This window comes from Sorghum bicolor, chromosome 10, assembly GCF_000003195.3.
Source record: "Sorghum bicolor cultivar BTx623 chromosome 10, Sorghum_bicolor_NCBIv3, whole genome shotgun sequence".
In the NCBI taxonomy this organism is placed as follows: Eukaryota; Viridiplantae; Streptophyta; class Magnoliopsida; order Poales; family Poaceae; genus Sorghum; species Sorghum bicolor.
In genome coordinates, this window is record NC_012879.2 from 1,075,988 (window position 1) to 1,210,845 (window position 134,858).

The window sequence follows — 134,858 nt, forward strand, 5'->3', positions numbered from 1 at the left end:
CCTGCATGGCACAGCGCCACAAAGGATCTGTCAGAGCAGCGCGCACGGAGGAGGGCAACAGGGACAGCGTTGCCACATGGAGGTTGAGGCGATCAACCGGCTGCCGGAACCCGTCCTTGCCACGTGTGCGCATGCCATGCGCGTTGACGACGGCGGGCTGCTGAAGAGGCGCAGCGGCAGTGCGGCCGAGGGGGCGTCCGGCGCCGCTGGCAGCAACCTGGGACGAGGTGTCCGCAGGGGCAGCAACACCGGGCGCGGTCGTCTCTGGGCCGTGGCCGCCTGTGGCCGGTCCGGAGCCGGGGCTGCCCGTAGCGCCTGTGGCCGAGTCGAGGCCATCCGTGGGCGAGCTGGGGCCGCCCGTGGCCGGGACGGAGTCGTGGCCGCCCGGGGGCGAGCTGGGGCCGCCCGATGCCAGGTGGTCGGCGTGGCCTACCGGGGCAGTGTCCATGCCGCCAAGAGGTCGAGTACTTGCAAGCACAGCTCTCGCACCACTTGGTAAAGAGGAATCATCAGTGGTGTCCAGAAAATCAAATGTGGTGTGGTCCTGGGGGGAGGCGGACATATCGGCAAAGGAAAAGACCGTCTCATCAAAAATGACATGGCGAGAGATGATGATGTGGTTTGTGTGAAGATCAAGACACCAATAGCCTTTATGGTCAGTGGAATATCCTAGGAACACACACAGAGATGATCTAGGTGATAGTTTATGTGGAGCTGTGGATGACAGGTTAGGGTAGCAGGCGCAGCCGAAAACCCGTAGGTGATCATATGAGGGCTGCGTGCCATATAGGGCAAAGAAAGGGGTGAGGCTGTCTAGGGTTTTTGTGGGGTGGCGATTGAGAAGATAGGTGGCAGTATGCAGGGAATCAGCCCAATAAACCGGGGGAAGACTGGCCTGGAAAAGGATAGAGCGCACAATGTTGTTGATGGTGCGGAGAATGCGCTCAGCCCGCCCATTTTGCTGTGAGTGTATGGGCAAGACATACGAAGAACGACTCCATGAGTGAGGAAGAACGTGCGGGCCGAGGAATGGTCGAATTCGCGGCCATTGTCGCACTGAACTGCCTTGATGGAGGAGCCGAACTACGTGCGCACATAGGAGAAAAAGTGAGTAATGGCATCAAACATGTCGGATTTAAGGCGTAAAGGAAAAGTCCAAGTATAGTGTGTGCGATCATATAAAATGACAAGATAATATTTGTAGCCAGACACACTAACCACTGGAGATGTCTAAAGATCACAATGTATTAAATCAAAAGGGTGCGATGCACGGGAATTTGACATGCTAAAAGGGAGGCGCACGTGGCGGCCAAGCTGACAGACATGGCAAACATGAGTATCATGGCGCTGCTTATTACATGAAATAACATTGGAACTAATAAGCGTGGACAAAGCTCGTGACCGACATGACCGAGACGACGATGCCATAGGGTGGTGGATGATGCAGCAGCAGTGAGGGCAGTGGTGCTGGATGGAGCTGGCGGGAAGAACGGGTAGAGGTCCCCCGTGCTATTGCACCTGGCGATCACGCTCCGTGTCTGAAGATCCTTGACAGAAAGGCCGAAAGGATCAAACTTGATAGAACAATTATTATCAATAGTAAAACGGCGAACTGAAATTAGATTCTTAATAATGTTCGGAGATACTAAAACTTTAGAAAGAACTAAAGGACGCCGAGTGGTCGAGAAAGAGTGTGATCCAACGGAAGTAATGGGAAGTAAATTCCCATTACCAACAATGATAGATGAAGGATGCGATGACTGGGGAGGGTGAGAGGTGGAGAGTATACCAGCGTGGTTGACCATGTGAGAGCCAGCGCCCGAATCAGCATACCATTCGCCCGTGCCGGGAGGTGAGAGCGTCATGGTGCTGAAGTTGCTCGCGAGCGAGGACGTGTCGAAGCTGCCTCCATGCATCGGCGTCCATGCCTGCTGCTGCTGCGGCGGCTGCGGGGCGACGTGGTAGCTAGGAGCACCGTAGCCATAGCCGAGTGGAGCGCTGAAGCCGAGAGGCGCCTGGAAGCCGGAGGGCGCCTGCTGCGTGGCCATATAGGCTGCTGCAGGCGGCCGGTAGAACGGGCCCGGGGCGGGTGGCGGCGGTGCCCAGTAGGGTGCCATCCCTGCCCAGGGTGTGTACATCGGCGGACGTTGGACGTGGTGGTGCTGCTGTGGTTGGCCATGCTGCTGCTTCTTGCCGTTCTTCCCGCGACGACGTCCGGAGCGCCCGCCGCCCTGGTTGCCCGCCGAACCGTTGCCCTGACCGACGTTGGCAGGGGGGCCGCCGGGGGCGCGGCCAGACTGGGTAGCAGCACCACCGGGAGGACGCCACGCCGAGCCGAGGCCCGAGCCCGAGCCCGCGAGGAGTGCAGGGGGCGGTGGTGTCGGCGTGGTGCTGGATGACGCGTCGGTGTCGCCGGCGAAGTCGTTGATGTCGATTTCTTCGAGGAGCAGTAGGGTCCTTGCCTCCGAGAAGCTAGGGAACGACTGCAGCAGCTTGATGTTCGTCACCATGGGGCGGAACTTCTCGCTGAGGCCGCGCAGAAGGGTGAGAACAAGGGTTTTTTCGCTGACGGGGTCGCCGAACTCACGAAGGGAGGCAGCCATCGTCTCGAGGCAGCGACAGAAGTCCGTGATGGAGGAGGCGCCTTGCTTCACGGTACGAAACTCGGCGGACAGCAGCAGGGCGCGTGACTCGCGCTGTCCGAGAAATTCGTCCTCGAGGTGCACCCAAGCGACGCGGGCGTTCGGCTCCTTCAACATCGTCGACTGCTGCAGGTCGGGGTGGATTGTGCCGTAGATCCATGTGAGGACGGTGCAGTTCATCTGCACCCACGCCGGTCGATCATCATTGACCACGTCGGTGAGGACATGATCGGTGAGGGCATACTTGCCCAAGACGACGAGGAAGAGGGTGCGCCACCGGTTGTAGTTGTTGGCGACGCGATCCAGGACGACGGGGACGAGCACCTTGATGTTGAGGACGGCGATGGCGGCGGCGTGGATGTCGGCATGGTCGGCCTCATACTTGTCGAGGGCGGCAGTGCGTGCGGCCTCGGCTTGACGGCGGCGGGCCTCGGCGGCCTCGTGATCGCGCTGCTCCTGCGCCTCGCGAGCCAGGCGTTCGGCGTCGGTCTCTGCCATCGGGTCGATCCGAGATCACGACTGAGACCTGCCTGGCGATGTGTAGACGTACGTCGATCCGGGAAGGACCGAGCCGGTCGGTTAACGTAGACGTACACGCGGACGTACACAACTTGACGTGGCCTGGCTTGGCGTAGACGTGGCCTGGTGGCGTAGATGCACAGCTTGATGTAGACGTACACGCGATCATAGACGAGCGACGGTAGACGATCGGCTTGACGTGTGGCAGGAGGACGGCGGCCGCTGGCTTCGCGAATTGCGATCGGGCAGCAGGCGCGCGGTACCGCGAGGCTTCGCGAGATCGGTCTGCGGGTCGCGGGGATGGGCCGGCGAGTGGAGTTCACTCTGCGACGGCGGGACGGGCCGGCAAGTGGAGTTCACTCTGCAACGGTGGTAGGAGGAACCGCGCGATCGTGAGGATCGGCGGGGTCGCGGCGATCCGAAAGACCGGCAGCGCGGGTCAGGATTGCGGAAGCGAGAGGCTACGGGATCGTACCATCTCTGGATACCATGAAAGAGTGGAATGGGTGATTTTATTGATCTCATCGGTTACATATTTATACGTGACACACACATGCAGCCACACACGCGACACACACATGCAACGGCACGGTGCCTAGTCTAATATATGCAACCACACACTGCTTAGTCTAACAAAAATATTTTAAAACAAAAGATTTAGGTATGTAAACACTTATTTGATAGAAATTACCGTTGTATCAGCCGTTGTTGACCGCCTCGTCCCAGGAGCTTCTTTATGGGAATTTAATTGAGCATCCAACTGTTTCGCAAGTTCGACTTCTTCAGCGATTGCTTTCTTGCAGTCCATCCATCTCGTAAAAATCAGAGTATCATCATCCAAAGTAGTAAGATGCCTCTATAACATGGAACACAAGGAAAAGACATTATCTAGCCATCGATCGATCGAATCCACGACGTGTAATAGGGCAGCTGGGGTCAATACCTGTTGATGTGGTCGATGGCTCTGTTGAAGAAGAGGATGGAGGTGTCACCGAGGCCCTCGCGGGCGTATTGCCGCGCCAACTTGATGTGCTCCAGCAGCCTCGCGTGGGGATGATTCGCCATTTCTGCTGTGCTGTGTGCGCGGAGATTCGCCATTTTCGCTAGTATTTGCAATGCAAGCAGCTCGATGGATGAAGATCGAGGGAGTGAGACGTCGTGGACTCATTCTCTCTCGCAGGACTAGCTATATATAGACATACTACCTGAGTGGCGACGTGGACTCATTCTAGCTCGCGGGAGGCCGAAAGCTTCGTTAGGTTTCGAAAATCGAAATTTTCATGCGTACGTCATAGGACTGTTAATTTGCATGTATCTAGATCGAGGAGTTTGTGGTTGCATGTAACAACTAGAGTTTTGTGGTGATCCTGGACCAGCGCAGAACTTTGCTATCCAAAACAAAATACCGGGCAAGTGGCCGATTTGAACTGTCAAACAAAACATGGCCTGAGTGTAGAAATAGTTCACTCAACCTTTCATCCCATGGATCGCTTTCCAAACTGGTAAAAAAAAGTCCATGGAGTTTTTCTCTCTTTTTTTTTTCTCTGCACGTAGAGTAGATATGATGCAGCAGCAACTTCCAGGTAAGTTGTATTGATAACAACTTGCACGCCATGAGCATACTGTGCTGTGGCATGTAGTCTAGGTAAATAGGTTAAGCATATAACTGATTTAGACAACCCAATTCTGCTGCAAATGGCTCGGAAACCTGAACCACAAGATTGGTAAGTACAGTAATTCAGTGCCGTACAACACCTGTCGAGCTAATCCAGAGTATGAACTTGTCACCAAGCAACTACAGTACTTGGTAGATAAGAAGCACACAACACATGAGCACAAGCATCTGAAATAGAACACCTATACCACAAGCTGCACAAGTCATTGCCAGGATTCAGGGAACATGTGCCCAACTTTCAGGAGATGGTAATTTGAATTTGTTTTCACAAGAGTTTACAGGCCTTTATAAGCGACGTTGAGTATCCTTGGAGACAGAACAGTTACATGTATGGAAACAGAAGCCATCCAAAACATAACAGGGACCCAAGGTTTATTGACGACACATATAGCATAACTATATAGGCAACTATGGATCATGGTGTTTTCATAGCCTAGGAAGTGGATGCTGCGGCCTCCTCCAGCAGCTGTTTCACTTTGGTGATGTAGTCGGTCATTGCTTCATCCTTGGATTTCCCTGCTCGGACACAAAATTGCAAAGCATGCAGAATGGTCAGTTGGAGTATGGTCAGCAGAGAGAGATTGCACATTTGGAACGGGTCTGAACAAACCTTCAACGGCCTTCCAAGCATCCCATTTGGCTCTCTCTTTCAGACTGAAAATGCCAGGACGCCCTAACAGACAAATCATGAATGTTTGGTATGATGAACTGTTATACTAGCCAAAAAAACAAAAATTCAGCTAGCTTTGGAATACAGATGTGTTCTTTGACGTTCATAACACTCATAGAAGTAGTACCCTTTTCCCTTGGAAAAAAAAGACTAACCCGAATCTGACCACCTGATGTTTTTGAAAAAGGTAATCCGAAGATTCCGGTATTTGAGAAAGCTTGTAGGGAAAGAGAGATGCACAACAGCTTGCAAAGTAAGTCGCCATGCATTTGGGAATTGTAAATATATAAAATCTCGCTTTGTATATAATATAAGGAATCCAAGCATTGCGCGTTCGAAAGGTTACTTGGAATACTATGTATCCAAGAAAATCAAAATGTTTTCATGCACTGATTGTCTGCACCATAACTCCGCAAGTGGAAATCTGAAATTTTGTTTGGCCGCCGCGCCTACCTATACTGATGATAAGGTGTTCCAGAAAAACAAGAGCACCCCCCCACCCCCACCCCCCCGGCGCGCCCCCAAGCACGAAATCCACGGCAAAATCATCAAGCACATCACAAGGCAAACAAGCCTGCTGTGGTGTCATTAGAATCAGTATTCTTCTGTCTTGATTCAACACGGAAAACCATGAACACCAGCATCGGAGCGGTACGAGATTCGGTCAACAAGATAAAAACACATACTACATACATACCGGTGTTGACATCGCTGACGGTGGCCTGCTTGTAGAGCCCGTAGAGGATGAGCTTGTTCTCGTTCGTCGTCGTGTCAGGCAAGGTCTTGGCCTTCTCGGCGTGCTCCTCAAACTCCTCCTGCATGCCAAAATCAAAGACAAGGTTAACCAAACCAAGCAATCTATTTCAGCACCAGGGACGATGGCTTTGCCAGCAGTGCCGGCACTGTGCTAGCTTGCCATAAGCTGGGGACAAACCGATTCACCGGGCATCCACCAATCGCCACAGATAGCTTTTTGCAAGTGGTAACAGTACTGTGCTATGTGCCGAGTGTTGCTAACTTGCACGCCATAATCGCAGAGACAATAGCCACAATTCAGAACACACTTTATTTCTATATATAGGTAAAAATAAAATAGGTTAAGTCTGCTGTCTCACTGACTCTGAAACCTGAACCACAGAATCCCCCACCTAATCCAGACTCTGAACTTGTTGCCACCAAGCAACAACTGAACTGAACCGGCCGGCAAGATCACAACCACACAGCAGCTGAAATCACAAGCATACATACAACTACTTCACCAGCGAAGCGAATCCGGCGGTCCCAAATCGACCTCTGGACGCTGCAGGTTTTGCTCCACAGCCCAAACACATCTCTTCTTGGAATTGGAAGATACAAATAAAGTCTAGACAGAGGATCCATACCTGCAGACCCATGGCGACGAGACGAGACGGCGGCGCTGCTCTCGGGATGTTCTTGGCGGTCGATTGCGTCGAGGGGACAGGACGGGGCGGGGAGGTCCAAGCTCGACGCTCCTCTTGTCTTGTTTATATCTATCTACTGGCGATGATGCCGATGGCGATGGCAGCGAGAGGAAGTGAGGAAGGAAGGAAAGGAAGGAAGCGGGGGTTTTGCTGAACAGGGCCTCCCACTTGGACTTATTTACAAACTGGTACCAGGACCGTTGTCCGTACGTGGCACGATCGATCTGCGCCGTCGGTGCTCGCGATCCGGGCCGTCCGTGCGGCTGGACTCGTGGACGGCGCGCCTCGTGTTGGTTCGCGTGTGGCGGGCGACGACTCCTTTCCTTTGCGTGGTTGCGTTGGTGAATCCGATTTAAAAAAAATAAATAATATATTTTTTGTATTAAAAATAAATAGAGTATTACGTTTAATAGATTAAATAATAGATCTTTTTTGATCCGATTAGGTTCGTCCGATTTCTTTTTTATCTTATGTTTTTTAAAATCTGATTATCATAATAAAAATAAATAAACAAGATTACAAACTAAAACAAAGAAGATATGACGAAAAGATTCCTCACCGTGTGTGATTTGAAAATTTCTCTTCTATTCTTTCTGTCTATCCGTCACACCTTCTCACATTATGTGTGTGTCCCTCCACTCTTCACAGCATAGTCATGCCATATATTAAAATATATGACACGGAAAATAAATTTCGCTATAACATATGAGCATGTTTTACACTGTACAACATTTATATTAGTCTGAGAACTTGAATTTACGGGAAGAAGAAATTCCACCGTTAAAAACCAGGTGCGCTGAGTGGTCCAAGGCTTGGATTCGAGAGGTCCCGAATGAGGCCGCAAAAGAGCATTAGGTCATCCGCAATGGTTATCAAATAGCTAACGAGATAACGTATAAAAATAATAAAAAAGTAGCATTCTCATTGGCTATCGACAAGAGAGATCAAATAGCTAGCGACTCATAAATAACTAATCTAGTATGATCTTCTAGAAATAACTCTCTCACAATACTCTCCACAATAGCTAGCGACTTTCTAAACTAGCTATTTACAAATTGCCATTGAAAGTCAATAACATTCTTTCTAAAGATCAAATAGATAGCGATTAGAATACCATTGCGACTATTGCGACCGGCCTTAGTCAAGGGTTCTTTCCGTGGAATGTACGTTCCTTAGCTTGGTCCGGAACTCCGGATATTCCGAGCATGTCTGGGGGGTTCTTTTTTTCTAAGAAAACTCTTCCATTTATTCATTGTTCATGGAGCCGAGTACAAACCAGACAATAATTTGCGGGCCCTTTGATTCATGGGCCGAATCGTCTGAGCCTTAAGGGCCCACTAGGTAAAGAGGCGGGCTTCTTTCTATTATTAGACTACAGATATGTCTGATTATTATCCAAATGCCCACTTGTGGCTGCAAAACTGATCATGGCATCATGCAAAACTGATCAGGACCGCTGATAAGCCAAGCTGAAACTGATAAGTTCAAGAGAAGAAGGGGAGGCCTGTGACATCTTGTTCATGTCGTCGTGGCTTAACGAGAAGCTTGTTTGACTTGCGCTCAGTAAATGAGTAGATTGATTCTATTTGTGTATTATCACTGGGCAACAGCACCAAGCGCAGCGAGAGACTTCCACATTACAACATAGTCCATATATAAATGAAGTGAGACCAAAACAAAGCCGGTGCAAGTTCCTTAACAAATGGGTACATCCTCACAGAGTCACAGGTCACTGATCATCACTGGAAAGGGATGAACAAGACTGACGAGCGACAACACATCTTGCAGCCTTGGTTTGCCAACCAATGGTTCAGAACACACAAGCATATCTTCCATTGTCACTCACATCCCAAAGGAACAGCGAGCAAATCGAGTTCTGGACCTCTGGCGAATTTCTGTCTATTCTACATTTCTACCTCTACCCTAATCCTACTTACCAAAACTTATCCCAACCCCTTCACAGTACTGAGGGTGTATGCAATGCAGCCTGAATAGACAAATATGCCCATGCAAGCTCTGAAGACTGTCATCAAGAAAAGGTTGATCGCCTTTTTCTGGTGTTCGTGTTGCAGGTTCATCCCCATCTTTGCGGCACCATTCAGCTACACAAGGGACCTGATTGCACCTCATTCACCAGCTGCGTTGTCATGCCTCCACAGGGCTGCTCCTGGCGACTTCTTGGTCTCCTTGCCACCCTGTCGGTCTGCCTTGCCGAGTGCGAGGCCTAGCTCTACTCTGCCCATTCGCCTGAGATAAATGCTGCTTCCTTTGAATTCTTCTGCGGAGATCCTCATCTCTTTCTACTGCCCGTACAACGGCTTTCGTGAGCCTTGACTCGACTATTTCCCACGACACAAGATTCTCTAGAATTGCAGAAACATAATCAGCCCTTCGATCCTGTAAGAATGAAATGGAAGGTAAACATGTCAGAGAAAATGCGCTATTTAACTGCTTGCAAACTTCAAGCATCATTCTTCATCTAACCTCATAATCCAGGTAGTATGCATGCTGTTCCCAGAAGTGAAGAGAATTGTTAGTAAAGATGTATTTTTAGGAAAAAGGGAAGGAAATGGAAAATGCATTTGCGAATCTGTTGCTTTCTTAAAACAAGAGGTTATCTCTTTTAAAAAAATACATTTGCGAAAACTGTACCTCCCAAACATCAATCCCAAGGAGTGGCTGCCAAAGAAATAGATTCATGAGACTCCTGTGGATACATGAACTCATGGTAACATAAGGGGGGAAAGTTGTGGAGTTGATACTCACAGAGTGGCCCCAGACAAGAGGGTTGATGGCATTTGGAGTCTTTGAGATGACCAGCCTACCATAATTGTCCGATGCGATTGGGCTTCTTGATTTCACATAAGGCAAACCGCTTCCTTTGTCTACAAGCAGTTAAAGAAAAAAATTATGTTCATCTGACCATCATGTGCAAGTTACATATTAGAACAGTGAAGGTAAGAGGAATGTTCGTCAGCATCACTTACAGGAAAGCCAAACCCATCCAGAACCAAACTGAGTTAATGCAGCATCCATGAATTGGCGGATCATACCCTCATAGGAGCCAAAGTCTCTATTAATAAACTTCAGAAGCCGTTCCGGTGGCTTGCCCCCACCGCCAGGTTTCATGGATCGCCAATAGAAATCATGGTTCCATACCTAAATACATGGCCAAGAATTAGCCACTTGAAGCATACACAAGCAACCACAAATGCACCACACGCAATGGCCAATGGTACCTGTGCAGCATGGAAGAAGGGAGGATGGGGCTGCTCTCTGCCCTCATTGAACGAGGCGAGCATCATCTGCCCCAGCGACATGCCTTCCCACTCGCTACCACCGATCATGCCATTGAGCCGGTCCACGTGAATCTGCTGATGAACTCCCCAGTGCTGCCCCACCGTCTCCTTGCTTATGTATGGCTCCAGGGCATCCTACATTACCATCCCGGCTATCTGTCATTCCATTCACTGTTAATGTTAGCAGATCAACACTGAGTACGTACCAAAGGATAAGGAAGTGGCTGCTGCTTTATCCACTCAACATCCTCAGGCAGCGAAGAATCCAGTTCATCTTCAGTATCAACGTCAGCATCAATAGCGTCATCAGCTGCAGCCTCAAGGTCTTCTTCATCGTCGGTAGCATCACCATCCACATTGTCATCCTCGGTCACGACATCCACCTCATTGGCACAACGAAATATTGGGCAATTCCGTATCCTCTTCCTCTCTCCCTGACCAAAAGCATTCGCTCTATCGAATTAAATCAACCATCTAACCAAGTCAGGGAGGCGTCCCTGACCCAAAAAAATGATACAATTGACATGAAAAAAGTGCTTCAGCGTTCAGGCACTTATTCCTACAGTGAAAGATGGCAGTAGTCTTCTGAGATAAGGGGGAAAAAATGGTGCAGATAACCCTACTGCTTTGTATTGGAGACGAACTCAAAAACAGATCAAACCATGAACTGCCGTAGCACTAGAAAGTAAGTAGAAAATACTAACAACAAAAATAAAGTAAATGTTGTTGCAGAGAATAATACAGGAGCTACTTCCCAGTTCCCGGTACCAAGTTACCAACCGGTCCAGTCACCAACCACAAGATAGAGCTACCAGCTAATGAATGGCAAGGGGGAAGAGGGACGGGGGGGAAACACTCACCTCGGCGCCTCCTCCTCTCTGCAGGAGGACGAGGCGGCGGCCAAGCCGTGGGGAGTCACCGCCGCCGGCGCGCAGGGAGCAGGATGCGACGCTGCAGGAGGCGACGAGACCGGGACAGAGGCCGCCCCCCACTGCCACTGCCACCAGCGCGGTGGACGCCATGGACGCGCTGCGCTTGGGGGACGGTTCGGATGCGAGCGAGGCAAGACGACTAGACTAGTAGACGAGATGTGGCGGACGGAGGGGATAAGCGCGGCCGCGGAGGGGATTGCCTTGTGGGCTCAAACGGATCCGGGCTTTGGGCCTCACTTTAGTTTCTCAGCCCATCCGTGACCCATACTTCCTCCAGCCCATTTGAATGCTGTAAGGCGTAGTATGTTTTTACGTGGGCCGGTTGCAAGGCCCAGAAGTGCAGCCGTCGCGTGAAGGCGTAGTTGACAAATTACGCCTTCTTCCATAATAACAATAAACTTTTTTTTTTGACAACATAATAATAATAATAAACTGAACAACGTCTGAACCTGAACGACTCTTGAAGCATGCGTGAATGAAGGCAACAAAAACCTGCACTGCACTACGAATACATTGTAAATTTGTAAGAAGCATCTCCGGATCCTTCCTTCGAATATTCATATGATATGATATGATATCAAGACCCAATCATGAACCGCGTTTGTTAGAAAAACGTACTAGAAGATCTTTTTTATTTGTCCGGAATAATGCAGGCACGCGCAGTGGTGACGAGACGACCACCCCTGAACTGGCCGGGCCCTTCTTCTTCCTCGCATCGACACCTCAGTGTCAGCAGCCGGTCAGGGACACTGTCAAAGATCTGAAAGCAAGTTGCAGTTTTGGCACTCCGGCGACGCCATGAGTGGGAATAAAGAAATGCGGGCCTCTGATCTGAGGTCAGACGACGGGGTGCGGTCGCCATCGATCGACGTCGCCATCGCCGGGGGGGTGGCGATGGCGCGTCGTCCGCGAGCGTGCCGGCGGCAGAATCCGTCCTCGCGCCTGTGCCGCCGGGTGCGGCTTGCCGAAATGGACAACAGCTATGCTGCTCCGTCCCTGCAAGATCAGTACAGTTTGGTGTAGAATACTTGCCTGTGTGATCGTAGCTGATGCTGACAGACCACCTAATCCGTGGTGTTTATTGTTGTACACAAGCAGTCATGGATGTATCTGGACGGACAGTCGAGGGAGGCAGATCTTTGGTTGGTTGATTGTCCTGGTCAAACCCTCATGGAGTCTTTTGTTTCTGTAAATGGAAGTTGGATAGGAAAGACAAAGGTCAGTGTCAGTGAAAACCATACAAATTCATGTGAATTCATTCATCAATACTAGATCCCCTTCAGCTGATTCAGGAAAGCTAGAAAAGTACAGTTTTTGCTTTCTTACCTAAACCAGTAAGTCTGTATTTTCACTGCTGCAGATAGAGGAGCATGTCAAGTTTACTTTTGATAAAAAAAATACATATTTCTGTTTTTAAATTTGAATTTGCATTTGGAGATTCGCAGCTCTGTGTTTCCAAACAGGAGCCATTGTCAGAATCAGCAGAAGCTTCCAAACCAAAGCTTTTCTTTTTCTGCTGCAAAAACTATATCAACAATTAAACATGATGAGAGGAGCCACTTACCTTATTACCAGTAAGGCCTTGTTTAGTTGGCAAAATTTTTGAGTTTTGGGCACTGTAGCACTTTCGTTTGTTTGTGGCAAATATTGTCTAATCATAGACTAATTAGAGTCAAAAGATTCATCTCGTAATTTACAGATAAACTATGTAATTAGTTTTTATTTTCGTCTAAATTTAATACTCCATGCATGTGCCGTAAGATCCGATGTGACGGGGAATCTTGAAACTTTTCTGAGAACTAAACAAGGCCTAATAGAAGAAATGATCTGGTGACAACTTCATATCAGGGAGGCTCCAAACTGGCGCTTTTGAGCCTGCTTGCGTCAGTATGTATTATATATGATTCAAAGATGTCGCTGTAATGCGGAGTAAGCCTATAGGCACTTAGACTGGCCATCCACTTCCTCCTATTGCTGCATTATATTATCTTAATACCCATATCATAGATGCTGTCAGTTTCAACACCTAGGAGGCTAGGACCAAGTTGCTACAGATTAATCCTTGAACTAGGAATTCTGAAGCATATAGAACAAAACAGATGCAAATAGTTCAAACATTTGGTGTTTCTGAGTAAACATAGAAGTAACATAGCAAGAGAAGATGTCAGCATAAGGAAATGTGTAATTCAAGCAATGTACAGAAGATGTCAGCAATCTTTGTGTTGCCTTTGTCCAATCACAGAAGGCAGCTGCCAGAACATTTGTCCAATCTTTGTGTTGCATTTTTTTCAGACCATCTACAGAAGATGTCAGCATAAGGAAATGTGTAACTCAAGCAATGTACTGCTTTTCTCTTCATACATATACGTAATATGGACTGTGTGTGCGTGTTCATTCATTGGCGCGAAAGTGGCCAAATTCTTCATAGGCTGATTTTTCCACTGATGAGACAAAATGAGAAGAACGGAATCTTTGCCTCCAATGGAGGGGAAGATACCTGCCATCACTTTGTTTAGTATCGGCTAGTGCCACACTCAACTAGTACATGTCTTCTGTGCTTGAACTCTTCTGCCAAGCACCATTTTTATAAGATTAATTGGTGCTTTAGGTGGGATTCTATTTTATATTATCTTATTTGTTTCGTTGCTTCAGCCCTTAGTGAACCTACTACCGCAATACTACTAAAGACAGCTTTTCGCGACTCCTCTTATCAATCTGGTCAATTGTTGCACCAGGAGAGGGGAGGTTGAGCTGAGAGGGGTTCATGGAGATGGAGGGGAGGGGCCTGTCTGATTTGTTCAGGAACACCAGCGAGGAGATCTTCCTCAAGGCAGTGATGGAGAACTCAATGGGAGTGGCAGCAGCGCCAAGCATGGAGATGCTGGGGTTCAAGAACATGTCGCAAGGTCTCAGAGAAGATAGCGAGGAGTTGTTCAACAGCTGGCTTATGAATGGAGAGGCAAGAATTCTGAACTTTTCCTGTCGTTTCTTCTCTCTCTGAGCATGAAGATGAAATAGTTCATGGTTCAGAAGATATGGTCCCTTTTGCTGGGGATCACTCACTTCTTCTATCATTTCAGAAAGTACATATGGATGTTTTATAAGCTATATGAACATGAATACTAAAGTGCCACTTGATATGTTGGCTAATCTCTTACTCAGGAATCTATCACCTAAATGTATGGCTGCTTATTTGCAGATCCCAGTATTTGGTGCAGTGAACAATCGCCCTCGACAGCCATCTAGGTAAGATACTAGTAAACGATGCAGAGTTAACTAAATTTGCTAGGTCTGTAAATATACACCAATGAAAGAAATTATGTACTTAGGTGGAGAGAGCACCTCAAACCAAAGATCAGTAATTTAATTGGAACTAATCTAAAAAAGGCTATCTGAACTCATATGCCTCAGATACTAAATAGATCGTGTTACCGATTTTCTTCTAAAACCTGACTTTAAGAAAGCATATAAAGGTACGTATATTACCCAATTAAAGGTTGGAAAAGCATCAAATGTCTACTCCTATTATGATCAACTCCTGTGATTTGGTTAGCTGTAACTCCTAACTCACAAGGTGTTGTCCGAAACTATGCAGGTTGTCATCAGAAGCTGCAGGCCATCCGAATCAACAGCATGACATTGCTCAACAAAGTTTTATCACCGACAACTTGGTTCAACAGAATTTAGCAATCCCTTCAGTCGAATATCCAAATAACCACAACCAGCAATCACTCAAGTACTGTATTTATACGCCAACATCACCTTCCACAGTTTCTTAAAAATAACATTCTACTTTTTTTTTCTCGAACACGAACATTCTACTTTATGGTCTATGTATTGTGAGTTTTATTGATCTTGCTTTTTTTTTTGCCATAACAGAAATGCAGCAGAGAAGGGAATGCAAGCCAGTGACCTGCTTCTAGCAAAAGTTAGTCATCTTCACAGTCCAGTTGCTACCATATTCACAATTTTGTATGGGTAAAAAAACAGTAATTTTTCTTATTTTATCCATTTCTAGGCCTGGTTCCACAGCACTCAACCAATGACTAGAAGTCGTTCGTCAGAGTTAAGGCAGGGCCTTTTTTATTCCATGTGCACTATTACCTTCCCGCATGAAAAATTTTTGGTTCTTGCCTCAATTTTCTTGGTCATATTTACAGGAGGAGGTATGCTGCAATGCAAACTAATTTGGCACCAATAACTATAGGAAGCATTGAAGCAACTAACCAATTAAAACAAGATTTTACAAACACAACAAACAGCACACCAGTGAGCAACACACCTGTTCATACACCAAAGTTTGTATCTCCTTCAAGTTCATCAACATCCCCTCTGGATAATCCACATATGGCAGCACAAGATACTGTTACCTCAGTGGTGAGCATGCTCAAGGACACGCTTGAGCGCAAGAAGCTTGGTAGCCATGCTAACAAAGACACCTCAGTAGGCAATTCTTTTGGATTCTATGACACTCAGCAGTTTCAACAGAACATTCTTGGAGGAACAGATTTCTTTCCCATAGTGACAACTGCCCAAGTTCAGGATTCCATGATGCTTCCCAAGGTCGATAGACCCATGGAACCAAACAATGGTAACTTTGTTGCTCCTGCAAACCAGGTTTGGTTCGGTGCAGCGTCTCGAGAGCCTTCACACAGTGGATCCTCTACTGCTATGACCACTCATTCAGCTGGGTTTGAAATGTGTGATGAGCTACCTCCTACAGGGCAAGCGATGTCTGTTTGTGAGAGCAGTAGAAAAAATGCTGCAAATGGAACAACCGGCTGCAAATCAAAAGGCAAAGGTATACTTCTATCAATACAAACATCCTTGAGTTTAGCAAAACTTTACTTGGCCTGACACAAATACTTGAGTCAGAACATGGATCTGAGAATGTTTGATCTTTTCTCCTATAAAGATGCCATTATTATCATGCCATGGGAGAATAAATTGTGTTAATATTTGTTCAAAAATATACAGAATACAGAGAGAGGATACAAAAGGATACTTTGAAAGATGAGAGAAAGGTAAGTTCAACTCATACTTCTGGAGCATCAAAAGTTTATTCTGTTGAATTATTTCAATATGGATCATTTTTCTCATTTGCAGAAAGCAGCCCTAACTCGAATGGGGTCCATTTCATCAGAACAAGCAGGTATACCCAGAAGATGACTTATTTTTAGGCACCAAATATTTGGCATACAGTGATTTCTCAAAACAATCACTTACCCCAAACACATGTTCATTAGATATTGGGGGGAACATGAAATATATAAAATTGTCATGTACTCCTACATATGTACTTGTCCCAAATGAGCAATCACTTAAAATATCATATATTACTGTGCAGTTTCTTCTTAATCACCAAACAATCTAATTAGTTAACACTGCAGCTGATAATGGAGATCCTACGAAGAAGCGCAGGGTTGAGCGCTCACGCAAGTATGTGATGGTTCTCCCTTCTTTCAAAAAGAATGGTCCTTGATCAATGAGTTATAATTATCATACAGTATGTGATGTTCCATTACATTCTTATGGTTCAGAATGGCAGAAGCAAAGGAAAGAAGTTCCACACCAGTAATACCATCTGACATGCAAGCAGTACTTAAACGCTGTGAAACCCTAGAGAAGGAGGTCCGGTCACTAAAACTTAACCTGTCTTTCATGAACAGGTGGGTACACTGCTGCAAGGACACAAGTTTCTAAGGAAAATTCTTGTCAAGTCATCATAAGCCACCTTTGTAAACCTATTTAATTAATTGTTTATAAACACGATTACAGGAAAGATTCAGAGCAGACCAAGCAGATCGAGGAGCTTCAGAAGCAAAACGAGGACTTAACCGAAGAGAAGGAGCGGCTGCTGGAAGAGATCGAAAGAATTGTCTCTGACCCCAACACATGAGCACCCTATCATTTTTGACCCTTTTCTATATATATACTAATAGAATTAGACTTGAAATGGTCCTAGATACAAATACATACACAATCTCAGGGCAGCAAGAATTAAGTGCTAGCCTAAATGTACCATTCTTTCCTTGTTATCACAAGTTTAACGTATACCAATACCAACAAGCAAAGGGATCAGGGATTACAGTTTACTTTCTATGACTTGTGTCTTAAACTAATTACAGTATGAAATGGAACCAAAAAAGGTGGCAGCATCTTGGCCTCTTGGTTCGGTATCGGAACAGGAACTACGTTATTTCAAGGTTGCTTTAGATTTGAGTATACAAAGACAGCAGCACATGTCCACATATAACAGAGAGCAGGAACAACTTTCATTTCGGGGTTATTTCAGAGATAAAACCACCACATTTCATCATCCCCAGTATTTTATATGGTTTTTATGTACCTAAATGCCATAGTCGTGTCTCTGCAGCAAACTAGCACTTCAGACATGCGACCATCTGAACATATGCTCGTAAATGTAATTTCGTTTCAAGCTTCGACAAATTACAAAATAAAAGATGCTGAATGATTTCCAATTTCCCAAGCATCAGAGTTTCAGTTAATAATAGTTAATGATAGAAATAAGACAGGCCCAACAAATGCAACATGTTGATAAAATTCAAAGGATTAATAGAGACAACCATCAAATCGATTCCATTTCATCATCATTCAAATTTCAAAGGATTAATACAGAGACAACCATCATTTCGATTCCATTTCAACATTCCAATCCAGCAGTTGCGACACAACCACACCATACATTTTTAAGGCTAACACCCAATGATCAGTTGATCACCAAGAAACAGATCGAGAACTAGAGCAGCACATACAGCGACTGCACTCAGTGCTTGTTCCTCGGCGAGGTCCTCCTTGCCCCAGTCGCCGATGAGGGCGCCGCAGCGGGTGCGGCAGCCTTCCTCTTTGGCGACGCCCTAGCCGTCGCCCCAGCAGCGGATGCAGAAGCCTTCCTCTTCGGCGACACCCTCGCCGGCGCCGCGGCCGGTGCGGCAGCCTTCCTCTTTGGTGACGTCCTCGCCGGCGTCGCGGCACCCGCCTTCTCCTTCTCCACCAGCTGTTGCTCCACGGCGATGCGATCGAACTCGTCGCTGAGCTTCCTCGCGCGCCTCTTCTTGGCAGCGGTGACGATGGCCGCGAGTGGCTCATCCTCCTCTTCTTCCTCCTCCTCCGACTCGTCGGAGTCCTCGTCATCGTCAACGAGCTCCCGCTTCATGGCCCGCTCCCGCGCCGCCACCTCCTCCTCGTCCTCGGAGTCCCCATCGGAGGCGTCGTCGTCGGATCCAAGCGCGGCGAGCGAGGCGGGCATGTGGCCGGCGGAGCGGGCCTTGGCCTTGGCCTTTGCCCTGGCGTCGCGGCGCGCGGTGCGGCGGAGCTTGTCGATGGAGCCCTCGATGCGGCCCTGCAGACGGAGGCGCTTCACGCCGAAGCCGCCCATGGACCAGTGCGCCTCGCGCGCCCACTCGAGGAGCGGGTCGGTGACGGACGCCGGCGGGTCGACGCGGTCGCCGGGAAAGAAGCGCGGCCTCGGCAGCCCGCTGCCGTAGAACCGGCCAGGTCCCAGCGCCACCACCATGCTGATCTGTCGCTCTCGCTTGTGGAATCTGTCGCTCTCGGGTAGATCTGTTGTCCCTCTCTGGATCTCGGCAACTGCAAGCGGCGGAGTGTTGGGGAGAAGAGACGGGATGGTGGGGAAGTTTATAGGAGGAAGAGGGGTGCGTGGCGGGAAATGTAGGCGAGATTGGCGCCAAAAAAAAGATGGCGGTAAAAGGCTCGGGTGGATCGAAACGGGGGATCGGGCGCGGCGCGGGAGGGAAAAGCCGCCGCCGCGTCGTGTGAATTGGAGGGAAATGGCGGGAGCCCACTGTTTCCCGCGCGGCGCTGACACCAGGGGCCCCACCGGCCCGTTACACTTCGGTTCACACGGCCCAGTTGGAGACGCGACGTTAAACGTGGCTGTTTTACTGGACCGGCCCAGTGGACCGACGTCGGGCCAGTCGTTTGGCAGGAGTTTTGGTGTGAATTGTAGATTTTTTCTATTTTAAAACTCAGCGCACCAAACAGAGATATGAAATCCCTCTTAAATTCCCCTCCATGATTTTCGCTACTTCCTCCATAATTTTTTATAAGATGTGTCAACTTTTCATATTTCTCAAATATATAGAGCATCGGTACCAAGGCTAACTGTTACAAGCTGTACTACTCATACATGGTTAGAGATTTGCATCGGAATTGTTTAATGGTCTGATCCTTATGGTCACAAGCTCTCTAAATATTGATGCTTCCTTTGATGAAGATAATGGCTGTGGCAGTACGGGTGCTATTTTTCGAGATGGTTTTGGGGGTATGATTGCAGCTTCAAATACTTTTATCCCCTATCTTGTTGATGCACCAATGGCCGAAGCTTTTGCTCTTAAGGAGGGATTGATGCTAGCTCAACATATTGGAGGTAATTGGTTGATTGTTCAATCGGATTGCTTGGAGGTTGTCCAAACTTTGGAGAATGGAGGATTTACTGCGAACTCAGCAGATGAGTGTAGCATCGTCTGGAATGGATTTCAAGAGATCTCTATTGAGCACAGTAGGGAGGCAAACAATGTGGCGCATGCGCTAGCTAGGCAAACTATGATTTCCAGAACAATTGTATTTGGGACGATGATCCCTCTAGTTTTATTGTCCAACTATTATCAGACGATGTAACTATTTTCGATCAATAAAGTTTGCCCAAGGGCTTTATAAAAAAAAGCCAGTTTTTCCCCCTTCATCTAAAAGATATATTCGTTGATGTCACGGTATCCCGGCCAGTTGGACCGTCCATCCGTAAATTGTGGGCCATCGGTCCGTAGGCCCAGTCATAAAGATACAGCCCATCCATGGGGTCTTCAAGGGCAGAAAATGGGCCGGCCTTAATAATTTGAAGGAATCCGAAGTGCACATCATTTTCTTTTGGGAAAGTGCAATTTTATGCCGTCAAACATTCACTATAATATAATAATAGTACATAGTTAGAGATTGATTGTAAACCGTTTTCTGTCAGATTCGAAACTCCCGATCAAGAAGACTCGTGCAGGCATAGCATTGTCCCAAAAGGCATGCGAACTCGTTAAAAAACGTCTGTCAATTCAAACATGTCCGTTGCATTGATTCAAAGGCGGGACTTGCTAAGGAAAATCATTATGATAAAATATTGCAAAAAAAAAAGATGACACATTGCTGACTGTAAAGTATATACTTATCAAGGTAATCATGGCACCTAAACAAATCATTCGTATCCACACCACACCAACATTAATAATGTTGCAATCCACAGCCCATCACCTCGCATTCATCGACTACAGCGTTGTAATGAAATTATTAAAAAGCTAACAGAGGCCGACCACCACCAAAGGCGGTGTAATTAGCAGTTTCTCATCTGAATTATAAACAACTGATGTATCAATTATTTGCATATTCAGCCCTTTAGAGTTAGATTATTGACCCATGAACTCGTATAAACCACCATGTGAATGTGATTAAACTGAGTTTCATTTTAAAGGCTGCTCATGTAAGAGTAGTTTTTTTCGCTTGCCATCTCGTAGAAAAGTTTAAATTCGTTTGCCACAAAGAAAATACGATCTATTAAGGTCTCCGCAGTGGTTGCATTTTACCCGGTTCGATATATTTATTGTTGCTATAGAATCAAGTCCTATACATTGTGTAGTTGGATCAATGAAGGAGCAGATGCAATACATGGAACGGGCTTTTATCAAATAAAAAAATTGGATTCACAATTATGGCTAAAGAACGAGCTGCTATGTTCTCTACTCTGCTCCTCTCTCTAGTGATGGATTTTTATTCTCATGGTCTCATTTATAAATCCAGGGTTGGTTCTATACACTATGATTATTTTTTACAAGTGATGTCAAATCATTGTATAGAATCAGGGTTGAATCTATACATTGCCGATGCTCTTGTGGATACTTTTCGCCTGTCATAGAAGGTTAAATTCCTTTGCCACAAAGAAAATACAATTTATTATGGGTGCATTCATTGTGGCTATAATTTTAGATGTAGTTAGCGAAATCATATATAATTCTCTAAATTGATGTAACGTTGGCATACGAGAAAACAAAAAGAATAAGCAAACCCGTGTCTTTCCTTTTAAAATGAAACATGCCATTGATTTAGAAAAATAATAATAAACTGTTCTCCTACACAATAGAATATAATATCTATTTTTATCCAATAATAGTACAATTACCCTACTTATATAGTCAATGAAGTCACAAAAGAATAAGCAAAATCAATTATCCTTTTCCTTAAAAGTAGGGCAAAAAATAAAGATACCACCCATAAAAAAGTATATTCATTCCCAATTCCCATGTTTTGAGGAGCAACACGATTTTAATTAACGAAAATACAAAATAATATAGAACAAGAATAATGGGATTGTTCAAAAATATATATTTTCATAGTAATAAATATACTAGTAGAGACATAAATATATTAATACAATCCCGTGAAAATTAGCCAACTTGAGGAAAATTTGACTCGATACAAAGGCCTTATTTAGTTCGCAAAAATTTTCAAGATTCTCCGTCACATCGAATCTTTGTTCGCATGTATGGAGCATTAAATATAAATGAAAAAAACTAATTGTACAGTTTACCTGTAATTTGTGAGATTAATGTTTTAAATCTAATTACTCCGTAATTGAACAATATTTGTTAAATAAAAATAAAAGTGCTACAGTAGAAAAAACAAAATTTTGCAAACGCAAAAAATCTCGAGTATATAGTATATTAAAAAAAATCGCAAGAACGTGTACAAATGGAGCGTTGAACACGAGGTGTGGTCCGTGGTCGGCGTGTGAAACCGCGGGGAGAGGGAGCCCGGTTCTGCGATACCGGAGTCGTACAGGGACCTAGGCGCAAAACACGCGCCACATTGGACCGCGGGCAGACAGGGGGCAGATAAATTAAAGGCGAGGACGCGAGGGCGGCAGAAAAAAAATCCTCGAAGCAACCCACCTCTCCAATCCGTGTTCCCCCACCTCCTCCTCCTCCTCCACACCGCGCGCGCGGCGGTGTTGACCCACCCACCCGTTCCTCCCCCCACCCCATCAGCGCTGGAGGCGGCGGTGCGAAAGTCCCCCGGACCCTTCGGCGGCGGCGGCGGCGGCGCGCGGTTATGCCGAGAGGCTCCCAGGTTCGTGCGTCGTTCGTCCAGGCCCGAGCTCTTCCGATTTTGTGGATGGAGAATTGGTGGCGGGGACGTCGAGGGATCGGCTTGGGGCTGTTGCTGGGTGGGGAATTCGGCGTGGTCGGTCGGGGGTACGGGGATCGTGCGGCGGGTGGCCGATCGGCGGGTGAGATCCGGGTAGGGTACGAGCGGGCGTGTTTCGCGTGGTCGGATCTCGTCTGTTTTCGTTCAAATTGGGGGTGGTGGTTGGTCCGAGGTGGGTAATTCATGTGCCTGGGGGGTCACGTGGGTGCTTGATTTGCGAAATTAGGCTGGGGGTAGCTAGCTGTGTCTGCGCCACAGGGTTTCGCCATGGTTCCGGTCTTCGGGTGCGTTATCGTGCTGGTTTATGCTCAGTTAGGCAGCGGTGAATTATCATACATGGTCTTTGCTCAAATTGTGTATGCTTTCCGCTGTGAACTCTAGATGCCTAATTGGTTTGTTTTTCAGGGTTGCATGGTTTGTAAATTGTAATAGATGTGGTTGTGCTGTACTCGTGGATAGCGGTGTGGATGTAACTTTGTAAATCCAGCTCTTGTGCTTTTGTTGTATCCAAACTCTTCTAATTTGGGAGAGAGGAAAACGCGATCGGAGGGGGAGAGGTCCCCACCATATTTCATTAAGAAAGTGATTCTTCCCGATCGTGAAAAACCCCGAACCCTTGTTACGCCAGCGAGGGGATTTTTATTTACCCCCAGCTTGAAATTTGCTTCCACGGGGATTCAAACTCAGGACCTGTAACCGATTGAGCTAGAGTCCTTTGGCGGAGATGGAGGAAAACACCAACTAATTTGGAGAGGGAGGAAAACACCAACTAATTTGAATTGTTGGGACCTTTGAGCTTAGATCCAATTGATATATACAATATTCTTCACTGTAGAAGAATCAATTAGGATACACTGCCTTTCAACGCATCGATGCATGCTTTGCTCGTTTATTTGATTCTGATTCTGATGCACCTATGCGTTGTGCCTTGTGCGTGATCTACTTAGCTAGGCCCCCAACTAATTAGGAACATAGTTAGGTAGATAGATCATGCATTCAGATTCTGCATGACCTACCGTATGACTTCACTTTCGCACATTCATAGACTGCCAATTTGTTGCCTAATTACCACTTTCTGCACTTATGCAGGTTTCATCACCGTGCTCTGCTGGAGTTATAGCATTTTCAGCAAGGATATGGAGTACACCCCCTACACAGCAAGTTCCTCTGTATCCCACATCTCGCTGCTCGAGGAAGTTCTTGGCTGGAGGTTTTGTCTTTACGGAGACTTCTTGGTCATCTCTTTTGTCAACTGCACCTGAGGATCACCCTGCACTTAGCAACTGCCTTGCTTGGTCCCATGCCGTCAGACATTAGAGTTGCCTAGTGATTACAGTGCAGCTGTAGCACACTTATTTGAGCATGGTGGATCTGTTTTTCTGGCAGCATTTCGGTAATCTTTGTCTTGGTGCTAATCAGCCAACAAAAGTTACCATCAAGACATCTCTGGACACTTGAATCTAACGCTTAGAGCTTTGCCGTCACAGATAAGCTCTAGGTATCCTTTCACCAAAGCTAAGCTACTAGCATTACATATTCTGTATCCTGCCTATTCCAGTTCTCACGCATATTCCCCCCCGACAGGTTCTGGTTTTTGTTCTCTGCTAGCTTTCTTCTACCCTACCGCTGTAAGTTTTCAGTCTGGTCAGTCCAAAGTTCGGTGTGATAAGTTACGCTATCTTTCACCAGCCTTCACTTTGGATGGCGTGACATTAGGTATGTGTGCACTCTCTAATGGAGACTTGGTCCATTCATGATTCATCATTATGTAGCATTAGAAAATGTAGTTTTACGTAACTAATACCAGATCCATCATGTGCTAATTTCAGAGCAGAGGTGTTCAAGATTTTGTTGTGCAAAGCATGGGAATAGCATTCATAGCTTTGAGAGCAGTCTTCAGTGACTTTGGTGTTGTAACATCCAAAGGCGCTCCTGTGATACATATATGAGTCTTGTTTGTTACTATACAACTGTTCTGGAATAAGGGCAGTTCTGTGCACCACCAGCAAATAAAATGGAGAGGTGAAGATCCTCTATAACCAGATGATTATAAGAACTTAGAATCCTGTCTAAGCTGTTTTGGATGTCTGCTTACCTCGTTTTGACATTCTGTTCCAGGTATACCATCATCAAGGAAGTTGGTGATGGAACATTTGGGAGTGTTTGGCGTGCAACCAATAAGGAAAGTGGTGAAGTGGTATGTTATTAGGTTTGCCCATTTGTTGCTTCTGTTACACCTCAACTTTTGCAGCTACACAGTTTAGTTGCCCATTGTTAGCCTTTTCACCTCATTAAGATCCTGGGCTGATAGGTTGCGATCAAGAAGATGAAGAAAAAATATTATTCTTGGGAAGAGTGCATAAACCTCCGCGAAGTGAAGGTGATTGTTGCTTTGCAACCTGTCTAATCTTTATAATGTTCTGTGGCGTTCTTTTGAGTAACTTTTTTCTTTAAATCAGTCCCTGCGAAGGATGAACCATCCAAACATTGTGAAGCTCAAAGAAGTCATAAGAGAGAATGATATGCTGTTCTTTGTTTTTGAGTACATGGTATGGACATATCATAGCCCTTATTCATGTGTCATTTCTGCGCTTGTACTCTGTAAGGTTACTAAAGTTTATGTTCTTTGTTGTTATTTTAGGAATGTAGTCTTTATCAGCTGATGAAGAGCAGAGGGAAGCCCTTCTCAGAGACCGAAATCAGAAATTGGTGCTTTCAAATATTTCAAGCTCTGAGTCACATGCATCAGCGTGGATATTTTCACCGTGACCTTAAGCCTGGTATGCGAGTTTGCATTTGGTTTTTACATATAATGTTGCAATGGTTGGTCCATTGTTGCTGTTTGTTGTGAAACAAGTTATTAGCTCCAGTTATTTTCACATGACATTTCGGACAACAAAATTGTTCTATAGGCATTTCAATCTTGATGTCTAAAACACCGTGTATGTTTTGACTGGAGGGACTATCACTTATAAGCTCAGGAACAGCTGCCTTGCAATTTTTCTATATGAAATGCATCTTCTGAGGCTACATAACGTTCAAGAAACCTTTTGTTAGCTATAAATTGCTGTAGATGAATAAGTGTTCATGATGTGGTTGCCCTCTGTGGTTATTTTCAAATTTGTTGAGTAGCTTATCTATCATTATACACTGATGAAACTTGCAACATTAGTAAATGTTGTTTGTTCATTCTGTGCATGATGTAGTTGCAGAGTGATTCAATTTCAGAACCAGGAAATGTATACCATTGTAGTGGGTAATGGATTCTAGTTCTTTTCATAGTAGCTGTTGACATAAGACCATATAAGAGGAAAAAAGAGAGTAGAAGTAATGAAATCTTTCAGTACCATTCTTTATTTAACTTATTACATGTACTGTGTTCCATGTGGGAATGTGTTCAGTGTTGTTAGCAAATGGTGACAATCATAATTGATCTTGGTAACTTATGCAATTTCAGAAAATTTGCTTGTTACAAAGGAGCTCATCAAGATAGCGGATTTTGGACTTGCTCGTGAAATTTCTTCTGAGCCACCATATACGGAATATGTGTCGACTCGTTGGTAGGTTATGTTCGAAGTCTTATATTTGCTTAAAGTGTACAAAATAATAGAATATTCAAATGCTTACTATTGGCTAGGTATCGTGCCCCTGAAGTTCTCCTACAGGCTACTGTTTACAATGCAGCAGTTGGTAAGTGAAATATTTGTGGCTTTACCTGAAAGCCGGAGAGTAAATTAGTGCCATTTTATTAATATATATGCTTATTTCCTATCATGTTTTCAGACATGTGGGCTATGGGTGCCATTATCGCTGAGCTTTTTTCACTGCGGCCACTTTTTCCTGGCTCAAGGTATGCATGGGTGGCATGTGTCAATCATTGAGCATATATAGTTTCACTCCCTATTTGAACTGAGGTTGCTTATACTAAGAAAAGTATGCCACATAGGTGAAAGAATTTAGTGTTGACCATTTTAATAAAATAATATGATAGGATGTAGTATTTATTTCCTTTTTAAGATTTAACTTTTATACATTTTTTTTTTTTTTTTTTTTTTACAATAGTCAGCTTAGCTTCTACCAGAAATAGCAATCAAGTTACTTTACAGAAAGGCGATTTTGAATAAGTGATCCTATAGGAAGCTACTGCCTTTCTTAGAAGTTATTTTGTAATTCCATGTTTTATCTTCCTCAGTGAACCAGATGAACTCTACAAAATCTGTAGCATTCTTGGCACTCCGAATCAGCGCACTTGGCCTGAAGGACTGCAGCTAGCAGCATCTATAGGTTTTCAGTTCCCTCAGGTATATAGATTTATCTCTTGTAATATAAGATAATTTCATATTAGTGACTGTTAGTGGTATAACTGTGTTATGTCATATTTCAGTGTGAGAGCGTACATCTTTCGGAAGTGGTTCCCTTAGCAAGCGAAGATGCAATCAGCCTTATTTCGGTAAGTGTCAACGTTCGACACTCTTTTTTTTCTGCTTAATTAAAGCCCCCCCCCCCCTCCCCTCTGTTTGTAAACACTGATGGATAACAAATTACTATCTGCCACAGTGGCTTTGCTCATGGGACCCACGAAGAAGGCCAACAGCAGTGGAGGTTTTGCAGCATCCCTTCTTTCAGGTCATTCTTCTGACAAGGTTTACATACTGGTTGATGAAATAACCTGCTTCATGACCTTACCATCATTGTGTTTTGCAGCAATGCTTCTATGTTCCTCCTTCACTTCGCTTCAAATCCACCGGATATGCATCAACGCCACCATCAGGTACCTCAACATCCTTGAGATATGCATACTCATGTTCTTTTTCATTAGCGCATCACTACATCCTTGTTGAACAAGTTCACATTCACATAATGGATCTCTACTTCTGTAGCTGGGGCTAAAGGAGCTGTGGATCAGAAGAACATTAGGAGATACTCCATGGGGACTGTACCCAATGCGAGGCCAACAGTTAATTACTCATACTTGAGCAATAACGCTCCAGCAAGAGCAGGTATCTGTTTGGGCTGGCATGCCCTACTCTCGGTCCTTAATAAAGGATTTGTGGCTTTTGCCTCTGGAGGTTCTTACTTTTCTGCCTTGCCAACTTTGCAGCTGGTGTGCAAAGGAAATTGGAGTTGGATCATCAGGTGAATATAATCTCTTAGCTGTTCATATAGTTGGTTGCTTTACATGTTCAGCAACTCAATATTTGTCATTATCTTTTGCAGCTCCCAGAGACTAATAACCATAAGGTGACAAAGGCGAACATGATGAATCAGTCTTGGTCCAGACCAGCAGCAGTAAGGAGCAATGGTGAGTACTGTTCCTGAACATTCTGTGGATCAGAAAAGTAAGAACTTTGGTCTAGTTACTTTGAACTAACATTGCAAACTTTGGTCTCTGGGCAGGGAATTACCTTGCCAAGGATCAGAACCCCCGTGCTCCTGACCTTGCCGAGAAGCTGTCTCAGCTGTCAATGGGCCCCAACAGGGTGTCGGGTTTGGGTTCCGAGAGGTTTGCTACAGACCTGAAGTATCGAACCCATGGGAACACTGTCAAGCGCCCCTTGCCCGTGGGGTCTAGGGCGTGGCATGGTCCAGCCGACCCCTTCCGTCGCCCATACGAGATGCCAGGTGATAGGGCTCTCCTTCCAAGGAAGCTCGTAAGCTGAAGCTGAAGCTCCAAGAAACAGATCCAATGCTCGCCCTCTTTGAGTGTCACCGCTACTTTTCCTCGGCTACTTACCTCAGAATAAACCACCAATCTCCTTTGCAGCAGCGGATGTTGCCCAGCATTGTCTATTACCGTGTGCCTGTGAGAATAAGAGGCGTCCTGGTTCATGCACCCGATCGCCCTGGTCCCTGGGTCCAAGGGCTCCAGGGTTAGTTGTGCGCATGGCCGAATGTGTCTCCATGTGACATTGTGTTTTATGCTTTGCGATGCGTGACTGGTTTCAGTATGGTTTCTTTTGTTTGATCAGTGGGTTTGTATGGAATGTGACATGCTCTGTTAAACACAATTCTAAATATAAATATTGCTTGTTCATCAATTGACGTGATCTGTTGCTTTTCTTGTTTTGCTAGCCTATATAGCAAACTTATTTCTCATTGAGCATCGATTCAGGATCCGCCGAACTTAAATTTTGGACGGAACAATTCAGTATTGAAACGGCTCCCTGGTTTGTTCGGAATTCTCGGGAGAAACCAAACGGCGAACATGCCCCTAGTTCTAATTTCGGACACCCAGAGTAAACGTAATTTGCATCTCATGATCACAAATAATTTATGGAGCTTGGACAGGAAATCCAAAAGCACGAACAGATATACTTTTTGTGTACATAATACCACAAACTATAATGAAAGACAAACTAATACAAACGCAAAACACGTTTCCACCAGGCTACCCTGTAATTGTACGTTTATTTGATGCCTATATCCCTAACTCCTGTGGACTTTTGGCAGCTTCTGTGTACAATTCTGTGGGGCCTATATAATTTGCTATCTTTGGATGGAAAACTAATAGGCACAGCTAAAATACTGGAGAAACGAAAGCTGTGGACACATCTATGTATGGGAAACAAACAAATGTTGCTGACTAAATATTGACACGAAGGGCCGTCAAGAACGCTAGCGTGTAGGGAGAAGTGGACTTGCCGAAGGGCGTGCACCACCGTGGCAGCTTCTCGAGAACCCTTGCCACCTGTGGTGTGACTCTATTCACATCTGTTCTTAGTTTTATCAGGAAAGGAACTTCCGCCGCCGCTTTAGCTTCTCTCTGAGATGCTTTGGTAGACCAGTATAGGGTTAGCTGGAATTTTGTCGGTGAGTTTTTGCCCCCTGCAAACTGGATTGTATGCCACCCATCTATCTCGCTCTTATCGCCAAGTGGGACTATTTTCTCCGAATCCACTGGACACAGTAAATGAAAAATGTCAAATGATGTGGATAGGGAAATCAGCAACAGTGTGTACTTTCAAGCATGCTCAAAGCCTACTGGTACTGTTTTGTACTTGATATTTATCAGTGCTAGCTGACAAGCTCAAGCAATGAACTCTATATTTATCTAATGGTTTAACTCACCTTGAACCGTGAAGTCATCGATTTCGTCTTTGTTGATTCCAAGTGCCCAACGTGTCGATGACTTGGTATCAACTGATACTACTGTCTGTCGAGCACCACCTGTAACTGAATCACTTTCTACAAGGAGCACAGGAACTTCAGACTTGCTCCATCCAGTATTGCTCTCTTTGTAACTCGAACAACCATACTTCATTGTAAATGTAACAAAGTCAGTAGTCATATTTCTTCCGCAATAAAATTCTTCATCCCCAAGGTCTGCTAATTCATTTGTCAGCTTTCCAGGTGTATTGGAAAACAAAGAAATATAGGATACTGGTTCTCTATTTCCGTCATCTATTCCTGTGGTATCAACGACATGTACAACCTGAGAAGAGACAGATCATCAAGTTACTATGTTCTGTTGATTCACAAAAAGGAGCTACTACCATCAATTATGTCAATACTAAAATGTTCTTGATTAATGCCAAATAGTGGGATATTGTGATAAATCCAGGCAATCAGGATTCCATAGGAGATATGGACAAGCATTTAGGAACTCAAATATGCAACAGAGCATCATGTTGTAGTGACTACCCCAACAACATGAATCATGGGGCCACATATGGTTACTTTCAACTCGTCCTTCAAAAGGATTCATCATGTTCCTTGCACAAATAAAAAGAACGAGATGGCATCCAAACCATTGATAACTAGTTTTGACTTTTGAGATGCAGTGAGGATGGTGCAAGTAGCATTGTTCTTGTTCCCAAATGCCAAAACATAACTGATGAGTACTTGTTTTGGTTTGGGTAACAAGGGAGAATTTTGTTATCGAAATTTCACAGGTATGCATAAACAAATATTGTGATAAACCCAGCTGGAGGCACTGTAGTACAGTAGCATAAGAAGCGCTTACATTTACAGATCGAGCAACATCCGCCGTAAATGCTGGCACAATACCACTTGACGCCAAAGCAAGTGAAAGACCAAAGGATATGAATAGTAGTAAACCCAGAATTATTTTATCACCTAAGAAAAGCACAACATTATACAAAAGTTTATTTTGGGAAGGTAACTGAAAAGGCAAATGCATAAAAATAAAGCTACAAAATGTGAATTAGTTTAAGAATTTCAAGCATGGTCAGATAGCAGTACAGTGAACATTAAATAGAAAAGGTAGGAACCGTTTTCTGATAGGTGAACATTAAATATGCTTATTTAACAGACAATATGGTTATTTACCAGGAAATGCAACACTATGGCTATTTAACAGACATTAGTTACATAAATGCACTATAAATCAACAGGTTGGTGTTCTGAGAACACAGAAGTGTCTGTTGGCAACTTGACAGTGCAAATTACTGATTATGCAAGACTAGCAGTGCAAATTACTGATTATACATCATACATTACTAAATTACTGATTATGCAGTGAAAAACAAAACAGAAAATACTGTACAGTGCAAGACTAGCAGATAAACCACACCCTTTTGTTCTAAATGGAAGAGGAAAGTCAAAAAATGAAATGCAAACTTTAGCATTAAAGGAAATGTAACTATATCTAGCATGTCATGAATTACCTGAGATATGAACGTATGAAAGAAGATAGACAAACGTGGAACAGACGACAACAGCAATGGCCACCGAAACTATTACATTTCCAAGCCAGTCTGGTAGTCCGCCAGGATTCCTGCATATCAATGCACAATGAGGTTAAGAAAAAAGCTTAGTTGCTTTACATAGAACATAGAAGACTTTATGTTTCAAACAACATCAAACATTAACCAAAGAGATGATAAACTGCAAGGTGACTACATATTACCTGTCAATGCGTACAATACTTCCAACAATTACATCAGCCATGCGAACAGCCAAACCAGCAGAGGACACAACTGGTGCAGCCAAACCCAGAACCAACGTGACAACCTTAAGCTGTTTAGGTAGCCGAACAGGGGAGAGAGTAGCTTCCAAAAAACCATCTAGAAATAAACAACAGCCATAAACACTCAAGGTGATATTAAGCTATTAACATAGACAGTATCAGTAACTTACATGCAAAAGCAGGCGAAACAAGCCAGATGAGTGCTATATATGATGATCCAACCTTGAAATAAGTTCCTAGTATCAGAGCTATTAGCCATTGGACAAAACCAGATTTAAAAATCCACCTCTCAGCTTCCAGGTCAATAACATTTTCAATCGTGCTAGGAGCTAAGCCTGTTTTTGTTCTGGAATACACACGTCGAAGATGCCTCTTCAGGAGAATAAATCCAATATGCTGACCAATAAATGCTCCAAGCAGTGCAGGTGAACCAAATAAGCCAATAATTAACCATGGGTTTGCAACATATGGAACAGGAAACGGACATATGTAGGGCAGAGCAAATGCTACCACAACTGGTAAGCAGATAGAAAATATCAACATTAGAATGATGCTCAAACATGATATTGCAAAGGACACCAGCGCAGGGTGTCCACCCATAAGCAATGATGTTCCCCATATTAGAATTGACTGCAATATGACTGAGTTGTGAAACATGGTTGCAAGTCGCTGTGGATAGACCACCATGTACTTTCCCTGCAAGGTTGAACAAATAGGCAGAAGAGGGGGGGAAAATAAGTTGACTGCAATATGAACTTCACAAAATCTAAGATTAAATAGTTTTAACAATGTCCTGTTTCATCTAATATTGGTGGAATTTTCCAGTAACCAACAAGGACAGATTTCATTACACACAATCAAGATCATTGGCAGCAATGGGGAAAGAATTTACTGCAATACCAGGATATCGAAGTAAACAGCTTTATCCTGCTCTGTGTTTCCTTGCTTCCGTTGTTGTGCATCTTTCAAAAATTTTGGAGATGCTGCAGAATGGAGTAGGAAAGCAAGCATGTTATCTCCAATATGCTGAAGAGACCCCGGTTTCAGAAGTGTCATCTTGTCATTCTACAAAGTAGATAATAGAAACAATCACAAACCAGAAGTCAACATGTTTAGGATTCAACAAAGTGAATTATCAAATATTCTTTTGACCCTGTAATACTTTTAACATATTAATTGAGGCCATGTTCCATTACAGATCTATCGGTACATGACTTTTGTGCTACAGCATCACATAAAACTCTAATCTCACAGCATTCAAATAATTAGATATCACCAAGAACCAAATGGTTGCATATGATTCTTGGCTACCTTGTGAGGCTGCAGCAACAAGAGAAGTAGGCATTTTCATCTGCTGGCAGCATATTGACTACTCAATCATATTGCAGAGGCTCCATCTATCACTATTAACACATCACATAATAGATGCAAACACAAGTATACACAAGATTGGAGAGGCTCTCTTTCTTTATTGTTCACATAATGATCTGTACAATGAAATCTCTCTCCTCTCCTCCCATATATAGAGTCCTGGTGCGAAGGTGTGCTACTAGGAGTCCATGTTTTTGGTAAAATTCGATCCAAAAACCCATTGGTAAAACAGTTCTTGGAGAAAGAGTACAAAGAATATGCAAGTTGCCTAGCCCAGCATTCCTTTGAACGTGTAGTTTTTAAGTAAATTATGTATTAGATATAAGATGTCCTTACCTAATCTGGTTTGATCCAGTTAGCTGCTCCTTTAAAAGAGAACAAACCTACTAGCATTGTTAGCTGTAAGCCCCCCATTCCCTCCCTCCCTCCCTCTAACAATGCCTCAGAGCCATTTGGCAACTGCTAGTGTAATCCTTTTGTTAATCTTTTGCTTAACTAGTAGTTTTTTTTTTCTCAAACACACAAGATACCTGTGCATCATTGCATTAAGATAGAAAAACAATCCGATTACAAGCCAATTCCACAGCAAGGGTTAGTTTTTTAACACATTCATGCCCTTGAAAGACAGAGCAGCCATATCCATCTTCCTAACCCAAAATCTCCCCTGCTCGCTAATCTCCTGTCACACTGCTCAGATGTCAGGGACAGCCATTACAGTGGGGCCTACCCTGCTGTATTCCCAGTTCCAAAAAAAGGACACAGCCATCAAAAACACAGTGGTTCTGATGCTTCCAATATGTATGCCTAGATGCAATGCAAGAGTAGCTTAGCAGCTCAGAAGCTGATAAGGCTGGCTGATCAAGAGCAAGTGTCTTACCCTCGAACCTCAACACTGCCACATCATATATCTTCTAGAATTAAACAGCTCAGACTTGTGAAGCAACTTGATCTGCAGTCTATTTCTCCTTTTTGTTAAAACTGTTACTTAAGATTTGGAACCAAAATTTCAGTTTAAACTCTTAATGTTCATCAAGCAACATTACTATTGAGTGAGGCTTCGTAAAAAAAATTACTTTCCCATTTTTTTTTAAAAAAAAAAGAAATACACAAAGACTTATCAATGAACAATATGTCAGAATTTTTATCCACAACCTTATATATATGTATAAAGTCATAAACATGCGGGGAAGAGAAAAAATAGATAAGTTTGGCATTAATAATGATAAGCCAAGAGAACCAACCTTTGTATGATACACAGATGTTGTATCGGTATATGCAAAATCAAGTCCAGGAAGACGGCCAACTTCCTCATATATTTGAAAATCGGTAGCAGATTTTATTGCTCCAGAACGAAAAACATCCTGCAATTATAAAACATCAATCCCCTGGGAAAACGACCAATATTAATCTATCGTGCAGCACCAAACTGACAGATCTGGAACTATCTTCTTTCACCCAAGCAACAAAAAACTCCTTTTTTCTTCAAGCTTTTTTCTTCAAGCTCTTTTTTACGTTGGTTTGAGGCTGGCAAACAATTGTACTCCCTCTGTCCCTTAATGTGAGTTGTTTTAAATTTTGGCACAGGGATTAAGAAAGCTAGCAACAGAAATGAACAGCCCTATAAAACATTCGCAGGCTATGAAAGGACAGGTCATTAATGCTCATGTTAGATTGAAAGAGGCTTGCGGCATGGTACGCAAACATTTTTTTACAGTAAACAAAACAGTTGTCACATCAACTTTTTCTACAGTTACACACGCACTGCATTTTTTGGACTTAAACAAACCAAACTTTACACCAAATCATGTGGGGCAGACTTCGTGTTGTGAGAGCTTTGCACCTATACGTAGCCCAACGACAAACATTAAGGGACATCCCTCCCATCCCAGAACGACGGACATTAAGGGACCCAGGGAGTATATACCTAATTTATTAATAGATTGTTTATATAATCAAACAGGGCAAATGAAAATTAACAAATGCTCTGGGCTGTTAGATTTCAGTTCACTCAGGCATGACCATGCGCATTGAACACACACACACGCACACCAAAAAAACGAAATTGAGCAAAATCTGTCCAGAGGGAAAAAAGAAGTCAGCATATGAAAGCTGGAGGGAGGGAGGGAGGGAGGTGCTACCTGTGAAGCTATCTGAGCAGATGGGTATTTGGCTACAGCTGCAAAGCTTTCCAACGCCCAATGGTCGGTACCCTGTCATCCATTAAAAACTTTAGGCTAAGTATGTTCTCCTTTTGATTGTAAGTTGATCCAAAGTGAATTGTAATACACGGCACTCAAAAAAAAGAATGAATAGTTATAAACCAAAGTAGCCACATACACCTTCATGCTTATATTTTTCTTATTTTCTTCCATATGCAAATCTAACTAAGCTTCATATTTGCTCAAAAAAAGAACGAGTAGTTATAAGGTGTCAGCAACAAAGAAAATTTTAAACACCAGGAGTCTAAACCTTTGGTACAGATGCAAGTACAAATATAATCTAAACATCCACATGGGGAACATTACAGAACTAAAACAGACCTGGAAGAGTGTGGATTTCCCACTGATACCCATAGCTTCCAGATCAACCGCAAAACTTACTGAATTTCTCCAGTGGTGCTGCATAAAAGTTAACATCAGAATTCAGGAAATTACACATAGAACGCATGGTGACAGCGTGAATGTGAAACATGGCTTCCAGTGACTTGTTTAAAATAACAGAATTACAATTGGCCAATTTTATTACACTTTAAGAAGTGTCATGAGGGGACTGTTTAGGACACTAATAGAAGGTAAAGGGACTCCTTTAGTGAACAAGTTGGGGAGAGGAAAGGTAACATCTTGAGTAGTATATACTTCTTTGATCCCATATGCTCCTACTCCTGCAAGTGCTGAATTATGGGAAACACTAGCATTGTAACCCTTAACAAGGCAGCTACCAATGTAGACCCCTGCCAAAATTCCCTCACCCCCCAAAACAAGGCATTCAAGGATACCAATTCGGACTGAAAATGTATTCATTGACACAGTGGAACAATTTAGGAGTGAGGAGTTTGCCAGACAAGGAACAGTTCAGTAGTTAACAGAACTCAACAGTTTTCGCCCATGCATAGTGCAACTTAATGAGGTCCTCTATTGAAGCTAACAATTGTTAAAAGAGAATGACAGATGCTATTATAGTCTAGTAGCAGTACTTAACTATTGATACATATACAGTAATACTATATACATGCAGGGTAGCAGCACAAGCCACAAGCAGGCTGGACAACTATACTACTCGACTAGCCAACTAGCCACTGACTAATCGGACCTAATTGATGACTATTTACTAATCAGGATTATTCGGCAGATTGGTGCCCATACAACTAGGTGATTTGAAAACATTGACCTGGATTGAACAGGTGGTAACTAAGGCAATCTTACAGCACATATGTGTAATATTTGTATGAAGTTTAAAGATACTAACCTGAGTTATAAAACTATGGGCGCCATCAAGACCCTCTTCTTCTCCGGTATTGAATAAAAACAAGATACCACTCTTAAACCCATGTGCCCGCTGAGCCACTCCCCGTGCAAGCTCTAACATGACTCCCACACATGAACTGCAATCTCCAGCACCTTCCCTGAAAATTCAAAAACACATTTAATATCTGAAAAAATGGACAAAACATGTGGAGGTCACTACAATTAGACCTATTAATGTACAAAGAAAAAAAAGTGATGATGTTTTACTGTTTACCACAATGCCTATATGGATAGCTGTCTAAATTATTAGTGAAATCTGCTCATGAAACAACTAGCCCCCCCATCTGCAACTTCGCTGTTGCGTCTATTGTACTTGCTACCTATGTTACGAGCCGTTTTGGGCTAAAATAAATTGATTTTCAGGTGGGGAACGACTCCCCCCCGTTGAACCTCAAAAAAATATGGCACTGTGAATCATACACCATTATTCATACGGTTCCTTCAAAACATATTGTAAATGTCTTCTCATTAGATACTCTTGAACTCACACCCAATATTCAATGTCATGTTATTTGCTGTTAATTTCTTTTCTAAATATTAATGAAGAGGGTGTTGAGCCTTACGTTGTCGAAACAGTGTCAATATGCGAAGAAACCAGAATCAAATTTTCCTCAGCTTCTGGTAAATATTTGGGAGTAACTCTCAATAGCACATGCTTTAAGTCTGAATATAAGAGAGTTTTTCCCTTGAAAAGACCACCAGATAGACGATTTGCGCCTATATCTGTGTGAAACAACTCCAATTGAACATCAACCTCCCAATGAGCTGTCTTCTTTATTTTTTCTGCTACTGCATATACATACTATTGCATGGGCATGTCAAAAATGGATACAAAGTTATTATAAGGTGCATAGACAACACTACTTCAGGTAAGAAAGAAAATGACAAATTATGAACATGTAAGAAAGAGACCGGCAGAATTAAATGGGTGAATCCTAACTTCAATTTGCATTTTCTTGTTACCAGTTCATAGCAGCTTAGCAGCCATTAGTTACCAACTAGGTGTAAATGAAACTGGCAATCAGAATTGTATGGCAGATGTATTCAAAGCATGGGTCAAATTTAGTAAATCTTTAACAATTATGCTGGAGCATTTATGTTATGGCTGTGCCTAACAAATAGGTTAGTAGCTATTCCCCCCCCCCCCCCCCCCCTTAAAAAATGTAGGTTGTTTTACTATTGTCCTAAGTCACTCTAATTTTGACCAACTTTATAGAAAAAATATATATATTAACATAATAACATCTACAAAACCAAACATATAGTTCATTGTGGATTTAATGAAACTAATTCTTTGTTGTAGAAACTAGAAGACCCAAGTGTTGATTGAAACTGTGAAAGTAGGCTGCATGAATGACCAACCTGAATAGCACGATCGAGGGAATCTGAACCAACTGGGTGAGGACCCAAGCCTGTCAAATACTTAACATGCTTAAGTGCAGAAGCTTCAGAGAACCCCCTCTTGCCAGCCTTCTCAGCATCAAGGGGCAAAGGAAGGCTTCCAAACTGGATCTGATAAACAGACCATGATCCATGAAGGAATATTATCAACAATCCCAGTAACAAGTAAGCACCCCTCCTATGCTTGCGCCTGTTATCATTTGAATCAATTGCCTGATCAACTTTGGGCTTCTCACTGGTTGACACAGAAGAGCCTTGCCCTCGAGGCATCCTGATAATCTGAATTCAAATAATGCAAACAAAAAAAAAATAAGAGTTGTCTTCACAAGTACCACTGCCAATAGACAATTGATCAACAACTAGCTCAAGTTTTTTTTTTCAGAAGTATATTTTTAAAAGAAAAAATGTTTATCTTTATTTGTTGACAACAGGATAAGTCCATCGTACCCAAATAAGTTTATCCATGGATCCAGGAAAAATACAACATGAATAAGACAAAAAAAAATAAAAATTGGTGCGATTTTGCTCACTTCATTCCATAGAGTGACTACAGTTTTACTCTAACACAGTTCTACTGACATCCATGGCCATGGGTTCACAACACAACCAAACTGACCAGGACAAGAAAAACAATCAATCAATAAAGGTCCCAATGCTGCTGCAGGCTTTAAAGAAGCTGATCTGGACCAGGACAAGAGGTCCCTCCATATCATACAAGAAAAAACGGACGGCAGAAAAGCATGTGGCAGGCCAGCGCAGGGATTTTACAACCCCATCATCATTTTTCACCTTCACTTCCACGCGGAAATCTGGAGGAGGAAAAAAGACAGGCCGTGGCCCCTACCTCGCCTCGGCCCAGTTAGTAACTCCCAAATTGGTCAGTCGTCATCATGGGTTAATAATTCACATGATAACTGACGAAACTAACGCTGGTTTATCTAGTACGCAATCTCCTCCAACCCCGTGCCTCGGCATTGAGGAGAGAGGGAACAGCGTGTAATTCCTGGGAATTAGATCTAGAAAGCCCAGCCCAGACCCAGCGCCAGCAGCAGCGATGAAGAGAATTGGTGTTCAATTGAAATCCGAAAAAATCCCACCGCACCCAAAGGCCAAAGGGAACAAATCCGCAACAAAATGAATAGCAGTCCATCCATCCCAGCAAGCAGGATTTGGATTTGGGTGTGGTAGCTGAGACCTCGGAGCAAGCAAAGTATACTAAATAAGCATACTACAAAAACGGAAGCACACTCGGTCGTAGAAAAACAACCCATCCGGGAATTGAGTTCCTTACCAGCAGACGCAGACGAAGACGAAGACGAAGGAATCAATTGAAGGCAGGTCCACCCGACGCGCCGGCGACGCCGGTGCACTGAGGCGGACGAAGACGACGGAGCCAATTGAAGGCAGGTCGGTGCAGTGAGGAGAGCGCGACGGCGACGCTCGTGCACTGAGGAGAAGAGAGGAGGACGACTTGACTTGGTGGATGAGATGAGAATTTCCCGTGGTGGGAGACTGGCGGCGCTGGGGTGTGCGAGGCGAGGGTTCCGTGATGCAGCTGCTGCGCTGGACGCGCGTGCTAGTCGTCGACCCCCCGAGTCCCGCCGTCCGCCGAGGCGAGGATTTGCATATGGGAAGGGGAAGGGGAAGGGGAGGCGAAGAAGACGGAGATGAGAGAATTTATCAGTTGGGAGCTTGGGATGCTGCCAGCACGACGATCAGCTAGCTTCGGCTCGGCTCGTGATATCGTGCTGGCTTTGACTCGGCTCGATAAACAAACGAGCCAAAATAGCTCGGTTCGGCTTAGGCTCGTCAAAAGCCTAGCTACTTCAGCGAATTTTAAGATTTTTAATCATATCGAGTCTTATGGTACATGGAGCATTAAATATAAATAAAAAATAAAAAATTATACAGTTTATCTGTAATTTGTGAGATAAATTTTTAAAACCTAGTTAATCTATAGTTGGACAATAATTATCAAATACAAACGAAATTGCTATAATAGCCACATTCAAAAAATTTCGCCAACTAAACAAGACCTAAGGTAGACCTTACTTGGCCTTCCACATTGCAATCCAAAGAGGTCCTAGCAATGTTTAGTTTGTGAAAAAAAGTTTTTAGGTGCTGTAGCATATTTATAATTGTAGTAATTAGTATCAAATTATGGATTAACTAGGCTCAAAAGATTCGTCTTGTAAAATACATGCAAATTGTACAAACAAATATTATATATATATATATATATATATTTAATAGTCTATGTATGTGTCCAAATATTCGATGGGATGAGGCGAAAAGTTTTTAGGTGCAAATTAAACAAGGCCTTAGTCAACTGTTGTTTGCTGTTGAGTAACTCAGTTGGAGAATTAAGGAAAAATTGAGCATCTCCAACAGTTTGCCAAGTAAGGTTGTTATCCTTAAAAATTTGGTAAAATAAGAAAATTTTATTTCCAACAGTTTGCCAAATGAGATTCCTATTTTTAGTAACTTGCTATTTCTCCCCTCCGCGCGCGCATCTTTACACGCGCGCATCACACTTGGCATCGCTGTTGGTGGCCAGCGCGATCCTGCTCTTCTTCAATTGCTGCTGTTGGATGCGACCGGAGAGTGCTCGGCCGCCGCGGTCCACTGTGCTGCTTCAGATTACGCTGCCGTGTTGTTGCTTCTGTCACGTCTTGTCTGCTAGGGTCATGTCATGTTACTTGCTCGGGTTCGTCTGCTAGGGTCATGTCGATGGAATATGGATGCCAGGTCTTGAATGCATATGCTCTTTGTTTTTCTGTTTGTGAATGCAATAAAAATTTTCACAAGAAATAAACATAGTGGATATTCATTCTACTACAAACTGATGAATGAAATATAAATCCAGATAATATAGGTTGCGGGCTTACTTTTTTATTTTACCAAGTTAAAATGACAAACTATTGGAGAGAGTCTATTTTTTCACTTGCCATATATTTTAGAGAGTTGCCAAATCATGATATTTGCGAAGTGAATTTTCACAGACGGTTGGAGATGCTCAAAAAGTCTGGCTCGGTTTAATTAACAACGGCAACGAGCCGAGCTGAATCTGACATGCCACGATTTTTTTTTTTTTGGTTCGGCTCAGGGCGGTGGCTTGAAAACTTATATGCGCTTCTTTATAGGAGTATACGATTTCCTTTTATTAAAGTGACTTTTAATAGAAAAATGTGAGTCAGAGTTTGGTGTAACGGCAATGGTGTGTTCAAGTTCAGCTCTGAAACGATGCGCCGGGCTAGTATAGTAATTCGGCGGCATCCAGCTCAGGCAAGAACCATATGATTCGCGTGCACCGGGGGACATTCCCCCAGAGACAGAGGCACACATGGACTTGGATCTGTGGAGTGCTTCTCTGTTCCGCAAGAACCATATGATTCGCGTGGGTTTCTCTGTTTCAGCCATTTCTTTCCCCCCTTTCATTCACGATGCTTGTTACATTCACGATGTGACCTTTTACGTGGCCACGTGAAAAGTTCACGCTGGATTCACAGTATACCTGGCGGTTCGACCAAATACGACCCGCTCCTCATTTGACGTTTGACCCCCAAGATAAAGAGGGTTGATAAGGTTCTGAACACCTCCAACCCCAATCAATCCATCCTTAGGGTCGCTCAATCAAGATTGCAGCTCTCGTCAGTGGCGCAGGAGGTCGTGAATGTACGCGTACCGCCCCAGCATTCGTCGTCGTCGTCGCGATATCGCTGGTCGCCCCGTGCCACTGCGAGCGCATTGCTGTGGCAGACCTTGCTGAGCCACTCCTCTAGAGCATGGAGAGTTTCAAGTCCCAGTTTACGCATAAAAGTCACTTTATTCTTTGTTAACTGAAAAGGCGCTGATGCGTTTAACCGGAGCACATAATCTCTGGGTATATATGAATATACGACATATCTGAATTTGTATTTATGCTCAACTGCAATGAACAACAGCTATTACATTTGTGCTACACCGCTATCAGTTCACAGATAAGCGAAAAAAAAAAGAACAAATAATAAACACTGCTCCGTCCAGAAACGGCAATCGTGTTTGACCAGATGAGAAAAAAAATCAAATTATGGCATCGTTTAGTTCGCAAAAAAAATTCAAGATTCTCCGTCACATCGAATCTTTGATCGCATGCATGGAAGACGACAATAAAAACTAATTGCACAGTCTAGATGAATCTTTTGAGTCTAGTTACTCCGTGATTGGACAGTAGCCAAAAACCAAAATTTTTCCAAACTAAACAAGGCCTATATGCAAGTTCAGAGCATGACTTGAGGTGTTAAAAGTTTAATAGGTACTATAACATTTCGTTTTATTTGACAATTAATGTCCAATCATAGACTAATTAGACTCAAAAAATTGTCTCATAAATTATTCTATTTTAAGTTTCGTAAATAATTTATATTGTACTTTATGCATGTGTTCAAACATTCGAAGTGATAGGAGTTAACGTTTACCGCGACGAACCAAACTGTACTATAGATTTGTGTCCAAAGTTCCTATGAGATAATATTCATTTTTTTAGCAAATATATTATAAAGACAAAATTGTGGCTAAATTTAACTTCCTATGACTTTTACTCTAGTCATCAGATACGCATTTTATGACAGGGAGTAGTACCATCCACATTATATGCAAATTAATCTCCCAGCAGGCAACACAAAAACCTCCCTTGCACAATTCATCCTACTGGTACATTATTTACATTCCACAGGACCAAAAAGAGCAGTGAGCTAGCAACAGATAGATCAAATAACTGCCTGGAACTACATTGCCGACACCATTAAAATCCATTATCAAATGCATGTTCAGCCCAGAGTGGAGCGAAGCACTCGCTACATCTCTGTACTCAGTTAGGTGCACATATGTAGTCATGTATGTATTTTGCCTCCAAGGTATCGTCAACAGAGCAGGCAGCGATAATCAGCAAGTCTCTGCTGTCTACTGTCTGGAAACTGAAGATCTTATCATGAATCCGTCGCAACCAAGACTCAACTCCACACTGTATTTCTCAAGATGATGAGGCTGCTGCTTCTTTCGTTTAACGAACCAGATATATGGAGGTACCGTCCGCAATGGACCCCTCTCCAGCTGCATCAATAATAAACTCCCCTCAAAACGTATCAGTGATAGCCAAATGTTGTCTCAGGTAGCAATGGCAAATTTTTGGTAAGACAAGAGTTTAACTAAACCAGACACAAGCAAATCATAGGCCTACTTAAGATATCATCAACATATGGAAAAACTAAAGGAATGGAGGTTTAAGGCTCATTTATATATGAAACATCCACGGATCTACCATGAGTCTGCATTGCATTATTGCACCGATTGATCTACATGGACAAACTTTTGCACTCACATTAAAGGCGGCCTCTAGCTATCTTTTACAGATGGCACAAAGCTAAATTGGAGGCATTGAAAAGAAACAGCTTGATAACAGTACAAAGGTACAGTAAGCATAGCAAATGCCATATAAACTGGTTTTGACTGCACATTGAAGATAAATTATAGAGTAGTTGACGAAGCATGTACCTTTCCATACTTTTCACTCCTTGCTTGTAGGTGCAGAGATCCGTCATGCTGGAAACCACCAACTTCAGCCTGGTAACTGACTACACGCAGAGTAGCAGCATATTATTTGAAACACTTCCCATGATAACACTGAACGAGAGAGAGAGAGAGAGAGAGAGAGAGAGAGATCGTGCAACAGTTCAAACTATAAGGATAGAGGTCACAGAAGTTTTCCTTGGGGGAGAATTAAGAAATGAGTTAGTGGGAAAAAACATTGCAACTTGTTAACATGAGGGAAGAGAGGTGTGCAAAGCACAAAAGAAGTTCTTTCATATGAATTCACAAAAAGCATTGCTTCTATGCAAATAAGGAAAATGTTCAAGATTTAAAAATTAAACACACAATACTGGGACTGATGTTCACTCAAAATGTCTCCATGGATTGTTCAACCTACTCAAAATCAATGCTCCCCTTTCTGAACAGATCAGACAGTCCTTTTTTCAGTGGATTGATGTAGTGTAGGTGTGCAAACGTGGCTGACAAAGGTGAAAGATCAATGGTGTACTGCCCTATTTCATTCTTTATAGGTCTATTCTAGTCCAATTCGCATGGTAGCTGTTTGCAGTACATAATTTCTAGCAAACAAGGAAAATAAAATAATTTCGTGAATTCGTGGTGTCTAATGTGTTACACGATCGATGGTAGAGATTGTTCTGTGCTCAAAACTTTCCTATGCATTGACATGCTGCTTACTGCTGACTGCTGAGCAGCTATCATTATTTATCCTCCAGAATGGCATATCAAACAAACCCCTGTTTGTTGCCTGTCCAATTTTAAAGTGTGTAGGGCAAATATGCAGAAAAGCATACCTGAATACAATCGAGCAACTTCATAGAAGAAAGCATCAGAACAGCATCTTGGATAAAGTTTATCTCCAACCTCCAGCGGTTAGGAGAAACATTGAGAAACAAAAACCAATTAGTTGTGGTCTGAAATGCAGTTTGCTGTTTGCACCATAATGTAAAAACTGTTCTATTCTAACTTGGTGACAAACATGAGTACTAAAAGATTCAGACTTAGTACAAAATAACTGTTATATCAGAAAATGGATATGTATCAAAAATCCATCGATCTTTAAACGCCTAGAATTAGTCCGAGCTACAAAATCAATAAAAAAATACAGGTAAAACAAGTTCAGATCTATGCAGAATCCGGGGAAATGCATTCTCATTTCTGCACGTTATAAAACAATACTAGCGTTCTAGGATTCATATTCATAGTATCTAAGCCCATGAAGTGTAGAGCATCCTAGGATTGCAACAAAATTAATTATCATGACAAGCCTATTTTAGATAAATCAGAAGGGAGTCCAAACATTGACAGAAAGCCTGAACTTGCGCACCTCAAAATGTCACGGCCAAGTGCCAACCAAACTACACGCTACAAACAGCAGTCCAACCTGGACACACTGCATTTTTCACACCGACGGCTCGAGTCGAGAAATGAAATGAATTCACAAAACCTAGATTGTACAGGCTGAATATCAACCTACCACTCGATTCAGTGACGAACTGACGGTGCAACGACGGGGATGCTGTCCGCCACGGTGACGGCGGCGGCGGCGGCGGCGGCGGCGGCGGAGGGCGCGAGGGATTGGGGCTCATGGTCATGGAGCTCGGCATCGAGGAGGGACCGCAGGGTCCGATTCAGCGAGAGGTGGTGATCTGGCGGAGGTCCCTCAGTGCCATCTCTTCTTCTCGGGAAGCACTGCTGACGCCATGAGTGCCGGAAGGTGCCGAGGAAGGCAACTCTGCACTCATTCGGTTGGGCTCTAACTGGGCCAGGCCTAAACTTCGCCCCCCACACGGCCACACGACCATACCCCTGTTGTGCAGATTTTTTTTATTTGTTATCAAATTCATTTTTTTCAGAGATAATTACCGAAAAATACTAAGATATATTGAAATGGTCATATGTAAATTTTGCCAATTTAATTGGCGGAGTTTCATTTACAGCTGTTTGAACCAGTGGTATTTCTCGAATGGAAATTTGAACATTGCATCGATAATTTTGGAACAAAGATTGGCTTCAAATAAAAACTTCGTGAGACACACAAAGATGTAGATTTCATCAAGCGCTACAATTTTCATCTCCTACAACTAAAAAGACTAAAACAAGGACTTTTTTTTGGTGCGGCTTTTGTTTTCGTCCTCCTGCCGTGACCCGACGTGCGTCCGCTGCAGCTCCCCAGCCACTAAACTTGGAAACCGGCATCTCCGTCCGTGATCCCCTCCCCTTTCCTATCTTCACCGTGAGCACTGACCAGAGACCCCGATCCCCTTCCCCTTTCCACCGTGAGCAGAGACCGAAGACCTCCGATCCCCTTCCCACATCACCGCCTCGCCTGGCTGGGGCTCGGAGAAGCTACGGCACCCTCCGTGATCCGCATCGACTCGGAGAAGCTGGGCAGCGGCAGGTCCCCCATCCCCTCCGTGATCTGCAAGTCGCTCGTCACCGGTGGCGTCGCGGGAGGAGTGTGAGTCCCCTTCCCTTCACTCGCCTTCTCCCCTGCTCCGATCCTGCGTCGTCATCGTTCTCCTTCTCCTCCGGTTCTCCTGGGCTTGGATTTGTCCTCACGTGTGTGTGCCATTCGGTTGTTCTAGGTGTGGGTTTCCTGATTGGGTTTGTCTCTGGGAGCGGGCGCATGCGGAGGCGTTAGGCGAGGAGGAGGTGCGAGCGGGCGCGTGCGTTGGGCGCGGCCACCTGCGGGCGCGGGCAGCAGTCGCGTGCGGCGGCGTTGGGCGGGAGTGAAGGGTCGAGATGGCGGACTAGAGGGGGGGTGAATAGTCCTTTCTAAAAAATATTACGCCGGCTAACCGAAAACAAATGCGGAATGAAATCTATCGGCCTAGCCAAGACTACACCCCTCTATCTAAGTTCTCTAGCACCTTGAAAAGATCATAAACAAGCAAGCAAGGTGCTACCTTAGCAAGAGCTCACCTAATCAATTCTAGGAGCAAGGTCACACAAACCTATGCAACTAGTACTTTGCAAACCGGGGGAGCTCCTACACAAACTAGTGAGGCAAAGCGCACAAAGCCTAAGCTCACTAGCAAGCTCAATAACAAGGCAACTAATGCCAAATTAGAGAGCGCAACTTACTTAGCTACATAAACTAAGCAAAGTGACTAACAGGTTACACAAACCAAATTAGTCACGCAAGGGAACTACTTCTAGCTACACAAGCAAGAAGGTAACTAGCAAGCTACACAAGCTAACTAATTACAAGAGCAACTACACAACCACAAGTATATAAATGTAAGAACAAGCTTGTGTTAGGGACTTTGCAAACCAACGGGAAGAACAATGTTGACACGATGATTTTCTCCCGAGGTTCACTTGGTTGCCACCAAGCTACGTCCCCGTTGAGACAAGCTCCAAGGTTGCCGCCGGTCCTCTTGCTAGTGGTGACCCGCAAGTCACATTCTCCCACGTGGAGTGCTTACCACAAGCTCTAGCACTTGACCCGGCCGGACCACTTGTCGCTCTTCACGTCTCGCTCAACTAGAGTTGCTCTTCGCGATCCCCAAGGGGTGAGCACCGTACCCCTCACAATCTCTTCTCCGGAGCACCGCACAATCTCCTTGCGTGCTTCGACGGAGTCACAAGCCACCAAGCCGTCTAGGAGGTGGCAACCTCCAAGAGTAACAAGCACCACCGGCTTCCAACACGAATACCTAGTGCCACTCGATGCAATCTCTCAATGCAACGCACTAAAATCACTCACTCGCTATTGATTCGCACTCTTGCAAGCACAAGTGAGTTAGAGGCTTTCCTAGCACTCCTCAAGCATGGACACTAAGTCCCAAGGGTGCTCATCACCGGCCAAGGCCGGCCACCACTTCTATTTATAGCCCCAAGGGCTAAACTAGCCGTTGCCCCTTCACTGGGCAAAACACGTGGGCACCGGACGCTCACACGGAGCCACCGGACGCTCAAGCTCTAGCGTCCGGTGCTCAGCTGACCGCCACGTGTCACTAGCCGTTTGAACTCGACCGTTGCCGCCAACGGCTACTGCGCACGCGCGCCTGCACAGCACCACCGGACGCTCTGCAAGTCCACACCGGACGGTCCGGTGCTCACCGGACTCGTGTGCAGAGAGGGTGTCAAACTCGCGACCTCACCGGACGCTGGGCACCGGACGGTCCGGTGCTCACCGGACTCGTGCGCAGAGAGGGTTGCAAAACGCCTTCACACCGGACGCTGAGCACCGGACCCACTCCGGTGCGTCCGGTGCACACCTGCGCCACAGACACCACACCGGACGCTCTGGACCAGCATCCGGTGCTGCCAGCACCAGCGTCCGGTGAGTGTTTCTCAGCGAGAAACACTCCCGCGACTTCTCCAAACTTCCCACCGGCGCAATAGAAAATATGCACTTAATTTTCTCAAAAGCGCCGAATCCCGCCTCGCAAGCTCGGCGGGAGGGATAGAGGAACCCACACCTCTCTCAACCCTAGGAACACCACCTCCTTTGTAAATGTGCCAACACCACCAAGTGTACACCACCATGTGCATGTGTGTTAGCATTTTCACAAATATTTTCCCAAAGAAGTTAGCCTCTCAAACTTGCCACGCCACTCGATCCTAACACGTATGCAAAGTTAGATCGCTCAAGTGGCACTAGATGACCGATATGCAAACAAGTTTGCCCCTCTTGATAGTACGGCCATCTATCCTAAATCCGGTCATAAACTTCTCTACACACCTATGACCGGTGAAATGCAAATGCCCTAGGTTATACCTTTGCCTTGCGCATTCCATTCCATCTCCTCCGATGTTGATGCAACACATGCACCAACCAATCACCAAATGATATGATCCACTTCATATCATCACGTGACCGTATTGGTTCATCGATCTTGACCTCACTTGCTCTTCACCGTTGCCTCGGTCCATCGGCGCCAAGTCTTGCTCAAGCTTCACCGTCGCACGCGGTCCCTCGCTTCAAAGCCTCCGACTTGCCCTTCACTCTTGCAACCGGTCCATCAAGCCAAGCCTCATCTTGTCTTCTCCACCTTGGTGACATGACTCCATGTCATGTCTCATATGCAATGAGCTCCTCCATCATCACATCATCACCTGTGGACTAATCTCCTGTGTATCTCACATAAACACTATTAGTCCACCTAAGTTGTCACTCAATTACCAAAATCAAACAAGGGCCTTTCAGAGAGGAGGAGGCGCACGCGACCACCTAGGAGCGGGCGCGTGGGGCGGCGCGAGCAGGTAGGGGATGGCGAGTGCGTGTGGCGGCGCGAGCAGGGAGGGGATCACGGGTCCTGGTCGCACGGTGCGAGCATGGCGAGGTTCGCCGCGGCGGCGTTCACGAGGGCGCCCACCAGGAACAGGCTGCCGCCGATCAGCATCACGGCCTGGCGCCCCAGGCGCCGGGTGACGCGGCTCGCCAGCAGCGTCCCCACCATGCCGAACGCGTACAGCGACGACGTGAAGGCCGTCAGCGCTTGGTTGTTGTAGATGCAGTACACATCCTTGTTGCCGCCGCGCGCCATGCTCTTGAGCAAGCCTGGGAAGAACTTCTTCAAGAAAGCCTCCATCTCCGACACACCTCCTGAACATTGTTGCAAGTTGCGACAGATGGAGCAACAGAGTTCATTTGCTGGATGAGCGTTCTTGTTTTTAGTGTTTTCTATTTGCTGGACGGAGATGCATGATTAATGAAGCGCATAACTGCATGAGCGATCCTTGATTTTTAGTGTTTTCTGTTTGCTGAACAGGGATGAGCGAATAGAATATCTGATAAATATTCTAATGGTTTGCTTTACTAGCTTGGTTTTGATTGACTATTAAGCCTGATGATGAAGTCCTGATCATGAAAAAGAAGATAACTGGTAGAAAGAAACAGAGATGTAATTTTGTTTCCCCATGAATCCTTTTGACCTGCTGATCCTATTTGGTTTGAGTAGAGGTTTCTTTTAATCCTTCTAATGTTTTTTTGGTTTCAGTAGATGACTCCATAAAGTTGGAGTTTGTAATGCAGGTCCACAACCAACATTCAGGAGGGTCCACAAATCAACATTGGTAAACCTGCTCAGCCATCTCCATTTTCTATGCAGACAAAAAATATCAAGCCTTAAGTAGTCCCTAAAGATTCCGTGACCTTAAGTAATGCCCCTCCATATAGGTAGCTCGATCAATTTATGTTCTGTAACACCTGTTTGTACATGCAATCTGCTTTCGTCCTGATGAAACTCACATATTTGGTGGATCAAGTGATGGAAACCAGGAAATATATCATTGTTGTTTGTGGCCATGTTTGAGGCATTTGGATTTATCACTTGACATAGGTAAATTTTTTCGAGCTCTTTTGTTTATGCATGATTAGGAAACATAATTACAAATAATTGTCTGTTGACAAGAGCTAGCAAGTGCTATCGTATATGTTGTTTGTGACATTCTTTCTTGTGCTTCCGTATCTTGATTTTGGAACGGATAGTTTGCAGCATAAAAATAACTTCGGTCAAGGTAAGCACCATTGGATAAGACTTATGGTCTTAAATATAATTTCTGTTCACCATGCAATCTTGTTTTCATAGCTTCATGATGGCCTTTTCTAATTACTACCTGATATAAAAAGCAATCATTTTATCGAGGAATTTTAGACAGGGCGTGAAAAATAAAATTTAGGCTGTAAGAGTTCTATGGCTATGCCACACACCATTAAGTGAATAAAGGGGCATTTGGAATTGTAGTATATACTCACAAAGGGTTTCGTATATTGACATCATCAAATTGAGGTATGAAGAAAATGCGTTGTGATTTCGTTTGTAGAGTTAATTTTAATTTGGCTTGTGCGGATAGTATTTGTTCTGGTGATTATGAATATTTCACAGTTGTTACATGGTTTTTGTTGCTATGCTGCATTTTCACAGGATAAAGTTTCTAAGAATAATTTTCCCCAATAGTGCTTATGGATGCTCTTGGTTGGATGAATGTGCCATCGGAATATAGCCTCAGCATACAAGTTTTCACTCACCATGTTATGTGCTTGTTATGTGCTTTCGTTTCTTTGCTTGTGTAATTTATTTTTGAATCCATGTGTCAGCGTCGTTGTGCGCCTCCTCACCCTCGCCACCGCCGTGTAACCGTGCAGAGATGGAGAAGGCTTGATGACGGACCTCTGTTGTCCTTGCCTTCCGCAACTGCCGGTGGAATCCATGGCGACAGCGCCGCCGCCAGGCCCTTGCAAGTGTCTAACGCTGCCGGGCACGAGTCCTTGAGGCGCCACACATGCCGCGCCCACGAAGGCTGCTCCGTCGGAATCCGCGACGGCCACGACCGGCCAGTGCGAGCCACCGCCGGCACAGTGATTCTAGAGTCAGTGCCCGTGTTGTACTATCTCTACGTCTCCCATAGGCCACAATAGTACTAAATGTGCTTTGAGTCTCATGCTTCTCTGAATCATCATGCGCATATGTCCATAACTGAATGCAAGTTACAATTTTGGCAATTTGTTTGGTTGTTGTCTATTGCGAGAGAAGGACTCCTAATATCCTAAGAAAACACTAAGCATCTCTGTAGCCCACCTATTTAAAGTGCCTACTACAACTTAAACTATCGTGCTATTATCACAGTTTAAAGATGCTTAGTTTTTTTACAAAGGAAATAATAGCTTTACATTATTGGAAGTTTGTTTCATCCATATTTCAGGTCGAGAAGAATAACTAGACCATGATCTTTACTTCACATGTTTATGAAAGCAAAGCTTCACATAGTAAGAACTATCTTTCTCTGGTATTCAGGTCCTGATAAAGGGCAGTGTTGACTCAGTTTATTTTTTTGTTGCCTGATAGATATGTAAAATAGAAGGAATGAAGTATTACTTGTTGCCTGATAGCTTACAGTGCTCATACATTACTTAAATGCTAAATTTAGTTGAATATTTTGTGAGATTTTGAAATCTGAATTTATGGTGTCTAGATACATACAACTATGGGCCAAGACAGTTGCATCCAAGTACTGCTGGTCTCTAGATACATACAACTATGGGGGGCCGCCATCATGTCGCAAACCAACCAAATGTAAAGGTGTATCCTTTTCTCATCACTGATTTTGTTTATTACATCTGGCTGATGGTAGTTTAATCACTATATATAGAGTCTGTAGCTATGTGTTGATGGTTATTCTCCAGCTTATATAGTTTGTGAAAGATTGTAGCACCTTACCTCTGCATGATTTATGCAAATAATATAGTTGTGTCATTCTGCTTTTGCCCAAATGGCCAAACTAGATTATTGTTGCCATGTTCATGTTGCGTCAGCTAATAAACTACTAGGTTAATTGGCATATATATATATATATATATATTGCCCAGTAATATGACGTTGTTTCTTAGTTTCTGTATTGCCAATAAAGAAATAGAACTGATAAATTAATTTTTGTCCTGACAGATTTATATTGGATCCATGCTGAAAATTTTCATACTAATTTTTTTTGTCACACTGAAAATTTGCCCTACCATGAACAATCCACACTATACATTTTTTATCCTAGGTTACAGTTGACAGTTCAGTTTCATTTGCCACCGAGTGATCCTTCATATTGGCTCTGCTATGATGATTATGTTCTCCCTTTTTTTAGCCAGTCTGCATTCCTGTGAGCAATTAATGTACAATTGAGTAGAGCGATTATAACATGTTCTTTACACATAGACAAAAAAGACCCTACAGGTGAATATAAAGTGATGTGTTTCCTGTTAAAAGAAAATGATGTCTCTCTTGTTAACTTATATGTAGTTGCAAGATCCTTATGTTGGGAGAAGCAAAGTTGGACCGGTTTAAAAATGTTCTATAATCTTGGCTGTGCTGCACCTTTTCTTAATCTAAACATAGGAATGATCGCAAATAGGTAGTCACCTCATTCATGTCTTCATCTATGTTTTGTGTTTACATTCTATAGTACTGGAATGGGTATAATCATTTTTACAGATACTTGATAAGTGCTATGCACCTTTGATGCAAGGATGTTGTGTCAAAATTCTGTTTCCGACAATATTTTTATAACAGTAAGTGACTCATATTGTTCCTTTATTTCTTCTAGATCCTATTCAATTGGAAGAGGTAGTCACAGAGCAGATTGTAGGGGTTGAGGATCCTGAATGCTCTTCAACTTTTATGAAATTTTGTACTCACTTATCACTACTCTTTTTGCCATGGCAGTTTGGTGGATGCAGAAGGATTCAGTGAGGAGTCCCTTTTTTCAGTCCATTGAATTCACTGTCATATGACGAAATACCACCATAGTTTGGTAGTTTGATTATTTTCATGTGTATCCCTTAATATTTATAGATGGCATCTTAATTGAGATATCCGTTCATCTCCATGGTTTCTAAATAACATGTCAATATCCTGTTTGGTTATTAATTCAAGAAAATGATGTGGTTCTAAATCTCTGAATTATACCTTGCGATTTATGCCTTGTTTTTTTTCCTTGTAGAAGATATGGCCCTGATAAGCTTCTCTTGATTGTTGCAGACACCTGAGGGTTTGCTACAACTGAAGCTGGGAGTTAGCAGCGGCCCTGCCCAGGACCTGGCAAATCCAGCAGCGGCGGCTCCTAGCCACGGTTCTCGATGATAATCCCATCCCAAATTCCCCTTACAGATGACCCTAGGAAGTAATTCAGCATGTGAATTGTATGAACTGTAGTCCAATAGTCATGTATCTGCAAATGGATCAGTTTTATTAACTGTTCTCAACTGATCAAGTCTCCTTTGTTTTTTTCTTGCATTATTTTTGAAGACTCCTAAAAATGTATGGTTAATATTCCATCACTCAATTATACATCTATAACATTTGTAAATTTTAACTTTTTCATAACACATTCATGAGTTTTCTTTCTATCTTTGTCTAGCATCTTTGTTCATAGAGCAACAAATATTTTTTTACTATGTGACTATGTTAATTTCATAAAGTTTGTTTTTCGATTAAATATCACTTTAACATTTTTTATAATATTGTTATCTTATCGTGCGATCTATGTATTTTTAAGATAAATTGTTAGCTATCCCGTAGCAACGCACGGGCACGCTACCTAGTATAAACTTATTTGCGTATTATTAGATCATGTTTACAAGTTGTGTTCTTTTCTTCAATATTACATTGGGGGTAAACAAAATTCCCTTGATTTTTATCCATTCACCAGCATGGTATATCTAAGCATCATATTAGTTCGAGTTAAGGTGGATGTATGGAAGTTGTAGAGCTCGACGGGGGTATACATGACTTTGCAGTTCACAAAATTTTCATGTGAAACGACATTGTTGCAGAAATAAATCAGTACAACTTCGTACGTATCTATACAAAGGTGTACATATGGCCGAGCTCTATAATTTTCTTATTAAATTGATGCCCATCTAATGGACTAGTATAGCGCGATAATGCTCGGCCGTTAACAAACCTTTTGCTGGTGTCAGTTGTAATCTCGCATCACCTGGATGTGATATTTGATATGATGCCGTCGTGATTGCCATTGCCAGCCACAGCAGCAACCAACGCTGCGAAGGAAAAGATGATCCATGCCCTGCCGGGGTCACACTCACCCTGGATACTACAGTGACACTCCTGCAGGTAGGTAGGCGACGGAAAAAGGAGCATCATCAGGCAGTGCTGCTCTGAGCTGCGCGACGTGACGTCGTTTTTTACAGTATATTTGAGTACCAATGCTGCGGCGGGCTCTGGCGGTCCGGGCATTTCATGGTCGGCCGCTGGGGCTCAGGGCGTCGTCGTCGTCGCCTTTGACCATGCCATGCCATGCCATGGCATGAGCGCGACACCTGCCGGCCATGCCGATGATGAGTCGCCAGAGCACCAACGCCCGCAGCCGCAGGCAGCCTTTTCGGGCATTGGCATTGGCATCTCCCCCTCCCGACCCAGCTGCGTGCAACGCCGATACGATGCCGTCCCCGTCCCGTCCTGCGTTCAAAAGCTGCTGCCAACTTCGGAGCCATTCCGTCCTTTTCAGTTCAGGTCAGCTCCGCACGAGACACGAGCCAGGCTCACGTGCAGTGCAGCCACCTCTCGCCTGTTTTTTTTCCTTCTTTTCCATTACCTTTTGTCCTTTTAGAGTATATAATATTTTATATTATATTCAGGAAAAAGGAGGAGATAGTGAGCGCATCAGAACCGTCACATCCGTGTTGAATTCGTGCGAGCAAAAAGGAGCATCCTTTTCTGTTCTTTCATTTTACATTAATATTTCAGAGAAAAATATCTAGGAAAGAAAAAGGGGCACATCACGAATAGCAGCCAAGCAGCATCAGATTTCGCATCAGTTTAGCACAACAAAAGGTACCACAGATGCTAGTCACCTACTACACTCGACTACTATCAGATTCGCCATCAGATTTTACACAAATCTGGAAAGCACACAAAACACTTGCATCATCTAATGCAACGACGACGACTGGGCGGTTTTCATTCTTGGTCTGGGTACAACAAATAGTACAAAGCATGGTAGTACAACCTTAGGAACAGGATGGAGGAGTTCAGTGCCTCCCCCATTTGATACATGAGGTAGGATCCGGCTCTTACAGAGAGTTCTGTTCTTAATGCGATAAACAAATAGCTACGGCATGGGTTGTGGGCGAGGGCGGGGTGGGTACGGGGGGCAGGCGCTGCCGACTCATCAATCTCCGGGGTGAAGGCTCGCTAGCAGCGAGCGCGATGCTGGTGAGCGTCATGCGACAACACTCACCTAGTGGCCGCCCGAGCTTCGTTCTCAATCACCTGCGGAAACAGTTTTGATCGCTGTCATCAGAACACGCCAAGCGTGATTGGGGAAGCAAACAAAAGGATTCCAGTTTCTGAGACTTTTAAGGTGGAACTGGATCAGTAGGAAACTCACATCTGGGCATCGGGATGGAGATGGAGAGCTGGGTGGTCGAGAAGGAGGTCCTGTTGGACCTCGCGTCGTCCATCTCCGACCATGAGTCCCTTGTCCCGGGCCACTCGTCGAAGAAGGGCCTCAGCGGCTGGTTCTCCTGCTTCACGTTCCCGAGCAGCCCACCAGCCCCGGCCCCAGCACCACCGCTGCTGAACGGCTGGCGCTCCTGCTCTTGGGACAGCGAGGCGATGGTGACCTGGCCAAGCTCCTGCGGCGGCTCAATGTGGGAGTAGGAGTAGGCACCAGGCAGGAGGCCAGAATCTCTGCCCTTAGATAATGTAAACGGGGGCACATTGGATGGCAGGGAGTGCCATGAGTTATCTGATGGAGAATCAATGGTGAAGCCCCTCGAGTTTCCTGATGCTCCTGAGAAGAAGCTCAGCTCGCTAGCATCGGATTTAGCTCCAATAGGGTACCTGCAAAATGAATTGGTTATGGATATGCAACGATCACAAGCTGCTACAAATAATTATGAACTGACAGAAAACTTGTCAGTCCGGCACTATTGCTTGGAGTGTACTACTCTAGTATCATATTTCTGCCTACAGCAACCGGCTAGACATGTATGAAGTGAAATAGATGCAGAGGTGATAAATAAATAGCTAATAAGTCAACCCCGACAGACAATCAAGCTCAGGAAGCACCTAAAATCAAGAGATGAACTACTCTATCTTGTCTTGGAAAACAAAAACAGTCAAAAGCAGCATAATGAGTTAATATCTAAAACTATAGCAATTGCTGATGTGCAAATCCTTATACAAACTCATAACTAAAAAAACAATGTGTCTGAGAGAGTGTACAAAATAGGGGGCTAATAAGAAAATCTGTCTGAAATACTAGTACAGACCTATGTTGTATAGGGCATGGACATGGCAGCTGCGAGCCTAAATTTATAGAAATATATAAATTTATAGACATCTAAGATACCAGAAGCAGCCAGGGCCCAGAGAATAGCAGGCAAAACTGCAAAAGATTTCTATATTGTACAACATATATAATAAGCGAGTGGCAGAAGTGCTTTTGCCGTTGAAGAGTCAATACACCAAAGTGTGATTTGGGATGTGATTCTCCTTTTGCAATAATAGTGTAAAAGAGAACCAATGAAAACCATAGCATCATCAATAATGGCCCCAGCTCAAATAGCATGGCAGTAATTCAGCCCCCACCCAATCATGCAAGAAAACCTATTGTAGCGCAGCTGCATCCCAGTATAGTTAGCAAGCAGGCCAGGCAAATCCAATCCAATGGCCATTTGATAGCAACAACAAGAACGGAAAAAAAGGGATGTCGGATGTAACCATACTTGCTGCCATAGCGATAATGAGCATTCGAAGCGTCGACATTGAGATGCGATGAGCCAGCCCCGCCACCGAGGGACAGGCCATGAGCCTTACCCCCAGCCGCAGCAAGGGACTCAAGAGGCGCGGCGGCAGCAGCCTCCCGGGTGGTGGTGGTGACGGTGGACAGCTGGGGCTGCGACGGGTGCGCAGGCGAGGCGGTCTTGGATTCCACAGGCTTTCTTGAACGGTTGCGGCCACGGTGCATGTGGCGCTCGCAGTACTTGGAGTCAGGGTGCGCCTCCTTGGAGCACCGCCACTTCTTGCCGTCAGTGCGGCGGCACCGCCACGGCTCCGGGTCCAGCTTCTTCCCGTAGTAGGCGTAGTAACTCACTGCAGGAGGGAAACCAAAATACAGGGTGAGACTGAGAGCACATCGAAAAATCGAATCAGCCATCGCCTGCTCACACAGCCGGACAGCCCTAGTTAGTGTATATATTCATATTCTAATGAAACGATGTACTCCTACTTGCTACTGGGGTAGATCAAAAGCACATAAACATTTGACCAACCCAATGCAAAGATGCTTTCTCCTACTTTGTTTAAAAGTTTGAATAATAAAGAATCCCTATCCCATTGCGTGAGCAAGCAGGAAAGGAGGTGACAAAGATCCACCCCATCACATAGGCACAGATGCCAGATGCTAGGCGACGCATGCTTAATGAATCATTCGATGAGATAAATCGCGGCAATACCCAACCAACCAATCCAATCCAATCCCAGTAATATAAGCAGCAGGGCAGGCAAAAGATCTATGCTATGCGTTCTTCTCTCCTGAAAAAGGCATCCATTAGTTTCCTTCCCCTATGGTATGATAATACCAGCAAGCAAGCAAGCACGAATCCATTTGAACAGAGATTGATGAGATGTATATATACACGCGAATGAAGGAGACAACAACGAGAGGGGATGGTAGGGGAGCTCACGGGACGGGTGGTGGTGGTGGTGGTAGAAGGGCGAGGCGGCGGGGCCGGCGAAGGAGAAAGCGGCGGCGGCGGAGTGGGGGCCGGGGCGGACGGGGAGGAGGAGATCGGGCGGGACGGGGACGCCGGCCATGAGGTACTTGTAGATGAGCGCCTGCTGCTCCAGCTCGGCCCACTGCGCGGCGGTGAAGACCGCGGCCGCCGAACCTCGCTGCGGCAGCGGCAGCGGCGGGGGCTGGTGCGGGTACCCGCCGCCCATCCCCATAGCCGCCCCCGCCGAGGACGCCGAGCTCAGCATCGGTGGGCCCCCACCCCCACTGCCGCGCTCCTCCTCCTCCTCCTCCTCTTCCTCCTCCTGCCTTTGGACCGGCTCTGAGAACGTACAGGCGGAGGCGCAGGGAACGGAGGGGCGGGCGGAAGGGAAGGTCAGGTGGGGGTTGGAGGGTTCTTGGTGGCGGCCATTAATGGAAGGGAAGGGAGGGGAGGAGGGAGTCGGTGGGGGATCTGCAGATAGCGAAGCGAATCGCTTTGCTCTCCGCTGCCGCCCGCCCTTGCTTGCTTTGGATTTGGATTTGGATGCTCGCCTCGGCAGCTCGGCTGTCTTCGTCTCAGCGTCACACGCTGCTGCTCTGCTGTCTGTCATTTTGTACTGGACCGGGGGCCGGTGGCTGGGCTGCCCCCCTGCTGCCCTTCCAAGGGCAGCCTAGGGATTTCCTTGTCCTCCTTTTTTTTTTCCTTTTTTTTTTCCAACCCGCTTCACATTTTCTTTTTAAATCCATGAATGAACAAACAATGTTGATAAAGTGTGCTCGTTTACATTGGTACTATATGCTCCCTTCGTTTTAAAACAATTATCGTTTCCGTTTCTTAATAAACAACTTTGATAAAATATATATTAAAAATTATTAATATTAATGGAACACAATTGGTTTCAAAATAACTGTTGTTTTCATTTTCTAATAATAAACAAACTATGATAAAATATATATTAAAAATTAGTAATTTTTATGGAACATATTTGGTATTGTTGGAAAGATCTTTTGAATCTAGGTTTTTTTAATAAATTTATTTAAAAATATAAATATTGCACTTATTTTCTAAAAATCAAGTCAAATTTGTGACATGGACACCAAAAAGACATATAATTTGAAAAACAATGGATGAAGATTATCGCACAACCAATCGCGTCGTCACTACCTCCTACCATTGCCTTGTTCCACCGCCTATCGAGCAATAGGCTAGGATCATTGTCTTTCGTTATTCTATCATATTTGCTAACCCATCACTAACAAGACCCTCTCCTCTTCACCTAAGCCTGGCTCCGCCCCACCACGATCAACAATGCTTCGTTGCCTTTGTCGTCCTGTCCGCTAACCGTCAGGGCAATCCATCGCTATAGTTCTACGGTCAGGGCACGAAGTAAACCCTAACTTCGGTGGAGGTGCGACGATGGGCCGGCCACTGGCTGCGACAACATGGAGTCGCGTGAGCGCGTGACCAGACACGGATTCAGTTGGTTGCAGCAATGTGGAGTCGCAAGGAGCTACGCCAAACAAGCATCTAAAAACACACCTTCTTGCAAGAAGCTCGGAGGAGCGAGAGTCCTTTTTTTATAGAGGAGTTGGAAAAAAAAAGTGACTTCTCCTCATAAACCTAATACAAATTATTATAAAGTTATCCATCAGAAAAGTTACTCCGAAACGGGTCGTGTGAACATCGAATACCGACCATCACCGCCAGGCTGTTGCTCACTTCCCAGTCTCCGCGACTAGCCTTGTTTACTTCCACGCAGGACCTAAATTTTTTTCAAGATTCTCCATCACATTAAATCTTTAGACGCATACATGGAGTATTAAATATAGACAAAAATAAAAACTAATTACACAATTTGATCAAATATATACGAGATAAATTTTTTTAAGTCTAGTTAAGTTGGACAATAATTATCACAAACAAACAAAAGTACTACAGTAACGTGAATTTTTTCTCTTCCGAAACTAAACACGACCTACAACTACTGCCATCGATCGAAACAGTGCTGCATGCCACGAAATACTCCAGCCTAGGCATGTGGTAGTTAAAATATATATATAAGTAATTTCCGGCTTGTTCGGTCCATGTACCCGTGCTGCCGTGCAGGTCAGACACGAGCGCGCGTGCACACCGCACCAGAAAACGGCTTTGCTGTTGCATGCATTGGTGGTTTGGGGGTGTCGCCCCAACCAAACGTCAACCGGCCATAGGCCGTCGTCGTCACCACCACACCAAGCAAGAAAACAACGCTGCCGTCGAGCGTCACACTAGATCTCCCTCTGTCAACTGTCAACACAACCCGTTATATATTGTTATTCAGCGACGCGACGCAATCATGCAGCCGACCAGCTTTGTGCAGCCCCGGGCAGCACAGCAGTGATGAGTGTACCGTCGACCGTGTACACGTACGTACGTACGTACGCACACTTGAAACTGCACGGTGTCAGTGGTATAGTGTACACCAACAGAGCAACAGTTTTGTACACGCACAGTGAAACGCCAATGCACGTACAGTTTCAATGCCTCCGAGGCTTTTACTTGCAGGCCGTACACGTACGCGTGTTTTGGATTATTACGCAGGATTTTCACTGGCCCCAGTAAATCTTTGGGCGCCGTGACCCGTGAGAAAAAGGCCGCCCTGTTTGGCGATCAGTTTCAACAGGAGCGAGAGCCGAGCCTGCGTGCGCGTGAGGGCTGGAGAAGGAGAGCGACGGACGTGCAGTGCAGTCACGCAGAGGCAGAGCATTCAAGGTCCCGGAAAATGCTGCTGTACGTATACGTACCGCCCGGCCGCTGTCACTCGTGCCACACACCTCTTCACTACACTGTTGCTACAGGCCTGGGGCCGTTTCTGACTTGTTGATCCATGGAGCTAACAATTTATTTAGCCACTAAAACCCCGAACTAGCCAGTAACACAGCTAGTAGTCAAAGTGGGAGGATCCGAACTCGACCCAAGGTCCAACCGATGCAAAAACAATTGCGTGTGCTGTGTCTGCTTATTTCCAGAAGTCAATCGATTTTAAGTTGGAGACTTAAACAAATAATATTAATTTTTCAATCTCTAAATATATATATTATGAAGAATATCTTTTATGATTAATCTATTTTGCACGACGTAAGCTATGAAGCCAAAATATTTTTTATTATATTGACGGACTCATTTAAAAACCTTGTTCTCTATGATGGAACATATATAGGGTGTGTTTGGTTTGATGACTTTACTCTAACTAGCTTCCATAATATACATTGGGCCTGTTTAGTTGACCGTGTGGACTCTTACCCTAGCCAGCTTCCATAATACACATTGAGCGTTGTAGCCACCACGTGAAGCATCGCTGACCACATCTCCTTCCACAGCCGCCGCGTGCTCCCTCACTCTCCCAAATCCGCCTGCTTCCTCAATCTCTCCTAGATCCGCCACCATATCTTCTCCCACGGCAGTGGCAAGCACGAGCCCCTCCTAGTCCTAAAGACCTCCACGCTACCTTCACGTGAGCACCCCGGCCTTCACTAGCAGGGTGGCCTTCACATGACCTCCGCCGGCAAGCATGAACGACAGACGAGCAATGGCAGCGGCAAGCTCCAGTGCCAACACACAAGTAGGACGAGCATGCCAACGCAAGCTCCACCTTACAAGTACGATGAGCAGGCCAACGCAAGTTCCACCTTCTTCTCTAGTTTGCTGACCATGCCCACACCATGCTCAACTAAAGTCCTCAAAAGGGGGTCAACTTACTAGGTGAGTAAGAGGTGAGTCTATGCAAACTAAATCAGGCAACCAAACACAACGATTCCTAGCTAGGCTTATCTAGTATAGGCAACCAAACACGTGTTGCTTGCGTTAGCTAAAGCTACCTAGAGCTACTCTGTCTTAGTTTTGTTAGCCAAATTTATCTAGAAAACGAACCAAACACACTGGGCATGGGCATTAGGGTTGCCCCTCCTCCATATACCTATCTGAGCATCTCTCTCCCTCCCTCCCTCCCTCCTAACCAGGCAGGGTAGGGCAATGGAAAACCTAGATAGGTGGTGTGCCTAGGTAGGAGAGGAGAGGGTGAGACACTGGGATAAAAGCAGCCATGCTGAGATAGAAAACTGGAAACGTCGATAGGTGCTGTCCAAGTTGCAGCAGGAGCAGGGGCACTATAAATGGGGGCAAAAGGACAAGACAAGGCTGGATTGAAATTACCACTTACAATGTGGGTGTGGGGACAGCACAGGGATCTTACATCACCACCGGCACGTACCACGTACACCATCCCTGCATGAATCCATGTCCATCCATCCATGGGCTCGGCTTGGGACCAGCTGGTCAAACCCAGCCATGGCCGGCCAGTTGGCCACGGAACGACCCAACTGATTGACCTCCAGCTCCAAACAAACCCTTGTGGCTCACCCAGCAGCACGGGCTGAGATTGCAGCAATAATCAGCAGCATCAGCAGATAAACTTGTGTGATGATGGACTGGCAGCAGCACCAGGACGCTGCTGGTTGCCCCCCACACACCAACACAAGATCCCATTGCATCTCCAACTACACAAGAGCGAAAAGTTGTCGAAATAATAGTTAGGAATGTCTGGTACGATGAAATGCCACCTCAAAACTAGCTCAAAATAGGACGGACAACACAGAGAAGAAAGGAGATGACACAGGAACTGGATCTATTTTCCGGTTTCTGGTAACCGGAAGCTCACTCTATACACAGCCGGCCTAACCTGGTTGCTCCATGGAAAACAGGAAGGTGGAATGTGTAAAAAGAGAGAGAGAGAGAGAGAGAGAGAGAGAAAATGAAAGGGCATCTCTAAATCTGAAGCACTGCAAACCAAAAAAGGTTGTGGCCTAGACTGAAGACAGTTGCTGGTCCAGCCATTATTATAAATATGGGCAGAAGAACCATCCTCTGATCAGTGGGTTGTATCGCCCGACATGCAGGCACGGTGTAATCCTCACTCAAATATGAGTAGATGAGCGTGGTGTGTGCTTGGCCCCCATTCATCAACCATTAAAACGAGATAGGTATGTATGTCAGAAAATGATCCTCAAAATCAGAAGGACTATCATGATGAAGATCAGAATGACAAGGACGGTGGCACACATCACCACGCCCCCTTTCTTCTGCGTCCTCTCAGCCTGCAGAACAGACGGACCAAGATATTAGACTGCGAGGTTCAGGTACTGATGCAGCCAACAAATTTTCTTTATTTCAAGAAACACTATTGGGTACTACATAATGCATACAGCTAGCAGTAATATATGAATGGGGAGAGGAAGAGAGAGAGGGAGAGAGAGAGGGAGAGAAAGATCATAAAGGCACAAGACAGTGCCTGCGGTAAGCAGTAAACTGAAGGGTTGGTTAAAAATTTACTGCCGAAAGTCATCTTTTACAGACAGGGAAATAAACACAGGGCGGTATGTTTTAATGACAATCAGGATATTTTATTTAGAGATAATATACCAGCTAAAAAGGTGAAATATTTGAATCGCTTGATTTCCACCAATGACAAAAAATTATGGGTACCCTGAAGGCATAAAACAAAATACCGAATGTCTACACACCTAATCATGCAATTAAAAAAGCAGTCAAGCACCAGACAGCATTACAGCTTAAAGCCATACCAGCAGTACAAAGGTTTCGTTCATCATTACTAAGGTCCATTCTACAGAAATGTATATGGCACAAACATTACTAGTAGTGAGGGTAAATATGGTTCAAGGATGAAACCTTCTGCAGTTGTTTGTAACCCTCCTCAACTGAAGCTGCAACGTTCTGTATGTTGCAGTCTATCCGATCGATGATGGTTCCCTGTTTGAAGTAATAAATCAAGAGTCTAGTCCCAGCTAGTTATGTAACACCAATCATTGACAACTAATCAGGGTTTCATATACCTGATCAATCACGAGAACTGAAGGATCCTTCATGATCTGTGCAAGTTCGTTGACTGATTCAACAACCTTCAAACCACAAGCAGACAGCAATAATAAACAGACTTCAGGAATCAGGAACATGTGCTGTCGAAAAGAGAATACATATAGCGATTGACAGAACCATCAAATAAATAAATAAAAAGTTCACCTGCTCAATTTCTCTCTCCCTTTCTCTAGTGAATGCTTGGCTTTTCTTAAGTTTTGACATCTGAACCCTAGTGAAACCCTGGTATAACAAAATACAATTACGAATTACATCAACAACTTATAGAAACTTTAAAGAAATAGCTGCACATCTCATCATCTGTTGGTCTGGATCCCCAACAAGTATATATTCTTATAACACAATAAATTCAAACCCAGCCAAATGTACCCTGCATGGATAAACAAAAATTCCAAAAAAGAAAGAAATGGAACACTGATGCAATAAAAGATAGATTGTGCCAAAGAATTTCCTAAAGCATCTTTGCGTCAGTTTTGGTTACATGAGCCAGGCATCTAACACAGTTAGTCACTTAGTCCTTCATTGTAAGACTACATTCTGGATGGTGGATGCTGGGTTGTGCTGTTATGTTTAATTGGAGAAATGTAGTTTGCGACAAGAAGACCAGGAAGTAACAGAATTTTCTTGGATTTTAATCATATATATTATATACAGTATATATTACTAGTCAAGTGCCCATCTCTTGCAATGGACCTCAAGTAAGTAACGATACCACAGCCTATAATGAAATGGAGTGGACCTGGACCATGCCCTTTTCAATGGGTTCAAAGTTCCTAGGTAAAAGGACAGGGGATATTCTAGGATATGCATGGGTAAGGACCAGGTACTACCCTGGTGCTTTGCCATATCCAATCTTATTCCCCATTCATGATCTATTTTACGCTATCCAAAGCATGTGCGTTTACAGTCCCAAAGAAAAAAAATAAAAGAAAAGGGGTGTGTCTCTGTGTGTGTGTGTGTGTGTGTGTTGTAGGGTGGGAAGTGTTCTCCATACACAGATGTGGATATAAACAGTGCTAATATAAGGTTTGAGGGAGGCATAATACAGAATTATCCATTCCCACCAACAAATTTAATATCAGCATCCAGCCACAGCCACAGCATGAAGGAGGGGGAGAACTGAGTTACCCATATTGACAACCTGATTTCAACAGACTCACTTATGATTTGTATAACTAACCCAAATAAATACAAACACAAGCAGAACGTTGTCACTATTATTTCGTCTTTTACCTGTCATTTTTTTATTTCTGTTTATGCATATAGAGGGAAGCATATCCTGCCAAGCAAATATTTATTTCACTAGTATGGAAGTCTCAAGGAGTCCTGGAGAGTGAACAAGTGTCAAATATACCCCCCCTCCCCCACAACAACAATGCAGCTAACACTCCTCTGGTTAATATCTAATAGGCAGCTAACATCTCATATCTAACAAAGAATGACTCATAGTGTACTAGATTTGAATAAGTTAGTATATAGCTCCTCATGCTAATATCAAACACACAGAGATAAAAAAAGATCGCCACAATCATCAGGTATGCAGCATGTAAAGACCAAAATACAACATACCACATCCTCAAACTCATCGTCTTCAAATGTAGACTTCGTCCCATTTATATTCATTTCCAAATCAACACCATCCTGACCCTGCAAAGGTATTCGTCAACAAAGCATATCAGTCAGGGTTGGACAAGCATTCTATCAGCAGTTAATCAAAACAGAAGGGAACCTCTTTTTGTTGGCGAAGGTGGTTTAAATATGATGACTGCTTTTTCCGGAACTCCATTGACAGGTTTTGCAGGTCTGCACCAAGAGAACGCTGCACATAACAGCCATGGATATTTTATCCGTCAAACGGGATGAAAAAAAAGAGAACAAACTTGTAACTTGTAACTGCCAATGATAAATAATCTTCTATCATACCTGGACATTCTTTCAGACATTTGAATCCTCTGATGAATCTTCCATGGACAGCTTCTGCAGCCTCTTGTTGGACCTCTTCATCAAGTCTGTTATCTCATGTGTGAGAACCTCAATTGCCCACTAGTCGCCTTTGCCATCGCCAAGGATGGCATCAAGGCATTGGCGTGTGCCTTAGCCAACTCCGTCTTTTTCATCCTTGCCCGATGCATGTTTGCAGATATCTGTTCAGAAACATCCACCCAGACTGGTGGTACCCCGACTGTCACAGCACCTCAGAGAAACCGAATGTCAATGCTGCATAATTCATCTTATCACCAATGAGGTGTCCAACCAGTGACACATCAATGCGAGTAGTTAACCTTCACAACCCACCATTACAGCTTACTGCCTAAGCTACTTATATCACTGATCAACATGCTATAATAAATCTTGCATTTGCTCAATCTAGTGGTGGAAATTCCCATTCTCCAGCAAGGGAAATCGCCTGTATGCTACACGGGTCGTTGCCTCGTAGCTATTAGCTAATGGGCGAGTCTAGTGATCTGCAATTCCAACCAATTCATTTGAATCACCGGTCAATTGGCCCACTCTACTTGTTAGCGTGGTCAAATGCCACTCGATCTAGTTGAAAAACTCCCATCGGGCATAGACCAGACGAGATGAGACAGGGGTGTTGGAGTCGGATGTGGTGGTGGCACCTGCAGTCGGAGGGGTCGTCGGTGCTGAGGGGCGCGTAGGGGCGGTCGGAGCGCAGCAGCGAGGCCATCTCGACCACCGGCACTCCCCTTCCCCCGCCGGACGGCGACGGTTCCCCGGCCGGCGCGCGGACGTGCCGCAGCGCGTCGCGGTACTTGCGGTAGAGCGGCGTCCGGTTCCGCGTGGCCATTCCGCATTGGGGATGAGAGTCCGAGCGCGTGACATCTCGACGGCGGCGAGCCGGCGAAGGCATTGGGGATGGCTCGGATTGCGCGACGCCGTGGGGGGGACGACACGGTGGGAGACGAGTTGAGTGGCATTTCCCTCCCTCCTCCATCACCACCAAGGAAGCAAGGACGATACGAACCGGGCCGGGCCTTTGGGCTATGTTGAATGGGCCTACATGGGCTGTCAAGGTGTAAGTGTGTGAGATGGGCTGGATTAGTTGTCCAATGGGCTATCAAGGTGCAATGCTTCTTTGTTTTTTTTTCAATTCATTCATGAAGACAGAAGCTTCTTCCTAGTTAGATAAGAGAGAGCTTCTGTTGCATCCGACAAGAATTCTGCAGAATCTTGGTTCTACTTTTGGGTTTGTTTCTGTTCATATTGGCAAGTTGTCGACTTTCCTGATCTCTCATTCTCTGGTCAATCGCCATTTTTGTATGAGTCAGCATATTGCACAACGAAGAAAGCAGATGGATTTGAATTGCTTTCAAGCTTTGACCAATCCCTTTCTGTATGTGTCAACATTGCACAACCAGAAGAAAGCAGATCGGTCTGGATTGCTTTCAAGCTTGCACCAATCCCTGAAAAGTGAAACACAATACATTTTGGAACACAGCAACAGCACTTGTCACCTGTCTGAAACGATCATCTTATATATGCATCTCACTGATCTGAAGACCACCTAAGGGCCTGTTTGGATGTTATTATATCGGATTTAGCACAATCCACATCCACATGTGTTGGGTGGATTAGGGTGTAATTTAGTTCAAGTTCCATTTCAGTCCACCCAACATATGTAGATTGATGTGAATCCGACTATATCCAAACAAAAATCATCTTATACAGTTCATTCATCTGACGATTAATCCTAAAACATGACAGGAAAAATTCTCACTCCAAGTTCGTTCCTACTACTTAACAGCAACAGAAAAACAGAGCAATGGGAGCAAGAAGACGGCGGCTCGTGTTGTTTCAAAGTAGCGAGTGGATGTCAGTACAAGGTGATTCCGAAGGATTGGCTGACGAGGATGGCAAGCCCCATGGATATGGCGAGCAGCGACGCAGCCCACGTGAGCTTCTCGGTGATCCGGGGAACCCTGTCCTTGAGCGCCTCCGTACACGAGCCGATGAAGACGGTATAGCTCCCCATGGAGACGACGGTCCCGACGAGGAACATGCCGAGGAACGCGGCGCCGGCGAGGCGCGACGGGAGGGCGAGCGCCGGCAGGATCATCATGAGCGCGTCCGGCTGCAGGCCGTGGACGATCCCGGTGGCGAACGTGGCGAAGTTGATCTTCGTCTTGCCGCCCGCCGCCGGCAGCGTCGTCTCCGTGGCGGCTGCCGGGTGGTGGTGGCCGTGGCCGTGGCCATGGCCGGCGTTGTCCAGCGCGACGCACGGCGTGGGCACCTCGCTGGCCTCGCGGATGCCGAGCGCGCCGATGACGAGCAGCGTGAGCGCGACGACGCGGGTGCTCCAGGTGCGGATGACCTCGATGTGGAGGCGGTCCCTGAGGCCGAGGAAGAGCAGGCCGAAGAGCACCTGGCCGGCGTCGTGGCCGCAGCCCCAGAGCGCGCCCACCGCCGCGCTCTCCACCCTGGACCGCCCGATGGACAGCGGCGCCAGCGCCGCCAGGTGGTCCGGCCCCGACAGCGTGTGCAGGCAACCAGCCAGGAACCCCGTCCACGCGCTGCCCAGCAGCTCCGACTTGAACAGCGTCGTCGTGCCCGCCGCCTTGGCCGTCGGGTGGAAGTGCGCCAGCGCCGGCGGCGCCCACGATGGCTGGACGACCAGCGTCAGGACGATCGCCGAGAGCAGAGTGGCAGCTGCAGCACAAGTCACCTGTTAGAATGCACAACAAGGAAAATGTGTGAGCATCACATGTACATATGTATACATTGTGCATAGGAAAAAAATGACTTATATGGCATAAAATTTCGAAGGAAAAAACAAACTTGGATTATTTGCCGTCGATCGGTCATCGACGTTTCGGCATCAGGATTTTTTTTGCTACTCCGTTCGTCGACGTTCCAGATGCTAGAACGTCGACATCGACGTTTCAGCATCAGGATTTTTTACTTTGTATTCAGCACTTTTATTATCTACTGTATTTTACTTTAACGCATGGACGGCAGAGATTCTGCTACTCTTTAATAATCTTATTTTGAGGTGTTTGTTCTTCGCTAATTCTTTCTTGGCATTCTTTCTGTATCAGAATCGCTTCAGATGGCAATACAGCTGCTCTTCTCTCACTCAATGTTCCTGCTTTATTGATTCGCACGGATAAGACGAACACGAGGGATTATTTTTTACGATTGGAATTGACAGCGCGCAATGGATGCAGCAGAGCGTGCATGCAAGAACAACAATTACAGGGCACCAGAACAAAGCGTCCATCCACGCGACGAAACAAAGCGCTAGCACTGACCTTCTGGAAGAAGCTGCGGCTGGTGGTGGACGCGCCACCATCTTCCTCGCCATCCGCCTTCGCCGCCGATGGAGCAGCGCCGGCTGGGACCGCCGCCGTGGGGCGGTGCCTGGCGACAAGGAACGACGCGAGGGGCGGCCTGATGAGCCGTCCTCCGCCGCCGCGGAATATGGAGACGGAGTGCGCGAGGATGGATAGAGGCCTGTGCGCGCGGGGCCTTGCCGCGGCCGCGGCGGCGACGGGCGCGCGGCGGAGGAGCGGCGGGGAAGAGATAAGCCTCTCCATGGTTGGCGCAGTGGCGCGGCTTTGGCTCGACGAGGATTTGATTTGTTTGGGCTAGGGACTTGGTAGGGGCCCGTGCTATGGCCGCGTGGAGGCGATCGTGGCCGTTCACGTGTTGCCTGGAGATTCGTGCTTCACTTGAGTGCGGGGCCGTGTGGGCCGCGCTTGGTTTCATTTGAAGACCAATATAAGGCCGGCCGCTAAAAGCCCAACTGCAGTGTGGGAATTGGCGTCTTTTTTTTTCCCTCATTCGATTCGAATTGGAAAAGAAGAGTTTACACATACATATCACGACGTACACTCACATTCAATGAATGTACATGATTACATGTTATCTTTGTGAATATTTTCGAAGAACTAAATTAGACTATAAATCTCAAGATGGACGAAGTCATCGTAAACATCTCGCTGCTTATAAACATGTAGCCGACCATTGAAATAATAGTGTCGTCAAATCTTGAAATAAATCTAGATAAAATATAAGCAACCATATAAAAGTTAAGACTTAAACTTTGATGGACGGGTTTTATAGTAAGAAAACCAACCATCTGAGGCCTTGTTTAGTTCCAAAATTTTTGGCAAAATGAGCACGGTAGCAATTTCGTTTGTATTTGACAAATATTGTCCAATCAAAGACTAACTAGGCTCAAAAGATTCGTCTCGTCAATTCCGACCAAACTGTGTAATTAGTTTTTATTTTTATCTATATTTAATACTCCATGCATACGTCTAAAGATTCGATGTGACGGGGAATCTGAAAAATTTTACAAAATTTTTGAGGAACTAAACAAGGCCTGAAGCCATGATAGACTACAGCGTGTGGTGTAGTATGCACGCAGCACGTAGGCATCAGCTCTACATTCCCATCTACTACGACGACTACGATCTCCTATGACGTATTCCTAAATTCAAACAGTCACGAAAGAGGGCACCAATTAAACTACTCATCCACCAATAATTAATGGCTATAGTTGGTGATGTGTCACCAACATTTGCTTAAGCTGATGACGACTAGAGAGCCTCATCACTCTCGCCATTCGCTTCTCTTGTCCATCGAAGGCCTATGCATGACCACTTCGTTGCACGCCTAGTTCCTCCTTCCGTGCCTACCTCCAACCAGCACGTACTACTCTGTGTCGACCACGGACGAAACCATCCATTCAATAGTAATTAAATAGCTGATTGATGGCAATGAGTAGTACTTAGACCATTCTCAGTACTAGTTTTTTTGAAGAGGGATGATAGATTCCATTGTATTGTTTCTAAAAATAACTCGCAAATAACTTCCACTTTGTTCGCAACACGTGGGGATAGAACAAAACATTTATAGTAGTGATTTTCTATCCCGTTTCTAACGTCTTGGTAACCGTTAGTGCTAGGTTTCATTCGGTCGAAAACTCATCTCATCTTCCTCCTTTATCTAGAGTCCGCCCGTTTCTGAGCAACTCCAACAGTTTGCTAAAATTCACTTGGTAAATCTGTAGTTTTTTAAAGTGTCAAAACTAAATGCCAAATGAAAAAAGAAACTTTCTCCGACAGCTTGCTATTTAGGATTGGCAAAAGAACTTGGCATCCTAGGATTTTTGCCAAAATCACAAAATTGAGTATCCAACAAGTTTGCAAAACTAGTTGATAAATTGGGATACACGTGATGCCAAGCGATGGAGAACTTGGCATATTTGCCAAGTGAAGGGGGAATTTTGCCAAGCTCACGAAATTGCCAAGTAGTTTTGCCAACTTGTTGGAGGCTATTTTTTGTGGTTTTGGCAAAAAAATCCTAGGATGCCAAGTACTTTTCGCAAACTGTTGGAGTTGCTCTAAGCCATATTTTTTCTACCAATCAATAGTTAGTACTCTAAGCTATGACTTTTCAAACCAACGAACAGATTCCTAGTTCATTAATTTGTCACATCACCAATGGTGATTCACCATTTTCTATGATGTGCTGCTTTGTTAAATGGGAATAAAACTCCTTTCGGTACTGTTCTTATACAGTGAAGGAAACATGTTAATGCCTATTTGATCACGTACTTAGCCCATTCTAATAATTATTTTATTAGTATATAATTAATTAATTAATTAATTAATTAATTAGTCTCTCCGTCCGTTCTAGTTCTAGAGATCAGAGCCCCCGTCCGTGCCGCACGAGGCCGGTCCCCACGGGTTCCATCGCGGCCGTCCACGTGTCTGCGCGGAGTGGCGCGGACGGTGCACATTCGCAGGCCGCGCTGGCGTCCACTTGGCCGTAGTAGCTTTCAAACGGCTTCCGTGCTGCGGGGCGAAGGGACGCCCGCGCATTCCCGCCACTCCCTCCTCGAATTCTTGCGACACGGCCCCTTTACAAACTTCAATTCACCGCGCCCCTTTTAAGCCCTTTATAAATAGAAGAAGAAGAAGAAGAAGAAGAAGAAGATTTGCACAATAATGCCTCTTTGCTTTTGCTTTTGCTGATGGATTGATTATTACGTAAGACAATGGATTAGGCTCTCGCCTCGTCTGTCCGCACATATGGGTTAAAGCAAAAAGATGAAAAAGGGAGGCACTTAAACGACTTGCCAATTGCCATTTGGCTCCGAGTTGTAGGCCCTGGGAAAGGTGATGGTAGTACGTACATTATTGTTTCTTTTGGTTACATAAAGGTTGGTGAGGGTGATCTTTGTCTCTTGTTAATTTCGTACCCCCGTGCTCAATGGAATCAATGAAGTAGATCACATAGGTCCTCCACTCTTCCTTCCTTCCTTAGAGCAACTCCACTTTATACATTGATTTTGCATGACATAATCTAATGCATGTCGGAATGCTGTGAGACTAGTACAATGTAAGGTTCGATTTACAAGGAGAAAGCCAATTAAAATAAAACTCTCTCTACGTGTCACTTACTCGTCGTGAGGCTCTAGAGTGTCGGTTGGCTGCATAGGTTTAATTCTTACCCACTTCAGTTCAAACTACTACACAGAATGGATCCTAGCTCTAACACACCAAAGTTCGATTCTACAATGTGCAAAGTTTGATTTTCTATGGGCGTGATTGGATGATTGTATCCTGCTCAACTAGGGCGGGGCGATGATGCAACCGACAAATGTTTGGATTAATGGTTTAGTCACCTGGCCGTGCCCATGTGATGCAAGACTTGTCCTCTAGGCTCGCCACATGCGAAAAAATCCTTGTTCATCTAGCGCTTGGCTTGCATGATATCAAGTGAAAATACATAAAAGTGGAAAGTAGCCTATTGTTGTAGCAAAGTCTGACAACCAAATAACTGTCCAATGCTTGCTAGCATTCATGCATATGGAATGGTCCTTGAATTGCTCTTCGGTTTCTCTAAACACCGGAACTGCTCTTCGGTTTCTTTATACACTTTTCTCTTCAATTTTGGCTTCTCTATCTTTCTAATGGAATACTGACAAACACTAACTCCTAAAATGACTATGAGAAAAAAATGTTTTTTAACATGAGAAGAATAAAAAGGCACCTAAAAAAATATGACTTCTCTCACTTATTAGGTGAAGTTTTTTGAAAAAAAGAACTATCAAATAGGTTTCCAATGTTTTTCTCTATTATTAGAAAACAAGCTTAATGTTTCTTCATCATTATTAGAAAACAATGTTTTTTTTACACGAGAAGAATAAAGGCACCTAAATAAATATGACTTCTCTCACTTATTAGGTGAAGTTATTTGAAAAAAAACTATCAAATAGGTTTTTAGTGTTTTTCTCTATTATTAGAAAACAAGCTTAATGTTTTTTCATCATCATCATCATTATTAGAAAACAAGCCCTAAGAAAACTCCTAGACTTTTATAGTGCTGTCGTACAAACAACAATTTTCCAACCCAAACAAAATCGACATAAATCAGACATCAGAATCTGGAGAATTGGACATGGATACGCATGCACTCCTCATACGTGGAAGAATTGGTCATATTTGACCAAGTGCAAATACACCCCCACAATTCTGTAAAAGTCTCCGTTCGTGACTAAGTGATGACTGATGAGTACCGCAAAGGAGTAAAACTAAAATCGAGTAAAAAACAAGGTCTAAACACGAAGAGGGGAAGAGAACAATCGAATTAATTATTAATGTCTCAGAGACTTCATAAATCACAACAATAATTACTACTCATCCAGGCGGCCTCCGCTCCTCTCTGTCGTCCTCTCCCCGCTGCCCGCTCCCCCCGCCTCCGCCTCTCGCCGGACTCCGGCCGCTGCCCGCAATCCGCGGGCCGCACGTGCCTAGGGTTTCCGCTCCCACCACCTGCGCACTCGACCTCCTTGTCGAGAGGCCTGTGGGAGGAATTGCAGCTGGGACGCCCGGACGACTTGCGTCTGGGCAGCAGTTGGGACGGAGTGGCGCGGAAGATGCTCAGCTCGTCGGCGTCCAAGAGGGACGCCGCGAGGAGCGGCGGGGAGCTCCCTAGGCCGCACACGTCGGGGATGGCGCGGAGCGAGGAGCTGCCCAAGGGCGGCTGCGCGGGCCCGACCCCCGCCGCGGTGCGGCACGAGGGGTGGATGGTGCGCCACGGCCGGAGGAAGATCGGGAGGTCCTTCTTCCACACGCGGTACTTCGTCCTCGACAACAGGGTGCTCGCCTACTACAAGAAGCAGCCCAGGGACAGCATGGTATGTGATGCATCGCTCGTTGTATGCTCTCAAGCCTGAATCACTTGTTCTGTAGGGATCGTCCATCTGTTTGGGGCAATTGCGTGCCTCTGCTTCTGTTTCAAAATTTGGATCCAGTTCTAGTTACTTCTGTAGTTTGGTTAGCTGTGATGTTAAGATTGATGTGGGAGTTTGTTTGGACGATCCCTTGCTGCTGTTAATTCGTAGACTCGGGATTTCCCTCTCGCGGTTTTTGAATTTTGAGGAGGAGGGTTTGACCAGTTTGAGATGCATGGAACCGGGTCTCGATTCTGGTCCACTGGGCATAATTGTTTTTGGGTGTAGGAATCATTCCAGCTTGCCAATTGTGAACTGTGAAGTTGAGGGACCCATCGATGTCGGAACCTGGACCGGTTGACCATTTCGATAATTAGATGCTTTATTATTCATTAGAGTCTGGCAAGTGCCGAATAATGGCACACTTGTTAGCTGAGTTTTGGTCCTCAGTTTAACCATGTCAGCAACTTGTTTCGTCTGCTTAGACTTCTTTAGTCTTCCAATCATTCAATCTAATGATTACCTGTAAAGCTGTTGCTTCCATCAACAAAAGCAAATAGCATATCTCTGGGATTAAAGAATATGCTTTTTGTTAATCAGTTTAGAAGTTCTCTTTTAACTTGTTTGTTAGCTGTACTCATATTGATTTTTGTTACCTTATTGGGAGTACTTTCAAGGAATCAAATCCATTCCAGTTATGGTTAGAATTGAGTACACCCAGTGACACAGCATGATGTAGTTTTCAACTTTGTACTGAAAATGTGTGGCTTTGCAGATTCCACTCAAGTCAATTGTTATTGATGGAAACTGCAGAGTGGAGGATAGAGGGCTTAAAACACATCATGGTCAAGTAAGTTATATATCCCCTTTGCAAAATATCTCTCGAAAAGCTAAAGTTTGTTTGTTTAGGAGGGCAGTTTACCGATTTACATGAAACTATGAGGTAGTTTTCTTGTTCGCCTTCTCATTATTACTGCTGTTAACTTTTGCAGATGATTTATTTGCTATGCATTTACAACAAGAAAGAAAAGGAGAACCAAATCACGGTTTGTTATAATGCTGAACTCTTCAACACTTTTAGAACTATCTGAATATTTGTTACATTGAATACATTTTAAATTTGGATTCGTTGATGTCCTTTTACCTGCACTTGTTGAAAGTTGTTCTTCGCTCATTATTTTGTAAGACACGTGTGTAGCACAGCGGTAGCTTTGCCTCTGTGCAAGCTACATGTTGGGAGTCGACTCCCCTCTCTCACCAAGAAAAGGCCACTTGATTTGCTATTTCCAGTGAATTATGTGGCCCACTGATGGTTGCAGCGTGATATGCGGCCACAGGCAGTGGCGGATATAAGCCTAGGGCCAACATGGCCATGGCCCTAGGCGTGGGAAAAAACACTAGAGTATTCCCTTTGTTTTTTCCAGCTAAATCTACATATTAGTATTACTTTTGTCCATTAGCATGTGATCCGATGTTGGTGGTTCATAGTATTGGCCCTAGTCGTGAAAGTTCCCCACCTCCGCCACTGGCCACAGGTGTGTCCTCAGTGTTAGTGGCATGTCCTGGATACCTGGGGTTTTGTGTCCTTTTCTCGACTTCTTAATGCAATGCCTCAGGGGAGGCTTTTCTCTAGGGGTCGAGTTTTTTGTTATTTAGTTTGTACTATTACAAATAAGCTGCAAAGGTAAATGCCACGGCGTATACTCCGAATTTGCCCTTAACCACAAAACTGTCTAGGAACCACTTTTCTTCAGTTTTGAAAGTTGAGCGTACTACTGGATATAATTTTTTAGTCGCCTCTATACTTCAGGATGAAAACAAATGCTTTGCCTTTTGTAGCTTGCACTTTTTCATCCTTTTGCAGTTTGCCAACTTGTCTTATTAGCCACTTATTTTTTGTGGCCATGTATATTTTTCTATCATTGATATGAGTAATATGCCAATGCTTCCACTGTTCTTCAACCAGATGGGTGGATACAATATTCAAGATACCTTAGCCTGGAAGAGGAAGATAGAGCTTCTGATTGATCAGGTGCAGAAAGTCTGGCTTGCAAAAAACTTATGTATCTGTATATGACATTTCTTAACATGTACAAGGATTATATGTTAAGATAAAATCTGTTTCAATGTTTTTCATGTTTATGGTCATGGCGTATAAGTGAATATAACTATTTGACCTACAGGCTTTTAAAACAAAGTTAGAAGGTTCTGCTATTCGCTAGTTAAGTTAATGAAAAAGTCTTAAACTGCCAATTTTCAGGAGTCTCCAATGCACTATATGATAATCAGGAATCTGGTTGGTCAGTTACCAGAATTTAGATGAACAAAATGTCAAATTGTGTCAAACAACCAAATATTGTGCAATTGCCACATTCCATTCTGATAAATATTGGTGGTCTTTGTTGTGCAGCAACAGGATACTACGACAGCGAAACACCGTAAAGCTTTCGCTTCTTTGGATTTTGACATAGATCTTGGAGGACCATTTTCGTTCTCTGATCATGACAGCGGGCAAGTGAAGTTGAATCCGCTCCCCCCCCCCCCCAAATAGTTGCATATTGGTCCTTTCTTTCTGATAATTGGAGATTCATTGTACTGCAGACCTGAAGATGAAGATGATGAAGAAGAAGAGCCCCGGCCCACCTTGCTTCGCAGGACAACTATAGGGAACGGTATGCAGTTCTATATGATTTCTTGTTCTATTCATCTAAACTTTATTTACTTAATATATATAATACTTATCTATGGCGATGCTGTGGAACCTAAGTTGGCTTTTCTTTTGTTAGGCCCTCCTGATTCTGTACTTGACTGGACCAAAGAGGCTGATATTGCTCTGTCAGATCAGAATGACATGAGTCAGGCTTACTCCAGAAAGAACTGGAGGCTTCTTAGATGCCAGAATGGCAAGTTTAGAGTTCCTTTACATCAATTTTTGGCACTTTCTTTGAGGGCATGCACTTTGAGTTCGAGTCAAATGGTGTCACACTGGGATTAAGCAACCTCTTTTTAACATTGGCAGGATTGCGCATCTTTGAAGAACTTGTGGAGGTTGAATACCTTGTATGTGCCTCCTCTTAACTCTATACTACTAGGCAGTGGATGAAACTCCTATTTCTGACAGAATTTTCAATACTTTTTTTTATGAGACAATACCTGTTCCTTGATATTCATGTGCACTTGTGCAGGCGAGAAGCTGTAGTCGAGCAATGAGGGCTGTCGGAGTGGTGGAAGCCTCATGCGAGGCCATTTTTGGGCTTGTAATGAGTATGGATGTAACACGATATGAGTAAGTGTTTGTCACTTCATTTCCTTGTCACACTTGGATGGATGCTGACCTATGCATCCTTTATTCTCCTGTGTAGATGGGATTGTAGCTTCCAATATGGGAGTTTAGTTGAAGAGGTTGATGGTCATACTGCAATACTGTACCATCGTCTACAACTGAATTGGTGTTCAATGTAACTACATTTTTCCCTGTATCACTTAACATTTATAACTTGTTGCTTCTTTCTAACAACTCGTATGATGATTACATTTCACATTCTCTCGAAATAATAATGAAAGAATGATGCTTGCAGCTAAAAGCTAGGACTATATAAGCATTGGTTTTGATATATTCAGATCTGAGTTCAGAATTTGGAACCAGACATATTCTATACCATTTAGATTAGCAATTGCCTGCACCCAATAGCAGCAAATCCAAAATTGTTAAATTTCCTGGGTGACTGAATGTGCCAGTATGCAACAATTCATTCAGCAGTATGTTTACAATATCTGGTATATCTTGTGAACATGCACAATGCTGTGTATATCCTGGCCTAGGACTCTTGCATTACTCCCGAAAGTATAAGTTTACATGTACCATGCGAAACTAAATTTCTAGAGTACCTCTGGCCTCTGGGACGATGGCACTTGGAAGGGATACTTTGGTACTTCTAGTCGGGGATGTAAACCTGCTACTGCTACATGGCAGCACCGTGAGGAGTTTGGTTCTTAAAATTATATGGACTGATTGTACTGCAGCCTGCACTGTCAGATTTTAGGATCTTCATGCTTCCATCTTATGTAAACATGCAGGTTGGTCTGGCCCCGAGATCTTTGTTATTTACGATATTGGCGGCGCAACGATGACGGAAGCTATGGTAATTTTTAAATGATTTCTTTTCTGGTTACTCATCCATTGAGAATGCCCTTTTTGATCCTTGTGTGTAAACTTTCAGTTGTGCTGTTTCGATCTACCGAACATCAGAACTGTGGCCCTCAACCAGGATTTGTGAGAGCTTCTATCGAAAGTAAGTTGCCTTCTGCTTTTCAGGAATCTGCCTTTTTTTAAAAAAAATAGTTTGCCACCTTTCTTCTTCTTTTTCCTTAACTTCATACTAATTCAGGTGGAGGTTTCAAGATTTCCCCTCTCAAAAGCCTCAATGGGAGACCGCGCACTCAAGTTCAACACCTTATGCAAATTGATGTTAGGGGATGGGGCGTGAACTACTTACCATCATTCCAGTACCACTCTTTGTTGCAGATGCTGAACTGTGTTGCTGGTACAAAGAACACACAACTATTTAACCTGTAATTACATGATGTCTTGATTATCTATCAATAATAAAGTGCAAACAAAGCTTGGTCTCAATTTCCCTTTGCCTGATGGTTTGTGATCACGAGGATTTGACATTATATTTATTTCCAGGATTGCGTGAATATTTTTCGCAAACAGATGAAGTTCATACAGTTCCAAGGATTCCAGTGATGCATACCATGTTTAATGCGGTCTCAATGAAAAAGGACCAGAACCTTCAAGAACCTGACTCAAAGACCAAGCAAACTGATAGCAAACATTTGGATATGGTAGATGAAGAGTCGGAAGATGATGATGACTACCAAGCCCCTGAAGCTGATTTGGAGGTGAATACCTGTTTTACAGTCACGCCCTAAAAACATTCACCCTACTTCTGTACTTTGCCAAAAGTTTTGTTGTTCATCACTTCACAGTTTCATTGCAATTCATGTACAGGAAGAACCTACCAAATCCGACAGTGATGCTAAGAGCTCAGGTTAGGTTTTTCTTTTCCCCAAAATTTCCATTCTTGTAGTTTGATTGATGACTTTATAGGTTGCCCAGTCATGTCTTAACCTGACCCCTTTGCCATTCTATTTGGTGGTCCTTCAGACCCAATAGATTTGTCTTGGTTTTCGGGCACTATTCGTCAGGATACAAATGAGAAAAGTCGTAACTGTTGGGCAGTACCTGATAGCAAGATCTTTAAAGTTCGTAGCAAGACCTTTCCACATGACAAATCAAAGGTCCAGGCGTTCAAGTGACACAATTGGTTTATTTTCTTTCTGTAGCCTAACAGGCAATCAAGTGTTTTAATATTTTGTCATTTGACTTGCAGGTACCAGCAGGGAAGTATCTTATGGAGCTCGTAGCGATTGACTGGTTTAAGGACACCAAGCGTATGGATCATGTTGCTAGGCGGAAAGGATCTGCGGCTCAGGTCAGAAAACCTATCATGGTTGCTTAATGGCACATTCCTATCTCAGCCCACTTTTTCTGTAACCGCAATTCAAACTTGGAGGAATAGTAGAATACCATTGTCTCAGAGGACTATTAGTTCAATCAAAACTTTCCTTTCAAATAAAATACCATTGTTGCATATGAATTTATATTAGTGTTCCTGCTCCTAACTAATACAGTGCTTCTGCTACATGATGATTTCAACTGAACCTTCACTAATGTAGGTTGCTGCTGATAAGGGAATGTTCACTTTCCTGGTAAACATACAAGTAAGCTCCTGTTCTAACAATCCCTCCATGTTCATTTCTTTCTGTCCTGCTTGGATCTTTTCTCACAGAAACGTGACTGCACAGAGCACAAAAGAAAATAAAAATAAATTGGTGCCTTGCACAACAATCTGCATGCTTTTTTAAATGCCTAATTGGTATTGATTCATAAATAAAAAACTCGACCGGAGCAGTTAAGACTGCCGCCGCAGCTTTCAAATTAATAAGAAAGTAAGTCACAAAAAAAAATTAATAAGGAAATGCCTTATCACTTTCTCAACTAATTTTGAGAATTAAATGATAAACTTATGGATTTCTTCCAAGTTTGTTCCTAGATTGCTGATTTTTCTTCTATACTTAGGTTATGTTCTTTAAGTACTAACTGTTTCTCCTGCAGATTCCTGGACCAAGTCATTACAGCTTGGTCCTTTATTTTGTCTCAAATTCCTTGGAGAAAGGATCACTGTTGCAACGTTTTGCCGATGGTGATGATGATTTTCGAAACAGCAGACTGAAGCTTATCCCATCTGTTCCAAAGGTCTGTTCCAATGGGAAGTCATTCGAAGTGTTTTTTGCAAGCCGTTCTCACTTTAGCACGTTCAAATTCTTCAGGGGTCTTGGATAGTTCGACAAAGTGTTGGAAGCACACCTTGCTTGCTGGGGAAAGCCGTGGACTGCAGCTATTTGCGTGGCCCTGACTACTTAGAAGTAAGTCCCTTAATCGGTAATAAAGTTGCAATTCAAATTCTTTTAGTTGATGAACAGCAAAATACATTCTATTTATCATGTGTGAACACGGTTCAGTTGAATTTCGATTTAACAACTAGAACATTGCATTCTTTTTGGTCATGCACGGACTACAAACCTAGCATGAATACATTTTTAGTTTCTTATACATCGTGACAATTCTGCAGGTGGATGTAGATATTGGTTCATCCGCGGTAGCCAATGGGGTCCTGGGCTTGGTGTTTGGTGTTGTTACCACCTTGGTGGTCGATATGGCGTTTCTTATACAGGTAAATAAAACCCCGTTAGACAATCTTTGTTTCTTTCCGGCTGTTTTCTGACTGTTGCGTCGCACCTGCAGGCAAACACTTATGACGAGCTCCCAGAGCAGCTCCTAGGAGCTGCACGGCTATCACACATCGAACCTTCCGCAGCAGTGTGTCCTGACCTTGAAAACATTTGAGCGGGACAAATCAATCTGTGCAGATTCTTTCATTCTTTCCCCCCCAAAAAGGCCCAAACGCTCTCAATTTGTTCAGTCACTGCAGCATTTTGCAGTTCGATACAGTGAGGTTCAGACAGACTGCAGCAGTCCACAAGTGCCTTGTACCTCGCCTTTATACAGTTTTTGACTTTTTTTGGGTCTTTTTTTTATTACTTTACTGGTGTAGCTTGGGCTTCTTACAGATATTGTAATGCAGTAGATACATCAAAGTGAGATATACAGATACAGCATGGTTCGGAAACCAATTCGTGTACATTAGCAGCCGGCAGCCCTGCAACGAGGATACATCAATGCTATAGTATATTGGTTGAGAAATATACACCAGCCTGGTAGCTGACCTTTTTGTGCATTGTGAACTTAATATTTGTAGATTTTTTTGAAATACAAGTCTCCAATAAGAAAATCACTATTCCTCACCAAAAGAAGAAAAGAAAAGGACAGTGGAGACACACAATTGGCGGTAGTGGACTAGTGGTTTACAGATGAAGTTGAGTACAATTCAAAAACCTAGAACTATTTGATACATGTTGCAATAAAAAAGACACGAGGTCATAAAGAACTTATAGTTTGTATTGTAAGTTTGCACAGTGGGTATAAGAAGAGATATATCTTTTTCTTTTGCAACATGTATCAAAATAGTAGTAAGTTCTTGAATTTTAGGCCTTGTTTAGTTCCCAAAAAGTTTTCCCAAAAATTTTAGATTCCCCGTCACATCGAATTTTGCGGCACATGCATTGAAGTATTAAATATAGACGAAAACAAAAACTAATTACACAGTTTAACTGTAATTTGTGAGACGAATCTTTTGAGTCTAGTTAGTCTATAATTAAACAATATTTGTCAAATACAAACAAAAATGCTACGGTACACAAAATCCCAAAATTTTGCCAACTGAACCGGACCTTAACTAGATGAAATCCGTGCACATCCTGAGCCGCTGAAAGCCTGAAAGTCGCTTTTTTTTAACCAATGGGCTTCCTTCATTGCTCCTCAGACCCGGTCCATGAATGCCACTTTAGGCCCATCACAGCCCAAACCCCACTGGGCTTAAACCTCTCGCCATCACGCAGCTTTAAATTCGGATCCCCACACACACTCCGCTTCCGCATCCATTCCACCATTGCCCCGCCCTACTATCCCCCGCCAGCTAGGGTTTTACAACCATGGCCGCCGCAGCCGCCGCGCGGAGGCTCCTCTCCCGCCGCGCCTCCTCGTCCTCGCTCTCCGCGCTCCTCCGCCGCGGCGCCGCCGCAGAGCAGCCGCTGCTGCTGCGCCCGGCCGTCGTCGCGGCGGCCTCCCGTCTCGGCTTCCCGCGCGGGATGGCGCGGCGGCCCGGCGGGGACGGCTTCGGCCCTACGCGGCCTGGCGCGGGCGGGGACCGCGCGCCCTCGGACATGGCGCCGCTGTTCCCCGGGTGCGACTACGAGCACTGGCTCATCGTGATGGACAAGCCCGGCGGGGAAGGCGCCAATAAGCAGCAGATGATCGACTGCTACATCCAGACCCTCGCCAAGGTCCTCGGAAGGTACGTGCGGCGCGTTCTCCTTCAGCCCCCCGATGCACCAATCCCACCCTTTCCAAGATTGCCGTAGTTCCCCTTTCGAAGCTGAGGAGTACGGTGGTTTTATGGAAAAGGAAATCTGACGTTTTTTTTTTTCTGTGACACAGCGAAGAGGAGGCGAAGAGGAAGATCTACAACGTCTCGTGCGAGCGCTACTTCGGGTTTGGGTGCGAGATCGATGAGGAGACATCTAATAAGCTCGAGGGTTCGTTCAATCTATTGCTGTCCTTTTTCCCCCTCCTGATACCTATCTGATGCCGTTTTGTTTATGCTGTGCTACAGGGCTCCCTGGTGTTCTCTTTGTGCTCCCGGATTCGTATGTTGATCCTGAGTACAAGGACTATGGAGGTAGCTTTCTTATCTTGCTCTTGCCCCACAGATATAGATTTATTAGTTTTATTTTGTGGTATCACTGTATGATTCCTCATATCAAACTTAGTATGGTATATGTCGGTGCTTGTAGTTGATTTGGTCTAGCAAATTGGATGGGTTGTTGTAAATCATATCTCATTATAGAAGCATGTTTAAGACTGCACATTAATTTCAATCTTCCAATGCCTATGGATTGATATCTAGACTTTCATTTAGCCTTACCTGAATGAGACGGGAAATTAGGTTCATTATTGAATTGATTTGAGACATGGTTCTATTTCAATGCTGTCTCGTCAAGCCAAATCCTATGCCGTTGATGTTCTAGTCCATCTTGGCAAAGCTGTGAAGCCTTGGGCAATGCCCAGCTTTGAATGCTAATGGACTGATAGCAAGGTTCTCTCTAACGGTTCTGCACTTCAGTGAAATGGAGCTCTGATCAGTAGGGATGAGACATTGCAAGCTGATTTCATGCCCAATCTAAAGGCTTTTATATGTTTTGTCTTCAGTAGTTGAACCAGTGTCCAGTCTCAACCACACTGGCCTTTTAGTCCATCTTGGCAAAGCATGGAGCCTAGTCGGCAATGTCTTGCTTTGAATGCTAATGGACTGATAATAAGTGTCTCTCTAACGGTTCTGTGTTTCGATGGAATGAGGCTCAGATCAGTAGGGATGAGACATTACTAGCACATTTTCATGCTTGATCTTGAAGCTTTTATAGTTTTGTCTTATTAGCAGCTGAACCAGTGACCAGTCCAACCACACTGGTTTTCTAGTCCATCTTGGCAAAGCGTGGAGCCTAGTTGGCAATGTCTTGCTTTGAATGCTAATGGACTGATAATAAATGTCTCTCTAACGGTTCTGTGTTTCAATGAAATGGGGCTCAGATCAGTAGGGATGAGACATTACTAACCTGGAGGAAGCAGTGTATAGTTCAACCACACTGGTTTTCTAGTCCATCTTGGCAAAGCATGGAGCCTAGTTGGCAATGTCTTGCTTTGAATGCTAATGGACTAATATCAATGGTCTCTCTAACGGTTCTGCACCTCAATAAAATGAGGCACAGATCAGTAGGGATGAGACATTTTTTTGCATTTTACTTGCATGTTTAGGCTTTTATATGTTTGTCTTTGATAGTGTCCGTTTACCATTCTTAACCACACTGGTGTTCTAGTCCATCTTGTCTGGACATGGAACTTATCTACCAATTTCTTAGACTAGCAATTGTCTCTCGAACTGTTATTCACCTTAATGAAATGGGTCACGGATTAGTAGCTATGAAACAATTGCTACTATGAACAATTGAGGTTTGTCATGGTGAAAATGAATTGAAATTAAACCCAACCTTAATTGGATTTGAGAGAGAATTGTTGCCAAACCTCAACCTGGTCTACTCTCTGATCCATGGTATCCTCGTGTCACATGTTTTTGTGCCATGATTTTGTTTAGTCCATCTTGGCAAAGCAAGATAATCAATTGGCAGTGTCTTGTTTTGAATGCTAATAATGGACTACTCCCAACTTGGTTCTGCTCTTTACGAGACTAGAGTTCTGGATCAGCTGGGATAAAACATGTGATACTTCAAATGTCCTGTCATATTGGATGAACTTTGTCTATTTGGAATCAGTATAGGATTGGTGTTCATAGGATTTTTCATTCTGTTTTCTGGTTATTTTTGCATTGCTCTTGGAAAAATACGCTAATGCCCCTGACCTTTTTGTTCCACAGCTGAACTCTTTGTCAATGGTGAGATTGTTCAGAGGCCTCCTGAGAGGCAGAGAAGGGTCGAACCTGTGCCACAGAGGTCAGCAGATAGGCCTAGGTACAATGACAGGACGCGCTATGCACGCAGGAGGGAGAACCAACGATGAGATGTGGGATTAAAAGACCACAATAACAAGTCCAGGTGTTTCAGCTCTGGAATCACATCTACTAAATGGACAATCTCCCAGTTGCATGTTCACTTTATGTGGTCTAGAGTATCGTTTCTTTGTGCTCAACTTGGATGTATTGTACTCTGTAATTACAGTTACTCAGAGATTGGAAGGACCTGGCTTGGAATGCATGCATTGTTACTAGCACATTATTGCAGCCTTTTGCACATGTAAATTTGTTTCATGATCAAAACTGCTACTAGATTGACTATGAGTTTATGAAGAACCAATAATTGCATTAGTTTCTTGCACTTAATTGTGATTGCTTCTCATGAGAAAATCAGTATAGCAGTGTGGCATACAAAACTGAAAATCGGTATTTGGAAAACTCCACTTGAAACATATACAAAGGCTACATCGGTTGGAATTGATTTGGTTCTCTGCCATGCAGTTTTGTGTTGACTGCAAGAATAGATTTTTGTTCTCTGGCATACTTTTTTTTATTGATTTTGATAAAAGGTACTCCCTCTGTCCACTGTTATCTGTGTCAGTCAAACTTTTTTAAGTTTAACTAACTTTATAAAAAAGAGTAATAACATCTATGACATAAAATGTGTATTATATGAAAATATATTCTATGATGAATTTAATGATACTAATTTGATACTATAAATCTTAGTATTCTTTTTAGAAATTTGGTCGAAATTTAAAAAGCTTAACTTCAAGAACAACTCTAGAAATTGATTGTGACGGAGGGAGTAAATATATTAGCAGCAGTGCTGCAATGAGGGCGAAACAATCACCAGTTACAGAGTTCAGCGCTGTCAAGGAGGGCCTCTGGATTGGTGCAGGAAGACTGCAAAGTAAAAGAAGTTCATATTCGAAGGATTGAAGGCCTGAGAAGCGTATGTGCTGTGGTGTTTAGCTAGAAGATTCTTGCATTGTTGCTTGACGTATGGTTGATGAAGAAGCGCTGTGTGAGGATTGGCGTGGTGGTTCCCATTGAAGAAATTGACAAGCAGTTGACTGAAAATTGTTCCTTTTAAATTATTTTGAACTACTACAAACTGCAAAGCATATTATTTTGTACTCCCTCCATCCCAAATTATAAGGTATTTCAAGAATTTTAGAGAGTCAAAACATCTTAAGTTTGATTAAAATCACAGAAAAAATTATAAAGATTTGTGACATCAAATAGACACATTATGAAAATATAATTAATAACGAACTTAATAATACTTAGTTATGCAGCATATATTATTTATACTCCATCCCAAATTATAAGACATTTCAAGAATTTTGGAGAGTCAAAGTATCTTTAAGTTTGACTAAAATTACAGAATAAACTATAAAGATTCGTGACATCAAATAGACATATTATGAAAATATAATTAATAAAAAACTTAATAATACTTAGTTAATATTATAAATATTATTATTTTATCATATAAATTTAGTCAAACTTAAAATGCTTTGGCTTTTCAAAATTCTTAAAATGCCTTATAATTCGGTATGGAGGGAGTAACTGCAGTCAGGTTTTGCTTCAGTTTTGTTGTTCAGAAAACAAGACCGCCTTGCGCGTTTTCACCCTTTTGCAGTCTGCCTTTGTGGCAACGTATATTTTCCCATGATTGCTATGAAAAATATGAATACTATTGCAATGCTTCCACTGTTCTTCAATCTTAGATTGTGCATACTGTTGGCAGCTCAACTTTCTGCATTGTTCAGAGGCCTCCAGAGAGACAGGCCTGAAACATTCTACAACTGCTGGCTTGCTAGATACTAGATTATTACGAACTTTTGAAGATCCACAACTAAATTAGTTTTTTGTTATTCCGTAATTCTGCTTTTCTACTCCTGGTAATCAGTACTGTGATGCATCATGACCCTGCTGTGATTCCTTCGTGAACTGCACACTAACAAGTAACAACCAACCAGTCACTGCCGAGAAGCAGCCTCCGCTTGAGCCGCCTGCTGCAAGTACAGCTCGACGACCTTCTCCTGCGACAAGTCGGTGAAGTACCCCTCGCCGACGCCGATTCCCATCGCGGCGGCGAGCCGGCGCACCCTCTCCTGCACCTGGTCCGCGCCCACCGCGGCCGGGTCGAGCAGGTTGCATGCGACCTCGGCGGCGCCGTCGCCGTGCGCGAGCCCCATGGCCTGCACGGACGCGAGCCCGCCGCCGCGCTCGCTGACGGCGCGCGCGATGCGCCTCGCCGCGCCGACGTCGGCCGTGCGCACGGGCACGTTGTAGTTGTCCACCCACGCCGTCGCGCCCACCACCACCACGCCCTTGGACCTGGACGGCGTCACCGGCCCGGCGTCGGGGGCCACCGGCAGCGGCGCGTCCGGCGCGCCGCACCATTGGTCGCCGCCGGGGGAGGTCGGCGTGAAGTAGCCCAGCTGCCTCCTGATGGACGCCAGCGTCCTGCCGTCTTTGTGAGCTGCGCCGTAGAGATACGTAGACACTGCTACAGAGAAAATGCACGACGTTTAAGCACATGTTTCAGTGAAAAATGCAGATTTTGGCTGTAATTAAAAGGTGGTTTAGCTGCAAGGCTTATGGAATTATATATCGCAAAGATGATGTTTTTTTTTGGGCTCAGTTGATTGATTCTTAGAAATACTCGTCTATCGATCAATTGCAGCAAAATCGCATTTTGGGGTGAGGACCTTGAAGATTTTCTCCGATGTCCGCCGCGACGGCCCTGGTGAGCGCGGCGACGTCCTCGAGGCGAGCGCCGGCGAGAGGGTGGAAGGCAACGTGGTCGACGACACCGAGGCGCGGGTGCGCGCCGGCGTGCGCGCCCAAGTCGACGGCCTCGAGCGCGGCCGCGACCACGCGGAACGCCGCGCGGTGCAGCGGCGGTGCCTCGCCGGTGCCGTCGCCCGCGAGTGGGGACACGAGCGTGTACCCGACCCGGTTGTAGGCGTCGTCGGCGAAGGCGTTGACGAGGGCGGCCGCCGGGCGGAGCGCCGCCGCCGCGTGTTCGATGGCGCGCAGCGCCCCCGCGTTGCGGGCCTCGGAGATGTAGAGCTTGCAGCACGCCAGCGCGGGCCTCACCATCCTCGTCGCGCCGTCGTCCCTCTTCGCCTGCGTCGTCGTCGTGACGGCAGCAGCATTTCTCTGGGCTGGGGGAATTGGAGACGATGGCAACATTTTGTTTGGTGATGAGATGATGGCTGCATTTGTTGGTGGCCGCAGATTTGCATCAAAAAGCAACCTTTTTTTTAATCTCAGTTTTTGGAGGAATGATTGGATTTACAGAGAATGGTACGAAATATATTTATTATAAAAATATAGCACTATTGATCTCATAATATTTATTGAGCATAATAAAATGTTATCATGTTTTGTGTATATTTGATAGGACGGAGAGAAGGGGGAATGAGCGTCTATGATGTTAACCCCTGAATACAACATTCTTCACCGAAAAATGCAAAACATGCGTGCCAGGCCTCAGAGGCAAAAGTAACAATTGTTCAGCTCGCCATCTTCAGAGCTCAGCACAAATTCATGCCAACCCACAAACTATAGTATATATTCTTTCTTGGAAACAGTCAACACGGAATTGGAATTACATCTTTCGTCGAGAACAGACAGAAACCAGGAACTACAGTAGTCCATCTTCTCTTAATAAAAGCCAAAACCTCGACAGAAAACATGAATTGGCATTGGTACCGTGTGTTTTTACATCTGGTCACCCTGATCAACAAAATTGTACAAGAGTCCTTGCACGCCCTGCTAGCATTAGGCTTAGGATTGAACATATCAGGCACGGGCGATCTAGTATTATTCCAGCTACAAAATCCCAAACAAAGATCTATATGTTGCGGTGGAAATTCCAGTATTCCATGCAACCAGCTATATGTTGCCTGCGAATTTCAGGCAGCAGCCTATTCTACCTCACGGTATAAAGATCAGCTAAGGCACTATTGGAATGTGGATTGGCTCCTAAAATAGGCTATCCTGATGCCCCGGCTGCCTTCGCGTCCTTCTCATCTTCGCCTTGCTCTTCCTTCGCGAATTCCTCAATCAGCACCCGCTGTCTTGGTGTCAAATTCCTGCACGATATTATATATGTGTCTCACCTCAAGCAGCTCGGTGCACAATAGTATAGACTACTCCATTTTGAGAGGCAACTTACATAGGGATGGTGACATTGAAATGGACATATTGATCTCCATAGTATGGTGAGTTTCTTGCCTTGATCCCTGCAGGATCACATGCAAGTATTTAGGCTTTGGTTTATATGCACATGCAAGTTCCCACAACTTCTTAAATTCAAACTGGCAGTTCACCTAGATGCCAGTTAAATTTTCCATTCTTAACACATAAGCAGGAAAATTTGATTGGTTGATTGATTTATTCATATTTTGTTACTTCCACACAAGAACATAATCTCTGACATCACTATGTTCCAGAAAACTTTTGGATATTCATCAACCTAATTGTTTCATCTTGTGCACATTCTGTTTCTTTATCTCTCTGTGTGGTACTAAATATTAATATTTTTCCTGTTTCACTTAACCTAACCGCTTCATTTTGTGCAGTTAACTAAACGACAATAATTTTAGGAACACCAGGCATGTCAGTCAAAAGATTACAAGTACGCATCATAGGTGTGTTACAAGCTGTAATTAAAGAGATAATGCACTCACAAAACAAAACAAAAATGTGCAGAGTAAATTACCTTTTCCTCTCAGAACTACCTTCTGACCAGGTTGAGTACCAGGTTTGACCTGTGAGAAGATAGCAAGGTCAATGAAAATTATCAAAGATATAAAGGGAATGTACAATGAAAGTCAGCTATCTGACATACCTTTAGAACAACGTCTCCACTAAGAGTTGGGACTTGAACTGTCCCTCCCAAAATTGCCTACAAAGTATATGAGCAATCAGAATATGCATGCTACTAAAACGTGCTAAGCAAACGGCCTAATCAACAACTTTCAGGGGACTAGGGGAGTAGAAATGCAGGCACAGAGATATAGCCTAGCCTATACCTGACTGTCTGAGTTACTAGTAGATGGATATTTCATTTGAAAGACCCACATAAGGTTCTAAGGGCATCTCCAGTGTATCGCAGAATCGAACCGAGGGAGAAGCAAATCGAACCGAGAACACTAGACGGTTCGGCTGCTCGTTGTCAGAACTAAAAGCGAACCAAACTCAAGCACCGAACCGTGCCGTGACTGTTTCAATAAAAAAATCTTTATACAGGACAAGCCATTGATAATGTTGTGTGTGAAACCTCCTAGGCAGGGTCACTTCCGATTTGTTTAATTTTTCTTTGGAGCAAACACCGACGCCACACTGCAGCTCTCTCAAACCGAACTGCACTCAACCGAACCTTGTCAGTTTTGTTCGATTTAGCACTGGAGATGCTCTAAGTCCCTTGCTGGTAACAGATAACATCAAGACTTCAAGAGCCAGTGTGATTAAAGTAAGAATATTGCTAGCTGTCTGAAAGATCAAAGATTTTTTTTTTCTCTTTCTTTGCCTCTTTGGTAAGTCGATGTACCAGAATGAAGTTCATATCTTAGCACCGTGGAAAGGTGGTTAGCACCATATGGACACTTCATTTAACTATAATCATAGGGTGCAAAATGAACAGATTGTTGGAAAATGCACCAAATTACCTGAGTCACATTCAGAACAGCATCAACATGAATATCACCTTTTTCTCTACGGAATACAGGATCCTCACGAACCTGGAGAAAAAATAGCCCTTTGAAGGTTAACTATACTCCTTCATTCATCAACTGTGCAACTGAACTGTAAGGGCTGAAGAGGACTGACCTTGAGGGTCACATAAAGATCACCTGGACGGCCGTCTGGGTCTTCTCCACCTGATCTAACAACCTTTATAGTATCCTCATTATCCGAACCTGCAACAAAAGGATAATGTTCAATTATATCTTGCCACACATAACAAGAGAATCCTAACAGCACTGTAAGATTCCAATGAACCATGACAACTTGAAACCCACCAGCCAGTATGTCAAGGTGGACTGATTTCGTTCCAGGCACAACTTTGTTTCCTCTGCATGTCTTGCAGAATTCCTAAAAGAATAACACAGAAACATAACCACAGTGTTGTTGTAATTAATCATAACTCGTAAGCTGTTCTATATAGGAAGTCCACAGAGCACAGGGTAACTCAATTACCTATCCTCTTTTAAGTAGTTAACATGATAGAGCTGGCTTTATGTGCAGTTAGGAAATAAATCATTCATGAACCATGACAAGTAGGAATCATTCATGAACCATGACAAGTAGGATAAAATATGGTGAGGTTCAAAGTAATTCAGGCTTCAGGATCATCAACCTCAGTGAAATATCTGTGCTGAAGGTGTACTATGATGATTCATAGTATAGGAGGCCTGATACCACAACTGTGCTACATACACTATTTTCTTTTTGTTGCAGCTGATATCCGTCATTAAAACAGGAAATCATACCTTCACAGTCTTCCCAGAACCACCACATTTTGTGCATGTTGATTGCATCCTGAAGGGCCCGGTTTGCATGAACATCTGTCAACAATAATTAAAAACCAACATAAATAAAAATGCTAGTTAAACTGGATAGACAAAAGCAATGTGATGGAGGAAGAACTAACAAATCCTGAACCCCTGCAAGATGGACATGTTTCAGGTTTGGTTCCAGGAGGCACACCAGCTCCACCTGAAAAAGAAGTCATCAGCAGAGAAAAAAAATCAGAAGGCCTAATTACCTAAAAAATGTTGTGATGAGATAAAAACTGCAACAACATACCGCAGGTTTCACATTTTACAGACGTTTGGTAGTTTATCGTTTTGCTGCACCCTTGAACTGCTTCCATAAATGATAGTTCAAGTGCAACCTGCAAAATGGGATCAATGGAACTGCAATGCACAGGGTACAACTTAATGTGCAATGAAAATGAGTGCAGAAATTACCTTAACATCTCGTCCTCCAAAGTCCCTATCCCTGAAAATGTTCCTAAAGAACTTCATAACGAACAAATACAAAAAAACTAAAATTAGTTGTAGCCGATTTAAAAGAGAACTAAAGTACACTCATCAACTAAAAACATCAGTTCTGAAGTTATGAAACAAAGTAATGGAGACAGGAAATAGAAATATAATACCCAAGTAACTGACACAGAATTAAGTGACAAATAACGAAATGAAAGAAAATATACAAAATAAGAGTCGTAAATAAAATAAAATCATCCAGTCATTGTTTTTGAGGCGTCGCCTAGGCGACGAGGCGTGCTACGGGTGCTGGGCATCGGGGTCACCACGACCTCCGACAGTATGGCGTCCGCCTCACTCGATTAGGCATTGAGTAGGCGAGGAATGGCGTCCGCCGGACGCCTAGAGCCTTGCCGCAGACGCCAGATGCGAACTCGTGGGGGGAAAGCGCCAAAATCACCAGCCCTGAGGGAATCGACCGCGCGTCCGCAGCAAAAGCAAAAGGGCAGGAATTGACCCGGCATGTACTGCTCTTCTCACGCGAAATCTCCCGCTCGAGGCTTTTACTGCGAGTGCCGGTGAGGCAGAGGAAGAGAGAAGGGGATGGGCAAGGGGAGAGAGAGAGAGAGAAGGGGGCGGGCAGACATCGAGCTCCACTTGGCTGCTCCTCTGCTCGAGTCCACCGGCCGGTCGCCCCTGCCGTAGAGCCGCCCCTGCATCTCCGCATCTTGGCAGTGACGGTGGCTCTGCATCTCCGCGCACCTCTGGGATGAAAGTCCGCCTGCTCGAATCCTTGTTACCGCTGGGCCGGCTGTCCGCACGTGATGTAGTCACCCATCCACACCTGCCTGCCTGCCCACTTCGAGTCTCCGCCGTCGCCCGTCCGCACCTGCCCGTCTGCCTAGTAGTAAGTGTGTTTCCTGCCTCTGTTTTGGTTCCCTAAATCTCCCAGCCCCCTGCCGCCTCCTCTGTTCTGGTCCTCTAAATTTCCCAGCCCCCTGCCGCCTCCTCTGTTTTGGTGCATGTACTCTGCTCTTAATATTGCTGCTTTTTTATAAGTATTATAACATTGGCCTGAGGAGACTAATGCCTGCTTTCTTGGGTTGTTATTTTTTTAGACCTTTATAAACAACACAGGGCACAAGGATCTTTCTTTGATTAGTATAATATCTGCTTGGTTCTTTCTTTAATCCACACTCTTAAAGAGCACAAAGTAGAAGGTTCTTCCTTTGATTAGTATGATAGTTACTGATTAGTAGTGCTCTCTTAGCTATACAGTATTCTGATGGGCTTAAGAATTGGGAACAAGGTATGTATGTCCTGCACAAGTATCTAAAATTCTAGCTTGCGCAACACCTTCATGGCGCCTAAATTGTGCGTATGGCGTCGCCTAGGCGTCCGCCACAAACGCCTAGGCGTTGTGAATGGGGTAGGGCGCCGCGCCTCGCCACAACGCCTCAAAAACAATGCATCCAGTATTTATCCCAGATCAGTTATGGTTATGGACTTGATGAGGTAAAATAAAATGTAGCATATATTAGATAAGAAGACAGAAATCATAGTGCCTGGTAAACACATGTTTTCTGATTAGATCTGAAATAAGAATGCAAAATGAAATAAGCTTCCATAGACGATGAGTTTTTTCGTACGGTCAGTGACATATATTGTACAAACTACAAAGTTGAAAAGAAGCAAACCAACAACTAAAACAGGATATCTATAAGCTATGATAAGTAAAGTTGTAAAGGGATGACATACATCATTCATTCCACCGCTGCCACCGCCACCACTAAAAATATCCTCAAATGGATTTCCAAAACCACCCTCAAAGCCAGTTCCGCCTCCACCAGAAGCAGCTTTCTCATACTGATCAGGACCAACCTGTAGGAGAAGTTAATGCTAATTCCATTAGTGCCCCAAGACACCAGGTAATCTTACTCTAAAGGTTGGTAGGCTCACTATTGTGTATAATGTGGTGTGGATAAGAGAACTACCAACAAGTTTCAAACATTCGACCACTTATGAATCATCAAAAAAACTTGTGCTAAGAAAGAGGAGTAGAAATGTAAGCATATATGCCATCAAAACAGTTGAATCATTACCTGATCATATAATGATCTTTTTTGTTCATCCTTCAAAGTCTACATTGGCAGCAAAAAATATGCATCAGAATTCACAGAACCAACACGCCTTTAAGTTAGGTATAAGCACACCACACTAAACAGACATCAAGTACCTCATAAGCTCGTTGAACCTCTTGAAACTTCCGTTCTGCATCTGCATCACCTTTATTCGTGTCTGGATGAAGCTTCTTTGCAAGCTTTTAGAGCAAATGAAGCAGAAAGAGGTAGGCACGGTAAGGTCACTTGATGAATGAAAAGGAAACTGTCTAATGATATTTTGAGTGTATTGAGGAAAGGATAATAACAGCATGTACCAGCTTAATAAACACCATGGATACTCATTGCATTGATATAACAAAAATGCTGACCAGATGCTCACCAAACTCTTGCTAAATTGGGTGAGTGCTGGTGCACTTTCTAAATGCAACGGTTACAGGGCTATTGCTGGACATTTTGCACCATGATGATTTTCGTACATGGAACCTTCAACACCCTACTGACTACACTTACAAATCGCAAAAATAACTGAAGTAGCACAACTCTCGTGCACCTAATTTGCACCCTAAGCATGTGGTACCAATATCTACCAGTGCCACCAGACGAATCCCTCAAAATGTGAGGCTGAGTTCGAGGCATGAGAACCATACCCCATAATAGGCCTTTTTGATGTCTGATTGGCTAGCGTTCTTACTGACGCCGAGCACATCGTAGTAGTCCCTTGCCGCCACCGGCCTGGTTCCTGCACCAACGCTCCACCATCAACCCCACTCCCGACGTGCCGAGATCATCACTAATCCGAAACCAAACGAGCGAAGCAGCAACACTTTCCCCACCACTCACTCACCGTGGAAGAACCTGTGGGCGCTACTCGGTGACGAGAAGGGCGAACTCCGGGAGGGCACCACGCGTGCTGCGTCACTCCATATCCCTGCAGGGAGGGCGCGAGAAGCTAAGATCATGGGACGCGCGGGGGCCCCAGGGAGGCCCGAGGAACCGGGAGAATCGGAGACCTAGTGTGGGGGTGGGGGCTTCGGGGCTTATTACCTCTGTGCGCCCGCGGGAGGCGGGAGGAGGAGGAGGCGGAGGAGGAGAGAGAGCGGCGGGCGAGCAGGAGCGCGAGGCGTGCGCCGGCGGGGAGCCGCATGGCGGTGGCGGCTGACTGGTGCTCGTGTGGCCTCGCCGGCGCCGCGCGTGTGCTTGCGGGTTAAGAAGAAGAGAACACTGCGCCGAACGTTCTGGAATGGCCTGCGCTGCTTCTCGGGGCCTGGGGAGCTCGAGATGGGCCTTTGGGCCTTGGTCCAATGCTTCGTCCGCATACGGGCCCGCTGCTTGTCCAGCTAGCAACTATTTTTAAAAATCAAAATCAAAAAGGAAAAAAAATCCTCCATAGACAAGCCTATCTTCTAGGAGTACCTTCTATTTTCTGTATCTAAACCCTCAATCTAAATTATAAGACGTTTAACTTTTTTACACCAAGTCTAACCACTCGTTCTACTAAAAAAACTTAGTGCAAACATAATCTTTTTTTTTCGAGAACGAGTTACAGAACGTTGTTAGGTCTGCTACCTTTGCTCGTTTGTGAGCAGTAAGCGAGTATATTAGCGAAACTAACAAACATAATCAAATTTAAGTAATAAGGTATTTGTAGGCCAAAAGTATTTACCTAGTTTTAATAAAAAGCGTAACGAACGCCCAAGAACCGTTTACTTCAATCGAGAGTAACAAAGTATACACATATATTTCCATTGGATTAAAAAATTGACAAAGCTAAGTTCAAAAAAAATTGACAAAGCTGTTAAACTTTTGGGCAAACACAACAATCCCATGGCAACGGTGGAATATGCCAAACCAAGCACACAAGGCAACAAAAAAGTGGTTCGTCTTTTATCTCACTCCCGCGTGGCTAATAAAAACAACAAAGCTTACGAGCCGCACACTAAATTAACACACCAATCCCTTTCCCCAAACACACCAAGCTAAACGCAGGCAGCCGCCGGCGTCCCACGGGCTATGCCAGTGTGGGTGGTGAGCGCCCAAAGCACAGTGATGAACTCGCCGCCCTGCGCCAGCGCCTCCTTGTGTGCCTTGACGTGCAGCTCGCTGCTCGTCGGCGCCGCGTACGTCACGACCTCCGTCCATAGTTTGGCCAGCAGCCTCCACACGTCGTCAGCCGCGGCGTCGTGCCTATCCATCAGAGCCTTGCCCAGCTTTGCTCCCTTGCGCAGCGCCGCCGCCGTCGCCGCCGCTGCCGCCTTGTCCCGCCCCTGGATCTCCATCAGCTTGGTGGCCCTGGCGTCGACCCCGGAGCAGTAGTACCAGAAGCACCCCATCTCCTTCTTCAGCTCCTCCTGCGTCTCCTTGTACACGCGCTCCGTCCCGTCCTTGTCGTCGGGGAGGAGCTCCGGGTGGAACGCCACCAGGTAGGCGCAGTACCTGGACAGCGCCATGGCCACCTCGCGGTCAGCTCCGGGCTTGGTCTTCCTCGGCAGCGGGTGCTTCGCCTCCAAGAGCGCGGTGGCGATGTGCCAGGTGAGGATGACCTCGGCGATGCCGCCGGCGCTGCTCCCGCATGCCCACGAGAGCTCCGTATCCGACCGCACCACGGACCTGCCGTTGCTCAGAGGGGCGGAGCCGGCGGCGGCGCTCGCCAGGCGGGTCACGATGGCTTTCTTGGCTTCGACGGGCACGGCCTTGGTCGGCAGCGCCGACGAGAGCCGGCAGAACGGGAACCACAGCATCGACACCTGCTTGAAGGAGACGGTGTGCTGGCTGAGCATGTTGCGCACCCAGAGGATGCGGCGGATGATCCCGCTCAGGAGCGGGCTCTCGCGCCACCGCGGCGTGGAGGCGTAGCTGCACAGGAGCGACGCCATGAACCAGTTGGAGAGCAGGAAGACGACGAACTCCCAGACCTCCTCGTAGGCGAAGGAGAGGAGGAGGAGGATGGTGATGGACGTGTCCACGGTGGAGAAGAGGTTCTGCGGCGAACTCCCGATTTTGGCCAGGATGCATCCGGTCATCTTCATCAGGCCGAACGAGATGGCGTAGTTGTCGGCTCTCAAGCTCTGGAAAGCGTAGCGCACGTCGCCGTGGCTGCACAGGATGATGGTGAGGAGGCAGAAGGCCCACACGACGATGGGGAAGAGGATGTAGTTGGCGAGGAAGAAGAAGGGGCTGGCAAGCACCACGGGGTGCACGGAGTGGTAGTACTCGCACAGGAACTGGACCTCGCTGTCGAACACCTGGAACAGCGCAATGGCGCCGGCGGCAGTGGCGCTGGCGGTGTCCCCGCCGCCGCTGCCGGCCGGGGCTTCGTCCTCGCAGATAAGGCCTCTGAAGATGAGCTTGTAGCAGTTGCGGGTCTCCGCGCCGGTGATGGGGAAGTCCTCCAGCCTCCGGCGAAGCAGCTTGAAGAGCGCCATGGACAGGCACAGCCTCTTCAGCCTGGGGTCCTTCCCGAGCAGCTCGTCGCTCTCGGCGAGCTTCCAGATCTTGCCCACCGTGACGACCGTGGAGTCGTCTCTTGCGACGGCCTCCTTGAGCGCGTCATGCTCGAGGTCGTAGCCGTCGGGGCCGGCCTTCTTCTCCAAGTCCTCTTCGCCCGCCACGACATAGTTGCACCGCTTCAGGAGGTCCGATGATCCACCGCCGCCGTCGTCCTCTTCCTCCTCCTCCTTGAGTATCTGAGCCATGTAGGAGGCGACAAGCGTGGGGTTCTTGCCGTAGGCGAAGGAGCGCTTGGCGAGCTCCAAGGTGACGAACCTCTGCACCAGCTTGGCCGCCGCGAGCACCCAGAAGATGCCGTACAGCGCCTTCTTGCCGGCGCTCCTGAGGTTGTAGAAGACGAGGTAGCCGAGCCAGGCGATGCGGGCGGCGCGCTCGATGGTGCCGGAGTACCCCTGCGTGCCGCCGACAAGGATCGCCTCCACCTTCTTGCGGAGGAGCTCCACCAGGAGCATCCACATGAGGATGACCCGAGCGCGCAGCGAGAGCTCGGTCCCGGCGGCGCCGGTGGCGGTGGTGGCGCCCTGGTTCTTGGCCTCGGAGAAGAGGTAGGACATGACGGGGAGGAAGAGGGAGAGCGAGGTGGAGAGGAAGAGCCGCACGCTGGGGTTGAGGATGGCGCTGATGTCGGAGAGGCGGCTGAAGAGGTTGAGGTTGAAGAAGAGCGTCGCGAGGGCGAACATGACCACCGACGTGGCCACCATGGTCGCTTCGTTCCTCTGGTCGGCGTACGAGGACGTCAGGTTGTACACGAACGACTTCAGCGTTGCATTGCAGTATCCGCTGCTCTCATTGAAGTGACTCATCTTGCTTAATTTAGCTGTTAATATTGCTAAGGACACTAGGATATGCAATGCAAGAAGAGCTAGTGAACATAACTAGCATAGTAGCATTGCGTGCTTGTATATATATGCACTATATATAAGACGTGGGACAATGGGAAACGTGTAATTAGATGGCATATACCGCTAAACCAAGAAATTCGTGGTCGTTTGCTAGTGGACACCGCGCTCAAAACTAAGAAATGAATAAAATAGTCATTGTGGTATTCACTGTGATAAAGAACTACAAATTTATAATAAATATTGGACAAATTCTAGGTCTAGCGGTGTGCGCCGACGACCAATTTCCTTGAGTGTCCCGTAGTAAACTAATTTCCCTATATATATATATAATGATCTTGTAGAAATTGTATATCGTGATGAACACGAGATGCATGGCGTGAGTGCAAATCTAACGAGTAACGACCCATGTGTTCTGTGTAAGTATCTAATTCTCGTCATGATTACGATCAAAAAGAAATCTCATCATGACTGATTTGATGATCACCTCTATTCTATCGGAAAACGTGCATCTCTGCTCTTTTTAATCATTTTTTTTCGACTTTGGCTTTTAACCTTTTCCTTTTAACAAAGAGATCCAATGCTCCCCAATGACAGCATTTCCTTTTGATTTGTCAGCACGTTAATATTGCGGGGCCGCCGGGCCGGCCCTGGCTCTGTTTTTTTATCTTTAATTAATCCCTTCTGTCACAAGGGACATATTCAATAAATGTTCTATAAAATAAATCAGCCTCAGTACAAGCTTTTCCACAAGAGTGAATGAATATTGCAAAATTTAATGGTGTGTGTTTTTAGTGGTATATGTGACGTTTCTGTCAACAGTTAGACAACTGAGACGTGACTTCATTAATTTTGAGGATCTGTCGATTATGTTTATAGGGAATAGGGATAGTGTTTGTATGTATGCATTCATATAGAGGTAAGTGAACGTGTGTTGTAACTGTCTGCGTTGTATTATAAAATAGATCACAACATTGTCCATTGATTACTCAACATATATGCGGATGAGAATTTGGGCAAAAGTACCTATGGCCTAGTGCTTCCTAACACCCTCTTACATAGAAGAAGAAAGAAAGAGATAGTACATCAGTACATGTAGTGGTTAACGGACGAATCCAATCAAGAACTACATGCTTGTTCGCTTGTTAAAAAGTTATAGCTGAAAACAATATTCGCTGACTTGTTGCGAGAGAAAAACATTGCTGAATGACTAACAAATTCAGAAAATAAGCTCAAACAAACAAGTTTGCATTCAAATCATCGTGAATCTTATCACAAACGCTCAGATCTACCAAAGGTAGACCCAAAATTATAATAAGTAAAACGTACACATATATATATAACTCTCAAGAAAAATGAAGGAAGTTGGCAAAGACGAGACGGCGATGCTGTACATCACAGAACGGCGTACGGATGTACATATATTTTTTGATAAATAGTGGGTAGAAATCCGGCCTCCGTATCCACACACACACGTGGATATATACGGTAAACAAAAGACAGGTGTACATATAGATGTGGTATATAAAAATGCATGAATAATCAGCCGGTGCAATTGACTGGGCCGGTGGTGCCATCCAAGAAATTCACCGGAAAGCAGGACACCCTGACCGTGTAGGGCAAGGTAGGCACCCCGGCGAACCTGAACCACACCTTGGCCTCCACCACAACCCGGCAGTCAGGCCACTTAGGGACGCCGCCGGCGGCGGCGGCGTTGCTGTCGTTGCCCACGGCCGCATTGCCGCTGGCTCCTTGCGCCGGCGTCGATGACGACGGCGGTTGTGCCTTGACCGGCGCCGTCTCCTGGTTGGACTGGCCCCCTTCGACCCCGAACTTGACGAGGCTGGTGTTCCCCGGCGGCAGCCAGCCGGGGAGGACGGCGGAGGTGTTGACCTCCTCGGTGGGGACCCACTCCGTCTCGCTCCGCCAGATTTCGACGGCGAGGGAGCCGTAGGACACCGCCGTGCGGTGGCTGGTGTTGTTGGCCACCAGGGTGAGGTTGTAGTACCAGAAGCGGAGGACCTGCTTCCCGTCCTGGCTTGTCTTGTTTGCGTGGGTTATGTTGGCGTCTCGGACGAACAAGGCGACGTGCGCCGGAGCGAGGCTGATGGAGATGGCGGCCACCACGGCGACCATGGCCAGCATCCCCAGCAGAGCCGCCAGGATGTATTGCTTCGTGCTCCACCTGCTCATCCAGGGAACCACCTCCAGAGGAGTCGTCATTGCATGCACACGCGTGTACGCCAGGAGATGTGATATGGCTAGCTAGCTAGTAGCTATAGAGATTAGAGAGAGAGAGAGAGAGAGCCAGGCCAGAGTTGTACTCTACTATAGCTTGCTGCAGCATGCACGGATGGACGAATGCAAAGCGGGGCCGGGGTTGCTTGGCTAGTACTCAGGCTGCATATCGGTTGTGTTCCGGCTGGCATCGACCGGTCCCTCTGTATTGGAAGCATAGACAGATCGAGCTCGTTTTTTTTTGACAAGTCCAGAGCTCGTTTAGGAGAGAGTAAACCTGACAGTGGGTTGAAATCCAAACCAAACCCACACCAATCCAAAACATATATATGTGAAAATCAAATCCAAACCAAATTAGACCATGACTTCAATCATCCACACCAAACCAAACCATTTATACGCTAGACCCATTAAAATATATTTCCAACCCACCATTTCACCGGCACCTCATGCTATTGTTTATATTTAACCATAAACAAAAGCAAAAAATAAATAGATAGAATAAAAAATCATTGTAAACTCTATTATTTACAGCCAAACCAGTTCAGCCCATTTTAATATGGCCCAAACCAAACTGGCCCAACAGCTTTTTCAGCCTGTTTCAGTCCAAACCAATACAGCACAAAAGTAAAACCAAACCAAAAAAACCGGTTTTAACCCAAACCATTGTCAGGTTTAGGAGAGAGCTTCAGCTCTACAAAAGTAAATGAGTGTTTAGAGCAGCTCCCAACAGCTCCAGATATCCACCAAAACACAACTTCATTTCTACTCCCTCTATCCCAAATTAAATGTCGTTTTCGGTTTCCATACCGCAAGTTTGACTCGATTTATAGAAAATATGTGTCATATTTGTATCTCCAAATATATATATATTTTTTTTAAAAAAACTAGATTAAAAAATCTTTCCGATGATGCTAATTATATAATATAAATATCAATATTTTTTAAAACATATTTAGATAAAATTATTTCTCGAAAAGCGAGAACGACAGCTATTTGGAATGGAGAGAGTAGTTTTTATTTTGTCAAATGCCCTCCATTCCACCAACTCCAGATTCATCAAAACACAGATCTAAGGGCCAGATCCGGCCATGGATTTTATGAAGCTTCTCAAGAGGTGCTTTGAAAACAAATGTTTCGCAGCAGCCTCCTCTAGTTGGCCAGGGCAATCCATGGTCTCCCCAGTCACGACAAGAATTTTCTGATGTTTTTCTAAGTGCATGCATCATAGGCAATAGTCATAACACCGACACAAGCAAAGAAACATGCTCCATCAGCCAACAAAAGGGCATGGGATGATGAGATATCAAATTATCTTCCAATGTTCTTACTTTAGCTTTAATTGAATGGCATAATATAAAGCATATGAATTAGAGAGGTCCACATTAATTATTATATCGATTGTTTCATATATATTACCATTGTTGTGAGGAAACCATGCTTAGGGTGATGCAAATTGAATGGAATGGTGATCATACAACACTTTTTTTTTGCAAGTTGTTCGCCGAAGTTAGAAAAAGGGAATAGGCTGAACACTCATTTGAACAACTTAAGTACAAGTTCGGATGGGCCGATGGGGAATCACTACTGGAAACAGCAACGCTGCCGAGGGTTATTTGTTTTGCCGAGGGCCGGATTTCGGGCACTCGGCAAAGGACATCTTTGCCGATGGCCAGTCCTCGGCAAAGAGTGACCTTCGGCAAAGGCTTCTTCGCCGAGGGCCGGGCCCTCGGCAGAGAAAAGCCCTCGGTCAAGGCCCATCTTTGCCGAGGGCCGGGCCCTCGGCAAAGAAGGGGCGCTCGGCGGTGTGGGCCTAGAGTAACGGCGGCTCTGGGCGTTAGGCTTTGCCGAGCGCCCGTAGTTAAGCCCTCGGCAAAGCTCTGCCGGAGGTCAGGCTTTGCCGAGGGCCCGCCAGCCTGCCCTCGGCAACTCCCCTCTTTGCCGAGGGTCTGGAGTGGGCCCTCGGCAATTTTTTTTTTGTTTTTTTGGATCCATGTTTTTTTATTTCTGTGGCACACCTACACTATTCTTAAGTACATGCCAAAGTTTGGTTCATTTTGAAATAACTTTGGTATATTTTTTGGATTTTTTGAATTTGTTGAATTTTTCGACAAATTTCAAATTCAAACTACATGTGCATTAAATAATAGTATTTAATTATTTCAATCATAACATTCATGATTGTTAGTGTATTTCCAGGCCGTATGCAGAAAGCCACATGAAATATCGAACGTTTACCCCCCGAAACATGTGGACCAAGTTGCGTGAAATCGTTTTTTTGAATATATAAAATGAACCCAAACTCAGAAAATCTCGAAACTTGGCGACATAACATGTTATCACATGTGGATGCTATGATAAAAATTTCAAAAAATTCTGAGTCTGTGGTAATGTCTGGTGCATAAAACCCAAACATCTCACATGTGATACGCCGGGCAGATGCTTTCTTGAACCACGCATTTGGCGCAGTTGTAGCTAGAGGGCATTTGCTAGTTTGGTGTCCGTGCAGCCACTGTGACAACAAGAGGAGGGTGAACAAGGAGACCATGGGTAAACATTTGGTGTACCATGGTTATACGTCGGGCTACTACCGGTGGATCTACCATGGTGAAGACCGTATCAGAGAGGAGGTGGTGAGACCACGTCTTGAGTCGTTTAATGATGATGCTGGGGTAGCCGACATGCTAGACGACATTCACCAAGCTCAGTTCGCTGAAGGACGTGACAAGGAGGACATGGAGGCAAACGTAGAAGCCTTCTACAAAATGTTGGAGTCGGCGTCTAAACCCCTTCACGAGCATACAACTATTTCTTAGCTGGATGGCATTGGGCGTGTGATTGGGCTGAAGGCCGAGCTGAACCTGAGTCGAGAAGGCTTCGATAAGATGTTGACTGTGTTTGCCACCATGCTACCGAAGGATCATATTCTGCCCCCCAACTTGTACGAGTCAGAAAAACTACTACGTGCGCTCAAGATGCCATATGATAAGATACATTGTTGTCCGAAAGGTTGCGTCCTATTTCGGAAAGAACACGAGAATGCAAAGTACTGTCCGAAGTGTGGAGCCTCAAGATACCTCGAGGCAGTATCCGGTGATGGCCAGAAGGTGCAGCTTACCATCCCCGCTAGAGTGTTACGTCACCTTCCTTTCATGGCGAGGATCCAACGACTTTTCATGACCGAGGAAACTGCGAAACAGATGACTTGGCATAAGAATGGCAAGCGGTACCATCCGGACAAGATGGTCCATCCATCTGATGCTGAAGCATGGCAATACTTTAATGATCGACATCCTGAGAAATCAGCTGAGGCTCGGAATGTACGTGTGGCCTTTGCAACAGATGGATTCAATCCTTATGGAATGATGTCTTCCCCATACACATGTTGGCCTGTGTTCACTATCCCTCTCAACCTTCCCCCTAGCATTGCCTTCCAACGACAAAACGTTTTTCTGTCCTTGATAATTCCTGGACACCCAGGGAGCAACATGGGGGTCTTCATGGAGCCTCTGATTGACGAATTGATTGAAGCTTGGGAAGGGGTATGGACATACGACCGAGATACAAGGTCAAGCTTCAAACTGTATGTTTGGTATCACTACTCTCTACATGATTTCCTGGCGTACGGGTTATTCTGCGCCTGGTGTGTTCACGGGAAGTTTCCGTGTCCCGTATGCATGGAAGCTGTGAGGTTTATTTGGTTGAAAAAGGGTGGCAAGTATTCGTCGTTTGACCAGCATCGTCAGTTTCTTCCTGCTGGCCATCCATTCAGAAAGGGACGTCAAGAACTTTAGAAAAGGTGTGGTAGTGACAGACCCTAAACCCCACATCAAGAGTGGTGCCGAGATTCGTGCTCAGATTGATGCTCTTGTGCCCGCCGAAGGAGGTGGTTTTGTGGGTTATGGTGTGCAACATATGTGGACTCATAAGTCCGGGTTGACCAGGCTGCCCTATTTTGATGACCTTCTTTTGCCGCATAACATTGATGTAATGCACACTGAAAAGAATATCGCCGAGGCCCTTTGGGGCACTCTTATGAACACAGAGAAATCGAAGGACAATGTTAAGGCTAGAGTGGACTTGTCGACGTTATGCGATAGAAATAAACAAGAGATGCAACCTCCTAGTGGTCAAAACAAGAAGTGGAAAAAGCCTAAGGTGGATTTCGTCTTGAAAATAGATGCGAGAAGGGAAGTGCTTGAATGGATCAAGAACTTGATGTTTCCAGATGGCTATGCCGCTAATTTGAGCAGAGGAGTGAACTTAACCACTTTGCGAGTCAACGGGATGAAGAGTCATGACTACCATGTATGGATTGAGCAGCTTCTCCCTGCAATGGTCCGTGGGTATGTCCCTGAGCATGTGTGGAAAGTGTTGGCTGAGTTGAGCTATTTCTTCCGCCTGTTGTGTGCTAAGGAGGTATCTCGAAACGTCGCTATAGAGTTAGAAAAACAGGCACCTGTGTTGGTCTGTAAGCTGGAGAAGATCTTCCCACCGGGCTTTTTCTTGTCGATGCAACATTTGATCGTGCACCTTCCCACTGAAGTACGTTTGGGGGGGCCTGTGCAGTTTCGCTGGTGTTTTACAGTGGAGAGGGTACTCTAGACTCTTCGCAAGAAATGTACAAATAAAGCCAGAATTGAGGCTTCCGTTGCAGAGGCATACCTGAGGGAGGAGGTGGCAAACTTCACTACACAGTATTACAAGCCCAATCTGCCGAGCAATCACAACCCACTTCCACGTTACAATGTCGACGAAAATGAATCGACTCTAAGTCTTTTCCATGGACAACTCAGTAGCGCAAGTGCATCCACCGTGAAGATTTTGACAAATAACGAATGGCGCAGTATCATGCTATACTTGTTCAACAACCTTACTGAGGTGCAACCGTTTATCGGGGAATTTGTTCGTGAATCTTGGAATGAACAAAGAGATCCAACCCCGCAAGAACAAGACATCCTTCTATCCCGGGGCCCGGGAGCGGATAGGCCTGATTTCATTTCTTGGTTCAAACGAAAGGCCCGGACCGACTCGTCCATGAGTGTCGAGTTGAAACAGGTTGCAAACGACTGCCAAGTTAGGGTGAAGTCATTTACCGGATATGATGTGAACGGTTATCGCTTCCACACAACAAGATACGAGAATATCCGGCCCAATCGAAAAACCACAAATAGTGGAGTTTGTACTCCCGGCACTGATGGCCTCGACTACCATGGAAGAGTTGAGGACATCTACCAACTTGAATTTGATGGTGACAAACCTCTGAAACCTGTCATGTTTAAATGCCACTGGTTTAATCCTCGCGAAACGAGACTCACCCCTAGTCTTGGGCTAGTCGAGGTGCGAGAAGATTCTGTATATCCGGGAAAGGATATCTACATTGTGGCTCAACAGGCCGTGCAGGTGTATTACACGAGATATGCGAATCAAGCCAAACAAGAGCTTCAGGGGTGGGCTATTGTGCACCAGGTTTCTCCACACGGGAAACTCCCAGCCCCAAACGATGACGATTACAACTTTAACACAAACACATATGATGGAGAGTTCTATCAAGAAGATGGGCTATCGGGGACACTTCAGATACTCCTACCTCAGGCCCTCGAAATGGAAGAAGACAACGAAACGGTTGATGACGAGGATGATGGAGACGTGGTGCAAAATGCCAAGGACATACAAATGCTTGAGCGATTACTTGTCGCTGGTGATGAAGACGAAGACGATGACGTAGGACCTTCGGATAGTGTCGCTTATTTGGATAATATTGACAGTGATGACGAGACCTATAATCCCAACCACGAGGACTATTCGTAATACATGTAATACTATGTCTTTTTTAAATTATTGACATTTTTGTTTTGTTTATTTATTTTCAAGTCTCTAATATGCTTACTAATAAGTCTTGTTTCATTCTTTGTGTGTGCAGGTGTTTGATCAAAGATGGCGAGCAGGCGGCCACGACGTGACACACCCTCGGCCTACGTGAGACGCCCTTCTCTCACTGGCGAGGCAGAGTCGTTAGGGGCAGCCGCCGCAGGACGCCGCAGGAGGGGGAGGCCTTCCACGACGAGTACCAGCCAGGGGCGTAGGAGGCCGCGGAGTCCCACCCCAGACCCCGTGGCTCCGACGCTGGAGGAGGAGTACCAGGAGGACGAGGACCAGGACGAGGACCAGGTCGAGGGCCAGGACGAGGGCCATGACGAGGAGCACGGCGCGGCGCCCGAGGACGAGGGAGGCGCGGCGTCGGGTGTCTACCAGCGAGGTCCCGCGAAGCTCCCTCCATACCCACTACCTCAGAGTCGGGCACTGCTTCGCCCTGTACCGCCCAAGTAAGTAAATCTAAATGATATCACAACTACCTCATCTGATAGGTTTGAGGGTTTAGAGAGAAACTGACTATTTTTTCTAACTGGTGCAGGTCTTGGGATCTGGTGTCGGGTACTCCCGTGCGCGCTCCCCCGACCATCCTGGGTACCCTGTGCCGGAAGTACTTCCCCGGCCTCGTGGAGTTGGCGTCGGGGGCCCGCGAGCCGGCCACCACCTGGGACAGGTACGCTTTAGGGGAGGACGACACGTACCGCAACCCCCAGGAGAGGATACTGGCCGAGTTTTGGGTAAGTTCCTTTCACACAACAATAATTCATCCATTACATTAAAATCTATTTTTTAAATAATGATTGGATGTATTATCTTTTGTGCAGAGGTACTTCAGGGTGGAGGACGAAGACGTGGCCCTGGCTGAGTCTGTGGCGCACGCCTCCTGCAGGAAGTATGTCACCGACATGCACCACGAGGCGCGCGTCCAGGCAGTGATAGACTTCTACGCGTCGGCGCGTAGTATGACTATCACGAAGGCTCAGGCGCGGACGATGATGATGACCTAGGAGCAGTACCCGGAGGTAGATGAATAACATTCAGATTGTCTCTTTTTTGAATTTAATATATTCAATTATATCTTCATATCTGTCAAACACTCATTGTCTTGTAGGTGATTCCCTGGTGGTGTCGGGCGCATGCCGATGCCTGGGCTGCGATCGTGGGTAGGTGGTTCACGCAGGACTACCTAGACAGACACGAGTCTCAGCGGGCACTGCGTCTGCAAAGACCAGCTGCCACTCACCACCAAGGCAGCAAGAGCCTCCCCGCCTTCAAAAAATCATATGTAAGTGATTTGTCTTCTATTTAGTTTCGCGTTTAATGTATGCTTGATTACTCACCCTCTGTCGCTTTTCTCGTAGGAGGCTACGCACCCGGACGAGGAGGTGTCCATGTTTACGGCTTGGGCTGCGTCTCACCAGACTGCAGGCCAACGCACCTGGGACGCAGCTGCCCCTCGCGAGGCGTACTCCGACCCCAACGTGTACGATAAGGTCCAGGAGTACACGTCGGCGGTACGGGAGCGGCACGGGCCAGAGTACGACGTCCGCACCGAGCCACTAGATGCCGAGGCCGTCATGAGGCTCGGTGGCGGTAGGAAGCACGGCCGGGCCTGGATCGCAAACGCCGCCATCGACCCCAACACCACCCCCACTCTCAGCCAGCTCAGAGCACAGAGCACGAGCTCCAGCCAGCCCATCCGTGCACGGCCGACTCCGACAGTGAGCATGTTAGCTTCGCTCCAGGAAATTCTAGGTTCACTCATAGTAAATTAATATTCTCGCAACTGAATTATATTTGTATTACTGAAACATTGGAGTGTAATCTTGCAGGCCGACAACGCCCAGAAGACGGAGCAGATCACGGCCCTCACTGCTCGGCTGGAGGCTGAGCGTCTCGCGCGAGAGGCCCAGGACCAGAGGATGGCTGAGATGATGAGGGTCCTGGCCGCTCTGGGGCAGCATACAGGTGTGGACGTCACGATGTCAGCTCCAGCGCCTCAGCTTCCGACGCCGTTTAGTTCTACTGTAAGTGTCAAAGTTAACTTCTTTGTAACTGTAGTGCAAAAATAATTACTGCAATCTCACATAAACATCTAACTGTTTGTGCAGCCTCAGTCGACAGCGGGATCCAATAACCCGCCTCGCACGTCACCGGATCCTGGAGCCTTCGACACACCACCCTCGACGCAGAGGCAGGACGGTTGGGGACGATGGTGAGTTCTCGCAGCCCTACGGTGCGTACGTGTCGGCGGTTTGGAACTTTGGTTCGATTTGGTGAACTTGTGGACTACTGGATGGTCGTGATATATATATATATATATATATATATATATATATATATATATATATATATATATATATATATATATATATATATATATATATATATATATATATATATATATATGTGATGTTCGTGTATACATGATGTTCGTGATATATATATGTGATGTTCGTGAGATGTATGTGCTCGTTGTGGACTCTCCGTGTGTGATGGTATATATATATGTATCTGTCTATTGTCTGGATGCAAATAAACAAACAAAAAAAATTTAAAATTTCTCTGGTTTTTACCGAGGGCCTTGAGCATAGCCCTCGGCAAAGAATTTCTCAGAAAAAATAGAAAACAGGCCTTTGCCGAGGGCTATGGTCAAGACCCTCGGCAAAGAATTCTCCAGAAAATATAAAAAAAGATACTTTGCCGAGGGCCTGTATGGTAGCCCTCGGCAAAGAAATTACCCAAATAAAAATTTAAAAATTCTTTGCCGAGGGCCTGTATGGTAGCCCTCGGCAAAGAATTTACCAAAATAAAAATTTAAAAAATTCTTTGCCGAGGGCCCAACGTTGGGCCCTCGGCAAAGACGCCGTCAGTTGCAGCTACTGGCCTAACGGCATCTTTTTTTCGCCGAAGACCGGCGTCAGCCCTCGGCAAAATCTTTGCCGAGTGCCCGACAAACGGCCCTCGGCAAAGACCCCTTTGCCGACGGGAAATTTCCCGACGGCTCTTTGCCGAAGGCAGCCCTCGGCAAAGCCTTTGCCGAGGGTCTTATAGCCTTTGCCGAAAGCCGGAAGCCCTCGGCAAAGATCCTCTCTGCAGTAGTGAATGGTTTGGATAGACCAAAGAATTGCAGAACTAGTACAAGTTCGAACAACCAAATGCACAATTCAACTTTTATGGTCTTTCATAGATCAATAGTTGTGGTGGAATTATTGTTTCTGCGCTTTATTTTTCAGATTCACTTATTCTATAAGATCTCATGCACGAGTCATGTGATATAGAAATTTGATTATTGCTGACATTAGATGCAGTTTTGGACACTCATGTCTATATTTGATTACAAGTAGTTCTAGGTACTCCTGTCAATTTGGTATTGCTATTCGACTCAGGTGGAGTTTATAAATATAGTTAAGTGCTAAACTTTTAAAGACATGTTCTAGTTTTGCTCTGTCTATTGTTTCATTTTTTGAATAATTTATAGCCACAGTTGTACGACGAGGGATGAACCTAGCTAGCCGCAGTTGTACCATGAGCTGGCGGTGGACAACCAAGTTGGTGATAGCTGCAAAAATGGAGGATGGAGGCGACTCTGCTGCAGTGTCCTGTTGACACTGGCATTCAAGGTAGGGTCGCACACACACAGGGCTTGGGACCTGGCATTCACGGATTTTTTTTTTCTTCCAAAAAAAAGAGAGTAAAGCAGGTGATTGATCAACCTTGATGAACCTAGCGGTCAGCATATGCACCAGCTGGTACGGCACATGCATATGTACATCTTTCCCTTTTGCAGCGGGCCTAGTCTTCTTGTTTCTCCGCTACTACTCATTATAAGAGCATCATCAATAGCCCATTGTATGTTAGTTTATCAGTTAACACATATAGTAGTTAATTAGGCCGGTATCGGTGGAGGTTTTATGGCCGAGTTTACACCTATATTTTAGAAACAGTGAAAAAGCCGGAGTTTTAATCCATGAAATTCTCTCTACTCTGAAACTTTTACCAAATCTCTCTTCATCAATAAGTGTCATATTAGCATATTTAGTGTCCATGAAACTAAATCAGTCTCAATAAAATTTCACGACATGGCATTAGATGAGCTGACATGCCATGGAATATACAGGGGAGAGATGATAAAGTTTTATAGGATGAAATAAGTTTTATGGAGATGAAAGTCATCTACACTATTTCTAACACATTGAATTTTGAAAACTAGGAGATCAAACTTCCACTGAGACTGGACTAAGGCTAATCTCATGGTGCTAATTTCACGTCCTAGTTTCTAATGCTCCCATGTTTTAAAAACAGTGTTGAAGAGTTTCATCACTCTCTTCTCCACTAAAACTTTTATCACATCTCTCTTTATAAGTATAGTGTCATATGTCAGTATATTTAATATCTATGAAACTCCCATTAAGATTGGTTTAATGAAATCCGTTGAGATTGGCCTTAGCTATTAAGACATATACTTTCCTTATTTTATGAATTAATAAATGGTATGCCTATGTCTAATAGTAAACAAAAAACTTTTGTTTTGAATTTTATTTGGTTCATCGCAGTCTCAAGCCTTGTTTAGTTCGCAAAAATTTTCAAGATTCTATGTCACATCGAATCTTTGGTCGTATGCATGAAGCATTAAATAAAGACAAAAATAAAAACTAATTACACAGTTTACCTGAAATTTGTGAGATGAATCTTTTAAGCCTAGTTACTTCGTGATTGGACAATGTTTGTCAAATAAAAACGAAAGTGCTACAGTAGTCAAAAAAACCAAAATTTTGCAAACTAAACAAGGCCTCACTATCTGTGCGTCAGTCCACTCTCCATAGTCCTGCTAGCTGGTCAAGTTTTCTGTCCAAGTCAAGTATCGGGCTAGTGATTCCCAAGTCGGCTCCACAACGTGACAAATAAAGGTCATCACGCATGCATGTGGGCCTTAGCAGGGATTCGTCTCCTGCAGCTATATGGCATTGAGTTTGTTTAATTTGATATACTTATAAGCTATTCATATTATGTCAAAATAAGCTATTCTACATCATCTTATATATAAAAAAGGCCCAAATAAAAAAAAAAGGTCAGAGTATGGTTGGCCCCACCGTGTGGGATCGGATCACATGGTAATTAATGGCAAACACTACCAAAATAGTGGAATTCTCCTAGTATTTTTAAGTAGTTATAAAATACTACCATTAGTCAAAACAGTAGGAAATCCTACTAGGAGACATTTAGTAGGAAAAGTTTATACTAAATTTTTAATGCTAAAACACTAGGAGAAGTCCACCTTACTAGGAGAATTAGTAAATTGTGGTTGTGAAAGTTGTTGTCTCCTCTAGCCACATGGCTTGTTTAAATAAATAAAAGGCTTGAAAGCTAAGTGCCACATAAATATCACCAACACCACCAACGTGCAAGTTAAAGACACCAAATATTTTGCAAAAAGACAAGAAATATTGTATTAAAGCATGACCGTACGTGAGGATTTTGCTAGTAAAGGGGGTTGGTGCCAGACTGCCAGCGAGAAGCAAAGGATCCTGCAGGGGGTCCGAGATCCTCGTTCAAGTGTGTATAACTAGCAGTACGCGGCATGCAGCTTTAAGTGTTAAAATAGTTACTGTAAGTTATAAAATATTTTATTGAATAAAAAGAAAGAATAATAAGGTAACAGTTTATGAAAAGTTAAGCTCAAACATTTTCATATGATCCATGTGCCTACATATGCTCATATTTTTTTATACTAACATATATAAGTTATTATATTTTACTTTTCAAAGTTTACAAAATATGAGCTCAAGTTGGCTGCTGCATTGTTAAAGATGGTGCCCTTATATCGTTAGGACCACCAGCTACTGGACCCGGTGCAAATCTTTCTTTATTTGTCCCATGCATATATTAATCTATTTGTATATATAATCTATTATTAATATCTACATCTATCTATACTTATATCTATATCTATACGTAATATTAAGTGATTCTTCTATCTGTCTTCTTTTATTTTCAAAAATGCCCTTACACCCTCCCCTATCCTGTATGCGACCGGCTTGGACTCGCGGTTCATGCTCATATGAGTTAAAACAACTCTCATCCAATGATAATATATAGTCCTATTCCAAGACATGTTAGTTATTAGATATATTAAAGAGCCAAAGGTTTATGTATTCATCATTTATCGCTCATAAATATCCAATGAGGATACGACCGTATGGTGCGGGAATCCATTCCAAAGTGAATTATAATATGATGAAGTGTTTCTATGGTTCTCCACTCTCTCGTGATCGTAGGAGTTAAATGTTCACACATGAGGTGGAGTCAAATCCCAAATTAAAATGAATTGAAATGCATCACCTGATCATTGATAATTCCTTTAAACCTCCTGTACGCATACGAGTTAGAGCAACATATCTCTAGGTATCCTAGCTGAATTGGAACACATGATGTGATCACGAAAATCATCTCCAAGTATCAAGTCGTCTAGGTAACCACACAACAAGATGAATTGGTCCATTACACAACACATGAATTTGTTTGCTTCTCATTTTAATAAGCTAACGAAGTTACGTGACACCATCGTTGAATAAAAATGTTGCATCGTATGGGTATGTTTGCTAGTCTAATTAACTAAAGATAAAGAATTAGATTCCTTCATATTTAGGTGACCGCACAACAATGCTTGACACCATCACTGGATAAAAATATCGGAGCTACAAGTCATCGACAATAAGTTGTACCTAGCTTCCGTTACAAGGCAAGACAACATACTCTTGCTAGTGATAGTAACAAGCGAGATTGACCATAGCCTACTTTTCATATAAGTAACTAGAAGAATGCCTCACATTTTGATGTGGGAATTGTGAATGAAGAATTTGAGTGCATGCATGAGTATATTTGAATACTAGAGAGAGAGAGAGAGAGAGAGAGAGAGAGAGAGAGAGAGAGAGAGAGAGAGAGAGAGAGAGTAGTATAGGTGGAAAGAAAAAACGTTATTACACTTTAATGAAGGGACTTTGGAGCACCACTACTTAATACTTATCTCTCCCTGACCCTGATGATATCCCCGTCAGTCGATCGAGACTCGAGGCGGACGAGCTATATAGCTATAGCTAAGGTTCCAATCCAATCCAAACTAATTAATTAACCGCGCGCGCGCGCCACCGCCATGGCAGTCGACGACGACAGCGGCAACAAGCCGCAAGCAAGATTATTCCCGTGCCTCGCCATCCTGCGCTACACGGTGGCCACCGTGGTCACCGTGCTCGCCGTCGTGGTCATCGTCAAGGTGATCTACGTCGGCGTCCGCCCGGAAGACGTCAGCGTCTCCGTCGTCCAGGGCCATGTCAGCACCAGCGATCTGTGGAACGAGACTACTACCTACGTCGACGCCGCCGAGGCGACGACCGTCACTGCCGCCAAAGCAGCAGTAGTATACCCACGCGTAGGCGGACCGCGAGGAAGTTGCATTGGAGGTGGTGGTGGGCTGTATTCAGCGGCGCTCAGCCGTCCGTGTTTCGGTCCCGGCGGCGACGACGACGACGTCGACTCTGGGACCTACGGGCGGCCACTGACGAGGACGGTGTACACCCCGGTGGACGCTCTGAACCTTGAAGTGGCTCTGAGCGTGGACAACCAGAGCGGCCGTGGCAGCATCTACTGCAGGAGCATCAACGTCACCTTCCGCGCCGGCGGCGGCGGCATGGCGACGGCGGCTGGGACGGTGATCGGCGTACTCCGTCTGCCGAGCAGCTTCGATTTCCAAGCGAAGCCGCAGACCTCCCACAAGATATCCAGAATGGTGACGTTCAACGACACAGCCGCGCTCAAGTACATCGCCGACAACTATGGAGGGGACACCAGCTTCACGGGGGTGGTGGAGGTGACCATGAACACCTCCTCCGTCGTGTTTGGGCACCACATCACCAGGCCCAGAATCGTCACGCTCGTGTGCTCGCAGGTGGACTTCGTCAGCGTCCGCTACGCCACTGCTACGGCCACCTCAGTCCAGTGCATAAAAAGCAATAATTAATTAATATATAAGCAGTTCATCATGCTTGCATGCATGTCGTTGCTTCGTTCAACAAATCTCGATCTTGGCTGCATTATGTTACATATGTATACTATTGATGTACTAGTTTTTGTTTGTTTTAACTTTGCTTAATTTCGCCGGCTTGATTGTGTCGTCCTGCTACCTAGTTGTTCTTTAGTTTTCTCCTACACTTTTGTTTCCCTTTCCATACCTCCTATAAATACATCCATCACAATAATTCTCTACTTGATATATCTCTATTCGAAATAAAAATGCTGCGCTGGCATCAAGAATCCATGTAATCTTAAATTGTTACGTTGCTACTGCTTTTCCTATAACCGTACGTGTGAATGGTGTTGGTAGAGTGGTAGACGGTGTTAGGAGAGATCGATGTGTTAGGAGATCCGAGGGAGGTTCTACGTTTTGACAAGTGGATGGAAGACAACTCGGATGAGAAAGACGAAGTATGTACTTGCTAGAGTTCTTATGAGGCTGGGAACAAGTTATGTGACAAAAAAGGAATAATAGACCAGGGACTTGAGTCTTGTTTCTTTACTCCGCGTTTGGCGAAACTTAGTGTAACAGTACTATGGATGTGTTATAAAAGGCTATACTCATTTGCACGTGTGACAACATCTACCATTAATGTGAATCAATCGCCATCAAATCTTGTTTGGCTCGAATGGTGGCACCTCCACCGGAGCAACCACTAATGACAGATGCCACCAACATGAATCATCAGCCATCAGCGATGGCTCCACCACTGGCATTGCACAATTGCCATCCTCTACTAGGTCTAGGGCGGATGGCTTGGAACCACTACTGTCCTCCTTGCTGGTCAGACGACCTTCTCTGGTGCCTGCCTCTAGTCCGGCAACACTTGGCAACTTAGTCTTGAATCTGATGGAGGCCCTGAACCCTAAACTTAACGACCGGCAGATCCTCCTTTTTACTATTTTCATTCCGTGAATTGGTTAAGTCTGTCATCAATTTGTTTACAAATTGGGCTCTTGAGATTTAAGCATAAATCCATATGTCCCTCGATGTAACTTTTAGGTACAAAAAATTACTTCTTCTTAAGTATTCCATCCATTTATAATTGCAAATCATTTTGGATTTTCTAGATTGGTAGCTTTTAATTCACTATGTATCTAGACATTGTATATCTAGATGTATAAATAAAGTCACATATCTAGAACTTCATTCTAAGGCAACTTATTACAGTTTGGAATGGAGAGAGTAATAATGAAAAAAGGGGTAAGAGTGCGAGTAGCTTGAAAGTAAGGGAAAGAAGAGGCAGCTACTACTCGTGTTAATTTAGGAGACTGCAACACCTAATTAAGCCGTTGAAGGCTCCCAAAACCTTATTTTTTCATCCTTTCAACTTTGGGATCTACAGCCAAACTAGATCTATTTTTGTTTTAAAAAATGGTTTTCTATGTTAGTCATGTACCTCATCTTTATACTAGCTGTAATTCCAACATAAAGTAACCTTAACTACTACGAAAAACCAAGTGTCTTATAGCATGCTATAAGCATTATATGTTTTGCGCCATACTTACCACTATTAATCACAAATCATGCATGGGAACAAATAAAGGCACCACAAATCAGACTATCGGTATAAAATTCTCCATCCCATCAGAAAATATAGCTATTTTTAGGTTATGCCAAAAATTATGTTTGGTTTGATCGGCCTTATATGAAATTAAATATAGCAACATACATCGTCTAACACCAAATTAGTAGGAGTATCATGAAAAATGTCACAATATTTGTTTTAGTGTCAGATGTTAAAATAGTTTCACACAGCAGAACGAACCTAAAAGTACCTATATTATGAAACAAAGGCAATACCTTCGTCGTTGAGATTGTAGCTTTATTCCCAAAGAAGCATTCATCTCAAGACTTGTGGATACATTGATCATCATATATCCAATCTTGTGTTTAGTAACTAATTAACTTTCCTTTCGACAACAGGAATAATCTGTTGCCCACAGTGGCTAAAGCAACAAAGTCGCCAAAAAAAAAAGGTGGCTAAAGCAAGGGCGTTCATTTTGTCATTTGTACGCCACGGAACGTACTGCCGGGACCTTTTGTTTTTGACGAACAGAGATCCGACGAGGCAGAGTGCAAGTCTTTCAAGGGATGTACATTTTTATGCTATTTGTAGCTGTCTGTCTTCAAGCAGCACATGCATGCATGTAGTATTAATATGATGCAAAGTATGACTCGAATTTGATCCGTGACCTTTTCTTTTTGTTCTTTATTTCTTTTCTCTGTGCTGTGACGAGAACTTTTCCTTACGTATGTATATCAACAAAGAACCAAAGCACCGACACAGCAATAATTCGTATTCTCAATGTTAGAATATAGTTTGCTCTAAATTGAGACTTCTCAATTAGAATAGTTTGTCTTCATGTATCCCGCAGTCGATCTTGACATTTTGGATGGTTGTCGGCTAAATGGTACTCCCTCCGTCCTTTATTATATGGTCTTAGCAACATTTGTATCTATAAATAAGTTTATTATAAAAATATATATTTAATGATACTAATTATACACTATAATATTAATATTATATTGTATATATATATTTGGTTAAAGCTGGCTACATTTGACTACTTGGGAAATGAGTACAATAGATAAACAGGGACAGAGGGATTACATTAGGGCCTTGTTTAGTTTCGAAATTTTTTTGGTTTTGGGTACTGTAGCATTTTCGTTTTTATTTGGCAAATATTATCCAATCATGGACTAACTAGGCTCAAAAATTCATCTCGCGATTTACATGCAAACTATGCAATTAATTTTTATTTTCGCCTATATTTAATATTTTATGCATGCGTCGTAAGATTCGATGTGACGGAGAATTTTGAAAAGTTTTTGATAATGACTAAAATATATTTGATACATCAGGATTCGGAGGAAGAATTTTCAGAGGGAGCACACCAGGGGAGCAAGACTACTAAGATACAGAGTAAACTGCACAAAATAGTTCCAGTGGTTTTCTTTTTCCACATATTGCTTTCACCCATTAATATTATTTCTACTTAACTAAACCGAAATGGTAATTGAAACACAAGAGAAGTTCCTGAGTTGTCTAAAACTATCAGAACAAAAGAACCACAATCAGTTTGTTCAAATATTATAATACGACCCGTTGTCATCCTATTGTATCCGTATCATCTAGATATATATATTTCTGAACAGATGAACCATGATGTTGTTCATGTCATGATGTCATTACTCTAGAACCTCGATCGAGTAGTTTTTTCAGTTATAAAGTGAGCCACAACAAAACAAACTTGGCCAGCCCAGATGATGTGCACATGGCAACAAAGGTGTCTAGAATGTTCCAGACCATGCCGTGTCGGCAAGGTCCGTGTGCTTGCTTTCAAAGCTACATGATGTACATATATAATCACATTTCCTATCGTACAGGTGCCTGAAAGAGAAGACGATGATGGCCGGACTGCCAGCAAGGGAGAAGGTGTGTTCGGCCATGGTTGACAATGAGTACTGATCGTTGGATTTAGACTAGATGAGTTCATCGCCGGAAAAGAATGTAAAAATCAGGTGTTTGTGATTTAGCAACTCCCACATATTGTTTTATTTTTTCATATAAATTAGCACATACGAGAATATGAATGCATGTATGGGGAGACTTTTTTTTTGAACATTGAATGGACAAAAGTCCGTCAAACAATCTATCTCCAAAGCCCATTAGCTGACACACCTAAAAGAATATAAGGGCACATAGATCAGGCCCATGATGAGTGGGCCTAACCCATTCCAAAGGCTTGTTGGTCCATATATATTTCGGCTTTTGACTTGACCAGAACTCCAGAAGGTTTAGGCGGACAAACTAATAATTAATGTGGGAAGAATCTACTCAATTAAGAACATACTCCCTCCATACTGAAAAACCTGACGTTTTGGACACGATTGCGGTAGCCAAGGAGTGATTAATTAGAGGGTAATTTTCCTTGTCTGCCCTTATTAAATAGGGTTGTTGGTGCACTATAAGCGAGAAATGTTCGTAGTTCAGTTGATAGTCCATTGAGGCGTTGGTTGTGTGGCGGTGTGTTCGATTCCTGTCTGCCGCATTTTTTTATCACGCGTGTTTTTTTTCCCTAGGCGAGGTCGCCTGCTGCATAATGGGACGTGTCACGCCTGTTTTTTTGGAAGCTAAACGGTTTGAGAGAATCACAAGCTTACACTTGAGATGATTAGCTCGGGAGGATGGGATCTTGAGCTTCATCTCATCTTCTCGATCTGCTTCTTGAACCCCTTCATCATTCATCCATTTCTTGCTCGTTTTGTCCCTTCCTTGCTTTTGTCCTCTTAGATATATTAGAGGAAGAGGAGAGTGGGAGAGATGGTGCTAGTGGTTTGGTTTCTCTCTTGGTGCTGACATGTGGGCCGGGACAAGCGGGTGGCATATATTGCACCCACGGCACACGTACGTCGACGTCGCTGGTGTTGTCCACCACCATCATCGTCGTCTGCACCGTACCGTCGCCCGGCATACTCCGCCTCCTCCTGCCGCCGGTGGCCATCGGATCAATGCTAGACTGGAAAGCAGCTGCTAGGGGGGGGGGGGGGGGGGGGGGGGGGCAGCAGCCCTGGTTCGCCTCAACTACCCTCCGCCAGTGGCTGCATGCAACGACGAACATCAGTCATGACGTCCACTATGTTGTGTAGTGTATATGTGGCGACATAACCTGCAGCCAACAGGCCCGACGACCCGCAAGTCTTCTGTGTACGTAAATGTGCCTCTCTCTCTCTCTGTCTGCTGTGCTTAATTTGCTGCTGGGACCAATGTAATAATAATACATATATTCATGCCATTTACTTTCGCCTCAGCGGCCTCTGGCCCATGCAATAACACCGTCGTCCTTCTTCACAAACATGGTACTGTACCCATACTTGTGTTTCTAGCATTTCAGGGCTTGTTTAGATCAAAAACTTTTGTCTCGCACTTTCGTTTTTATTTGACAAACATTGTCCAGTTATGAAGTAACTAGGTTTAAAAGATTTGTCTCGCGATTTACAGACAAACTGTGTAATTAGTTTTTATTTTTATCTATATTTGATACTCCATGCATGTGCCGCAAGATTCGATGTGATGGGGAATCTTGTAAAGTTTTAGGTTTTTGGGTGTATCTAAACAAGGCCTCAGTTACCAAGGCCTTGTTTAGTTAACCCCGAAATCCAAAAAGTTTTCAAGATTCCCTATCACATCGAATCTTGTGGCATATGCATAATAAAGTATTAAATATAGACGAAAAGAAAAACTAATCATACAGTTTGACTGTAAATCGCGAGACGAATCTTTTGACCCTAGGTAGTCTATGATTGGACAATATTTATCACAAACAAACAAAAGTGCCACAGTAGCGAAATCCAAAATTTTCACATCTAAACAAGGCCCAACAGTCCAACACCTAGGACCTTGTTTAGTTCCCAGAAAATTTTACATCGAATCTTTAGACACATGCATGAAGTATTAACTATAGACAAAAATAAAAACTAATTGCACAGTTTGGTCGGAATTGACGAGACGAATCTTTTAAGCCTAGTTAGTCCACGTACGATTGGACAATATTTGTCAAATACAAACGAAAGTGCTACAATGTCGATTTCCCAAAAATTTTCGGAACTAAACAAGGCCTAGCCGATAAACAGCGAATGTTAAGCTGTGTTTGTTTTGTGAGGCCTTGTTTAGTTTGCGAAGAAAAGTTTTTAGATACTGTATTATATTTATAATTATAGCAATTAATGTTTAATTATAAATCAATTAGGCTTAAAAGATTTGTCTCTAAAATACATGTAAACTGTGTAATTAGTTTTCTTAATATTTATATTTAATGCTCTGTATTGTGTCAAAACATTTTATGTGATGAGGCGAAAAAATTTTAAGTGGGAACTAAACAAGGCCTCACGCAGAGAACAATTGGATTCCTGTTTCTTTTTCATGTAAAAACTAATGGATTTCTATGGAATTCCGATATATATAACTCATATAAAATTGATGTGTTTCAAATATATGTGAGACACCATATTGTTTTAAATAAAAGGATCTAAGTATGATAAAATAAACTTTGAGCTAGGTAATTTGCTTATACTTGTTCTCAAATTTGTGTAATTATTTTCTAACACACTACACAAAATTACAAATAGATACTTCGCACAAGTATAATTAGGGCTTGTTTGGATACTCCACATAGATGTAACTAGGGTTTGTTTGGATACTTGTGCATTCACTTTTTTTTTCACGACCACGCATTGCATGTAGATCATTAAAAAAGAAAAGGAGTTTGGATACAAAGGCAAACGACGATTGGCCTAGACAGGGAGCGGCACACTAGCTATGGCCGAGTAGGGTTTACCTCGCACAACTAAAAAACAAGGGAAAATAGGAGGTCCGCGTGGGATTACATGACAAAAGGATACTTGTGCATTCACTAGCTAACAGTAATTCTATATAGGATTAGCTCAAATATATAGGACCTGCTGACCTCAATAACTACAAATGGCTTCGCGCGCCCTTGATTCAGGATACCCGCCACGCGCCGGCGCCAATATGGATCACTGGAGCAATCATGATATGACGCAGCCAAATTCAACCATGTTGGCTTCATCAGGAATACCCGCTACCGGAGCGACGACCACAATGAATTCACAACATGCATGGTTCCGAGTTTAATTTCCGACACTCTCTATGTGCTCGACGAAATAGAATTTCCATTATTGCCTAACAATACGTATTACGCAAGGTCAATACTGGCACTAACAGAACATGCTCATCAGTTTTGTGCATAGGCGTGCACTACAATTAACATGCAAAAGGAACCAATTAAGCTAAGATTCCGATCAGCAGGCGGCGCTGCGGAACCCTATCCTCCCGCCGCCGACGTCATGGAGCACTTGGATCGTCTGCTGCTGCACGTTGCCAAGGATGGACGGCGAGCTGTCGTCGTCGTTGGACGCGAAGGCGAGGCAGCCATTGAGCAGGATCCCCGACCGGTCCATCTCCACGACGGCGTTCCCATCGAACACGAGCGCGATCCTCGGCAGCCTCGGGTAGCGGACGCCGGTGAGGTCGTAGCAGGTGTCCAGCTCCTCCTGCGGCGGCGCCACGCGGTACCTCATCCTGTTCCTGAACGCCGCTCGCAGCGCCCCGTACGCCGTCACGGGCAGCCTGGTGATGATGGTGCGGGAGTCCATCACCGTCCCCGCCGCGAACACCTCCGCGGGCACGTTCAGCTCCTTCCCGTCGACGGTGATGGCCAGCAGCAGCGCGCGGTACAGCGTCGCCGCCGCCGCCGACGCCCCACCACGCTCCTTGAGCATCGGCGTCGTCACGAACCTGTAGGACGCGCCGATGGGCACGCCGATTTGGAAGAACCCCTTGGTGGTCTCCGTCGGCGGGAGGCAGTAGGAGAAGGCGTCGCCGTAGGTGGACGACGTCTGCGCCATCAGCGACTGCACGCCGCGGCCGAGCGCCATGATCCCGTCCGCCTGGTTCTCGAAGCTGCCCTGCTCGTTCTGGCTGCACCCGAACCGGAAGCCCTCGACGCGGTCGCCGGAGTTGATGGTGAGCACGTCGGAGCTGTACGTCCCCGACGTGGTGAACGAGTCGCCAGCGGTGACGACCATGTACTGGCACTGCCCGTTGGCGTCGCAGCCGTTGGCGTAGCGGCCGAGCTGCTTGCACGCGGAGGAGTTGCAGGGGAAGGCGGAGTAGGTGCTCGACCTCGTCGGGTCGTAGTCGGCGCACTGCGCGAAGGTGCACGGCACGCACCGCATCCACGGCACGTCGCCGGCCGTGTCCAGCACCACCGTCACCGGCGGGCTTGAGCTGCCGTCGGTGGCCGCCGCCGGATGAATGCCGCTACTAGGCTGATATATATATAATGTACAGGGGATTAATGCACGACAGAAATCACAGAGAAATAAATTAAAGACCAAATTACCAGTACTTCGAATCCAACCTCGGAGCTCGTCTGTGAAGTGCCAACCTCGACGGAAATGGCGGCCTGGTGGTGGAGCTGGGTTTCCTCGACAGACACGGGCTCCTTGAAGGAGCCCTTGCTCGCGCGCGCACCGCGGGAGGAGCCGGACACCCTTCTATGGATGTGGTGGACGCGGAGCCGGTCCTGCCGGAGCACGTCGGCCAGCGACGGCTTCGTCCTCGCCGCCGCCGCCGCCGCACCCTTGAACGACGGCGAGCACGGGCCGAGAGGACGAAACAGCGGCACCCAGCTGTTGTTGTAGGGGTGGGGTGGCATCACTGTCATTGTGTGCCAAGCCAATATAAACATGTTAATTTACACTTGACTTTACACAGTCATATACACCGCTAATTAAGACGATGATGAACGTGTACGTTACCCCTGTGTCCGGAGCAGCTGGCACGCGGTTCCTGCAGCAAGCTCACGTCCACGACAGTGAGCTCGAGTTCTTCATCAGCTGCACGGGAAGTTGGACAACCCAACAAGAGAAACAATATTGGCAAAACAACCATGGCTGTGTATCTTGCTATCTGCACTTACTATTACTGCATCCTCTGCTTCCAACTTCCAAGTTGTCATGTGGTTTCCTGGCAACGTATATATAGGCCAATGGCCACGCACAGGGAGCATAGCAAAAAAGATCAGATGCGGTGCCCTGCTCTCCTTACTAAGCAGATTCGCTGTGAAGCCTCTTCATTTTTTTTTATTCTTACTTTGTTACCGCACTACTTACAAAATACTCCCTCCCAATCCAAATTATAAAACGTTTAGGCCCTTATGTCTAGATATATAATAAAAACAATGTATGTAGAAAAGTTAAAACATTCTATAGTTAAGAACACACGAAGTACTCCACAAACATATAAACAACAAAACATTTTTTTGGAATAACCATTTGCATCCCTCAATTGTCAGGAGATGCTCAATTTCATCCCTAAACTACTACTAAAGTATCTTTTAGCTTCATCCTAAACTATCGATGTAGCCATTCAGTTCTCATTTTTTTACTTTTGGACCTATTCATCCGTAACTATAAATCAAAGTGGTCATTCAGTCATGAAACTTTTGTTCTTGGTTCATTCTTACACCTTACCCTACAAGGCGCATCACACGCTGTAACACCCAAAATCTAGTTTTCAAGTTATAGAAATTAAATTGATTTATTTAAGTATTTTTGTGAGCATTTAATCTAGAAAATAAGCAAATTCTTATGGAAAATAAAATTTAACATAAGCTTAGAAACTTGATTTTGCATTCATGCTGGAGCATAGAATTTTTGGTGCTAATACTTCTGATTTTATTTTATTTGTTTTTGCTCAAAAGCTCATTTGGAAAAAAAAGGATTTGGAAAAAAAAAGAAAATAAAAAAAAGCCAGCGTTGCCGCAGCAGGCGGCCCAGCCTTCCCTGCGGCCCAGTCCTCCTGCGCGCAGTCGGCAGCAGCGGCCCAACTCTGGCCCAGCCGCACGCCTCCCTCCCCTTCCCTTTCGTTTGACCCGCTAACAGCTGGGACCGCCACTTTCTCTCGCTGACGGGTGGGACCCACCGCGGGACAGCGCCTTCTCCTTCCTCGCCTCGCATCAGGACCGGATTCTTTCCCCGACCGATTCAATCCCGGGATTTTCTTGCCTTTTTCGCGAAACAAAACCCCTATAAAGCTCCCAAATCCACCCCGGAGGTTTCCTTTCGCATCCAAGCCGACTAATTCATGCCCTAGTCGTCGATTTCCGTGTGTTTGGATCTCGCCGAGGGTTGTTTCCGCCGCCGCGCATAGCTGCATCTCTCTGAGCCTTCTCCGACCGCGAGGACACCTTGGGTGAGCTCGCCTCCTCCTTCTCCTCCCTTTTGTGCTTTCGGTTTTGTTTCGAACAGCCTGAATCGCTCCAATCGCGAGCTCCGGCGAGTTGCTCCAATGGCGCCGCCGCGGGCGCCACTGTTCCGGCCACCGTTGGCCAGCAGAGTGCCCAGATCGAATCACCACCGTCGGATCGCGGATCAACGCTCTACAACTGAAGATACCGTTTCGGCCAGCAATTTTATTAAAGAGCCCCTGGGCTTTTCTCTTTTAGAACCCGCAGTCCAAAGCGCTGTCGGGGTTTACGTTTTCTAGGTTTGAAAACGTATTTTATCTCGGCTCAGTTCTAAATACGTTTTCTGCTATTTATAAGTTTGCCACTGGTTTTAAAATGCTTATAAAATGCTCATTTCAAATCCGATTTGATCCATTCAAATTGCGTTGGATTCGTCTTTACGAGCTCTACATGTTAGAAGTATTATTTCTCTGTTTTGAAACTTTTTAATTTCGCAGAAGCATTTAATTAATTATTTATCTATAGGAAATCTTAGAAAAATCATAACTTCTACGTTTTAATTCCGATTTTCGTGAACTTTACGTTTATGTGATCGTAGCGTTGCGTAGAATATTTTTATAAACTTTTATCTTTGATTTCTCACTGTTTGGTGTATTGTTCTAATTATAGCTTGTTTGCTTCGTGTATGATTGTCTACATTGGATCGCGTGTGTTAATTGATGATCGGGTATAGACGGTGAGCGATACGTTGGTGATCAAGGTTAAGCTTTTGACGACCAGCAGCAGGCTCAGGAGAGATTTGGTCAAGGCAAGTATAACTGGGGATTAACCTTGTTACCTATACACAATTAATACAATATTTATCATATGCATGTGTCCACCTTGATGACCTTAGCAAAATCATAGATGATTGTTATCCTGAATTCCTTGTTACCTATTTGGATATGCATTTGGGTAGTTCTTGCTAGTGCTTGATTAATAATCCATGATCTTGTAACATGAATGTTTGGATATACAATAAACAATAAAATAAGCTTTCTAGCAACTTGAATATAAAGGGTGGAAAGAACTCTGGCTTTTGATAGATTGATCTTGACCCTCCATAAGGACTTATCCCTTGGCAAAAGCTGGGACAACTCGTACAACCATGAGGGCTATATGGCTCTGGTTTTAGCTCAGTATGAGGACCTTTTTCTAGCTTGTTAGTGGTTACCTTAAATGGCGTAAGAATGGCTAGCCACGTTGGGTATAGTGTGGCCTCTGTCCATGTGTATAGGCTGCGGGTTATGTGCCATGGAAGGGGGCTCTATATCTGCCTGCCGAGTGAATCTAATGGCCCTAACTTGTTAGACGAAACCTTTGAAAGGCTTCATAGTGATCCCTGCCGACCTCCCTTGGAAGGGGGTTAAGAGACTCATGACCTCGGGCGGTCCGGAAAACTGACGGAATAGATGGACACTGATGAACATGATTAATGATGATAAATGATGGATTATTATATTGTTTATATGTGTTATTCCTAATTCTTGTATACACTGATCATGTGGTTATGAGATTTACTATGCTACCTTGATATTTGCTATCCAATGATTATTATGCTATCTACATATAAAAGCTAACTGCAGTCAAACCAGTGTCAGCTTATTGAGCCTCATGAACCCCTGGTTATACTTGTCGAGTACGATATGTGCTCACTCTTGCAATTTCCCCCACACCTCAGGAGAAGTTTTGGGCTTGTGATCAACCGGTCAGTTGGATCCTGTGGAGAGAAGTTAATACCCGAAGTTTAGAGTTGTCTATCCGTTGTTTGATGCTAAAGGTTATCTCTTTTATATTATGTACGTTATATATTTATGCATTGTCTTTTGATATTACCCCTTATTTATAGCTATATGTGAGATTTGACTTCTAAAACTTACATATGGTGCCTATCTGATTTTGTCCTTAAAATCGGGTATTACACACGCTTTCATGCTTTACCAACTTCATCATCACTCATCGTCTACATTTATTTAGCTTCTTACTCGACATGGACCACAGTCCTCGCGCTCAAGGTGAATATATCCACACCCCCGCTTGGTAGAGGTAAAGAGCTAAAACTTATTCCTCTGGCTTTTGGGTCCATCACTCTCTCCTCTGTCCAATTGGTCTCTCACTTCGGTCCCTCTTGGTTCATCACTCACTCCATTATCCTTCAATCCCACCCCTCACCCACAACAGAAGCCCATGGTCGTAGAGGTAGATTGTATCCTCTACTAGCATAGCATACCATGGATGACGTTGGTCTATATACTAGCATATGCGTTAAGTTTGTAGTTGCAAATCCTTCGCTCGCGCCACAATATATTACTCAAGCTCAATTTAATCCAACAAACATTGCTACATATATCATTATAATTGGCACTAGCAAGTCTAAACTAAAGATAATTTAGCTAGGAGGAATTGGCAGAGAGACAAATTGTGTGGTCTATGTCATCTTTCATAAACAATTCAACATCTTTTTTCTGATTGCTACTATGCCAAATTTTTGTGGCACGCTATTCATATTCTTTATGGTATTGTTCCGCCCACTAGTATCAATGTTTTGTTTGACTCTTGGTAGAAACAAGGAAATAAAAACTTAAACATGTTGTTATTAACAGCAGCATTAGCCTTATTATGGGCACCGTGGATATCACGGAATGAGATAGTTTTTGATGAACGCAAACCTAAATCTCTTTTGCAGGTACTCTTCAAAGGAACTCACTGGCCGCGTCAATGGACGAACTTACAACGGCTTGAAGGCCTGAAGGAGCAGCTCCTAGCCGTTCACCTAGAGACGTCAGCTTTAGCGTTTTTTAGTTCCAATGGTTGGCTTGCACACAGACATGGGTTACATTTAGTCAAAACCTTTTTCTATTTCCAGTGGTCGTTTTGTTGAGCTGTTTATTCAGCCAAATTTGGGTTAGTTGGTCGTTGTAATAATTGGTCTGATTCTATCTACGGATAGATGAAGCCGAATTTTATCCTTTATCTAAAAAAAATCACTGCACAACAAGTTGCACGTCTTGTTACAACTTGCAACGCACGATCATATTTGCTAAGAAGATAGCTTGCCACAACATAATGAACCAAACAACAAATGCCAAGTCTGAAATTTATAGTAGATATTTTGGGTGCTACTAGCGGGGGTCGTAGCCTGCAGGAGCCCGGCCGGCCGGCATCCTGCTAGCTGCAGTCTGAGATCATCGATCATCGAGATCAGCACGCCGCCGACATTGTAGAGCACCTCCATGGTCTGCTGCTGCACGTTGCCAAGTATCCCAGGCATGCGGTCGTCGGTGTTAGATGTGAAGACGAGGCAGTCGTGGAACAGGATCCCCTGCCGGTCCAGCGCCACCACGGCGTTCCCATCCAACAGCAGCGCGACCCTTGGCACCATGACTAAGAAGGCGCCGGCGAAGTCGTAGCAGGTGTCCAGGTTCCCCTGCGGCGGCGCCTCCCTGTACATGGCCATCCTGCTCCTGAACGCCTCGCGCAGCGCCTGGTACGCCGTCGGCGGCAGGCGGGTGATGGCCGTCCGGGAGTCCAGCACGGAGCCCGAGGCGAACACCGAGGGAGTCACGTTCAGCTGCTGCCCGTCGACGGCGATGGCCAGGAGGCGCACGCGGTACAACGTGGGCACCCGCGCGTACCTGAGCATGGGCGTCACGGCGTACCCGCCGGCGCCGGAGAGGTCACCGACGCCGCCGCCGAGCACGAAGAACCCCGGCCGCCGGCTCTCGGTCGCTGGGATGCAGTAGGAGAAGGCGCTCCCGTACATTGCCGCGTTCTGGGACACCAGCGACTCCGGCCCACCGCCCAGCGCCATGATTCCGGCGGTTGCGTTGTCGATGCTGCCTTCGCCGCCCTGCTTGGCCTCGCCGTGGCTGCACCCGAACTTGAAGGACATGCTGGCGCCGTCGGCGGGGTCGGCCGTGAGCTTGAGGAGGTCGGAGCCGTACGTCCCCGAGGACGACGACGAGGCGGGGGAGCTCGGGATGGGGACGCGGTACTGGCACTGGTTGTTGACGCAGGCGCCGCGGTAGAGGCGGCCGAGCTCCGTGCACGCCGCCGAGTTGCACGCCAAGGCGTAGTACGTGCTAGACCTAGCTGGGTCGTAGGAGGATGAGGAGGAGTCCGTCGTCGCCGACGACGCCAAGGGGTGGCACTGCACCCACGGCACGTCGCTGGCCGTGTCCAGCACCACCGTCTGGACAACTCCCGCCGCCTGGCTTTGCTGCTGGTCGCCGCTGCCACCGCTGCCGCCGGAGGCGCCCTTCCTTTCGGAGCCGATTGTGACTTGAATAACCGGCTGGTCGTGGAGGTGGATCACCTCGGAACGCACCGGTTCCTTGACGGGACCCTGCTTCTGCTTGCTCACGCGGACGCCTTGGGACGACGATGACAACAGCCTCATGTGGATGTGGTCGACGCGGAGCTGATCCTGGCGGAGCAGGTCGGCCAACGACGGCGGCGGTCTCGCCTTCGCCGCGCCGGTAGACGCCGCCGCCGGCGAGCACGGGCTGAGATGGCGGTACAACGGGACCCAAGTGCCTTGGTGCGGCGGCGGGATCACTGTCATTTCATTGTGCGTCAAACGTTAATTGTTAACACACACAGTAATTGTCAGCAAACAAACAAAATACTGCATCATTTATGTTTCTCATTGAAGATATGTTGCAGCCGGAGCCAGACCCGGACGTACCGGCGCTGTGTCCGGAGCAGGCGGCGGCATGTGGTTTCAGTGAGCTCTGCATGTCGACGCCTGTGAAACCATGTTCGTCACCAGCTGCACGGCTACTGGGAGAGTAACTGAACAAGAGGAGGATTAGTAATAACGGCAAAACTACAACCATGGCTGTGTGCTCTGATAAGGCTATTACTCCACCGTGGTTTGCAAGCTCCCTCCCATAGTATAGTTTCCAAGCTACGTGTGTATATATATATATATATATATATATATATATATATATATATATATATATATATGCCATCGGAACAGGCACTGCGTGCATGGCCGGCCTAGTGACGAGATCCTGTTGGCCAGCCGTTAGGGAAAACAATCTTTTCCTGTCGAGCTGCTCCAGTCGGCCAAATCCTGCCAACCAGCGTGAGGAATATGATTCCTAACGGTTTTGGGGTATTTCTTGTCGGGTTTTGGCCGTCAAGAAAAAGATGATCTCTGGTATGGTGGTGGCCTAGCTCATGACTTTTTTTCACGATTGCGCTCAACTGAGCCCGTTTTTCATTAAGACGGTAGCAAGACGATTCCACGGCTTGCAACACAAAAGGTCAAACTGAAGAGAAATGAAAAACGGTAAGAATCAGAAGGACGCCACACTAAACCATTTTGCGACCACCAGGAAGCAACCAAGGGGGCAAATCTCTGAACCCCGCCACTACCCAAGCGTTGTATTCATCACAGATCTTTGGAAGTACGGCTAATTGTTGATAAGTTCAAGCGAATCTTTTCCTTTAAAGTTACAGTAAAGCTTACCGGCCATTCTCATATAAATATTAACTTGGTATTGAATTTTAAATAATACAATACCATCCTATTAATTAAAAATGATTTTTGGAGACGCCTCTTTTAATTTTGAGGCAGTCCATAGGCCTCCGCTTATAAGCCACTTCCAGAGGTGCCATATATGGGAATGACCTGCATGCATCTACAGTTCAATTTCTAGACACAATCGGCTCAAGACGAGCACACACATAGAGGAAGGTTATTTTCAGAGGCAATATCCTGCCTCTGAAAATGAGACACATGACCAAAAAAACTTCTAAATACACGATTTCTTATGTTAGTCGTCTCTCTCAAAATTAGCTTATTTTGAGGGGCGGGCGATCGTATCTAAAATTCTCATTTCTAAAGGAACGTATGATTTATAGTTTTTTAAATCATGTATTTAAAATTGTTTATGTGGGTAGGGTCAAAATTAAATATTCATTACAAGTTCTGAGAATTTGAAATTTGAACTTGTATTTTTTAAATAATAGGTATGCATGCTATATATATATACTGAAGTGCTAATACTTGATGAGAAATTGATGCATTTCTCAGAGTCGTCGGTATATATAAAATGCTCCTGGAAATCAAGTTCTAGGGGCAATCAAGGTGCACGAGTGGCTGGTAATACCGACCAAGGTTTTTAAAATTTTGGAGTGGATGGTGACACAAAACACCTTTATAAATAATCTTTTAGGGGGCGATCCCTTATAACGGTAGCAAAAATTATAACTGCCTTTAAAAAACAAAAGACGAGATGCCTCTAAAAATCGTTTAGAGGCTCCTCCCGTCTTAGTGCCTACTTTCAGAAACAACTACCAGAGCTGAATAGAATACAGATGGTCGAAAACATCAGAGTACGTATTGGTCAAGCCAATCTCCGAGCTACGTACTAGATAGCATTATAGCAACATCTATCATAATAATACAAGATACTACTAAGTTGAAATCACAGTAGCAATATGAATGCATATGCTGCTAGAAACATCAGACGGTCGAAATGATGCCACTAGAGCTAGCTAGTCTAATTCAAGGCCCTTCGCTGCTTGCAAATGGCATCCTGCCTGTACTTGAAAGCCTCGTCGTCGCCCTTCCCGTCGACGAGGAGCTCCTCGCAGTAGTAGGTGGTCCGGCGAGTCTTGTTGAGCTCGGACGTCACCTCGGTGATGAGGTCGCCGTCCAGCCTCAGCGTCATGTCGCTGATGCGGCTGCCATTGTACAGCTTGTCGAAGTAGGACGGATCCATCTGCTTCCTCTTCACCGTCAGGCGAAGGGAGTTATCCACCGCCTCCTGCTGGACCACGGCCATGTCCTTCAGCTGGAGGTAGGCTATGCAGTCGTACATCGGATCAGACGACACCGACGCCGACGTCGTGTTGTCGAACAGGTACCCGATGACGCCGACGTAGTACATCCGGACTCGGCCGCTGGGATTCTGCGCCCGGAGCTTGAGCTCCATGACCAGGGCTTGCTCCAGCTGTGGCGATGGAGACTGCGTCGTCGTCGTCGAGATGGAGCCTTTGTCGACGGAGAGTTGCAGCGAGTCGGGGCGAAGGACCACCTTGACGGCGTTGACGATGACGGCCATGATGAGCACGGTCACCGCGGCGGCCACCGCGTAACGCGCCGCGTCCAGCCACCGGAACTTTGATTTCTCGCTGCCCTCTTCGCCGTCCGCCGTCATAGCTACTACTGCGCCGCCCCCGCCGCTGACTAACTGCAGTTACTATCTACTACTCTAGTTTATTCGCTGCGGTGCTGCACAAGCTTAGCTTTCTCTGAATATGTATGTGTATGCAGTATGGTATATGCACACAGCTAAAGCAACGTGGATTGTTTGAGTGCCTGCTACCAACAATTTATACACCAGTTCAGGGCCAATCTGCCTCTCATCATATATATGATCTCCGTGTGGTACATTTCATAACCCACTCTTCAGTCCTCACTCAAGTCTTTAATTATTAGTATGGAAATTGTTAACTTAATTTGCTCGAAGAGATTGAGGATTGGATTGTGTTCGATAGTTAAAATAGTACAGAGAAACACATATTTTGGATCTTATTATCATTTGATCTGGGAAACTAGCTCTTCCTAATAGAGACTAGCAAGGCAAGTATTCTTTTCGATTATATAGCATACATATAATATCTGTGCTAAACTGCTAATGCTGCGATTTAACTAGGTAACACAAATAAAACAATCAAAAGTCACCAGAAATTTATGTGACACTTTTCACAGTTCACACACAGAGAAATATAATTGACACAAATATAATTTCAAGGCCAAAACTAGCTCTTAAGTCTTAATAGAGACTAGCAAGGCAAGTATTCTTTTCCATTATAGCATACGTGTAATGTATGCTAACGCTGCGATTTAACTAGGTAACACAAATCAAACAATCAAAAGTCACCAGAAATTTTTGTGACACTTTTCACACAGAGAAATATATAGATGGTTTTCTCTCTTTCTCTCTCTCGTTCGTTCTCCCTAGCTCCCTCGTCTCTCGCAGAGAGAATATAATGCTGGGCACCCCATCGTTGCAGGTGCCCTAATTGCTCCGGCAGCAGCCCTGGCACAACTTAAATCCGTAGCCATTATGATAGATGAGGTAGGAGCAGCACCATTGCACGACTAGGGCCTTGTTTAGTTCGCAAAAATTTTCAAGATTTCTTGTCACATTAAATCTTTGGTCGCATGCATGGAGTATTAAATATAGACAAAAATAAAAACTAACTACACAGTTTATCTGTAATTTGTGAGATGAATCTTTTGAGCCTAGTTACTCCGTAATTGGACAATATTTATCAAATAAAAACAAAATACTACAGTATCTACAAACGAAAATTTTTTCGAACTAAACAAGGCCTAGGATAGTACCCCCGACATGGGAGATGCAGTGCACCACTCCAACTCATCGATCGATCGGCCTCTACGTACTACTGTATAGTACTACTAGCTAGGCACACACGTACACAGGGGGGCCAATTGTGCAATTCATTGCAGCTCAGGCTTTTGCCGGGAGCCTCATGAATCATGCATTGTCCATGTGAGGTGTCTGATCGAGGTGCGTCCTCGTCCTGGAGATTATTGAGCAGGCCGACGAAGACGACGACGACCTCTGGTCTTGTGTGTCTTACACGGCGGCGTCAAGCCGTCGATCGATCGAAGGTCTGACGACGATGGGCTGCAGTCAGTCGTCTCTGCGGTATGGTCCGTGGACCCAGCCACCCAGGTAGCTAGGATGGTCCTCCTTCCCAGAAGCAGCTGGCTAGACTGTAGAATAGAATTATGCAACTGGACAAATTATATTGATCATCACAAAGTTACATATATAGGCCTTTGGCCATGGCTATACACGCGGTCTATACAGAGCGAGCTAAGCGAGCGGCATGGCGTACAGAGCGGAAGCGCGGACGTGCGTGCGGCAGCGCATGCTCGGCGGAGCTGGAGCCGTTGGCGAGTGCTGCTGAAGACTCGGGCGGAGCCGTTAGCCACCAGTGGTGGTGCTCCGCTGACACCCCCCCCCCCGCAGTGTCGACGTCGGCAGTCGCTATGGAGAGTCTGTCTCGAAAGTCGAAGAAGGGTGCCGAAGGCAAACCTTTGGTGAACACATCCGCTAGCTGTCGCGCACTGGGAACATGCGTGACGCGGAGCTCGCCAATGGCTACCTTTTCTCTGACGAAGTGGATGTCCAGTTCGATGTGCTTGGTGCGCCGATGGTGAACGGGGTTCTTGGACATGTAGACCGAAGAAATGTTGTCGCAGAACGCCACCGTAGCCGATGGGACCTTGCACAGAAGCTCACTGAGTAGTTGTCGTAGCCAAGAACATTCGGACACAGCATTGGCAATGGCTCGATATTCCGCCTCGGCGCTCGACCTTGATACCGTGGTCTGTCGCTTAGACGACCACGAGATGAGGGAGGAGCCAAGGAAGACGCAGTAGCCTGATGTAGATCGACTCGTGTCCGGGCAGCCAGCCCAGTCCGCGTCCGAGTACGCCGTGATCAACGGCGACGAGATAGCGCGCAGTTGGACGCCGAGATGAGCCGTGCCCTTGATGTACCGAAGAATGCGCTTGAGCATGGTGAGATGAACATCCCGCGGCGCATGCATGTGCAGGCAAACTTGTTGCACAACATATGCTATGTCGGGGCGGGTGACCGTCAGATACTGCAGTGCGCCGGCGAGGCTTCGGTAGGATGTGGCGTCGTCGATGAGTGTGCCGTCTGTTGCCGAGGCCTTGCCCTTTGTGTCCGCTGGAGTGGCGACGGAGTTGCAGTTTGCCATGCCGGCGCGCTCCAGCAGGTCTTCGGCGTACCGTGTCTGGGACAGGAAGAAGTCGTTGCCGGTTCGACGCACGTTGATGCCGAGGAAGTGGTGGACGGGTCCCATGTCCTTCACCTTGAAGGCGTCGCGTAGTCGCTTGACGAAGAACTGCAGCAGCGCTGTGGACGACGCGGCGAGGATCATGTCGTCGACGTACAGCAGCAGATATGCCTGGGCGCCAGCACGGTTGTACACAAAGAGGGAGGTGTCCGCCCTCGACTGTACAAAGCCGAGCGAGGTCACGTGCCCGACGAAGCGGTCGAACCACGCCTGAGGAGCTTGTCGAAGGCCGTAGAGGGAGCGTGTGAGGAGGCAGACGTGGTCCGGCCGCGCTGCATCGGCGAAGCCTGTGGGCTGCTGACAGAACACTTGTTCCTGCAAGTCGCCATGTAAGAAAGCGTTGGAGACGTCGAGTTGGTGAGCTGGCCAATTGCGGGATGCCACCAGTGTGAGGACGGTTCGGATGGTCGCCGGCTTGATCACCAGTGAGAACGTGTCGCCGAAGTCGATGTCGGGGCGTTGATTGAATCCACGGACGACCCATCGAGCCTTGTAACGCTCAAGGGTTCCATCGGATTTCATCTGTGCTTGAAGACCCACTTGCCTGTGATGATTCGAGCACCGGGTGGCCTGGGAACAAGAGTCCAGGTCTGGTTGGCCTGCAGGGCGTCGTACTCAGCTTTCATGGCCGCGTACCAGTTGTTGTCCTTGAGAGCTGAGCGGACAGAGCGAGGCACCGGCGAGAGGGTGCCCGAGGCCGCCAGTGCATACTTGGGGTTCGGCTTGTGGATCCCGTCACGCGCACGGGTGACCATGGAATGACCAGTAGTGGCAGGTGGGCGTGTCGGTGCGGCAGGTGGCGACAACGAGGGCGAAGCAGTGGGCGACGTTGTGGACGACGCCGCAGGCGACGTTGCGGGCGTCGCGGTTGCTGGCGTGGATGATCCTGCGGAAGTTGGTGCAGATGTTGAGGACGAAGGCACGGGCTGTGTGGAGACACCTCTCAAACGCACAGTTCATGCGTGCGTCGGGTGGGGTGGCAGCTCGGTGATGAAGCGTGGCGGCGTGTCGTCCTCAAGTTGAACAGGTGGAGGACGTGGCGCCGGGTCGCTGATGTCGTTGTTGCGGAAGGGGAATACCGCCTCGTCGAAGACGACGTGCCGGGACGTGATGATGCGGCCGGTGGTGATGTCGTAGCATCGGTAGCCGCGGTGATCAGCAGGGTACCCGATGAAGACGCACGTGGCGGAGCGC

At 45.2% G+C, this 134,858-nt stretch overlaps 15 protein-coding genes, 1 long non-coding RNA gene and 2 pseudogenes across 21 annotated transcripts; 5 read left to right on the forward strand and 13 right to left on the reverse strand.

Moving 5' to 3' along the window:
• On the reverse strand, positions 633-3,140 carry LOC110430956 (annotated as a pseudogene).
• On the reverse strand, positions 5,043-7,090 carry LOC8066911 (acyl-CoA-binding protein). Of its 2 annotated transcripts, none has more exons than XM_002437671.2 (4): positions 6,889-7,090; positions 6,204-6,321; positions 5,447-5,509; positions 5,043-5,352 (listed from the first exon to the last, which is right to left on the reverse strand). In XM_002437671.2, the coding sequence occupies exons 1-4, from the start codon at positions 6,898-6,900 to the stop codon at positions 5,270-5,272; spliced, it is 276 nt and encodes a 91-aa protein (XP_002437716.1). In that variant the 5' UTR covers positions 6,901-7,090; the 3' UTR covers positions 5,043-5,269. The 2 variants fall into 2 exon arrangements, with proteins under 2 accessions (XP_002437716.1, XP_021305947.1); XM_021450272.1 differs by lacking the exon at positions 6,889-7,090 and adding an exon at positions 6,441-6,600.
• LOC8066912 (superoxide dismutase [Fe] 1, chloroplastic) lies at positions 8,579-11,324 on the reverse strand. The gene is made up of 8 exons (XM_021448556.1): positions 11,108-11,324; positions 10,454-10,681; positions 10,188-10,382; positions 9,936-10,107; positions 9,715-9,833; positions 9,601-9,627; positions 9,433-9,456; positions 8,579-9,345 (listed from the first exon to the last, which is right to left on the reverse strand). The coding sequence occupies exons 1-8, from the start codon at positions 11,267-11,269 to the stop codon at positions 9,094-9,096; spliced, it is 1,179 nt and encodes a 392-aa protein (XP_021304231.1). The 5' UTR covers positions 11,270-11,324; the 3' UTR covers positions 8,579-9,093.
• LOC8066913 lies at positions 13,871-17,281 on the forward strand. The gene is made up of 11 exons (XM_002436328.2): positions 13,871-14,138; positions 14,379-14,425; positions 14,775-14,915; positions 15,059-15,107; positions 15,198-15,250; positions 15,340-15,980; positions 16,157-16,203; positions 16,286-16,331; positions 16,570-16,618; positions 16,720-16,848; positions 16,958-17,281. The coding sequence occupies exons 1-11, from the start codon at positions 13,944-13,946 to the stop codon at positions 17,076-17,078; spliced, it is 1,518 nt and encodes a 505-aa protein (XP_002436373.1). The 5' UTR covers positions 13,871-13,943; the 3' UTR covers positions 17,079-17,281.
• Positions 17,757-18,824, reverse strand: LOC8069024 (60S ribosomal protein L22). Its single transcript, XM_002437673.2, has one exon. The coding sequence runs from the start codon at positions 18,714-18,716 to the stop codon at positions 17,967-17,969; it is 750 nt and encodes a 249-aa protein (XP_002437718.1). The 5' UTR covers positions 18,717-18,824; the 3' UTR covers positions 17,757-17,966.
• Positions 22,125-28,443, forward strand: LOC8066914 (cyclin-dependent kinase F-4). The gene is made up of 19 exons (XM_002436329.2): positions 22,125-22,327; positions 23,495-23,903; positions 23,990-24,121; positions 24,235-24,427; positions 24,524-24,602; positions 24,717-24,785; positions 24,865-24,954; positions 25,047-25,185; positions 25,863-25,965; positions 26,043-26,095; positions 26,189-26,255; positions 26,598-26,706; positions 26,790-26,855; positions 26,963-27,031; positions 27,110-27,176; positions 27,286-27,405; positions 27,507-27,541; positions 27,623-27,707; positions 27,803-28,443. The coding sequence occupies exons 4-19, from the start codon at positions 24,420-24,422 to the stop codon at positions 28,063-28,065; spliced, it is 1,422 nt and encodes a 473-aa protein (XP_002436374.1). The 5' UTR covers positions 22,125-22,327; positions 23,495-23,903; positions 23,990-24,121; positions 24,235-24,419; the 3' UTR covers positions 28,066-28,443.
• On the reverse strand, positions 28,652-39,287 carry LOC8069025 (endoplasmic reticulum metallopeptidase 1). Its single transcript, XM_002437674.2, has 14 exons — positions 38,922-39,287; positions 37,592-37,909; positions 36,793-37,031; positions 36,171-36,327; positions 35,246-35,323; positions 34,844-34,915; positions 33,947-34,066; positions 32,235-32,399; positions 31,505-32,030; positions 31,275-31,431; positions 31,033-31,142; positions 30,369-30,481; positions 29,474-29,837; positions 28,652-29,302 (listed from the first exon to the last, which is right to left on the reverse strand). Exons 2-14 carry the CDS (start codon positions 37,898-37,900, stop codon positions 28,989-28,991), a joined length of 2,724 nt encoding a protein of 907 aa, XP_002437719.2. The 5' UTR covers positions 37,901-37,909; positions 38,922-39,287; the 3' UTR covers positions 28,652-28,988.
• Positions 42,213-44,952, reverse strand: LOC110430898. 3 transcript variants are annotated; one of them, XR_002448334.1, is made up of 4 exons: positions 44,694-44,952; positions 44,011-44,080; positions 43,163-43,242; positions 42,213-42,721 (listed from the first exon to the last, which is right to left on the reverse strand). XR_002448334.1 is itself a non-coding variant. In XM_021449087.1 (4 exons), the coding sequence occupies exons 1-4, from the start codon at positions 44,821-44,823 to the stop codon at positions 42,622-42,624; spliced, it is 324 nt and encodes a 107-aa protein (XP_021304762.1). In that variant the 5' UTR covers positions 44,824-44,952; the 3' UTR covers positions 42,213-42,621. The 3 variants fall into 3 exon arrangements, 2 of the variants coding, with proteins under 2 accessions (XP_021304762.1, XP_021304761.1); XM_021449087.1 differs by having other exon boundaries at positions 43,163-43,238; positions 44,011-44,028; XM_021449086.1 differs by having other exon boundaries at positions 44,011-44,028.
• On the forward strand, positions 50,899-52,183 carry LOC110431326. Its single transcript, XR_002448812.1, has 3 exons — positions 50,899-50,936; positions 51,143-51,249; positions 51,958-52,183. It is a non-coding gene; the product is annotated as an uncharacterized LOC110431326 (long non-coding RNA).
• On the reverse strand, positions 54,463-58,023 carry LOC8066917 (growth-regulating factor 5). The gene is made up of 4 exons (XM_002437677.2): positions 57,369-58,023; positions 56,409-56,775; positions 55,067-55,521; positions 54,463-54,948 (listed from the first exon to the last, which is right to left on the reverse strand). The coding sequence occupies exons 1-4, from the start codon at positions 58,006-58,008 to the stop codon at positions 54,941-54,943; spliced, it is 1,470 nt and encodes a 489-aa protein (XP_002437722.1). The 5' UTR covers positions 58,009-58,023; the 3' UTR covers positions 54,463-54,940.
• On the reverse strand, positions 58,924-66,262 carry LOC8066918 (annotated as a pseudogene).
• LOC8066919 lies at positions 66,807-68,921 on the reverse strand. Its single transcript, XM_002437679.2, has 2 exons — positions 68,600-68,921; positions 66,807-68,013 (listed from the first exon to the last, which is right to left on the reverse strand). Exons 1-2 carry the CDS (start codon positions 68,882-68,884, stop codon positions 67,165-67,167), a joined length of 1,134 nt encoding a protein of 377 aa, XP_002437724.1. The 5' UTR covers positions 68,885-68,921; the 3' UTR covers positions 66,807-67,164.
• On the forward strand, positions 72,996-80,778 carry LOC8066920 (protein ENHANCED DISEASE RESISTANCE 2). 2 transcript variants are annotated; one of them, XM_021449485.1, is made up of 22 exons: positions 72,996-73,500; positions 74,312-74,386; positions 74,529-74,582; positions 75,503-75,568; positions 75,947-76,047; positions 76,138-76,208; positions 76,323-76,439; positions 76,556-76,596; positions 76,722-76,822; positions 76,899-76,994; positions 77,614-77,678; positions 77,757-77,828; positions 77,925-78,080; positions 78,227-78,441; positions 78,551-78,590; positions 78,707-78,840; positions 78,933-79,034; positions 79,279-79,323; positions 79,718-79,858; positions 79,933-80,028; positions 80,235-80,336; positions 80,408-80,778. In XM_021449485.1, the coding sequence occupies exons 1-22, from the start codon at positions 73,240-73,242 to the stop codon at positions 80,507-80,509; spliced, it is 2,253 nt and encodes a 750-aa protein (XP_021305160.1). In that variant the 5' UTR covers positions 72,996-73,239; the 3' UTR covers positions 80,510-80,778. The 2 variants fall into 2 exon arrangements, with proteins under 2 accessions (XP_021305160.1, XP_021305161.1); XM_021449486.1 differs by having other exon boundaries at positions 75,953-76,047.
• On the forward strand, positions 81,658-84,656 carry LOC8069026 (multiple organellar RNA editing factor 2, chloroplastic). The gene is made up of 4 exons (XM_002436331.2): positions 81,658-82,076; positions 82,220-82,317; positions 82,395-82,460; positions 84,210-84,656. The coding sequence occupies exons 1-4, from the start codon at positions 81,715-81,717 to the stop codon at positions 84,350-84,352; spliced, it is 669 nt and encodes a 222-aa protein (XP_002436376.1). The 5' UTR covers positions 81,658-81,714; the 3' UTR covers positions 84,353-84,656.
• Positions 85,987-87,714, reverse strand: LOC8069027 (formimidoyltransferase-cyclodeaminase). The gene is made up of 2 exons (XM_021450164.1): positions 87,029-87,714; positions 85,987-86,823 (listed from the first exon to the last, which is right to left on the reverse strand). The coding sequence occupies exons 1-2, from the start codon at positions 87,513-87,515 to the stop codon at positions 86,294-86,296; spliced, it is 1,017 nt and encodes a 338-aa protein (XP_021305839.1). The 5' UTR covers positions 87,516-87,714; the 3' UTR covers positions 85,987-86,293.
• On the reverse strand, positions 87,870-94,674 carry LOC8066921 (chaperone protein dnaJ GFA2, mitochondrial). Its single transcript, XM_002437681.2, has 17 exons — positions 94,486-94,674; positions 94,286-94,369; positions 94,089-94,180; positions 93,555-93,638; positions 93,421-93,459; positions 93,077-93,199; positions 91,301-91,351; positions 91,137-91,224; positions 90,982-91,046; positions 90,821-90,895; positions 90,350-90,422; positions 90,159-90,247; positions 89,999-90,070; positions 89,179-89,235; positions 89,050-89,098; positions 88,504-88,570; positions 87,870-88,420 (listed from the first exon to the last, which is right to left on the reverse strand). Exons 1-17 carry the CDS (start codon positions 94,583-94,585, stop codon positions 88,321-88,323), a joined length of 1,308 nt encoding a protein of 435 aa, XP_002437726.1. The 5' UTR covers positions 94,586-94,674; the 3' UTR covers positions 87,870-88,320.
• LOC8066922 lies at positions 95,192-98,041 on the reverse strand. 2 transcript variants are annotated; one of them, XM_021449588.1, is made up of 2 exons: positions 95,475-98,041; positions 95,192-95,284 (listed from the first exon to the last, which is right to left on the reverse strand). In XM_021449588.1, exons 1-2 carry the CDS (start codon positions 97,749-97,751, stop codon positions 95,237-95,239), a joined length of 2,325 nt encoding a protein of 774 aa, XP_021305263.1. In that variant the 5' UTR covers positions 97,752-98,041; the 3' UTR covers positions 95,192-95,236. The 2 variants fall into 2 exon arrangements, with proteins under 2 accessions (XP_021305263.1, XP_002437727.1); XM_002437682.2 differs by having other exon boundaries at positions 95,192-98,041.
• On the reverse strand, positions 120,645-122,520 carry LOC8066924 (aspartyl protease family protein At5g10770). The gene is made up of 3 exons (XM_002437684.2): positions 122,317-122,520; positions 121,917-122,215; positions 120,645-121,824 (listed from the first exon to the last, which is right to left on the reverse strand). The coding sequence occupies exons 1-3, from the start codon at positions 122,447-122,449 to the stop codon at positions 120,796-120,798; spliced, it is 1,461 nt and encodes a 486-aa protein (XP_002437729.1). The 5' UTR covers positions 122,450-122,520; the 3' UTR covers positions 120,645-120,795.

Excerpts from the sequence above, each read along its gene's own strand:
- LOC8066911 (XM_021450272.1), bottom strand. Across the intron at positions 5,510-6,203 it reads CGTCAGCGATGTCAACACCG|GGCGTCCTGGCATTTTCAGT; the intron begins GTATGTATGTAG and ends TTTGTCTGTTAG. Across the intron at positions 5,353-5,446 it reads TGCTTGGAAGGCCGTTGAAG|GGAAATCCAAGGATGAAGCA; the intron begins GTTTGTTCAGAC and ends GTGTCCGAGCAG.
- LOC8066912 (XM_021448556.1), bottom strand. The coding sequence starts at position 11,269 with ATGGCGTCCACCGCGCTGGTGGCAGTGGCAGTGGGGGGCGGCCTCTGT. Across the intron at positions 9,628-9,714 it reads CTCTTGTCTGGGGCCACTCT|CCACTCCTTGGGATTGATGT; the intron begins GTGAGTATCAAC and ends TTTCTTTGGCAG. Across the intron at positions 9,457-9,600 it reads TTGGGATTGATGTTTGGGAG|CATGCATACTACCTGGATTA; the intron begins GTACAGTTTTCG and ends TTCTGGGAACAG.
- LOC8066913 (XM_002436328.2), top strand. The coding sequence starts at position 13,944 with ATGGAGATGGAGGGGAGGGGCCTGTCTGATTTGTTCAGGAACACCAGC. Across the intron at positions 14,916-15,058 it reads CACAACCAGCAATCACTCAA|AAATGCAGCAGAGAAGGGAA; the intron begins GTACTGTATTTA and ends TTGCCATAACAG. Across the intron at positions 16,619-16,719 it reads AGGGTTGAGCGCTCACGCAA|AATGGCAGAAGCAAAGGAAA; the intron begins GTATGTGATGGT and ends CTTATGGTTCAG.
- LOC8069024 (XM_002437673.2), bottom strand. The coding sequence starts at position 18,716 with ATGGTGGTGGCGCTGGGACCTGGCCGGTTCTACGGCAGCGGGCTGCCG.
- LOC8066914 (XM_002436329.2), top strand. Across the intron at positions 26,707-26,789 it reads TAGGTTTTCAGTTCCCTCAG|TGTGAGAGCGTACATCTTTC; the intron begins GTATATAGATTT and ends GTCATATTTCAG. Across the intron at positions 26,856-26,962 it reads ATGCAATCAGCCTTATTTCG|TGGCTTTGCTCATGGGACCC; the intron begins GTAAGTGTCAAC and ends TATCTGCCACAG.
- LOC8069025 (XM_002437674.2), bottom strand. The coding sequence starts at position 37,900 with ATGCCTCGAGGGCAAGGCTCTTCTGTGTCAACCAGTGAGAAGCCCAAA. Across the intron at positions 32,031-32,234 it reads CTGTTTACTTCGATATCCTG|GGAAAGTACATGGTGGTCTA; the intron begins GTATTGCAGTAA and ends TCAACCTTGCAG. Across the intron at positions 29,838-30,368 it reads ATGTTGCTCGATCTGTAAAT|GTTGTACATGTCGTTGATAC; the intron begins GTAAGCGCTTCT and ends GTCTCTTCTCAG.
- LOC110430898 (XM_021449086.1), bottom strand. The coding sequence starts at position 44,823 with ATGCCGAGCTCCATGACCATGAGCCCCAATCCCTCGCGCCCTCCGCCG. Across the intron at positions 42,722-43,162 it reads GGAGTGAAAAGTATGGAAAG|CTGGAGAGGGGTCCATTGCG; the intron begins GTACATGCTTCG and ends TTATTGATGCAG.
- LOC8066917 (XM_002437677.2), bottom strand. The coding sequence starts at position 58,008 with ATGACAGACAGCAGAGCAGCAGCGTGTGACGCTGAGACGAAGACAGCC. Across the intron at positions 56,776-57,368 it reads CCACCACCACCACCCGTCCC|TGAGTTACTACGCCTACTAC; the intron begins GTGAGCTCCCCT and ends TCCCTCCTGCAG. Across the intron at positions 55,522-56,408 it reads CATTATCGCTATGGCAGCAA|GTACCCTATTGGAGCTAAAT; the intron begins GTATGGTTACAT and ends TTCATTTTGCAG.
- LOC8066919 (XM_002437679.2), bottom strand. The coding sequence starts at position 68,884 with ATGGAGAGGCTTATCTCTTCCCCGCCGCTCCTCCGCCGCGCGCCCGTC. Across the intron at positions 68,014-68,599 it reads GCCGCAGCTTCTTCCAGAAG|GTGACTTGTGCTGCAGCTGC; the intron begins GTCAGTGCTAGC and ends GCATTCTAACAG.
- LOC8066920 (XM_021449485.1), top strand. The coding sequence starts at position 73,240 with ATGCTCAGCTCGTCGGCGTCCAAGAGGGACGCCGCGAGGAGCGGCGGG. Across the intron at positions 74,387-74,528 it reads TTAAAACACATCATGGTCAA|ATGATTTATTTGCTATGCAT; the intron begins GTAAGTTATATA and ends TAACTTTTGCAG. Across the intron at positions 77,679-77,756 it reads CAACGATGACGGAAGCTATG|TTGTGCTGTTTCGATCTACC; the intron begins GTAATTTTTAAA and ends GTAAACTTTCAG.
- LOC8069026 (XM_002436331.2), top strand. The coding sequence starts at position 81,715 with ATGGCCGCCGCAGCCGCCGCGCGGAGGCTCCTCTCCCGCCGCGCCTCC. Across the intron at positions 82,318-82,394 it reads GACATCTAATAAGCTCGAGG|GGCTCCCTGGTGTTCTCTTT; the intron begins GTTCGTTCAATC and ends GCTGTGCTACAG. Across the intron at positions 82,461-84,209 it reads TGAGTACAAGGACTATGGAG|CTGAACTCTTTGTCAATGGT; the intron begins GTAGCTTTCTTA and ends TTTGTTCCACAG.
- LOC8069027 (XM_021450164.1), bottom strand. The coding sequence starts at position 87,515 with ATGTTGCCATCGTCTCCAATTCCCCCAGCCCAGAGAAATGCTGCTGCC. Across the intron at positions 86,824-87,028 it reads CATCGGAGAAAATCTTCAAG|TGTCTACGTATCTCTACGGC; the intron begins GTCCTCACCCCA and ends TCTCTGTAGCAG.
- LOC8066921 (XM_002437681.2), bottom strand. The coding sequence starts at position 94,585 with ATGCGGCTCCCCGCCGGCGCACGCCTCGCGCTCCTGCTCGCCCGCCGC. Across the intron at positions 90,896-90,981 it reads CTTGCAGGGGTTCAGGATTT|ATGTTCATGCAAACCGGGCC; the intron begins GTTAGTTCTTCC and ends TATTGTTGACAG. Across the intron at positions 89,236-89,998 it reads CTGTTCTGAATGTGACTCAG|GCAATTTTGGGAGGGACAGT; the intron begins GTAATTTGGTGC and ends TATACTTTGTAG.
- LOC8066922 (XM_002437682.2), bottom strand. The coding sequence starts at position 97,751 with ATGAGTCACTTCAATGAGAGCAGCGGATACTGCAATGCAACGCTGAAG.
- LOC8066924 (XM_002437684.2), bottom strand. The coding sequence starts at position 122,449 with ATGGTTGTTTTGCCAATATTGTTTCTCTTGTTGGGTTGTCCAACTTCC. Across the intron at positions 122,216-122,316 it reads CAGCTGCTCCGGACACAGGG|TGATGCCACCCCACCCCTAC; the intron begins GTAACGTACACG and ends ACACAATGACAG. Across the intron at positions 121,825-121,916 it reads CTTCACAGACGAGCTCCGAG|CCTAGTAGCGGCATTCATCC; the intron begins GTTGGATTCGAA and ends TATATATATCAG.